This window comes from Felis catus, chromosome C2 (assembly GCF_018350175.1).
Source record: "Felis catus isolate Fca126 chromosome C2, F.catus_Fca126_mat1.0, whole genome shotgun sequence".
Taxonomy (NCBI): domain Eukaryota; kingdom Metazoa; phylum Chordata; class Mammalia; order Carnivora; family Felidae; genus Felis; species Felis catus.
This window is the reverse complement of record NC_058376.1, coordinates 5,967,413-6,111,591: the sequence shown is the minus strand read 5'-3', so window position 1 is coordinate 6,111,591 and position 144,179 is coordinate 5,967,413. Positions and strand designations below refer to the sequence as shown.

At 44.7% G+C, this 144,179-nt stretch overlaps 1 protein-coding gene and 2 long non-coding RNA genes across 10 annotated transcripts; all 3 read left to right on the top strand.

The window, feature by feature from the left end:
* The first annotated feature begins 26,624 nt into the window (after window positions 1–26,624).
* On the top strand, window positions 26,625–34,461 carry LOC123379856. Its single transcript, XR_006584781.1, has 2 exons — window positions 26,625–26,687; window positions 34,292–34,461. It is a non-coding gene; the product is annotated as an uncharacterized LOC123379856 (long non-coding RNA).
* Window positions 34,462–50,502: 16,041 nt separating this feature from the next.
* On the top strand, window positions 50,503–62,480 carry LOC109503301. Its single transcript, XR_002162201.3, has 3 exons — window positions 50,503–51,182; window positions 60,963–61,073; window positions 61,393–62,480. It is a non-coding gene; the product is annotated as an uncharacterized LOC109503301 (long non-coding RNA).
* A 3,505-nt stretch (window positions 62,481–65,985) lies between these two features.
* On the top strand, window positions 65,986–140,026 carry IGSF5 (immunoglobulin superfamily member 5). Of its 8 annotated transcripts, none has more exons than XR_006584780.1 (13): window positions 66,278–66,683; window positions 70,279–70,356; window positions 83,786–84,103; window positions 89,717–90,016; window positions 100,278–100,418; window positions 103,643–103,667; window positions 107,416–107,516; window positions 108,958–109,031; window positions 118,290–118,380; window positions 123,202–123,328; window positions 123,714–123,905; window positions 135,477–135,549; window positions 138,391–140,026. XR_006584780.1 is itself a non-coding variant. In XM_006935853.5 (10 exons), exons 3-10 carry the CDS (start codon window positions 70,299–70,301, stop codon window positions 116,269–116,271), a joined length of 1,113 nt encoding a protein of 370 aa, XP_006935915.2. In that variant the 5' UTR covers window positions 65,989–66,204; window positions 66,519–66,683; window positions 70,279–70,298; the 3' UTR covers window positions 116,272–116,978. The 8 variants fall into 8 exon arrangements, 4 of the variants coding, with proteins under 4 accessions (XP_019694922.2, XP_006935915.2, XP_019694921.2 ...); XR_006584779.1 differs by having other exon boundaries at window positions 138,365–140,026; XR_002162199.3 differs by lacking the exons at window positions 135,477–135,549; window positions 138,391–140,026 and adding an exon at window positions 124,513–124,685.
* Window positions 140,027–144,179: the final 4,153 nt, after the last annotated feature.

Genomic DNA, 144,179 nt, shown 5'->3' with positions numbered 1-144,179 from the left:
GCGTCGAAGAGGTCAAACGGATATCACACATATACAAGACTGAATAAAAATGTATTTAATCTATTAAAACTTGTGGGATGCAAGCAGGGTTACGGTGTAGGCTATGTGTGTCCAAGGGGCCCTGGGCAGGGCTGAAGCTTCGTCATCAAGTGCTCCCCGTGCAATGGTGTCTGCCCAGGTGAAGGGTAACTTTTCCTCTTCCAAATGAGAGCTCCACCTACTGACCAAGCTGTGCACCCAGCAAACTGAGTCCACCCTAAGAGAATACCTTTTGAAACTTTGCACACAGGGGCTTCATGGGCTAGTAGAGGCCTGGATGAACCTGAAACGGGACTAAGAAGGAAAATTGTAACCCCAGAAGCATATCTTTTGAGGGGCTGAGAAAGACCTATTCACGTCATACAAAAATAACAACAGAATAATTGAAAAAAAAAAAAGCAGTAATAATAACAATGGTAAGAGCAGAAAGTAACAAAATTACAATTATACAGATAAGTACTAAACAGGGAATAACAATACCCAAACACATTGGAAGTACTTTTATAAAGAGGTATATTTTGGGTATAAATGATTAAGGAAAGGAGAGGGAAGCGGCAAACATTACGAATTTTATTTTTTGCAGCAAAGCATCTTTTTAAAAAAATTTTTATTTATTTTTGAGAGAGAGAGACAGAGTGTGAGCAGGGGAGGAGCAGAGAGAGGGGGAGACACAGAATCCAAAGCAGGCTCCAGGTTCTGAACTGTCAGCACAGAGCCCGACGCAGGGCTCGAACCCACGAACCGTGAGATCATGACCTGAGCTGAAGTTGGATGTTTAACCGACTTGAGCCACCCAGGCGCACTGACATATTAGGAATTTTAAAGAGGAAATCCATCTATAGATTGAGTAGAAAATGTAAAATTGAAAGAGAAAGAGTGAGCCAAAATATTTGAAAACATCTAAGAACTGAGACAATTTTCTAGGAAAACAATTGCCAAGAAGAAATGGAATTTATGTCCATTGGTAAACATATGACTCAATTATAAAAACTGTATCAGTGGTCAATCATAGGGCCATCTCATCAAGCACTTATGGGAAATTGTTTATCTTCCAAGATTCAACAACTTTTATTGTGTAAATTATTCCAGAAAGTAGAAAAAGGGGGCATCATTTTCCAATGGGCATTAAGAGGCTAATGCGACCTTCATGCTAAAACTTGACAGGCACAGTAAAAGAAAGGAAAATTATAGACCAATCTCACCTGTGAAAATAGATGTAAAAAACAATTAAAAAAACCCCCAATACTAAAATGAATGTGAAATACATTAAAAATATGAGAGTACTTGGGGATGCAAGCTGGTGCAGCCACTCTGGAAAACAGTATGGAGGTTCCTCAAAAAACTAAAAATAGAACTACCCTACGACCCAGCAACTGCACTACTAGGCATTTATCCCCGGGATACAGGTGTGCTGTTTTGAAGGGACACATGGCTATCAGCAATAGCCAAAGTATGGAAAGAGCCCAAATGTCCATTGATGGATGAATGGATAAAGAAGATGTGGTATATATATATATGTGCGTGTGTGTGTGTGTGTGTGTACACACACACACACACACACACACACACACAATGGAGTATTACTCGGTAATCAAAAAGAATGAAACTTTGCCATTTGCGACTACGTGGATAGAACTGGAGGGTATTATGCTGAGCGAAATTAGTCAGAGAAAGACAAAAATCATATGATTTCACTCATATGAGGACTTTAAGAGACAAAACAGATGAACATAAGGGAAGGGAAGCAAAAATAATACAAAAACAGGGAGGGGGACAAAACAGAAGAGACTCCTAAATATGGAGAACAAACTGAAGGTTACTGGAGGGGTTGTGGGAGGGGGGATGGGCTAAATGGGGAAGGGGCACTAAGAAATCTACTCCTGAAATCATTGTTGCACTATATGCTAACTAAATTTGGATGTAAATTTAAAAAAATAAAAAAATAAAATTAAAAAAATATGAGAGTACTGTTTAATATTAGAAAATATGTTGGTGTAATGTGTGCTGATGGGATGTATTGGGATGTAAGTTTGACCCTTGGAACAGAAAGATCTAAAATAATAGCAACTTTAACCAGATAGAATTTTGTGCCTCACGTGAAACTGTAGGCAGATGGCCCGAAGCTGGAGTGGTGACTCATGATGAATGGTGACACACACTCACTGCTTGCCTTGTGCCCTTCAACACGTGGCTTCCGTCTTGTCACCCAGATGGCTGATTCAGCTGCTCTCTTCATGATATGTCTCAGCTAGCAAGAAGGGAAAAATGGTCAAGCAAAGAGCATGCCCCGCTCTCCCCATTCTCCCTCCCCTGCACCTTACAGGACAAGATGTGAAAATTGCACACACTTCTCCAAATCACAGCTCGTTAGCTGGAACGTAGTCACACGGCCACATCTCGCTGCAAGAGATTTTGGGAAAGTCACGAGTGGCAATGTGTCTCCTTAACTTTACTACTATGGAAGAAAAAGAACAGATAATGGGGAAAAACTAGCTGCCTTTGCCTCAAAAGAAAATAAAATCCTCTCATTAAGTGCAGATAAAGTTTTTAATAAAATTAAAAACCTTTTGTATTAGTTGGCATTCTCCAGAGGAACAGACCAGTATATATTTCTACTCAAATCTATACGTTAATAGAACGCACGCATGCATTTGTACACACACACACAGATTTATTTCAAGCAATTGGCTTACGTGATTGCACAGGCTGGAAAGTCTGAAATTTGTAGGGCAGACTGGCAGGCTGGAAACTCTCAGGCAGGAGCCGATGTGTCAGTCCTGAAACAATTTCTTCTCCCCCAGGAAACCTCAGTGTTGCTCTTAAGGCCTTCAACTGATTGGATGAGACCACCCACATGATTGAGAGTAATCTACTTTACTTAAAGTCAACTGACTGTAGGTGTTAACCACATCTAAAAAATTTCACCACAGGAGCGCCTGGGTGGCTCAGTAGGTTAAGTGTCCGAATTCAGCTCAGGTCATGATGTTGCGGTTCGTGGGTTTGAGCCCCATATCGAGATCTGTGCTGACAGCTCAAAACCTGGAGCCTGCTTCGGATTCTGTGTCTCCCTTTCCTTTTGCTGCTCCCCTACTCGTGCTCTGTCTCACTGTGTCTCAAAAATAAATAAATGCTAAAAAAGATATATGGCCACAGCCACACCTCAATTCATGTTTGATTGGATAACTGGAGATTCTAACCTAGTTAAACTGACATATGAAACTAACAATTAAAACCCTCATTCCAAAAAAAAAAAAAAAAAAGCAGCAAATTAGGATTTGAAAGGTATTTTCTTAACCTGATAAAGGGAATTGTAGGGCATATGGGTATCTTTTAACCAATATTTGTGCACACTTCTAGGCTGTCCAGCATCTGTATCTCCTTTCTACATTTGGGAAATTCGCTTTTCTGTGAGTCTCATTGAGAGTCTAGTCCCATATCCTATTCTAGAAGCCCCAAAGGCCAGATTCTGCCTGTGTACTCCACTCCCACCCCACCCCACCCCCGCCACTCTGTGACTTAAACCTAGACAATTGGATGCTCTACCAGTGGCCCGGATTGGAAATGAGTGTCACAAAGAAGCGGGTCAGGTGCAGAAGCATCTGGCCAGAACCCTCACTAGGCTATTCTTGGAACACTCCCCTGTGCCCTGGGCTTCCACACAGCTTCCCTTAGTTCATGTCCATTTTCTCAGCTTGCTTTCTCCAGCCTTCTCGTTGATTATGTTAGGAACCTGATATCTCTTTGTTGTTGTTGCTTTTGTGATAAGTTTAGCCTGAGTCAGCTTCTGTTGTTGGTAGCCATAAACCCTAATTGGTAGCTACAGAAAGCTTACAGCAAAACTCAAACTTAATGGTGAAATGTTAGAAGAACTACCTTTTAGGGCATGTTTCTGATCCGGAGGAATTATCGCTCTCCAGGGGACACTTGGCAATACCTGGAGATAGTTGTCATTGTCACAACTTGCAGGGACAGGTGCTATGTTATGGCATCTAGCATTTAGTGAGCAGAGGGCCGGGATTCTGCTAAACGTCCTACATAATATCAACAACACTGAGATTAAACAATCCTCCTTTACAGCAGGAAATAGGATGAGGAGGCTTGCTTTTACTATTTCTTTTCAGAATCTAAAAAGCACAATGAAGCAAGTGAAAAAGAGTTAAGGGCTGAAATGGAATTAATAAAATGCTTACTATTTGCAGGTGATATGATTGAATATCTGAAGATAATATTCGGAAACACTAGTACAGCCATAAATAGCTTATCAAGGTTGCTGGATATGGAACCAATATACATAAGTCAATAACACATCAACAACTACTTAAAAATAATAATAACCCTCTGAGTTATTTTTGCAACTTCTTGTGAGTCTATCACAATTCCAAAATAAAAAGTTGTTAAAAGATAAGTATTTAAGAAGGTCCTTTGGCAACAGCAACAAAATCCGTATTGTTTAAGAATAATTTAACAAGGGGTGTCTGGGTGGCTCAGTCGGTTAAGTGTCTGACTCTTGATGGCAGCTCAGGTCACAATGTCACAGTTCGTGGGATCAAGCCCTGAGTCAGGCTCTGTGCTGACAGCACAGAGCCTGTTTGGGATTCTCTCTCCCTCTCTCTCTCTGCCCCTTCCCCCCATCTCTCTCTGTTTCTCTCTCAAACTAAATAAACATTTGAAAAAAAAGAATAATTTAACAAAACTATGTAAGAACTTTGTGAAGAAGATGATACATCTTTTTTTTAAAGTTTATTTATTTATTTTGAGAGACACAGAGACAGCAGGAGTGGGGAAGGGGCAGACAGGGAGAGAGAGAATCCCAGGCAGGCTCAGAGCCTGATGTGGGGCTTGAACTCATGAAACTGCGAGATCATGACTAAGCTGAAACTGAGAGTCAGTCGTTTAGCTGACTGAGCTACCCAGGCATCTCAGAAAATTATACACCTCAATTGAAAAATAAGATAAGAATTGCATGAATGGAGAGGCATATCATATTCATGTTTGGAAAAACCCTAAGTTGTAGGATGTCACCTCTCCTAAAATTCATTCATCACATTCAATGTAATAACCACAACCATAGCGATTTAAATTTTGTTTTAAATGTTTATTTATTACTGAGAGACAGAGAGAGACAGAGCACCAGCAGGGGTGGGACAGAGAGAGAGGGAGACACAGAATCTGAAGCAGGCTACAGGCTCTGAGCTGTCAGCACGGAGCCTGATGTGGAGCTCGAACTCACAAACCAAAAGATCATGATGTGAGCCTAAGTTGGACGCTTAACTGACTGAGCCACCCAGGTGCCCCCACAACCATAGTGATTTAAAACAATGTACGTTTGGGGCGCCTGGGTGGCGCAGTCGGTTAAGCCTCCGACTTCAGCCAGGTCACGATCTCGCGGTCCGGGAGTTCGAGCCCCGCGTCGGGCTCTGGGCTGATGGCTCAGAGCCTGGAGCCTGTTTCCGATTCTGTGTCTCCCTCTCTCTCTGCCTCTCCCCCGTTCATGCTCTGTCTCTCTTTGTCCCAAAAATAAATAAAAGTTGAAAAAAAATTAAAAAAAAAAATAAAACAATGTACGTTTATTATCGTATGGTTCTGTAGGTCAGAAGTCCAACATGAGTCTCGCGGGGCTCAGATCGTGGTGCCCGCTGGGCAGACTGCATTTTCCTCTGGAGGTTCTAGGGGAGAATCTGTTTTCTTGCCTTTTCATCTTCTAGAAACTGCCTCTATTCCTCGGCTTGTGACCCTCTTCCTTCATTCATCTTCAAATCCTCAGGGGCGGGTTGAATCCTTCTCATGCTGCCATCTTTCTGGGTCTCACCAGCCAGGAAATGTTTTCTACTTTTAAGGACCCTTGTGATGACATTGGATTTACTGGGTTAATCCAGGATAATCTCCCCATCTCTAGCTCAACTGATTAGCAGCCTTAATTCCCCTTTGCTGTGTAACCTACCATATTCACGGGAACCATTTTTGGGAGACATTATTTTGCCTCCCACACAATGTATGTTAGACATTTTCCATAATGAAAAGTAAAGAAGCAAAAAACACCTGAGAATAATTGCCCCTCTTTGTATCTTTAGACTGTGTTTATACGTCAGCAGTACAAGCAGTTAGGTTTGGAGCAAAACCAGAATTTGCATTTGAACATGGTCCCTGTTTGTGAGGATTCTTTTTTTTTTCCGCCTAACGTATTATACCAAGGAGGAAAATGTAGATATTGTAATGTCATTACTGTGTAGGTTGCATCTAAATCATTACACAGAAAGAAAGGAAAGCCCTCCCTTCCCCAGACTTGATCTCCTTTGCTATTTCTCTGGGCATTTATGTCTACATTTCTAGGTGATATGCTTATTATACTGCGTGTCCTGTGTTGCTTCAGACATTTTCTGTTGACTTCCTAGTACCACAGGTGAGGATTTGCCACCTTGCCTCTCCTGCCACTACTCATCTCCCTCATTTTCTCATTATAGCACAATGTCTGCTAAATCTTCATTCACTATTTTATTACATATGACCATGTAAATATCATGTATATATATCGTGTGTATACATCATGTGTATACATATCATGTATACATGAGTATGTATTATGTGTGTGTACGTACACATGATTTACATATATAAGATATATATAAGATATTTTGTATGATTTTTATATATATGATCTTTCGTATGATATATATGTGTGTGTGTGTATGTATGTATATATATATATATATATATATGATCTTTTGTACTATGATTTTTAGAAACCATTTGTAGAGGGGCTTGGTTGGCTCAGTCGGTGAAGTGTGCAGCTCGTGATCTCAGGGTTATGAGTTCGGGCCCTTACTTAGGTGTAGAGATTACCTAAAAAATTTAAATCTTAAAAAAAAAATTGTAGACACTGTTTTATAAAACTTAAAAAAAAGGCATTAAAAAACAGAGAACTTGGCAAACACGGAGAATTTAAACTACCCCCACGTTTGCCACATTTTACCTTATATTTAACATTGTTTGAGCCATGTGAGTAATTTGTTCAGTGAAATACAGTGATTTCAGCATCGAGGGGGTTACTATATTGTATAAGCTCAAATATAATGACCGTAATTGCATGATAATAATGGAATCTCATAATCTTGTTACCTCACAGCTTTTTTTTTAAAAACAAAAGAAAATGTGGAAATTTTAGTGGAAAAGTGTACCTTTAAACCAAATTTTGGCCATCAAAGGTTGCAGTAAATTGGTTTTGAAACAGTCTTCCCACATACTGAAGTTCTCACTACTCATCATTCCTATTCCCAACACCACCCAAAACCATCTCCACGGTGATCAGTGTACTTTTACGTGGCTCATCTTGGATTTTCACCGTTCAACCAAATAGCAAGTATGTACAAAAGTCGGTCTCTCAGTGAACAGTGCAAAACAAGAAACATGGCCTTGGTCAAGGATTCACTGCAACACCCACAGTATATTAGACAAACCTGACTTAAATGAGACTATGAGGGGGGAAATGGCTAAATCTATATGTTTTGTGGTAGCTTTTTGATTATAAAAAGCCCTTCGCCTTGACCTTCGGCATGAGAACACTTTGAATTATGCAGATATTAGTTGTTAATATTTCCAACTCTCTGCAGCAATGGTGGAAAATGAGCAGTGAGGAGGCTCTATGCGCACACAAAATAACACAAAGATGTTGAAAGAAGGTAAATCTGCAAGATGACCTTCCTCTAAAGAGGAATACTCAGCCTCGGCTGAACACTGCAGTTACCCAGCGAACTTTAGAAATAGTGATGTTTGCATCTCTCCCGAGAGACCCTGAATTAATTGGTCTGGCCACATCCTGGCCATTGGGAGTTTTAAAAGCTCCCCAAGTGATTCTCAGATGCAGCCAGGCTTCTGAGCTTAAGAGCTACAGCTCTGGGGCTGATGCCGACCTCTAGGGACAGAAAGTGTTAAGAGGTCCTTGTTTATCTCTGACGGATAATCGATTTGCCTCTTCAGACATTTTGCATTTTATTATTTTTGCCTTTAGATATTTTATTATTTATTCAATATAGATTTTTCATTATTCATTCCTTTATTTAATGCTTTTTTAAAATTTATTTTTGAGACAGAGACAGAGCGTGAGCGAGGGAGGGGCAGAGAGAGAGAGGGAGACACAGAATCTGAAACAGGTTCCAGGCTCCAGAACACGATGTGGGGCTCAAACCCACTAAACGTGAGATCATGACCTGAGCCGGAGTCGGACGCTCAACTGACTGAGCCACCCAGGTGCCCCTCATTATTTTTTTATTTAAATTCAAGTTAGTTAACATACAGTGTAGTCTTGGTTTCAGGAGCAGAACTCAGTGACTCATCACTTACATAAGGACACCCAGTGCTCATCCCTGAAAGTGCCCTCCTTAATGCCCATCACCCATTTGGCCTATCCCTCTCCCCCCACCTCCTCTCCAGCAACCCTCATTATATTTTTAAATAAAATTAAATTTCATCATAATTTTAAGTTCAATGTGTATTGGATTTTATTTCTACCTATAAAAGAAATACATGTTAAGTGCTCCCCAGGCTTAATTAGTGTTATGATTTTGGTGTTTGTTCTTTGTTTTTTATTTACTTTTTCACGCTAGAAAAAAGTGAAATAAAAAAAAAGAGGGGTGCCTGGGTGGCTCAGTCAGTTGAGCGTCTGACTTTGGCTCAGGTCATGATCTCACAGTTGGTGAGTTCAAGCCCCGCGTCAGGCTCTGTGCTGACAGCTCGGAGCCTGGAAGCCTGCTTCTGATTCTGTGTCTCCGTCTCTCTCTGCCCCTCCCCTGCTCATGCTCTGTCTCTCTCACTCTCAAAAATGAATAAATATTTTTAAAAAATTAAAAGAAAAAAGAGAAAAAGTGAAATAGATGTAAAACATGAAATGTACATAGAGTGTAATGAATAATTATAATATAATAATGAATAATTATAATATAATAATATTATAATATATAATTATATAATATATAATATAATAATATAATAAATATAATATAATAATAATAATATATAATAATAATATAATATAATATAATATAGTTCACTATAAGGTGAACTCAGGAAATCGTACTGGGTCAACCAGCCACCAGAAGCTTCTTCTGTGTCCTTGCCTTAAAAAAGAAATAACTCTTGATTCTTTTGATAATCAATTCTTTGCCTTTCTTTATAGTTCGACTGTCTATGTGCACTTTCCTAAACGATACAGTAGAGTTCATCTATTTTTTCCATTTTTTATCTTTACAGCCGTAGTTTAATTACTTACATTGCCATAGTATCTTCCACTGAGTGAATATACCAGATTGACCTTCTACTGTTGATGGAAATTTGGGTTGTTGACATCTACGGGCTGTTAAGAACAACGTGCTTGAACACTCTGGTTGTGTCTCCTGGTGCCCATATGTCCTAATTTCTCTAGAGAATATATGCTTAGTGTGGGATTGCTGGCTCATCTGGTATGCATGTTTTCAATTTTAATACAAGAAATGAAATTGATTTCCAGAGTGGTCGTACTAAGCCCTACAAGCAGTCACTGAGAGATCTCGTTGGGCTAAATCCTCCATAGAACTAGGTGCTATTAAGCTCTGTTAGTGTTTGCCAGTATGGTGAGTATGTAATGGTATTTCCTTGAAGTTTTAATTTGCATTTTCTCAGTTTGTAATGAGACTAAGCATCACGTCACATCCCCCCGGTTCATCTGCTACTTTCTTTGGGTGTTGTTTGCTGTTCCTTTACGTATTGCTTGAGAAAAGATTCCTAGCTCATTCATTTTCAGCCTTTCTTCCTTTCTAGGTGTGGTTAAGGTCCTCTGTTTCTTCCTAAATCCAACTTTTGCTAATGTTATTTCCTAACATAGGAAGATTTTCCAGATATGTTCATTAAGTCATATTTATTGTTCATGATATTAATTTCTATCAGGTTTCTCTCTCTCTCTCTCTCTCTCTCTCTCTCTTTTTTGTCTGCTTATTCTATTGTGCTGACAGGAGAATGGTAAAATTCTCCCACCATGATTGTGAATTTTGCTGCATATATTTTGAGGCCAAGTTATTAGGTATGTACAAATTAAAGATTCTTATCGCATCCTGGTCTATTGAGCTTTGCATGATTTGAACTCAAGTAATGTTTTTCTGCCTTGCAGTCTTTAAAAAAATATTTATTTTTGAGAGAGAGAGAGAGAGAGAGAGCGTGAGCAGAGGAAGGGCAGGGAGAGAGAGGGAGACGCAGAACCTGAAACAGGCTCGAGGCTCTGAGCTGTCAGACAGAGCCTGATGTGGTGGGTCTCCGATCCACGAACCTTGAGATCATGACGTGAGCCGAAGTCGGACGCTTAATCAACTTAACCCAGGCACCCCTGCTTTAGGGTCTTTAGCTGATTTTGATACAGCTGTATCAGCTTTACCTTGTTTGCATTTTTGCGTGAATGTATTTTCCCATCCTTTGATGCTTAGCCCTAGTGTGTCCTTATATGTTAGGTATATGTTTTGTGGATATCACACGGCTTGATTTTCTTTTTCCTAATTAGACAGGTTTTTGCCTTTTCCCTTTTCTCTGAAGCATATAGCTTGTTTACATTTAATATAATTACTAATATGTTTGGATTTCATGTTATTTTGAGATTTTTATAGGTACTATCCTGTTTCCTTTTGTCTTATGTCTTGCTTTTTGGGGGGGCTTGATGAGTGATTTTTTCTCCTCTAGTTAGCTTGAAAATTATGACTTCTGATTCTGTTGTTTTAGTCATAACCCTAGAAAGCACACCACCGAGACTTACTTGATCAAAATTTAGAGTTAATCAATGCCTTTATTTTCTTCGTGGATAAGAATACGGAGCCTAAAGATGTTAATTATTATTTCTTTCCTTCCTGACATTCCCTAATGTCATCACGCATGTTAATTCTCTCCTTGTAGCCCCATTAGTTAGTATTATTTCATAGTTAATGTTTACCTACCTTTACCCATCAGAGATCACTTTCCTTCTGCCTTTAAAATGTCACTAGAGAGAGGCCATGGTATTAGCAGCTGAATTTTTAGTACTTTCCAGCACCTTCTGGCTTCCACTGTTCTGGCTGAGAAGGCAAGTTTCCGTGTCATTTCTTTGCTTTAAGATTTTTTTCCTTGGTTGGTCTTCTGCAGTTTCATTATAGATATGGGTTTGTTTTTATCCATCCTCTTTGGGAATCAGTGGACTTCATGAGTTTGTAGATTGGTGTCTTTCATTAATTTCCAATCACTGTTAGTTAAATTTTCACTCTCTTCTTTCTTCCTTAAACAGCTGTTTTACTATCTCATGCTACCCTCCTTTTTAATGTATTTTTCATTTTTTTGGTCTCTGGGTAGACTTCTGAGTGATATCTTCTAATACACCTTCTAGATCATGAATTCTCTGTTCTGATAGTTTAAACAAATTCATAGCTTAGTTTTAATTGGGTTATTTTACTTTATTTTTTATTTTATTGTTTAATGTGGTTCTCATATAGCGTGTTAGTTCTCTTGGGCCACTGTTTATAGTTTTCTGTTTGCTGGTGATATTTCTAAGACTGTCTTTTGTTCTTTAAACTTAGGAAGCATGGCTGCTTTATAATCTGTATCTGATAACCCCAATATCCTCAGTCTATGTGGCGGTTTCAGCCATCTGTCATGTTTGTTATACTGTCGTGTTCTTGTGTGGTTGACTTATTTTGATTGTGTGCTGCTCATCGTCCTTAAAATTATCTGTGAGAGTCCCTGAAGCCCGTCATGAAAATGCCTTCCTCCAGCAAGAGTTCACATGTAAGAGCCCCACCAGTCCTAAGAATTTCCACTTCACAGCTCAAGGCTCCTGGGACCGTCCCCAGGGGGTTAATCTGGGCTACAGATCGGCCAAGCACCTGCCCACATCATGACAGATTTTGTCCCTTTTCTTTTCTTTCCTCTTTTTCTTTCATGTTTTCTTATTCTGATCCACAGCATTCTTCCCAGCCCTTTGTGGATGGGAGAACAGGAGCAGCTCCCCTTAACGCTAGGGATGTAACTGGTAACACAATGAGCTATAGTTTGGTTGTCATCCTGAGACCAGCCTCAAGGAGGGATAAGCCCTGTACTTGGTCTTGTCGAGAGAAATGTGTGTGCGTGTGTGTATGTGTGTGTGTGTGCGTGTTGTTTTTATATTTCTATATTATGCCATAGATAAAAATATTTGTCTAGAGAAATAAAAAATTAGCAAAGCAAAATACATATGGAACAACTTTCCACCTGGCTGGCTGCCTCCACCACGGTTCCTCCGTGCAGGCGGCAGCTGGTGTGTGAAGGAGGAGGGTGAGACAGTCCACGTGAGGGCGTCCGCTCCTACTACTTGTCTCACAGGGTCATGTTCTTCCTACAGTGAGAAGAAAACAGCTAGATGGCAGGGTTCTTGTCTTACATTGTACCCTTCTCCAGAACCTAGCTGATAAACCTGATAAACCACAGGTGCACAGTAAGTATTTGCTGGCTAAAGTAATTTTGGTGCCATGGTCTCATAATTGTTAACACAAAAACCCCGAAACAGCACAGAATTATTATTTCTTCCAATAGTCTAGAGGATTATATGCTTTCCAGGACGGCAGCTGTACTTGGCTGCTGGCACGCATCTCCCTCCCCGTTCCTCTGGTTACCATCTCTCACCCCTGCAGGTGGACTGGGAGGTCATGTGATCCAGTATTGCCACTCAGAGAGCCTCCGCCTCTTTCGCCCTTAAATTGTTCACGGATGGGGATATCAGGCAAGCCAAGCTGGCTAGAGTTCTTTGAGAGTGTGAGTACCAGAACTCTGGAAAGCTCTCTGATGCTTGTGTCAGGGAGCTAGAAGGACAGGTTCCAGGCTGCTTTCCCCAGTATTTTATGCCATTTGGAGAAAGCCTTCCAGTGGAGGCAAGGACTCCAAGCAGAGACAAGAGGTGGGAGAGATTGAAGAAGATCCCGTGGTGGTAACACCCCTTCCCTTTCTCTGAGGTCGCTGGAACAGTCCTGGTTCCTTAACGTTTCCTTCAATTCTTTGAACTATCCGAGTATCCTTTGAACAGATGACCCTTCTGTCATAAATTATCCTGAATTGTGTTGCTACCACGAGGATCAGAAGCGGGCTCTGCACAGTCAGCCTGGAGCCTGATGTGGGGCTCGAACTCACAAACCATGAGATCATGACTTGAGCCCAAGTTGGTTGCTTAATTGTATGAGCCACCCAGGCTCCCCTACCCTTTTTGTTCTCGATTGTATCTAAAGAGTGGGGACATGGTCAGAGGAAAGAGCACGCACAGACACCAGCTTTGAAATAAAGTAGGGCAGGTAAACACAATTTTACCTGTTCTCTTTGAGTACAGTTCTTATGTCCCTCTGTCTCTTCCATAGTTTTTTTAGTGCGCGTTATCCTCAGATTCGAATACCACATGTACTTTCTTATTATCCAAGAAGAGCTGTGTTATGAATGGAAGAGGAGAGCGGCACAGTGAATTTTTAAGCAGAACTTCAAGGGAACAAGACATAATGTCCCTCTGTATCAAGAAATCCCAAATTTAGTGCCACGCTGACATCGAGGGAGAGTCAACTTCACGGCGTCAATCTTTCATTCAGGTAACAGGGTGACAGCAGGGCTATGTACCTGTCGCTCTCCACTCTCTCCTACTCAATCCCACCACAACGTGGCCCTTCGGAGAGGATCTTGGGGTTACACAGAGAGGAGAGGAGTGTGGGAAACCAAGGTTTTTATTTTCTTTTTCCTCTTTTCGTTGTTTTCATCCCCCGAAGACTTGCTCCTCCCCTCAGTCCCTCTGACAAATAAAATGTTGTCTTCTTAACCTAAATACAAGAAACTTGAATGAGATTCGATAATCAACATGTTCACCTAAAGACATGCACAAGCAAATCCTTCACAGCACTATTCACTCCAGCCCCAATGGGAAACAATCCAAGTGGGGTAAGGGGTAGATCTTATGTGCTTGTATAGTGGAATACTATATGGCGAAGAAAACAAAATGAACGAGCTCTACACGCAACGGTGGGGGTGGATCCCACAAACAGGATTTTGCGTGAAAGTCAAACGAATAAAATGCATTAGAGCAAGTCCCCAAATAAGTAAAACTAGTCAGTGGTGTTGGAAAGGTGTGGACAGTGCTGCCTTTGAGAAGGAGAGAGTGAGAAATAACTGTGTGGGGGGTCTGAGAGGGGCCTCTGGGATGCTGACAGTGTTCTTTTTTGGGGGGGGGACTTTGGGTGACTACACAGGTGTGACCACCTTGTAAGAATTCATCAATTTGGATACTTACAGCTTGTGAGCTTTTCTATATGCGACTTACATGAACAAGACAGCTTAAAATAAAATCCATGCTCTAACAGGAAGAAAAAAACACCACCAGGGAAGTGGTTCACATTAGAAGAGCTCCCCCATGGACTGCTCAGAAGTTTCCCAAGGTGTGATGAGGAAACAGCGGTCTGGAATCTGCTCACATGAGTCTGGACACGTGGCTAGGGACCTGTGCTTATGGTTCTTGAGCCACGTTCCTGCTTTGCTTTTCTCTGGGCACCTTCTAAAATAGGGCTGAGGGGCACCTGGGTGGCTCAGTCAGTTGAGCGTCTAACTTCAGTTCAGGTCACGATCTCAAGGTTCTTGAGTTCGAACCCCGCTTCGGGCTCTCAGCTGTCAGCATGAAGCCCACTTCGGATCCTCTGTAGCCCTCTCTTTCCGCCCCTCCCTGCTCTCAAAACTAAACACATTAAACAAATAATAAAATAGAGCTGAGAAGTTAGTGACCTCTGCCCCAACCACCATGTAAGTAATAGGTGCTTGCTATCCTGTTCTCTCTCTCTCTTGCTCTCGTGATCTAGGGCGGTGGACAGTCCTTCTCCCCCAGCTCACTGTAATGCCCCCCACTGGCTCCCATCTCTGGGACGTGTGAGTAGTAAATCTTGTGTCTTTACTCCTTTGTGTGGGTGTATTGAAACTGTTGCTTTCAATCAAAACTACCCTGTGGTTTTCACTTCCCCCAAATACATACATATTTCCAAAATGATTCAGATAAGCTAGGGGAATCAGAGCCAGGGGCACACCCATAACACTTAAGGCACGTGCCGACTGCTCTGGTAGAGCAGGGGTCCAGGACTGGGTTTGCCGTTGCTCTGCCGCCAAATACCATTTCGTACTTATAATGCCAAGTGTGCTATCTGTTTAGACCTGAGCCACCAAGCAATGTTTCGGAGACTGTATTCTCTTCACTAAAGCGCAAAATCAACAGGTCCTGCAGGGGTGAGGATGGAAGGGACTCTTTTTTTTTTTTTTTTTTTTTTGCCTTCTTTGCTCCACAGGGTCTCCTTTGCCAAGCCTTGATGGAGACATGGCCAGCAGGAGGGGATTTTCCTGGCCCCCTTTCCAGCATCCTCCAAATGGGCATCCTTCTGGCCCTCTGACCTGACCTGTACTCCCCTTCCAATCGATTCGTCATGGAATCGATCACCGGGATGCATTTTCAGCTCCTCCTTCCCGTTCCCCCTTCCCACTAGTCACCAAGCTCTGTGCTTTCCCCCTCACCCCGTCTCTGGAATAGAGGTTCTCAACCTAAGCACGCACCGCAATCACTCGGAGAGCCCTGTGCCCTCTCACCGCCAACAGCACGGGTCCTCTCACCATCTAGCACTTCTCACATTTGCCTGGAACCTGTCCAGTTTTCTTCTGCCAACACCTACGGGATCTCCATGCTTTTGGGAAACCTACTCGGATCCTTCCATGATTTAACAAACCTCTTCCTTTTCTGTTGTCCCACGGTATGTTGTTTATACCCAGGAAACATGCACACAGTCTGCCTGTGTCCCGTATATATGTTGATTTTCTATTCCAATGACACTGTGAGATCCTAGTAGGCAGGGTCCCCCCCCATTGTATGTAATGAGTGACCTGGTCTCCTGTGCACCTAAAATGAATGGTACAAGCAGTGTTCCATCCAACAGAGAATTAAAAATATCCACTCAAATGATTTTCTGTGCACTGCGGTTCAGAAGCCAACAGAGAGAGACCTTCCTCAAAGCAGATGTTCTGGAAATGCACATACACGAGATGATACATTCTGAATCTGAATTCCAGAGGCAGTGGAACTTGAACTGGTATTGGAGCATTCATTCCACACCCTCGTTACCGCTTTCTTGCTCTACTCTCTACCCTGGAGGCTACAAAATAAAAATATTTGATATCCAGGCTACTTTGCAGCTAGGGTGGTTCTTTATAGAACTCTGGCTCTGGAGATGTAGGCAGAAGTCCCTGGGGGAGGCTTCTCCTGTGCTTCTCCTCTTCCGTCTGCCTGGGATGCAGACATAATAGCTGGAGTGGCAGCAGCCATCTTTTGACCCCATAGAGTCACATGGTAATGATGATGTTTGGGGGTGGTCTCAGCCTATCCGCAGTGATGCTATTGGCTAAGAGAGTTCCCAGGAAACTTGGAGGAACAAGCTTTATTACTCACAAGTCCTGGAGGGTACATGGCATGCCCCATGCCGAGAGATGAAATGGATGCCTAACCAATCACAAGGTTAATGTCAGGCGCTGACACTACACATATCCTTGAATGGTTGCATTGGCCTTGGACTGTCTACCACTAACCTTCATGTTACATGAGGAAAATAAACCTCTTTATTTGCTTAAGCTATTCTTTGTCAGGTTTTCTGTTTTGACAAAACAAAACAAAATGGAAAACAGAAAGAAAGAAAAGAAAGAAAGAGAGAAAAGAAAGAAAGGAAGAAAGGGAGAGAGAGAAGGAAAGAAAGAGAGAAGCCTGATATCTCTAATGTAAGGGCAGAAAAAATTTCCCTTCTTCTCTTCCCTTCTAGATTATTTGGCTGGTCTAATAATTAAGCTAACGTACCACAAACAGGAGAACAAATTAATTGCAATGTACAGGAGCCCCATAAAAATACGAGACTCAAAGAAGTGACCAAAGCGAAACGTTTTTATACCTTTCAGGCAAAGAAACAATACATTCGTGAAGAATTAATAAGACAAAGGGGTTTGGGCTTGGGGTAGTAAATTGGGGAAGAAGTAACAAGTCTTGTTTACACAGCTTTTCGGCCCTAATTCCCGGTCTCTGGTGAAGGGAATGCCTTCCGCCCTCCTGATATGGAGAGCATACCTTTCACAGGGGAAATTTGTGTCCTGCTCTCAGGGAGACCAAGGAGGGCCAGGTTGCCCTCCCCACAGCTGTTTCTCAAATATCTCTGATTCAAATAATCAATATGCCAAAGTGGTGTTTTTTGGGTGGCATTCCCTGGTCACTAATCTGCATCAAATCCTCTCTCACCCCGCTGGTTAATTAAGGGGAGAGAGTTCGTAACTTAGCCTGCTTTGGGTTAATATAATGTTAACCTGAAAAAGAAAACGGGCAGTTCTTTTACCAGCCAAGGGGCTTATTGCGATGGCAAAGAACTGCAATTCGGGACAAGCGAGCTAAGGCAAAACCATCCGAAGTGTGGAGAACAAAGGAGAGGAAGCTCTCCATTGTGTAGGGAAGGCGGGTGGGAGGGGCTCTTGTGAACACAGAGTGCACTGGGCTAAACTGGGAGCTACAGGCGCAGTGGCCTCTCATGGGCTGGGCTGGCGAGATCCTGATTATGTGCACCTCAAGTCAACACTTCTTAATTGGGCCTCATTAGCTAGGGATTTGTCATACCTCTAAGTGTTTAGTTCATGTTTCTTGTTATACTCTGAAGGAAGTGTCTGCTAAGCAAATTAACAGTGTAATCAAAATCCCAGAGAGAATGTTTAACTGATTAAGAGTCGGAGGTAAATGACAACAGAGTGTAATTGACTATTTTAATAAGTATCGAAGGGTCTTTTCTTGGAAACATTTTTTTAAAAATTTATTTATTGATTTTGGAACAGACAGAGACAGCCCGAGTGGGGGAAGGACAGAGAAAGAATCCAAGCAGGCTCTGTGACACAGAGCCTGATGCGGGGCTCGAGCCCATAAATCTGCAGGTCATGACCTGAGCTGAAACCAAGAGTCAGATACTCAACTGACTGAGCCACCCAGGAGCCCCTCCTTGGAAACATCTTGTGAAGCAAATAGTCTCATTTATACACTTAGGAATCATGAAGTGTGAATTTCTTTTTGCATTATTCTATAATCCACATTGATGTGACTTCCCACTGGATTATGGGAATGAGAGTTTTGAGGGTACCTCAAGGAATATTTACAGAAACACTAATTATAGTCTATAAGGATTACATTCGTTTTTAGCCTTAAACTAGATGTGTAATCTTTCCATGTGACTCCAATTTAAGTGGGGGATAATTTGCTAATCAATTCACTTCTGTTGTTCAGCTTTCTCAAATGCTACTTTTTTTTAATTTTTTTTTTATTTTTTAGAGGGAGAGAGAGAGCGAGAGAGAGCATGCCAGCAGGGGAGGGGCAGAGAGAGAGAGCTCCGCGATGTCAGCACAGAGACCCATGCGGGGATCAAACCCATGAACCGTGAGATCATGACCTGAGCCTAAATCAAGAGTCAGACGCTTAACCGAGTCACCCAGGTGCCCCTCAAATGCTACTCTTGAACTGGGGGTCACAAGTTCGAGCCCCACGTTGGGTATAAAGTCTACTTACATAAATAAATAAGAGAAAAGAAAAAAACCCCAGCATTTATCTGCCCATACAAAGACCTGGACATGATGTTACAGCTGCTTTTATTTAGAGTAACCCAAACTAGAGACACCCAAATGCCCATCAATAGGAAAATGGGTAAGTAAATGCTGGTATATTCACACAATGCAGCACTACCCAGAGCAATAACAAGGGAATAAACTCCTGATGTACGCAATATAGATAAATCTCAAAAACACGATCCCGAGCAAAAGAAGCCAGACACAAGCGTGTTAATACTATATGCGTCCATTGATGTGAATTCTAGAAAAGACTAGTCTCACCCACAGTGACTGAGGGTAGAGTGGTGGCTGCTTTGGGTGGCCAGGGGTTCAGGATATGGACGTCTCTTCCCTCAGGGTCCCATAGATTCATCCAAGTTCCACACACAAAATGCCATCACCTTATCTCAGAAACCCCCATTCTCAAATTATTACAGCATCAAGTCAAGTCCAAAATCTCGTCTGTCTCAGTAGATCATCTGAATTATTGAACTCAGGTGTGAGTGCACTCTGGGTATGGTCCATCCTGGGGTAGAATATCCCTGTGAAGTTAGAAAATGAATTGGCTGCTTCCAAAGTACTATAGTGGGACAGGCAAAGGATGATGATAGTTATAGACACTCCTATTCAAAAGAGGAGAAAATAGGGGCATGTGAGTGGCTCAGTCGGTTAAGCATCTGACTTCAGCTCAGGTCATGACCTTGGGGTTTGTGGGTTCGAGCCCCACATCGGGCTCTGTGCTGACAGCTCGGAGCCTGGAGTCTGCTTGGGATTCTGTGTCTCCCTCTTCTCTCTGCCCCTCCCCAGCTCACACTCTGGCTGTCTCTCTCTCTCTTAAAAATAAATAAGCATTAAAAAGAAATTTAAAAAAACAACAAAAGATGAGAAAATCAGAGGAAAAGAGGAATCACTGGTCCTAAGCAATTTAGAATCCAGGACAAACTCCATTGGGTTACAAGCTTAAGTAAAAGCCTCTGTGGCTTGAGGCTTCACTCCAAACCCTTTGCTCTGCCTTTGGGGAGGCCATCTTGTCTACCCTCAAGTCGGGACGTTCCCCATATAAGGTAACACAGTGACAGGTTCTAGGGATTAAGATGCGGACATCTTTGGGAGCCACTCTTCGGCCTGTTGCAGGTGGTTACACAAGCATATAAACTTGTCAAAATGCATCAAAGTGTGCACTCACAACCAGTGTACCTCATATGCAAATTACTTTAATAAAGTTGATTTTATTTATTTATATATTAATTTTTTTAATTTAATTTTTTATTTTTTAAAATTTACATCCAAATTAGCGTATAGTGCAACAATGATTTCAGGAGTAGATTCCTTAGTGCCTCTTCCCCATTTAGCCCATCCCCCCTCCCACAGCCCCTCTAGTAACCCTCAATTTGTTCTCCATATTTGTGAGTCTCTTCTGTTTTGTCCCCCTCCATGTTTTTATATTATTTTTGTATCCCTTCCCTTATGTTCATCTGTTTAGTCCTCATATGAGTGAAGTCCTATGATTTTTGTCTTTCTTTGACTAATTTCACTTAGCATAATACCCTCTAGTTCCATCCATGTGGTTGCAAATGGCAAGATTTCATTCTTTTTGATTACCGAGTAATACTCCATTGTATATATATACCACATCTTCTTTATCCATTCGTCCATCGATGGACATTTGGGCTCTTTCCATACTTTGGTTATTGTCGATAGTGCTGCTATAAACATGGGGGTGCATGTGTCCCTTCGAAACAGCACACCTATATCCTGGGGATAAATGCCTAGTAGTTCAATTGCTGGGTCATAGGGTAGTTCTATTTTTAATTTTTTGAGGAACCTCCATACTGTTTTCCAGAGTGGCTGCATAAGCTTGCATTCCCACCAACAATGCAAAAGAGACCCTCTTTCTCCACAACCTCTCCAACATTTGTTGTTGCCTGAATTGTTAATGTTAGCCATTCTGACAGGTGTAAGGTGGTTTTGATTGGTAAGGTTGTGGTTTTGATTGGTATTTCCCTGATGATGAGTGATGTTGAGCATTTTTTCATGTGTCGGCTGGCCATCTGAATGTCTTCTTTGGAGAAGTGTCTATTCATGTCTTTTGCCCATTTTTTCACTGGATTGTTTGTTTTTTGGGTGTTGAGTTTGAGAAGTTCTTTAGAGATATTGGATACTAACCCTTTATCTGACATGGCACTTGCAAATATCTTCACCCATTCTGTCGGTTGCCTTTTAGTTTTGCTGATTGTTTCCTTTGCTGTGCAGAAGCTTTTTATTTTGATGAGGTCCCAGTAGTTCATTTTTCCTTTTGTTTCCCTTGTGTCTGGATACGTGTTGAGTAAGAAGTTGCTGCGACCAAGATCAAGCAGGTTTTTGCCTGCTTTCTCCTCGAGGATTTTGGTGGCTTCTTGTCTTACATTGAGGTCTCTCATCCATTTTGAGTTAATTTTTGTGTATGGTGTAAAAAAGTGGTCCAGGTTCATTCTTCTGCAAGTTGCTCTCCAGTTTTCTTAGCACCACTTGCTGAAGAGACTGTCTTTATTCCGTGGTATGTTCTTTCCTGCTTTGTGAAAGGTTAGTTGACCATAGGTTTGTGGGCCCCTTTCTGGGTTCTCTATTCTGTTCCACTGATCTGTCTATTCTTGTGCCAGTACCATCCTGTCTTGATGGTTACAGCTTTGCAGTATAGCTTGAAGTCTGGGATTGTGATGCCTCCTGCTTTGTTTTTCTTTTTCAAGATCGCTTTGGCTATTCAGGGTCTTTTGTGGTTCCATACAAATTTTAGGATTATTTGTTCTAGTTCTGTGAAGAATGCTGGTGTTACTTTGATAGGGATTGCATTGAATATGTAGATTGCTTTGGGTAGTATCGACATTTTAACAATATTTTTTCTTTCTATCCAGGAGCATGGAATCTTTTTCCATTTTTTTATGACTTCTTCAATTTCTTTCATAAGCTTTCGATAGTTTTCAGTGTATAGATTTTTCACCTCTTTGGTTAGATTTATTCCCAGCTATTTTATGGTTTTTTTCTGCAACTGTAAATGGGATCGATTCCTTGATTTCTCTTTCTGTTGCTTCATTGTTGGTATATAGGAATGCAACCTATTTCTGTGCATTGATTTTATATCCTGCAACTTTGCTGAATTCATGAATCAATTCTAGCAGTTTTTTGGTGGAATATTTTGGGTTTTCCATATAGAGTATCGCGTCATCTGTGAAGAGTGAAAGTTTGATCTCCTCCTGGCTATTTGGATGCCTTTTATTTCTTTGTGTTGTCTGATTGCAGAGGCTAAGACTTCCAAAACTATGTTGAATAACAGTGGCGAGAGTGGACATGCCTGTCTTGTTCCTGACCTTAGGGTGAAAGCTCTCAGTTTTTCCCCATTGAGGATGATATTAGCGTTGGGTCATTCATATGATCTCGAGGTATGCTCCTTCTATCCCTACTTTCTTGAGAGTTTTTATCAAGAAAGGATGCTGTATTTTGCCAAATGCTTTCTCTGCATCTATTGAGAGGATCATATGGTTCTTGTCCTTTCTTTTATTGATGTGATGAATCACGTTAATTGTTTTGTGGATATGGAACCAGCCCTGCATCCCAGGTATAAATCCCGCTTGGTTGTGGTGAATAATTTTTTTAATGTATTGTTGGATCCAGTTGGCTAATATCTTGTTGAGGTTTTTTCATCCATGTTCATCAGGGAAATTGGTCTATAGTTGTCCTTTTTAGTGGGGTCTCTGTCTGGTTTTGGAATCAAGCTAATGCTGACTTCATAGAAAGAGTTTGGAAGTTTTCCTTCCATTTCTATTTTTTGGAACAGCTTCAAGAGAATAGGTGTTAACTCTTCCTTAAATGTTTGGTAGAATTCCCCTGGAAAGCCATCTGGCCCTGGACTCTTGTTTTTTCGCATATTTTTGATTACTAATTCGATTTCCTTACTGGTTATGGGTCTGTTCAATTTTCTATTTCTTCCTGTTTCAGTTTTGGTAGTGTATATATTTCTAGGAATTTGTCCATTTCTTCCAGATTACCCATTTTTTTGGCATATCCTTGCTCATAATCTTGTCTTATTGTTTTTATTTCTGTTGTGTTGGTTGTGATCTCTCCTCTTTCAGTCTTGATTTTATTTATTTGGGTCCTTTCCTTTTTCTTTTGGATCAAACTAGCTAGTGGTTTATCAATTTTGTTAATTCCTTCAAAGAACTAGCTTCTGATTTCATTGATCTGTTCTACTGTTTTTTTTTTTCTTGGTTTTGATAGCACTAATTTCTGCTCTAATCTTTATTATTTCCTGTCTTCTGGTGGTTTTGGGTTTTATTTGCTGTTCTTTTCCCACCTCCTTAAGGCATAAGGTTAGGTTGTGTATCTGAGATCTTTCTTCCTTCTTTAGGAAGGCCTGGATTGCTGTATACTTTCCTCTTATGACCGCCTTTGCTGCGTCCCAGAGGTTTCAGTTTGTGTTATCATTTTCACTGGCTTCCACATAATTTTAATTTCCTCTTTAACTTCTTGGTTAGCCCATTCATTCTTTAGTAGGATGTTCTTCAGTCTCCAAGTATTTGTTACCTTTCCAAATGTTTTCTTGTGGTTGATTTCGAGTTTCATAGCGTTATGGTCTGAAAATATGCATGGTGTGAACTTGATCTTTTTGTACTTACTTAGAACGTTCCATGTGCGCTGGAGAAGAATGTACATTCTGCTGCTTTAGGATGAAATGTTCTGAATATATCTGTTAAGTCCCTCTGGTTCAGTGTGTCCTTCAAAGCCATTGTTTCCTTGTTGATTTTTTGGTTAGATGATCTGTCCATTGCTGTGAGTGGGGTGTTAAAGTCTCCTACTATGGTGGTATTAGTATCGATGGGTTTCTTTATGTTTGTGATTAATTGATTTATATATTTGGGTTCTGTCACATTTGGTGCATAAATGTTTACAATTGTTAGGTCTTCTTGGTGGATAGACCCCTTGATTATGATATAATGCCCTTCTGGATCTCTTGATACAGTCTTTATTTTAAAGTCTAGATTGTCTGCTCTAAGTATGGCTACTCTGGCTTTCTTTTGTTGACCATTAGCATGATAGATGGTTCTCCATACCCTTACTTTCAATCTGAAGGTGTCTTTAGGTCTACACTGGGTCTCTTGTAAACAGCATATAGATGGATCTTGTTTTCTTATCCATTCTGTTACCCTATGTCTTTTGATTGGAGCATTGAGTCCATTGACATTTAGAGTGAGTACTGATATATATCTTCATATGTATTTTATATTTTCGTATATATTTTATATATATATAATAATAATTATTATTATTTTTCATCTTTTCTCCCCTCAGAAAGTCCCCCTTAAGGTTTCTTGCAGGGCTGGTTTAGTGGTCACAAACTCCTTTAACTTTTGTTTGTCTGGGAAACCTTTTATCTCTCCTATTTTGAATGACAGCCTTGCTGGATAAAGAATTCTTGGCTGCCTATTTTTCTGATTCAGCACACTGAATATATCCCACCACTCCTTTCTGGCCTGCCAAGTTTCTGTGGATAGGTCTGCTGCAAACCTGATCTGTCTTCCCTTGTAGGTTAGGGACTCTTTTTCCCTTGCTGTTTTCATGATTCTCTCCTTGCCTGAGTATTTTGTGAATTTGACTATGATATGCCTTGTTGATAGTTGGTTTTTCTTGAATCTAATGGGGGTCCTCTGTACTCCCCAGGTTAGGAAAGTTTTCTGCTATGATTTGCTCACATAACCATTTTACCCCTATTTCTCTCTCTTCCTCTTCTGGGACCCCTATGATTTTGATATTTTTCCTTTTTTTTTTTATATGAAATTTATTGACAAATTGGATTCCATACAACACCCAGTGCTCATCCCAAAAGGTGCCCTCCTCAATACCCACCACCCACCCTCTCCTCCCTCCCACCCCCCATCAACCCTCAGTTTGTTCTCAGTTTTTAACAGTCTCTTATGCTTTGGCTCTCTCACACGATATTTTTTCCTTTTTAATGAGTCACTGATTTCTCTAATTCTTAAATCGTGCTGTTTTGCCTTAATCTCCCTCTTTTTTTCGGCTTCATTATTCTCTATAAGTTTGTCCGCTATATCGTTGGTTCTCTGTTCTGCCTCGCCATCCTTGCCGCTGCTGCATCCCTCTGTGATATCAGCTCAGTTATAGCATTTTTTAATTCATTCTGGCTACTTTTTATTTCTTTTATCTCTGCAGAAGGGGATTCTAATCTATTTTCGACTCCAGCTAGTATTCCTATTATCGTGATTCTAAATTCTGGTTCAGACATCTTGCTTGTATCTTTGTTGGTTAAATCCCTGGCTGTCATTTCTTCATGCTCTTTCTTTTGGGGCGAATTCCTTCATTTTGTCATTTTGAAGGGAGAAAAGGAATTAATGAGGTAGAAAAATTGAAATTAAAAAAATTAAAATTAAAATAATATTAAAATTACACACACACACAAATTGAATAGATGATGCTAGATCCTAGGTGTGTTTTGGTCTGGATGTTGAAAGTGGTTTGACAGATTAGAGAAAAAAAGGGGGGGGGGGCGGAAGAAAAAAAAAGGAAATCGTTTGAGAATTTGAAAAAATGAATACACTGAAGTGGGCTAAAATGAGATGATGGGGTAAAATGGAATTGGAAAAAAATTACATAAAAATAAAGAATACAGTAGGAAAACATTAAAGAAAAATATTTTAAATAAAAATTAAAAATAATGAATTTTTTTCTCTTTCTGTATTCAAGGAAAAGAAATGAAAAAGAGAAAAAAGAAAAAAAGAACTCGTTTGAAAATTTGAAAAAGTGAATACACTGTAGTAGGCTAAAAAAAATGATGGAAGTAAAATAGAATTTGAAAGTTTACATAAAAGCAAAAAATATAGTAGAAAAATTAAATAAAAATATCTTTAATAGAAATTGAAAGTAAAAATGAAGGTTTTTCTCATTCTGCATTCAAGAAAAGAAACAAAAAAGAGAACAAAAGAAAGAGAAAAATAAAAAGGAAATTGTTTGAAAATTTGAAAAGGTGAATACACTGAAGTAGACTAAACTAAAATGATGGAAGTAAAATAGAATTTGAAAAAATTTACACAAAAGTAAAAAATATAGTAAAACAATTAAAGAAAAATATTTTTAATAAAAATTGAAAATAAAAATGAAGTTTTTCTCTTTCTCTATTCAAGAAAAAGAATAGTGTAAAAGAAAAGAAAAAAAAAGAAAATTGAATAGATAGACCTGCTAACAGATTGAAATAGGACTGAAATTACTTTATTTGCCCCTGGAAGTCAGTGCTTTATAGCCCATAAACTAAGTAGGCGGTGAGACTTGTGTTCTTGAAGAGCGAGGTTGGCCCAGTTGGGCGGGGCTCTGTGCAACAGCTCCGCTCGCCACTAGATGGCCTGCTCAGCTCACTGGGGTGGAGTGTTGCGGGGCTGGTAGGTGCGTATGCGCCTGCGCTGCGGTGGTAAAAATGGCGCCAGCCAGCTACCCGGTCTGTTCTCCCCACCAGCAATCGCGCCCCCGTCCTCTGTCTTCAGCTCTCGTCCACTCCCCCCTTTTCCACTCTCTGTGACCAGGCCCCAGACAATACCTCTCTCACGGGTTTTGTCCCAGATGCGGCTCTTTTCCCCAGCCCCTTACTTCCAAAGGACCATGGCTTTGACCCGCTCCGCCCGTCTGCGGGAGGGTCTCACCGAGCCATGGCCAAGCGAGCAACGGCCGAATGTCGGCTGCAGCCAGGAACGCCTGTGCCTGCTCGTCCCAGAAAACGTTCGCGAGACAGCGTAGCCGCAGCGTTTCAGGGATTGTGGAATATCACAACACACGTCTGGCACCAGGCTTCACCCTTAATGACCTTGTTCCAGCACCAGCGAATGTGGCCGTTTTCTGGGGTCTGCCGGGACCAGGTGGCTTCAACGGTCTCCACCAAATGTCCTTCCAGCAGTGGAACCGCTTTTCCCCGTGTGGCCCGAGAACCTCCCGGACTCCACTCTGCTCCTGGGGATTCGCCCTTCCCACCAGAGCACCGCCAGGTAGGGCGCTGCGGGGTTGCAGCCTTTGCGCTCCCCTCGTTCACAGTCTTAATGGAATTTAAACCCTCTCCCTTCTCCTTTCTCCCTTTTTAGTTTAGTCCCTGCGGCCGTTTCCAATTTTCCACTTTCTCTCCAGCTGCTTTTGCGGAGGGGTGCTTTTCCCGTATTCTCACCCCACCTCCGCGGTCTCTGTCCTCTCTCCGCTTGCAAAAGCACCTCGCTGCCTGTGCCTTCTCGCTCCCCAAGGTCACCTCTCCGCGCCGCGTACCTGCTGAATTCTGTGGTTCAGTTTGTGCAGATTGTTGTGTGAATCCTCCGATCGGTTTTCTAGGTGTGTGGGATGGTTTAGTGTTGGTCTGGCTGTATTTCATGGACACGAGACACACAAAAAACTTCCATGCTGTTCCGCCATCTTGGCTCCTCCCCTATATATGAATTATTTTTTAACGTTTATTTGTTTTGAGAGACAGAGAGAGAAAGAGAGAAGGGGAGGGGCAGAGAGAGGGAGACACAGAATCCCAAGCAGGCTCCAGGCTCTGACCTGTAGCACGGAGCCTGACGTGGGGCTCGAACTCCCTAACTGTGAGATCACCCGAGCTGAAGTCAGATGCCTAACCAACTGAGCCAGACAGGCATCCCAAGTTGATTTAAAAAATAAATATATTGGGGCGCCTGGGTGGCGCAGTCAGTTAAGCGTCCGACTTCAGCCAGGTCACGATCTCGCGGTCCGGGAGTTCGAGCCCTGCGTCAGGCTCTGGGCTGATGGCTCGGAGCCTGGAGCCTGTTTCCGATTCTGTGTCTCCCTCTCTCTCTGCCCCTCCCCCGTTCATGCTCTGTCTCTCTCTGTCCCCCCAAAAATAAATAAACGTTGAAAAAATAAAAAAATAAAAAAATAAAAAATAAATATATAAATCAAGGTGATGCTTCCTTGCCATATTGTCACTAAGGGTGTTTTCAGACTCATGTGGCCTAAGTGCCACAAAGATAATCAGTTCTCGGATCATTATTACAGTTTTACTGCAATTGTAAATGAGATCATCCGACTTATTTCAAACTGAGCGTCAGGGAGCTTATGAAAGCTGGTGAACACTCTTGAAGAGATTCTTTCGTGCAGCTTCACATGCAAAATGCAGTAAAGCCAGGAGAATATCAGTCTTTTGGCACTCGAACCTGTCTGGGGGGGCTCCGGCGTGAGCCTCTGAATTTGATAGGGTAACGACGGGACCTTCAGCTTTGCTCAGGGTGGTAGTGTCTCTTCTGTTATCCTTGTACAGATGATTCACGCGGCTCTCTACAGGGGAGTGACACCCTCGCTCGCAGCGCTGTGTTCTAGAGGCTAAGTAAGCGGAGCGCAGGGCATGGGGCTCGGTGCGGGACTAGTTAGCTCCAGTGAATCACCTACTGTATTCTGCCCAGGACCCCACAAACCAGCCCAGTGTCCTCTGTGGCTTTCCTGCGCCGGGATCACTTGGTGTGCACGACAACTCCAGGGACTTGTGGAAACGCATGTTCCCTATCCCCACTAAGATCGACCAAATTGCACTTCCCACAGGGTAGACACCCGGGTCCTGCATTTCCTCGGCTCTCTAGGTGATTCTCTGCTTAGTAATGTCTGAGAACCACTAGATGAAAGATTATGAGAGAAAGTAGCAGGGAGGTAGAGGAACCAAGAGGCTGCAGGATGCTGGAAATCAAGGAAAAGCTTTGGGAAGGAGATGGCTTCCTCCCCGCCATGGGATACTAGAAGACAGGGTGGGTGATGACCAGGCGGTCACTGGCGACTTCAGCAGGTGCGGCTTCAGTGGGGTGGGAAGAGGAAGGGCAGGGGTCACAGCAGAGTCAAGTGAGTGGCTCCGTGAAAGTTAGACTGGACAAACATTTTGTTCCTGCAATCCTGCCTCTTGGTGTCTTCCTGGTAGGATATCACTTGTGCACAGAGGCGTGTACAATAATGTGCCCCCAAAGCTCTATTTTTAATGGAAAAAACCCCACAACAACAGGTTTTAAATGTCCATCAATAGCGGAAGCCTAAATAAACTGAGGGTGGGCAGTGGCCAACACCCATTTGGATCAATTTGCACTAAGTAATAAGCTCACTCCAGCTGAGAGAAGCTCTTCCAGGATTCTGGTTGGTCTCTGCTTGAAGAAACCTACAACAGGAGGGTTGTTAGGATAAACTTCTATCCCCATGCTGAGGCAAGATTGGGACATGATAATACTGGTTACCTCTCTCTCTACTACAGTCTTGATTCTCTCTCCTCACCCTCTGTTAGCACCTCTAGGTTCAGGCTGACGTGGTCTAGAGTGGTGGTGACCCAGCTCTCAGCTCTGGAGGGTTTTTAGCCCCTAATAAGCTCCCCTTAATCCATGGCTGCTGCACCTGTCCATTTACTATCAAAATTGGACAAGGGAGTACCAATAGGCACCCCAGAGGGTCATGTGAGTGACAAAGTGTTCTTCCTTTTCTCTGCATGTAACATCAGCCTCTTTTTTGTGATCAGGGTCAATTACTCTTGCCAGAATGGTGATGCCTTTCTTTGCCTGCTGGCCATATGGCACAAAAAACCTGAAATACCAAGGAAACAGTCATAGCTTAATGTTTAATGAGTCTCATGCTGTGTCCCTTAATGGAAAGGGTCCCTCTGGGAAGGAGGACCTCTTCCTGAAGAGTCCAGAGTTGCAGTGATGGGAAGCACAGTTCCCCAGGGGAGTCATTGGAAGTGAGTGTAAGTAGGGCTGATGTCACTTCTGCCCCTCATGCCCATGTTTTTAGGTAATACCTGCTGGGGACATACTATCATGCCTTGGTTGTTGATTTAGCTGGAATACTGAATCCTGGAGGGAGTGCCCACCCTTGCAGTCTATTATCTCCAAGCTGACACATTACCTGTGCCTTCAAAGGGTTGTTCCATTGGGCTATTGGGCAAGAGACTTCAGGGTGGATTCATATGTGCTAGGACCAGTGAATTCATGGTCATTTGCCCACTGTCAAACTTTCTTTGCTGTAAAATGGGTTCCTCGGTCCAATGAAATATTATGTAGGATTCATATCGATGGATCAAATACTCTGTGAACTTTTAGCTAGTGATGCTGCATAAAGCCCTATGGACAGGAAAGGCAAATCCATACCTGTATGGGATGAGTCAATACCCATTAAGGTGAATCATTCCTTTCCAGGTTGGCTAATTGATCTGTGAGTGATGATACCATATTGAGAGTTCAGGGTTGGTCTCTGTTGCTTGTGGGTTGGACATCCAGCAGTAGCTGTGGTTAGATCAGCATTGGTGAGTTGGAGGCCCCGCTGGTGGGCACATCACAGCCTCCTTCCCTGCCACCACACCTTCTCTTTTCAGGATTCCATTATATAAGAACTGGTGTGGTCAATGAATGAAGAGGGCTGATCTCAGTTGGCCAAGTCATTCTCTGTACTTTCTTGGCTGGTGTCTCTTCCATGGGAGAAGATCTGGTTGATGCTAACATAGAACACAAAGATCTTTACACTTAATGCCCCTTCCCATAGGACCATCTAGACTTCTGAATTTCTAATCTTCAAATCTTTCTTCCTTCAGGCCATTGAAAAATGAGCCAAGCCATTCACCACTACCCACAAGTCCACGTACATTCTGACCTCAGGCTACCTCCTCTGTCAGATGACAGATGTGCTGCTTGAAACTCTTCCCATTGGGAGGAATTCTCTCACCATGTCTTCTGGGGCCACCCCTGGGTACTCTGGGGCTATAATGAAGCAACAGACCATTTCCAGGTACTACCCCGTAGCAAGAGGACCCCCTCTTTGAACCAAACTTAGCCTTTTCATCTCTTCCTTTTGTAGCTAATAAGGGACAAACCTCACCCATGTGGGTACAGGTGTGGATGAAGGAGAGATGCTAAAGTGACAGTGGTAAGTGATGTGGGGGTCCAGGCCACCTGCCTTCTGGCTGTGCTGGTGCCTCATCTCCAGGTTCTGCCTCTATCATGAGAATTATTTGTTGACTGCTTGCCTGACCCTGTGAGTCTGTGGGTCTTGACAGAACCCAGGTCGCGATGGGCAGTTATGGTGTCCGTGGCCATGTCTTCAGTCTCTATCAGGACGTGATATCAGGAAGAAAGCTCTTCCTTGCATGGTGTATATTTCTCTGTTGCAGTTGGCATGATCTTGCTCTAGGATCCTAAGGGTCTACACTGATTGTCCTGCTGGGGCTTGTCCTAAACGGCACATGATGTGTTTTCCCACCACAGATATATAGGGTCTACCAGGCGTATGGGCACATTGGCATCACAGCCTGGACCCGCTGCCGTGCCCTGTCCTTCTCTAGGCTTCACTGAGAGCCGGCACCTTCCACGTCACATAGTAAACGTGTTGGGCAATATCCAAAGTTTGGAATATGCTACGTCCGGAACCCAGAGAGGTCTTCCAGGCCTGCTTCCTTCTTAGAGGTGGGAGGTTTAAGATACAATAATTCATCTTTTTCTTTAGAGGGGAAGTTCAGCAAGCTGAGCTCTTAATTCACTGATGCCCTAGGTTCCTCAATCTATATAGCATTTTCTCCCACCTTCTGGAATACGTATGTCTTACAAAGACCTCCAACATCCCTGCCACCTTTGTTCATTCAGTCTACTCAACGTGTCATCTATATAGTGGACCAATGTGATGTTCTGAGGAATGTCCAGATGGTCCAGGTCTTTTGAGATTATATTATAGTAGAGGGCAGGAGAATTAATATAGCTCCAGGGCAGGGCTATAAATAAATACTGTTATCCATCCCATGTGAATATAAACTGCTTCTAATCCTCCTTCCTGATAAAGATGGAAAATAATGCATTCATCAAATCAATGGCTGTGGACCACATCAACGCTAGCTGGCTCTAGAAAAGAGACCACATCTGGCACAACAGCTGTCTTCAGACTACCGTGTGGTTGGGTTTGCAGTAGTTCATGTTTGTTTCCCCGAATCTCTATGATTGGAAGGGGTCCAGATAGTGAATGAAATGGGGGAGCTAATGGAGTTCATCACCCCCTGCGGTGATCTTTACGAGTCTGTCATTTCTCCTGGGAAATACTGCTTTTGATTTACTATCTTGGCCTGAAGGCAATTTCATGTTCCCCTTTGGCCTTCCTCACTGTGACAGCTCTTACCCAAGGCCAAGGAATCCACACGTGTGCGTCAGTGCCTATGGCTGCTGTGACAAAGCACCACTAGCCAGGTAGCTTAAACAAAGGGTAAGATATTGTCTCACAGTTCTGGCGGGGAGGGATCACCCGTTCCAGGCCTTCCTCCTGGCTTCTGGTGGTTTTCTGGCAATCTTTGGGGCTCCTTGGCTTGCAGAAGCATCACCCCGATTTCTGCCTACATCTTCATGTGGTATACTTCCTGTGTGTGTGTCTCTGTGTCCAATTTCTCTTTCTTTTCTTTCTTTTTTTTTTTTTTTTTTAAATAATGTAACACCAGTTATATAAGACTAGGTCCCATCCTAATGACCTTATCTTAACTAATTACATTTGCAATGACCCCATTCCAAACAAGGTCACGTTCTGAGCTACTGGGGATTAGGAGTTCCAGATATGAGTGTGGGGGGAAACACAGTTCAACCCATAAAATGTGGGGAGCTCACTCTATCATCCACTCCAAGCTCGCCTGGGGAAAGAGAGATGCAGGGCAGTGTGCACCCAGCCAGTCTCAGTAAGGAGCCTGCTCTGCCTCATTAGTCCAGAACCAACTTCCCAAGAGTTTAAAGACCCCAGTCCAGGCCTGAGCCAGATCCAGGGTTGCTCACCACAGGGAGGACAGGAATGTGCAGAGCACCCAGGTGCCTGGGACCAGGCCAGCCTGAAAGTGTGTTCTGATGGAACAGGGCCAAGAAGGCTGTGTCTTTCTCTCTCTCTCTCTCCCCAAACCTCTCACCTTCCATTGGGGAAGAATGTGTGAGAGGTGGACATGTCTATGAAACATTTCCAAGAGGCTCCAATGTCTGCTCTATGGGCAGGCAGGCCTCCGGGCAGAAAGAGAAAGTGGTTTTCTCAGTTCAGCACAGTGAACTGTGCTGATGTTTGCTGATGTTCTGACAGTCCAGCATCCTTCTTAAAAACATGGAACCTCCTTTTGGAAAAATACTTCTCCTCCACGTGGGTGGCCTCTATGGGTCTGCCAGTGAAGGTGTTCTGCCAGCCACAGCCAAGGGTAGGTGCGTGACCCAGACTTGGCCAAGCAGACTTCTCCTGGGACTTCAGTCTTGAAGGGGATCATCACATATGTAGGGGAACGCTTCCCACTGCTAGGGGTACCATGGCATCAAAAGATGGAGATAACAGGGAGTTCCCCTCAATGCTTATGTGAAGACGCAAGAGGCAACATTTCCTACCCTCTTCCTACAAAGTCGACCATTTGCAAAGCCAACGTTCATTTTGTTTTCGTGGATTGGGAATTCAGTTTCCCATCCATGGATGGAAAAGGGTGGTGGAGCATGTTCACTCCACTGATGGGACCTGAACCAGAGCATAGAGACGTCCTGCTGCGTAGACACCAGGTTCTGGTCTTGCTTGCAAACCCAGTTCTCAGATCTGCCCGTTCTTTGAGCTGGCTGCTGTTCCCTCACATTTTGCTTGTGATCCAGAGTTAGCTCAGTCAAAGAACCTGAGTTGGTAAGTAGGAAGCCGCCCAGCGGCCTGGCTCCCGGGGATGTGATCCCGACTACTGGCTCCTGGCCTGTTGGCTAAGAAATCTACCCGGTTCCTCTGCAGATTTGCCGTGTGGACTTTCGCTGTGCTTAACTTGCATTGACTGATTCCAGATGGTTTTGGAGAAAACTTAACTTCTGAGAGGTGGGAAGATGGGGCGAGGCCACTTTTCTTAAAAAGAGACAGATTTGGACGGGGGGAGATGTCATTATAACGAACAATCCTTTCTCATGAAGAACTTTCTGTTTTCATGATAAATCTAGATATTCATTTTGTTGTAGACACTGTGCTTCAGTAATCAATACCAGACAGCACCGGTGCTGACCATGGGCATTTAAGAGGCATCTTCTATCTCAGCCACCACTGGGAAGTTATTGTGTATATCCCTGTAATGTTGGTGTGATTGATTTTCATCATGAATTTCTTTTGTACTAAAACAATACACGTATAGGGTTGTCATGTGAAATTTTCTTTGTGTTAGAAAGGCAAATAGGACTCAGTGTTTGAAATGCTTCTTTTCCTCTTCTGTTTTGCTGATGGATTTTTTTTTGTGTGTGCCTTATTTATTAATAGAAGTGAAAAATAAATTATTTAATGTTTTCCTTGATGCACTGGCCTGGAAAAATATTTTTATCCTTGGCCAATGTGTTGCTTGGTGTGTGCTGTCTCCTGAGCGCCAGGTCTTAAAATCCCCCTTGAATGTGCTTTTCACTCCACTAGAAGGGAAATTAAAACCCTTTATCTTCGTATTGAGAGTTGAATTAGCAAAAATGGAGCTGGTGATATTTGAGCTCTTTATTCTAGTTGACCTTTTCTTCCCAAGAATAGCATTTCTTTCATTTAAGACATGACATACAGTTGATAGTCTCTGTTGCTGTGAATACCTTTTTCTAAATGTAAATAAATATGTGCTTTTGTTTTCAATCAGGCCACATCATTCCAACTTCCAGGAAGTTTCAGCCCGACTACAGAGGTTCATGGACTTATTTTCTTTATAATAACCCCTGGCACACATTCATTCATTCATTCATTCTCCATTGAGAACTTCTCTATCCCTGCTACTGTTCTAGATAATAAAGATACATTGTAAGCAAATAAGAAAATGGATCTCTGCTTTTGTAGCATACAAAGAATGTTCCAGCTAATTTTAGCCTGAATTATGAAAGTAGAAATACAGTTTCATTTTTTTTTTAATTTTTTTAACGTTTATTTATTTTTGAGACAGAGAGAGACAGAGCATGAATGTGGAAGGGTCAGAGAGAGGGAGACACAGAATCTGAAACAGGCTCCAGGCTCTGAGCTATCCACACAGAGCCTGACGCGGGGCTCGAACTCACGGACCGCGAGATCATGACCTGAGCCAAAGTTGGCCGCTCAACCGACTGAGCCACCCAGGCGCCCCATACAGTTTCATTTTATTCAAGAAAAAAAATATGGTGGGAGAATAATCATTCGTGGATTTTTAGAATTAGTATAATTTACAGTCTTCTTTTTTGTGTGTTCCAATTTAAGGGCGAGCATTCACAGGATTACTGAGTCACCCAATCTCACTGGACAAAATGAAGTGAGTGCCTGTGTGTGTGTGTGTGTGTGTGTGTGTGTGTGTGAAGGGATGGGGAGGGAACCAACCCAGATGTAATTTTTTTTTTTTTAATTTTTTTTTTTCAATGTTTATTTATTTTTGGGACAGAGAGAGACAGCATGAACGGGGGAGGGGCAGAGAGAGAGGGAGACACAGAATCGGAAACAGGCTCCAGGCTCTGAGCCATCAGCCCAGAGCCCGACGCAGGCTCGAACTCACGGACCGCGAGATCATGGCCTGGTTGAAGTCGGACGCTTAACCGACTGCGCCACCCAGGCGCCCCTGTAATTTTTTTTTTTAATATGAAATTTATTGCCAAATTGGTTTCCATACAACACCCAGTGTTCATCCCAACAGGTGCCCTCCTCAATACGCAACCCAGATGTAATTACAGTAAAATTTTATGTACAAGTCTTACTTTTGCTCATTGCCCTGCAATGCCATCTGGTGGTTGAAATGAAGGAAAACATTTCAGTCTCCACAGACAATTGCATAAACATTTGGTCCCCTGCCTGTGATGAACAGGCAATTTATTATCAAACTGGGGCAGTTTTGAATGTAAAAAGGGAAAGTACTCATCATTTCCCAGGGACAACATGCGTCAAATATGACTGCCCCAGACTGACCTGCACTAGATGCAAGAGTAGTAATTATAATACATCAAGCATTTACAGCACACCCTTTCTTTGCAGGCATTATTATTATTTTTTTAATATGAAATTTATAAGTCAAACTGGTTTCCATACAACACCCAGTGCTCATCTCAACAGGTGCCCTCCTCAATTACAGGCATTATTTTGTAACATCCACACAGTAACCCCATGAAGGGTGAGTTCAATTATTATGTTCACTTTAGTGATGAAGACAGGGGGCTTTCAGGTTTTCCATATAAAATATAGAATGTCCAGTTAATTTCAGCGAATCAGCAAATAATTTTTTTGCATAAGTACGCCACACATATTCAGATAAGCAGTGGTTCACTTTTTAGTATATGTCGTGCAATCTATCTGAGACATATACTAAAAATTATTTGTTGCTTCTCTGAAATTCAAATGTAACTGGATGGTGTATTGTTTTTCCTAAGTCTGGCAACCCCGGGCTGTAGAGGTTAAGTAGCTTGCTTCAGGTGGTATCGGCGGCCAGCACAGAACTGGTTTTTGAGACCGGCTTTTGCTCAGAACAAAGCTCAGGCCTTACCTGCATGACCACCACCTACTCCTAACCAAGAAGCACCCATCTGGGTGGGGAGACAGAAGTCCGAGCTATGTAACCACACTTGGACCTCCACCTCCATACACAGGTATGCACGGAGGGAGTAGTATATGAAGGATTGACTCGGAAACATTAACAGCACGGTTTGTTTGAATTTGGTAAAACCCACAAAATTTTAGCGCAGAAAGTGCAGTAGGGCCATAGGAAGAACCTAGACCCAGGCACCAGAAGACACTGGAAGATTGGGGAAGATTTGCACAGGGTGAGATAGAAATGCCAGCTTGGAACTTTGGGCTTGGGGCCGTGGAAATGAAGTCTGGTAGGCATGATCATGGAGGGAGCCTGGGAATTCTTGGGAGGCATTTTCATTTTTAATTAATTAATTAATTTATTTATTAGAGAGAGACACAGAGAGAGAGGGTGTGCACGCACGAGGTAGAGGGACAGAGAGAGAATCTTAAGCAGGCTCTGCGTCCGGCACAAAGCCCAAACTCACCAACAGCAAGATCACTGATGTGGGAAACGAAGGCAGAAGGAAATGGTAGATAAAATTAAATTTCCCTATAACCTGCAGCCCATTGATAGATACTTGAGGCAGGCAGAGAATAACATTTTTCCAGGGACTCCCTGCCGTCTTAGTGTTAATACTTTGCTAGAGGGGAAAACAACCCGAGCTTGACAACAGCTAGGTTTCCAGGATCCTGGGAGTCTTTGTTTGCATATGAAACTCCTCTTGGAAACTTCCCCTCGTCTTTACTCCCCAAACTCCCAAGTATGTAATCAGCCTCTCCTCATAATCCCCAGGGCAGCTCTTTCTGCCCATGAGTCCTGTCCCCAGGCTTTAACCAAAGACGTCTCAAGAATTCTTTCTTAACTGTGGGTCTGGACTCCCCCCCCCCCCCCATTCCGAAACCACATCAATCATGACCTGAACCAAAATCAAGAGTCAGACGCTTAACTGACTGAGCCACCCAGGTGCCCCCAATAGCATTTTCCTGCTCACTTCCCAGTAGGATGTCACAGAGGACGAGCCCACACTAAGGCCCCCTAGGAGGGACGGCTCTTCTGATCAATATCCTTGGGTGGCCAGCCTCCACTGGGGACCAGCATGTGGTTGTGAGCACTGGGGCTAAGCCTGAGGCACCCACTTTTAGAATATGTGTTTTGAGGAATCTTCTGGTTCACAAACCCCTCTTATGAAACTACCCTCCAACTCTCAGACAGGGTCCCTGGCCGTCTCTCTGCCCACCCGGCAGGTGGCAGTGGGGACCCCAGACCAAGGTGGATGATCAGAGTATATCCCCTGGGGACTTAGAATTGGGGCCCAAGACACTAGTTAGTCTCTGGTGATAAGGATATAAAACCTTGGGAGCTGGGAGGGTCCTGACAGGAGAGAGGGAAAGGGAGAGAAGGAGGAAGAGGAGGAGGAGGTGGAAGGGAAGGGGAAGGGAATGAGGAAGAGGAGGGAGAGGGGAGGAGGAGGGGGAGGGGAGGAGGGAAAAGGACAGAGAACCACAAAAAGAAGCAGGGACACTGTGGCCTCAGTAGCACCTGGGAGCCCAGGCCTAGCTTACTGATGACCTCCCAGCTCCCAGTTCTGGAACCTGCTTTCCAAATGAGTATCACGTTCCAGTTCTGGAAGGTCCTGAAACCTTCATGTGCTTGAGCAGACCCTCAGCCTTCCGTCTACACAACATGTCACTATCGGCACTTTCAGCCTGAATGATGACACCCAGCATGTGGTCCAAGAACCACAGCCCCACCCACTGGGTCTCCCCTTCTCATATTCAGTACAGAGAAACCCTGCATTATCACCAATTCGCCAGAAATAGGTTTCTTTGGAGACTCTTCCTCCAGGATGTCTCTCTTGTAAGTGAAACACTGGAACGTGGCCTCCAAACTGTGCTAAGTCCACCTCCCTATGTGTCAGGGGGACCCCCTCCTGGCTGGGCTGTCGGGGTCCTGCTCTTACCTCAGCTTTTCCCTGTCTTCCCTCGTCATGAGCCCTTCCCTGCAGCCATGAAATGTCCGTTACATCCCTGCCTTGGGGCTATGCCTGATTTCTCGGCTTCCAGGTATCCCCTCTGAAGGACTTGGGGGTTTGGTGTCCCAGAGGACGACATACCCAGGTAATGTGCCTACTTAGTCGGGTCTATCGCCACCTAGTGGCCAGGTGAGGCCATAAGAGAAATTCTGCCCAGAACAGAGGTGGCATTTTTCTTGGACCAGATGAAGCGACCCAGGATGGAGTCACTTATGCTAGGCCAGGTCACCAAACTGGGGCTTAATTCTTAACCTAACTGCAGTTTCAAACTCCCCCAGAAATGTAAGTCTTAACAGGTCAGTCAGGAAGTTTCTATTAAACACCAACGAGGTAGTCTGTCACAGGGGCCCTCTCTACCCACCAAAGGAAGAGGAGGGAATCTGCAAAGGACCCCTGGTCCCTTTCCCTAAGGGAAACGGAAGTTGCTTGAAACAATCCTTTCTTTTCTTTTGCTAGTAATTTCCTCGCCCCACCCTCCTTCCTATATAACCATTTTGTTAGTTCAGAGCCCCTCTCTACTTGCTTGATGGGATGCTACCGAACTCAAGAATCACCTAATAAAGTCAGTTCGATCTTCAAATTTACTCCGTCAAGTTTTGTTTCTTAACGCTATGAACTTCGCCCCTTACTGTGGTTTAGACCTCGTACTTGCTTGTGGGATTTATTTTTCTTGCACGTCTTTCTCTCCCACCTGACTGACTGCTCCATGAGGGCGGAAACTGTGTCTGTTTTCTGTACCTTCAGTAGACGAACTGATCCCTGACACGTGTGCTGAGAAACCAACGAGTATCGGGACACTCTGTGTTGTAAATGACAGAATTCTGGAGGTACTTCACCTTTTGAGGCTTCACCTGGATCAGCCTGGGCACAGACTGAATCCCAGGCCCTCTCTGCCACCGTGTTGGCTTGGCTGAAGGCCAGCCTGATCTATTCTCTTCCAGGTCATGGTCAGGTGGACAACTAATGAGCATTAGTTTATTTGGGGGGAGACAGAAGAAACAGACAGGAAATATAATTCATGTACTTCCTGTGAATATAATAGTCACCAAGTTTGTTTTCACACTGCCCCAGAGACTAGTGCGTAGTGTCATTTGTCCCTAAAACATTTTCCTGCAAATATTGTTTGTAGAATATATAAAACAATCCATTTGGTTTGGTATTAATGTGTTTTTCTGCCATAGTGTGTGCTGGCCAGTGATGAGCAAGAAACCCTCTGAAGGCCTGGTCTACCAGGGATGCCATTAAAAAAAATTGTTTTTAGTATCTATTTATTTTTGAGAGACAGAGAGAGACAGAGCACAAGTGGAGGAGGGGCAGAGAGAGAGGGAGACACAGAATCTGAAGCAGGCTCCAGGCTCTGAGCTGTCAGCACAGAGCCCTGCGCAGGGCTCAAATCCACGGACTGTGAGATCATGACCTGAGCTGAAGTTGGGCACTTAATCTACGGAGCCACCCAGGCACCCCGGGATGCCATTTTATAATAATAATAATAATTATTATTGTTGTTGTTGTTATTATTATTTTAATTTTATAAGTATTTTATTATTTGTTTTGGGGAGAGTGCATGCTGGGGACGGGTAGGGAGAGGGGGACAGAGGATCCGAAGCTGGCTCTGGCTGACAGGCTGACAGCAGTGAGCCCTATGTGGGGCTCGAACTCATGAACTGGGAGATCACGACCTGGGCCGAAGTGGGATGCTCAACCGACTGAGCCACCCAGGCACCCCAAAGGGAAGCCATTTTAGATTTCTAAGTCAGCATGACTGTACGTAATCTTTGTGTCGACCAAAAGGCTGATTTAGGGTCTGCTGAGCACACTTCTTACGTAGCCTGAAGGAAAATCATCTTGTTTTTAAAATATTGATCACTGCCCCTCCTAACTCCGTGCATTCCTGATGTTAAAACTCATGATTCCTGCCTGTGTGTTAATCTGTGGTCTTTTGAGCTCTCACAAGATGTAAAAACTGTTCATTCTCTGAGGTACTTTCTTCACTGTGAAGGCGGTGGGCAGCTCTCTTGGGCTTGAAGGAAACTCTCTTTCTTGTAGAGATTCTAAAGATTCGTTCCTTTTGCACGGACACCAGTGAGAGCTAGTGAAGCCACCTGAAGCATCACCTCCAAAGGTCACCGGTAACACCCAATGCGGAGCACAACTCTGGCAATCGCAAAGCACTCTCTTACAGCGTGACTTGTGCGAGTGAATTTCTTGATGATTTAGCTTTCAACTTAACATTTTTTGTCTTAGGCTTTTTATTTAACTTAAACTTTTTATTTTAGCATGGTTTTGATTTACAACAAAATTGTGAGTGTAGTACAGTGGGTTCCTATAGTCTCCTAAAGTTAACATCTTATGTCTGTGTGGTGCATAAAACACTTCACAGAAATCCGAGTTGAGGGATTCCACAAAATATCTGCCCAGTCCTCAAACTGTGAAGGTCATCAAAAACAAAGAAAATCTGAGAAGGCTGAGGGGGCCAGGTGACTAAATGTCACACACGTGGCTTCCTGGACAGAATTCAGGATAGGAAAAAGGACATTAGGGGAAAACAGGACATCTGAGTAAATTATGCACGTTGGCTCATAAGAAGGCATCAATAGATGTCATGTTGACCATGGTCGTGTAAGATTAATAATAGGGGACACTGGAAATCCTGTGTATATCACTGTATTTTTTCTTAAATCTAAAACTACCCTAAAATAAAAAGCTTACTACAGGGGCGCCTGGGTGGCACAGTCGGTTAAGCGTCCGACTTCAGCCAGGTCACGATCTCACAGTCCGGGAGTTCGAGCCCCGTGTCGGGCTCTGGGCTGATGGCTCAGAGCCTGGAGCCTGTTTCCGATTCTGTGTCCCCCTCTCTCTCTGCCCCTTCCCCGTTCATGCTCTGTCTCTCTCTGTCCCAAAAATAAATAAACGTTGAAAAAAAAATTAAAAAAAAAAGCTTACTACACACACACACACACACACACACACACACACAATCCAGGTGAAATCTAAGAAATACGAAGGTACAACCCTTGAGCTCATAGATAAGAGAAGAGATTGGTATTTGGCAGAGGCGGGAAGTAGATGAAGGGGGTAAAAAGATACAAACTTCCAGTTATAAAATAAATAAGTCCCAGGGACATAATCCAGAACATGGTGACTGTAGTTAACAGAGTTGTTCCTTATACTTGAAAGTTGTTAAGGAAGTAGTTCTTAAAAGTTCTCATCACAAGAAGCAAAGTTCCGTAACTGTGGGAGGCGAGGGATGTTAGCTGGGATCATTTAACAGTTTATACAAATAGGCTGTCCACTCAAGACTAGGATGATGTTTTACGTCAATTATATCTCCATTTAAAAAATCCTGACGCTTTATAAAGCAAAATAAAACAACTAACACCCTCACAGAGAGAATCCTAGTGTAAAGGGGCTAATGAGTTGAACTGCGGGTGGCAGTAACTTCACCCGTAGGAACAGACATTTGAAATCACTTTCATTGTAAGGACAGCTTTCCAAAGGGGAGGTTAGGTTAGTGACGCATCTTATACATTTGTCGTAAATATTCTAATGCAAAGACAGGATGGGAAGACTACAGGGAGTCTTTGGGGTCAGAGTCAGGGGCAAAGCTGGTTTACAGATGCCATGACTCTTGGCAATGTGATAAAATGTTTAGAGCCTCAGTTTTAGTGTCTGTAAAATGGGTATAGTAATGCCCAGCTCTCATGAGTGTTGAGCTGATTAATGAGACCATCGAAACAACCCCTTACACAGTGTCTGGCTCAGAGAAACAAACCTTTCTACCTTCCACCGTGGCTGAGCCCCAAAATTGGTATGAATCACAAGGAAGCCTTATTTGGAAGTGGAAACTCTGTAGAACGTATTGAATGTAGAAAGTTAGTTTTAATTCAAGTGCTTATACCCTCTAGAGCAGAAACACCAAGGTGAAATTTTACTGCCTGTTGTAGGTAATTGGGATTTGCATGCCAATAACTGATTAAATTAAACCCTCTGAAAATTATACTCTCTACAAGTAACTCCCAGGATCTTATCTGCACTGTTCATTTCATTCAGAATAGTTTCAAATAATTACAAATTTGATATTATCATAAATTCCAAATGAAAGAAACCTAGATCCATGAAGTTTTAATTTACTGTTAAAATAACCAGGTGCTTGAAAAAATGTGGTGTCTTTCCCCATATGTTCCACATTCCTCTCCTGACAGTGTGAGGTCCTGGGTCTAATGAGGCAGCATTAAATATAAATAATGTGCTTCTCTCCTACTGCCAAACCCGATGACATACTCACCAGTGGGGAGCGGGGACATTTACTTTCAGAACGTAGTGGAAAGTGTCCTAAAGACAAAAAGGGAATCAGAGTGATGTAGTAAAACAAACAAACAAACAAACAAACAAACAAACAGCAAGCCAGCCAGCATGACTTAATTTTTTTTAATGTTTATTTATTTTTGAGAGAGAAAGAGACAGAGCACGAGTGGGGGAGGGGCAGGGAGAGAGGGAGACAGAGAATCTGAAACAGCCTCCAGTCTCCGAGCTGTAAGCAAAGAGCCCGACGCTCAAACTCACGAGCTGTGAGATCATGACCTGAGCCGAAGCCAAGAGTTGGATGGCCAAGCGACTGAGCCACACAGCGCCCCATTGTGAAGCACTTTTAGAGGTCACTAGACCTATTTAGAAAGGAACCAGGGTATCTTCCATTTTGTTGTGTAAAACCGAGGCCATTTGTCCCCCTAACCTAGAGACCCGTCGGCGTTTTTCCGCAAGTGAGAACAGCAGAATCTCTTTCTTCTCTGTTGTGGTTGAAATAAAAGAGCTTTGACCGTCTCAACATGTGAACCAAAAAATCCAAGTTTTAGACCCTTCAGCAGACCCAAAAGAAGACCAAGCCTCCTCCTCCTGACACCCAATGGGGCTCCGTCCATAAAGCTTGACTTTGGCGCAGATGACCATTCTTCTCCAGCTGGTTTGCGTGGTGAGCCTGTGAAGGACAGACACAATGTCAAGCTCAGTAGTGGTGGTTTCATTTCAGTGTGAACTAGGGGAGAACATTACAGGCCCGCCAGGTTCATCATTCCACAGATCCTAGGTGTAGGATGGGACTAGGGTAGCTAATTGTGTTTTAAGCCAGAAATCAAATGAAAGAAAACCGTGATGTGCGCACCAGCCACGGGGGATGGCTGCAGTTTCAGAATGTGGACTGGGAAGGTGTCAGTGGATGGAGATGTCACGATGGCACAGCCCCAGGAGCCTGGGATCAGACGATGTGCAGGAGCGGGACCGGCTGCTCTCACTGCCCAGCGGCCACTGGTGCAATTTTGCCAGAAACCTCGTGTTCTGTAGGACCAGAGATCTGGGCTACTGGTGGGAGGGGTCACACTGAAAGGGTTCCGTTGAATACTTGGGGCCTCCCCTGCTGGTGGCCGAGGAGGCAGAGGAAGCAGGTACTCTTTCAGCAGGGGCCGTTGACTCCCGTTATCACTGGGGCTGTGGCCGCTGTGTGTCACAGCAGCACCGGGAACACAGCTCGTGCTTGGAGATTGTCTGGGGCTTCCCTGGGTGCCACCCAGCCTGGTGATAATGATGGTCGTTGACCCTCAGGCAAGTGGCCTGGAACAGCAGACATGCAGGTGGAGCGTGGGGGTCATCTTGGAGCAGTGGTGGAGGAGGGAGACGATGCGTTTTGGCCGTGGCCCCTGGTTAGCCTCAGGTGCTGGACACCCACGCCTTCTCTGTGGAGCCATCTGTGCATTGGGGCTGGCCACTGTCTTACAGACCAGGAGACAGAGGGGGACTGGTGTAGAGTGGGAGCCATCTGAGCGGTGTGAGGGTTGTCCCGCAGCACACGTGTGAGGTTCTCGGACGCCTGTTCTCTCGGCCTGACCCCAGATTTGGGCAGGGGCTGGGGCTACACTGGTGCTCCCTGCCGGGCTCCGTGCTGATAAGCGCTGAATTCCTGCACCTGCTGCTGGACTTGCTTTCTCCTCTGACGCTGCGAGTGGGGGACGTTCAACAGGGGCAGCTTGCGACCTCGACAACATCCTGGACCTGTGGGGCCGAGGCTGGCGACGAGGCGCCTGCTCTTCCTTCCTTCAGACGAACAGCCTGGGGCCAGTCTGCACAATTCTCAGGGGGCCAAGTGGCACAGAGCGGTTTCCTTGACAAGACAGTCTCTTCTTCCCTCCCCTCTCGCCGCCGTGCGTGGAATTGTGTCCTGCAAAAAGGGATGTTCAAGGCTTAATCTCTGGTCCCTGTGAACGTGACCTTATCTGGAAATAGGGTCTTTGCAGATGCAATCACACTAAGATGAGGTCATACTGGGGTGGGGTGGGTCCTAATCCAGTGTGACTGCTGTCTTTATAAAAAGACGTCGTGAAGACGTGTGGAGAGAAGGCCATGAGACCACAGAGGCAGGGATTGAAGCCACCGCCAGGCGCACCACAGATCGACAGCTACCACCAAACCTGGAGGGAGGCTCTCCTCAGGTTTCGGTGGGAGCACGGCCTTGCCGACATCTTTGTTTCTGGCTTCTGGTCTCCGGACCTGTGAGAAAGTAAACCGCCAGCTTTACCCCCTGGTCTGTGTTTACGCCATCCTGGGAGAGGAATGCCCTTGTTCTGTTTCCTCTCTCCAGTTTTCCAGTATCACCTCCCAGATCAACCACCTGCTTACTGGTCCATGGCTTCCCAGGGTTTTCTTGTTGGGAACCCAGGCCAAGATGCCCCTGTGCTGTGTGAAGAGGGAAACCTTAGTGTCTAAATGAGACTTAAGTTTCTGAACGAACTCCTTTTTTTTTGTGAAATATTCAATTATAATGATACCACTTGCTGGCCTGGCACTGTATAAACGTATCGGATTTAATCCCACGCAACCCCACATGGTAGATAGTAACAATCCTATTTTGCAGAAGAAAAACAGTCTAGTTGAGTTTAAGTAACTTAGAGCATTTGTGACCCCAGATCTTGTTCTAACTACCTATCACCAAAAATGCCCAGGAAATCTGGAATTTCTCTGATGGTCTCTAGATTTTATCCACAGATCCTCTTGTATTTGTTGGTATATAGGTTTGGCTGCTATAAAGACCAAAATAGTAGCGGCTTGCACAGGCAGGTGTTTATTTCTCTCTACAAACGCCTACATGTTGGGGGCAGGCCTGCTCTTCAAGCTTTCAAGGGCTCAGGTTCCTTCTTCCCGCCTGCTCTGCCATCTTGGGGGTGTGGTTCATGATGGCCCATCGTCACCTCCACTCTCCAGCCAGTAAGAAGGTGGGAAAAAGGGAGAGAGAACAGATTTCTTTGTAAGGACAGGATCTATTCACGTCCCGTTGATCAGAATTTAGATGCACGGCCGTGCTTAGCTGCAAGGTGCGAGGGCTGAGAAATCAGTCTGGATTTGTGTCCTGCTAGAGCGTAGGGTTCTGTTGCCACAGAATATGAGAGCGTGGATGTTAGGGGATGGCAGCAGCCATTCATGGGACACCTTTGTGCATGGAACAGCACCAAGCCTTGTTGGGAAGAGAAAGATGAATGAATGCATTCTGGTTCCTGAACCCAAAAGGAGGAGACAACGAAAGTGAAGTTTCATTAGCTGGTAGAGGTAGACGTTGTGGCCCACGGAATGGCAAGGATACAATATATGGGGAGCGTCGGTATCCAAGTAGGTTCAACCAGCAGGTCCTGGCCGGGAGGATACACAAAATAAACCAATAAAGAAATTAAGGTGGGAGGAGTAATATTAAGCTAATTCAAGACTAGAAATACAGATCTCCTTGGAGTATTATAAAAAAAACCCAAACAATACACTGACCTCAACTTCAGTCTTGGAAGGAAATACACCAGGTGAATAAAGCAGAGCAGAGGGGCGGGCGCCTGGGTGGCTCAGTTGGTTAAGGGTCTGAATTCTGCTCAGGTCATGATCTCATGGTTCGTGAATTCCAGCCCCATATCGGGCTCTGTGCTGACAGCCTGCTTGGGATTCTCTCCTTCTCTCTCTCCGTCCCTCCCTCCCTTTCTCTCTCAAAAATAAACATTAAAAAAAAAAAAAAAAAAAAAAAAAGAAGACTGGAGACATGGGAGCAGTGAGGCCAGAGAACTTTAACTGGATAGCAGCACTTCCACAGCCGGTGCAAGAAATCAAGGGGTCTGCAGGGTCGTGCTCCATCTGGAGCCTGTGGAGGAGAATCCGTCTCCCCTCCTCCAACCTCAGATGTTCTCAGCCTCTGTCTTCATGTGGCCTCTCCTGTGTCTCTCATACTGTCTTCCTGCTACATGTGTCTGTGTCTGTGTCCAAACCTCTCCTTGTATAAGGACACCAGCCACATTGGATTAGGCTGCACTCTAATGACCTCATTTTAGTGTGACTTGTTGGTAAAGATCCTGTCTCCACAGCAGGTCACATTCTGAGGTCCTGCCGATGTGGACTTTGACCTAGTTTTTTGGACAGGCACAGTTCAACCCACAATGGCTTGCTTGATGGACATTCATATCTGAGGTCAAAGGAAATTTAAGTCTGTCTTGAAAGCAAGAAAGATCCCACCCTAGAACCAATATTAACATCTAGGTGGGAGAAGTAAGGGAGATGATTCATTTTCAGAAATACCAAACAAATGCCATGTTGTCTAGTTAGCAGTAGGTTTATAACCTATTGGAAATATGTACAATCCCCCCTCCCCCCCACAATGGAGTCCCAAACCCTTAGACAATTCACTTCCTGGTTCTTCTTCCCCTCTCTATTTCACGGGCTTATTTTCGTGGGCTTTGCAATGAGCATGCACCAAAGAACAAAGGGAGGAGGGACTGAAAGTCTCTGGAACCTCAGGGAATGTACGTTTGTTCCAATTAGACTACTCTTTGCCTTATATGGGCATAGGCGCCTTCTGGGTAAGGCGGTAACCTCTGTAGTGCTCAGCCACTGAGGAACCAGGGGAAGGACTCACCTCTGTAGTGCTCAGCCAATGAGGAACCAGGGGAGGGACTCACCTCTGTAGTGCTCAGCCAATGAGGAACCAGGGGAGGGACTTACCTCTGTAGTGCTCAGCCAATGAGGAACCAGAGGAGGGACTTGAACACTAGTTGATAAATTGTCTGCTGTAACTGCCCTGAGTGTGCCTGTCCGTCAGACACCTGCTCTTGCAAGAACGTTGATTAAAGCCTGGCTTCACTGGGCTTGAATCTCCACCTCCTTCCTTTGATTGGGTCGGTGACCCACACAGGGAGTTCCATTTTCCAAGCAACATGAACCCCTAAGTGAGCCCGAGTTGCCAAGAGAGGGCGATGTGGTCACTCCTCAGCCACACGCACCTGTGAGGCGTCAGGCCAGTCTGACTGAGGATGATTCTGCAGTAAAATAGAAGAAATTAGATGATGAGGTCCCCAAAGGCAGTTTATACTTTCCTATGCTTTCAAATTCATTTTCAAAAATCTTTTGTTTGTCTTTGAGAATCTTAGTTTGCTTTCAAGGGTCACTTTTAGTGTCCAACCATTAGTGTGTGGGCTGCATGACACAGGACTGTCATGAGGTGGGGACTCTGGGCATAGGGCCAGGCTGCAGCAGAAAGCCCCCCCTTTTCTTTTCTTTTTCTTTTTTAGCTTATTTATTTATCTTGAGAGAGAGAGAGAGAGAGAGAGAGAGAGAGAGAGAGAGAATGAGAATCCCAAGCAGGCTCCGCATCATCAGCACAGAGCCTGATGTGGGGCTTGAACTCACAAACTGTGAGATCATGACCTGACCCTAAACCAAGAATTAGATGCTTAACCGACTGAGCCACCCAGGAACCCCCAAAGGCATTTCTTTAGGAAAGAAAGCAGCCCTTGCAACTTCAAGGGCACATTATTCTCGTGGACCTTCCTCCGGGGATTTTGTGACTCAAGGAGCACCACGGACAGAGAGCATTTTGCAAATTCCTAGTCACAGGAGGGGTCTATCAGCTTTGCACTCCAGTCAACCACACTCACAAATATGACAATATCACGTGCTGTTGAGGGTGTGGTGAAGTAAGTCACCTTTGACACTGCATGTGGGATCATAAGTTGGCATAGTTCTGGAAACTCCTTCAACTTTATCAGCATATATATTTTTAAGTTTATTTATTTAAAAATTTTTAAATGCTTAGTTTTGAGAGAGAGACAGAGACAGAGCATGAGCGGGGGAGGGGCAGAGAGAGAGGGAGACACAGAATCCAAAGCAGGCTCCAGGCTCCAAGGTGTCAGCACAGAGCCTGACATGGGGCTTGAACTCATGAACTGTGAGATCATGACCTGAGACAAAGTTGGACACTTAACTGACTGAGCCACCCAGGGGCCTCTAGTTTATTTATTTATTTAGAGGGGGGAATTGTGCTAACATGTGAGAGCAGAGGAGGGGCAGAGAGAAAGGGAGAGAGAGAAGGAGGGAGAGAGAGAGAATCCCAAGCAGGCTCTGTGCTTTCAGTGCAGAATCTGACACAGGGCTTGAGATCATGAACTGAGCTGAAATCAAGAGTCAGATACTTAACTGTCTGAGCCACCCAGGTGCCCCAACTTCATCAATAACTTTTTTTTTAATTAAAAAAATTTTTTTTATTATTATTGAGAGAGAGAGAGAGCGAGCATGGGAGTACATGAGTGGGGGAAGGGCAGAGAGGGAGGGAAACACAGGATCTGAAGCAGGCTCCAAGGCTCTGGGCTGTCAGCACAGACCCTGACGTGGGGCTCAAACTCACAAACCTCGAGATCTTGACCTGAGCTGAAGTCGGACACTTAACCGACTGCCAGCCAGGTGCCCCTTCATCAATAATTTTAAAGTGACTAATGTTTTTACATGATCCTAATGAAAAGAGCCTAATGTAGATACAGTACCAAATGCAAAATACAGCCCCCCAGCCCAACACTCTCTGTACATAAATACATTCATCTCAGTATTATTTGCAATACTAAAAAGCTGGAAGCAACATAGTGTTTAACCACATGGGTATTCTTACTGTCATGATGATACTTATAATAATGATGTCATATTCTGAATCATAATACAGCACATTATTATGAAGCCATTAAGACAGTGTTCATGCATGGTTTTTAATGGTAGGGAACAATGCTCATGATACCGTGTTACATGAAGAAGGATATAAAGTCATATTCTACTATATGATACATGAATGTATATACCTGGTTCTTCAAGGAGAACATGTCTAGAATCGAATATATAGAGGCAACTTAATGTTTAATAATAAAGAATTCTTTAAATAACTGATGGTACATCCATAAAGCAATACTCTTCTGGTCACTTCAAATATTCTGTAGGAATCCATAAATTTATGGAAAGACACTTAGGCCATTTGCTTAAGTGGTTGTAACCGCTCCCTAGGATTACAGTTACAGAGTCCTGCCCATAGGCTCCTTAAAGGGACCTGCATTTATTCTCTTGCAGTTCTGGAAGCTGGAAGTCTGGAATCAAGGTGTTGGCAGGACCTCGTTTCCTCTGAAGCCTCTGGGGGAGACTCCTTTCTGCCTCTTGTAGCTTCTGGGGCTTGCTAGCCACTCTTGGTGTAAACACCTCACTCCAATCTCCCCCTCTGTTGTCACCTGGTACACCCCAGTGTGCCCTCCAGCGCTCTTTCTTCTGTGTATATCTCTGTGTCCACATTGCTCTCTTCTTCTTTTTTTTTTTTTAAGTGTATTTATTCATTTCGAGAGAGACACAGAGAGCGTGCAAGTGGGGGAGGGGAAGACAGAGGGAGACACAGAATCCAAAACAGGCTCCAGGCTCCGAGCTGTCCCCAGACAGCTGCCAACTCACGAGCTGTAAGGTCACGACCTGAGCCGAAGTCCGACGCTTAACTGACTGGGCCACCCAGGCACCCCTCACATTCCTTTCTTATAAGGACACCAGTCATACTGGGTTAGGCCTCTCTGTAATCCAATATGACCTTACCTAATTTAACTAGTTACATCTACCAAGACCCTGTCTCCAAATAAGGTCACATTCTGAGGTTCTGGGTAGATACAAATTTTGAATAGTGAAGACACTCACTACTCAATCCCGCTTAGTGGGTTAGGTGGAAAACACAGATGTGGTATATAAAATTACATTGAATGCTTTGTAAAAATTTAAATATTAAACTTAACATACACACATACACTCATAGACATACAAATGCACATACACACATTAAAAATCGGAAGGCTTTATAACAAACACTATAGTGAGTCTCTCTGGATGGCAAGGTTTTGGGTTCTGCTTTAATTATCTGTTATGTGTGCGCTCCCCACCCCCCACGCCACCGCCCTGAATTTTCCACATTTTCTACATTGACAACACATTCCTTTTGTAATGAAAACAATATTGAATTAAAAAACATTTTACCAAATTGTCAAACATTAAAATAGCTGATGGTATTGATTGCATCGGCCATTAACTTCTAGGGGCATTGTAAGTATCTTGGAGAGATTTTGCTAATCCAGGAAATTTTCAGACTTCTTGCAGTGTGCGTGTCTTTTGACCCAGCAAGTGCATAAAAAAAAATAGACTTTTATTTTTTAGAGCAGTTTGGGGATCACAGCAAAACTGAGCAGAAGCTACAGACAGTTCCCATATAAGCCTTGCTTCCACACACGTATAGTCTTCTCCATTGCCACATCCCCTGGCCAGAGTGCTACATTTGTTGCAATTGATGAATCTACATTGATACATCATGATCACACAGAGTGCGCACTTGACCTTACAGTTAACTCTTGGTGTTGTACATGACATAGATTTTGCCAAATGTATAGTGACGTGCACCCACCATCATAGGATCGTGCAGAGTATTTTCACTCTCCTAAAAATCCTCTCTTCTCTGCCTATTTATTCCCCCACTTCCCCGCCATTACTCATCTTCTTACTGTCGTCATCATAGCAACTGCATTTTTCAGAAGGGATCGTAAGGAATCATCAGGGGCAGACTCTCTGATCAGCTGAGACGGTGTTGATCACCATATGCATCGCGAAGCTGGACAGAGGGAATCGGCTTAGGTAAGTGACGCTACCATCCATTGACGGAATTATGCCTAGTCATTAAAAATAATGTATTTACTGACTGGGGACAGGGATTTGTAATATATTAAGTAAATAAAATTTGACTACTAAACAGTAGGTCCCATCTGAACATTTTTTAGCAGATACACACCATGCTGTTAACAGTGCTTGTCTTCATGGTGTGCTTAAAAGCAATCTATTTAAAATGTTTCTCCTGGGGCGCCTGGGTGGCGCAGTCGGTTAAGCGTCTGACTTCAGCCAGGTCACGATCTCGCGGTCCGGGAGTTCGAGCCCCGCGTCAGGCTCTGGGCTGATGGCTCAGAGCCTGGAGACTGTTTCCGATTCTGTGTCTCCCTCTCTCTCTGCCCCTCCCTCGTTCATGCTCGCTCTCTCTCTCTCTCTCTCTCTCTCTCTCTCCCAAAAAAATAAATAAACGTTGAAAAAAAAATAAAAAATAAAATAAAATGTTTCTCCTGGGGCGCCTGGGTGGCTCAGTCGGTTAATCCTCCGACTTCATCTCAGGTCATGATCTCACGGTTTGTGGGTTCAGGCTCCAAGTTGGGCTCTCTGCTGGTAGCTTTGAGCCTGGAGCCTGCTTCCGATTCTGTGTCTCCTCCCCTGCTTGTGCTCGCTCGCTCTCTCTCTCTCTCTCTCTCTCTCAAAAGTCAACAAATATATATTTAAAATAAAATGTTTCTCCTTTTGGATTACCTGCATTGTCTATTTTTTTTTATAGTGAATATGTATCACTTTTTAAGTAAGGAAAATAATAGAAGCCACTCATTAAAAATTTATAATGCTTATCCATGGATGATACTGAGATTATAGATGGTTTTTATTTTCTTCTTTATATTAGGTTGAGCTTAACATGAAATAGCTGTTTCTGTAAGAAAAAAAAAAACACAACACAGGTAAACATGTTCTAACCTACTGCTTTTAGTACTTTAAAAAAGTTCTGCACAGATCATGGCCCTTATCTGCTTAAAGTGCTCAAAGAACTCCTTCCTGTTCCTGGGATTTAAGACTGTGGCTCTCATACAAATTTGAAAGGAACAAGTGGGGCGCCTGGGTGGCTCAGTCGGTTGAGCAGCTGAGCGTCTGACTTCAGCTTGGGTCATGATCTCGTGGTTCAGTTGGTGAATTCAAGCCCCATATGCAGCTCGCTGCTGTCAGTGCAGAGTCTTCTGCAGAATCCTCTCTAGCTCTCTCTCTCTGTCCATCCCCCTCTCGCGTTTTTAAAATATACATCTGGGGCACCTGGGTGGCTCAGTTGGTTAAGTGTCCGACTTCCACTCGGGTCATGATCTCATGGTTCATGAGTTCAAGCCCCTCCCGTATTGGGCTCTGTGGTGACAGCTCAGAGCCTGGAGCCTGCTTCGGATTCTGAGTCTCTCTCTCTCTCCCCCTCCCCTGCTCATGCTCTGTCTCTCTTTCTCTCTCAAAAATCAATAAACATTTAAAAATTTTTTAAAAATGTTTAATTAAAAAACCTAAAATGAGGGGCGCCTGGGTGGCGCAGTCGGTTAAGCGTCCGACTTCAGCCAGGTCACGATCTCGCGGTCCGTGAGTTCGAGCCCCACGTCGGGCTCTGGGCTGATGGCTCAGAGCCTGGAGCCTGTTTCCGATTCTGTGTCTCCCTCTCTCTCTGCCCCTCCCCCGTTCATGCTCTGTCTCTCTCTGTCTCAAAAATAAATAAAACGTTAAAAAAAAAAACCTAAAATGAAAAATGTTTAATGTTTAATTTTTTTTTAATATGAAATTTATTGTCAAATTGGTTTCCATACAACACCCAGTGCTCATCCCAACAGGTGCCCTCCTCAATACCCATCCCCCACCCTCCCCTCTCTCCCGCCCTCCATCAACCCTCAGTTTGTTCGCAGTTTTTAAGAGTCTCTTATGGTTTGGCTCCCTCCTTCTCTAACTTTTTTTTTTCCTTCTCCTCCCCCATGGTCTTCTGTTAAGTTTCTCAGGATCCACATAAGAGTGAAAACCTATGGTATCTGTCTTTCTCTGTATGACTTATTTCACTTAGCATAACACTCTCCAGTTCCATCCACGTTGCTACAAAAGGCCACATTTCATTCTTTCTCATTGCCAAGTAGTACTCCATTGTGTATATAAACCACAATTTCTTTATCCATTAATCAGTTGATGGATATTTAGGCTCTTTCCATACTTTGGCTATTATTGAAAGTGCTGCTGTAAACATTGGGGTCCAAGTGCCCCTATGCATCAGCCCTCCTGTATCCCTTGGGTACATTCCTAGCAGTGCTATTGCTGGGTCATCAGGTAGATCTGTTTTCAATTTTTTGAGGAACCTCCACACTGTTTTCCAGAGTGGCTGCACCAATTTGCATTCCCACCAACAGTGCAAGAGGGTTCCCGTTTCTCCACATCCTCGCCAGCATCTATAGTCTCCTGATTTGTTCATTTTGGCCACTCTGACTGGCGTGAGGTGGTATCTGAGTGTGGTTTTGATTTGTATTTCCCTGATGAGGAGCGACGTTGAGCATCTTTTCATGTGCCTGTTGGCCATGTGGATGTCTTCTTTAGAGAAGTGTCTATTCATGTTTTCTGCCCATTTCTTCACTGGATTATCTGTTTTTCAGGTGTGGAGTTTTGTGAGCTCTTTATAGATTCTGGATACTAGCCCTTTGTCCAATATGTCATTTGCACATATCTTTTCCCATTCCGTTGGTTGCCTTTTAGTTTTGTTGATTGTTTCCTTTGCAGTGCAGAAGCTTTTTATCTTCGTGAGGTCCCAATAGTTCATTTTTGCTTTTAATTCCCTTGCCTTTGGGGATGTGTCAAGTAAGAAATTGCTGCAGCTGAGGTCAGAGAGGTTTTTCCCTGCTTTCTCCTCTAGGGTTTTGATGGTTTCCTGTCTCACATTCAGGTCCTTTATCCATTTTGAGTTTATTTTTGTGAATGGTGTGAGAAAGTGGTCTAGTTTCATCCTTCTGCATGTTGCTGTCCAGTTCTCCCAGCACCATTTGTTAAAGAGACTGTCTTTTTTCCATTGGATGTTCTTTCCTGCTTTGTCAAAGATTAGTTGGCCATACTTTTGTGGGTCCACTTCTGGAGTCTCTATTCTATTCCGTTGGTCTATGTGTCTGTTTTTATGCCAATACCATGCTGTCTTGATGAATACAGCCTTGTAGTAGAGACTAAAGTCTGGGATTGTGATACCTCCCGCTTTGGTTTTCTTCTTCAACTTGACTTTGGCTATTCGGGGTCTTTTGTGGTTCCATACAAATTTTAGGATTACTTGTTCTAGCTTCGAGAAGAATGCTGGTGCAATTTTGATTGGGATTGCATTGAATGTGTAGATAGCTTTGGGTAGTATTGAGATTTTAACAGTATTTATTGTTCCGATCCATGAGCAGGGAATGTTTTTCCATTTCTTTATATCTTCTTCAATTTCCTTCATACGCTTTCTATAGTTTTCAGCATACAGATCTTTTACATCTTTGGTTAGGTTTACTTCTAGGTATTTTATGATTCTTGGTGCAATTGTGAATGGGATCAGCTTCTTTATTTGTCTTTCTGTTGCTTCATTATTAGTGTATAAGAATGCAACTGATTTCTGTACATTGATTTTGTATCTTGCAACTTTGCTGAATTCATGTGTCAGTTCTAGCAGACTTTTGGTGGAGTCTATCGGGTTTTCCATGTATAATATCATGTCATCTGCAAAAAGTGAAAGCTTGTCTTCCTCTTTGCCAATTTTGATGCCTTTGATTTCCTTTTGTTGTCTGATTGCTGATGCTAGCACTTCCAACACTGTGTTAAACAACAGCGGTGAGAGTGGACATCCCTGTCGTGTTCCTGATCTCAGGGGAAAGCTCTCAGTTTTTCCCCATTGAGGGTGATATTAGCTGTGTACTTTTCATAAATGGCTTTTATGATGTTTAAGTATGTTCCTTCTATCCCGACTTTGTCGATGGTTTTTCTTAGGAAAGGATGCTGAATTTTGTCAAATGCTTTTTCTGTATTGATTGACAGAATCATATGGTTCTTATCTTTTCTTTTATTAATGTGATGTATCACACTGATCGATTTGCAAATATTGAACCAGCCCTGCAGCCCAGGAATGAATCCCACTTGATCATGATGAATAATTCTTTTTACATGCTGTTGAATTTGATTTGCTAGTATCTTGTTGAGAATTTTTGCATCCATATTCATCAGGGATATTGGCCTGTAGTTCTCTTTCTTTGCTGGGTCTCTGTGTGGTTTAGGAATCAAAGTAATGCTGGCTTCATAGAATGAGTCTGGAAGTTTTCCTTCCCTTTCTATTTTTTGGAAAAGGATAGGTATTATCTCTGCTTTAAATGTCTGGTAGACTTTCCCTGGGAAGCCATCTGGTCCTGGACTCTTATTTGTTGGGAGATTTTTGATAACTGATTCAATTTCTTCACTGGTTATGGGTCTGTTCAAGTTTTCTATTTCTTCCTGTTTGAGTTTTGGAAGTGTGTGGGTGCTTAGGAATTTGTCCATTTCTTCCAGGTTGTCCAGTTTGTTGGCATATAATTTTTCATAGTATTCCCTGATAATTGCTTGTATTTCTGAGGGATTGGTTGTAATAATTCCATTTTCATTCATGATGTTATCTATTTGGGCCATCTCCCTTTTCTTTTTGAGAAGCCTGGCTAGAGGTTTATCAATTTTGTTTATTTTTTCAAAAAACCAACTCTTGGTTTCATTGATCTGCTCTACAGTTTTTTTAGATTCTATATTGTTTATTTCTGCTCTGATCTTTATTATTTCTCTTCTCCTGCTGGGTTTGGGGTGTCTTTGCTGTTCTGCTTCTAGTTCCTTTAGGTGTGCCGTTAGATTTTGTATTTGGGATTTTTCTTGTTTCTGGAGATAGGCCTGGATGGCAACGTATTTTCCTCTCAGGACTGCCTTCACTGCATCCCAAAGCGTTTGGATTGTTGTATTTTCATTTTCATTTGTTTCCATATATTTTTAAATTTCTTCTCTAATTGCCTGGTTGACCCATTCATTCTTTAGTAGGGTGTTCTTTAACCTCCATGCTTTTGGAGGTTTTCCAGACTTTTTCTTGTGGTTGATTTCAAGCTTCATCGCATTGTGGTCTGAAAGTATGCATGGTATGATCTCAATTCTTGTATACTTATGAAGGGCTGTTTTGTGACCCAGTATGTGATCTATCTTGGAGAATGTTCCGTGAGCACTCGAGAAGAAAGTATATTCTGTTGCTTTTGGGATGCAGAGTTCTAAATATATCTGTCAAGTCCATCTGATCCAGTGTATCATTCAGGGCCCTTGTTTCTTTATTGATCCTGTGTCTAGATGATCTATCCAGTGTTGTAAGTGGAGTATTAAAGTTCCCTGCAATTACTACATTCTTATCAATAAGGTTGCTTATGTTTGTGATTAATTGTTTTATATATTTGGGGCCTCCCGTATTTGACGCATAGACATTTATAATTGTTAGTTCTTCCTGATGGATAGACCCTGTAATTATTATATAATGCCCTTCTTCATCTCTTGTTACAGTCTTTAATTTAAAGTCTAGTTTGTCTGATATAAGTGTGGCTACTCCAGCTCTCTTTTGACTTCCAGTAGCATGATAGTTTTCCATCCCTTCACTTCTTTTTTTTTAACGTTTATTTATTTTTGAGACAGGGAGAGACAGCATGAATGGGAGAGGGTCAGAGAAAGAGGGAGACACAGAACCTGAAACAGGCTCCAGGCTCTGAGCTGTCAGCACAGAGCCTGACGCGGGCTCGAACTCACGGACTGCGAGATCATGACCTGAGCTGAAGTCGGATGCTTAACTGACTGAGCCACCCAGGCGCCCCCATCCCGTCACTTTCAATCTGAAGGTGTCCTCAGGTCTAAAATGAGTCTCTTGTAGACAGCAAGTAGATGGGTTTTGTTTTTTTCTCCATTCTGATACCCTATGTCTTTTGGTTGGAGCATTTAGTCCATTTACATTCAGTGTTATTATTGAAAGATATGGGTTTAGAGTCATTGTGATGTCTGTAGGTTTCATGCTTGCAGTGATGTCTCTGGTACTTTGTCTCACAGGGTCCCCCTTAGGATATTATAAGGCTGGTTTAGTGGTGATGAATTCCTTTAGTTTTGTTTGGTAAAACCTTTATCTTTCCTTCTATTCTGAATGACAGACTTGCTGGATAAAGGATTCTTGGCTGCATATTTTTTCTGTTCATCACATTGAAGATTTCCTGCCATTCCTTTCTGGCCTGCCAAGTTTCAGTAGATAGGTCTGTCACTAGTCTTATCAGTCTTCCTTTATATGTTAGAGCGCATTTATCCCTAGCTGCTTTCAGAATTTTCTCTTTATCCTTGTATTTTGCCAGTTTCACTATGATATGTTGTGCAGAAGATTGATTCAAGTTACGTCTGAAGGGAGTTCTCTGTGCCTCTTGGATTTCAATGCCCCTTTCCTTCCCCAGATCAGGGAAGTTCTCAGCTATGATTTGTTCAAGTACACCTTCAGCCTCTTTCTCTCTTCCTCTTCTGGAATTCCTATTATACGGATATTGTTGCGTTTGATTGAATCACGTAGTTCTCTAATTCTCCCCTCATATTCCTGGATTTTTTAATCTCTCTTTTTCTCAGCTTCCTCTTTTTCCATAATTTTATCTTCTAATTCGCCTATTCTCTCCTCTGCCTCTTCAATCCGAGCTGTGGTCGTCTCCATTTTATTTTGCAGCTCATTGATAGCATTTTTTAGCTCCTCCTGGCTGTTCCTTATTCCCTTGATCTTTGTAGTAATAGATTCTCTGCTGTCCTTTATACTGTTTTCAAGCCCAGCAATTAATTTTATGACTATTATTCTAAATTCACTTTCTGTTATGTTGTTTAAATCGTTTTTGATCAGTTCGTTAGCTGTCGTTATTTCCTGGAGGTTTTTTTGAGGGGAATTCTTCCGTTTCGTCATTTTGGATAGTCTCTGGAGTGGTGCGGAACTGCAGGGCACTTCCCCTGTGCCATTGGGAGTAACCTGTGTTGGTGGGCGGGGTAACAGTCAGACCCAATGTCTGCCCCCAGCCCACCACTGGGACCACAGTCAGACTGGTGTGTACCTTATCTTCCCCTCTCCCAGGGGCAGGACTCACTGTGGAGTGGTGTGACCCCTGTCCGGGCTACTTGCACACTGCCAGGCTTGTGGTGCTGCTCCGATGGGATCTGGTGTATTAGCCAGGGTGGATCTGCAAGGTGCACAGAGGTGGGAGGGGCAGGCTCAGATCACTTTGCTGATGGTGGTCCCTTGCGTGAGGGGCCCTGCAGCACCGAGAGGGAGGCCGACCCATTAGAGGGATGGATCCACAGAAGCACAGCATTGGGTGTTTGCACGGTGCAAGCAAGTTCGGTGAACTGGTTCCCTTTGGGGTTTTGGCTGGGGGATGGGAGAGGGAGATGGCGCTGGACAGAGCCTTTATTCCCCGCGGAGCTGAGTTCTGTCTCTCGGGGCTCAACACCTCTCCCTCCTGGTGTCCTCTCGCCCTCCCACTCTCTAGTAGAGCTGCTGACTTTTAACATTCCAGGTGTTAAGTCCCACTGGCTGTCAGAACACACTCCGTCCGGCCCCTCTGCTTTTGCAAGCCAGACTTGGGGGCTCCGCCTTGCCGTGCAGGCTGCCCCTCCACTGCCCCGTCTCCCTCCCGCCAGTCCGTGTAGCAGGCACCGCCTCTCCGCCCTTCCTACCCTCTTCCGTGGGCCTCTTGTCTATGCTTGGCTCCAGAGAGTCCATTCTGCTAGTCTTCTGGTGGTTTTGTGGGTTATTTAGGCAGGTGTGGGTGGAATCTAAGTGATCAGCAGGATGAGGTGAGCTCAGCGTCCTCCTATGCCGCCATATTCTCCACTCTCTCTCTCTCTCTTTAATGTTTAATTAAAAATTTTTTTTAAATGAAAGGAGCACGTGTCTGAGATTTTATTTAACTCACTAAATAATGAGGGAACCAGCAAGATGTTACAACAGGTTCAATGGAGAACTCAAAGAACACACATACGTATGCTATTACGAATGTTGAAAACTCTAAAAAATAGATACGAAACTGGTCATTATCTGAAACACGAAAATCAGGTGCTTCTTCACCAAAGTTCACTTGTGTATCTGTGTGCTAGGATAAGTATTACTATAGGTTTCTTACAACTTTGCATTAGTTGGTTCTCTAGGAATAGACGCAGTAAGGTGTGTGGTGTGGTTCCCGCTGGATGCTGGTCTGTGTAAGCACACCCTGAACGCCCCTGTAAACCACTGGCTTCAGAATACACAGATCCCGTCTTCCTGCTGGAGCCCCAACAAGCAGGAAATGTGGAAACCTGCTGTTCCGTGCTCGAGGTCAAGGGCTCAGGGGGTGACCAACCTGGAGCATCTCAATTGTGACCAAGAGTATCTGGATGGCAGGCTTTGATGTCCTTGGAACCCTGGCCCAGTAAGGAGGGCGAAGGCTGCAGGTAGTAAGGGGGCTACTTGCTAGATCATAAAAACAGCAGGTGCTTTATCTAGTTGGCCACTCCTGTGCTCCCTGTATGTAAGTTCCCCCAATAAGCCGATGTGTTCTTATTTTATTTTATCTTATTTTATTTTATTTTATTTTATTTTATTTTATTTTATTTATTTTATTATTTTTTATTTTCTTTTCTTTCTTAAAAATTTTTTTATAGAATTAAAAAAAAAACATTTTATTTATTTTTGAGACAGAGACAGAGTGTGAGCGGTGGAGGGGCAGAGAGAGAAGGAGACACAGAATCTGAAGCAGGCTCCAGGCTCTGAGCTGTCAGCACAGAGCCTGACACAGGGCTTAAACGCATGAACTGTGAGATCATGACCTGAGCTAAAGTCGGATGCTCAACCGACTGAGCCACCCCGGTGCCCCTAAAAATTATTTTTTGAATCCAAGTTAGTTAACATATAGTGTAACAATGATTTCAGGAATAGAATTTAGTGACTTGTCACTTACATATGACACCCAGTGCTCATCCCAACAAGGCATCCCCTTAATGCCCATCCCCCATTTAGCCCATCCCCCCCCCCCACCTCCCCTCCAGCAGCCCTCAGTTTGTTCTCTGTATTGAAGAGTCTCTTATGGTTTGCCTCCCTCTTGGTTTTTATCTTATTTTTGCTTCCTTTCCTTTATGTTTTTTAAAAAATTTTTGATATTTATTTTTAAGAGAGAGAGAGGGGGAGAGAGAGCAGAGGAGGGGCAGATACAGAGAGAAACACAGGTTCCGAAGCAGGCTCCAGGCTTGAGCTGTCAGCACAGAGCCTGATGTGGGGCTTGGACTTGTGAATGGTGAGATCATGACCTGAGCTGAAGTCGGACACTCAACTGACTGAGCCACCCAGGCTCCCTCCCTTCCTTTATGTTAATCTGTTTTGTATCTTAAATTCCACATATTAGTGAAATCATATGATATTTGTCTTTCTCTGACTAATTTTGCTTAGCATAATACCCTCTAGTTCTATCCATGTTGTTGCAAATGGCAAGATTTCCTTCTTTTTGATTGCTGAGTAATACTCCATTGTGTGTGTGTGTGTGTGTGTGTGTGTGTGTGTGTGTGTACCACATCTTCTTTATCCATTCATCCATCAATGTACATTTGGGCTCTTTTCATACTTTGGTTATTGTTGATAGTGCTGCTATAAACATTGGGGTGCATGTGCCCCTTCAAATCAACACTCCTGTATTTTTTGGATAAATACTTAGTAGTGCAATTGCTGGGTCGTAGGGTAGTTCTGTTTCTAATTTCTTAAGGAATCTCCATATTGTTTTCCAGAGTCCAGTAAGCCTATATCTTGACTGCTGTCTCTGGGTCAATTCTCCGATGGTGAGACCACCACCCACCCTTGGCTTAGGGTCTGCTGGGGTGCTGCTGCACAACATATATGTACGTATGTATTATATATGTATGTATGTTTTATGAGAAACTGACTCATGCAGTTTTGGAGGCTGAGGAAGTCCTAGGGGAGCAGGTACTGTGCTCCTGTGCAAGTCTGAAGCCCTTAATCCGAAGGCCTGAGGACCAGGAACACCAATATCTGGGGGAAGGAGAAGGTGTGTGTTCCAGCTAATAAGCAGAGAGAAATTTTGCCCTTCCTCACCCCTTGTTCTCTCCAGGCCCTCAGTGGATTAGTCGAGGCCCACCCATATTGGGGAGGGGTTTCTGCTTTCCTCAGTCTCCTAATTCAAATGCTAACATCTTACAGAGACATCTTCAGGGACACACTCCACACGATAACGTCTAACCAGCTATCTGGGCTTCCCATGGCCCGGTCAAGTTGACACATCAAATGAACCGTCACACACTTAGAGTTTTTAAGAGCTCAAAGACAGCTCAGGTCCTGTTACGTCAGGTGACCCCATGTAGAGAGCAAGATGGAGTCACTCATGTCAAGCAGCGACTTGTGTCAAAGCAGTGATGTAAGCATCCAAGGGCATTGTAGCTATGACCAGGTGTCCCTGAAACCAGCACTGGCTGGAGACACCCCGGAACTGATAACCGGCAGGAGCAGGGGAGGCCTGCAGGGGCTGAAGGCTGATGACATCCCTTTAAAAAGGGAGGGTTTTTGCAGCAAACTGTCAGACTCCTCGGACGTGACCCCTCTGTGTCTGACCACCTCAGAAAGGCAGCTGCGGCCAAAGACTCTGCCCGGTTCATCTCCAACAGGAACAGAGACCTTCCCCTGCTTGGACATAATAAACAGTGAGCTCCGAGCGCCGACCCAGACCCGACGGAGGCCTTATCTCAACCGCATGCCCACAGGCTGACTTTGCGTTGGGTTCGTTAACTTCTTACGCCCTGTTCTACCTAACTTGCTGTGTAACTTGTCTCGTGCTTTGCTTTGGGTGACGTGTAAGAAGCCAAATTAAAAGTGTAGTGCAATGGGGGCGCCTGGGGGGCTCAGATGGGTAAGCATCTGACTTCGGCTGTGGTCATGATCTTGCAGTTCGTGGGTTCGAGCCCCGCTTTTGGCTCTGTGCTGACAGATCGGAGCCTGGATCCTGCTTCGATTCTGTGTCTCCCCCTCTCTCTGCCCCTCCCCTGCTCATGCTCTGTCTCTCTCAAAAATAATGCATAAACGCAACATATTTTTTTTAAGTGTAGTGTAATGTCACTGAGTTTGGAATCCTGAATCTGCTTCATAACTATGTTAACCTTGCCTTATGACTGAATAAAGCCAACAATGGGAAAGACACCTCACGTGCCTTCATGGTGGGCTCATGAAACCCCACAACCTTCTTTGCTCATTTAAAAGGTTTTCACCGGGGCGCCTGGGTGGCGCAGTCCCTTAAGCGTCCGACCTCAGCCAGGTCACGATCTCGGGGTCCGTGAGTTCGAGCCCCGCGTCAGGCTCTGGGCTGATGGCTCAGAGAGCCTGGAGCCTGTTTCCGATTCTGTGTCTCCCTCTCTCTCTGCCCCTCCCCCGTTCATGGTCTGTCTCTCTCTGTCCCAAAAATAAATAAACATTGAAAAATAAATAAATAAAAGGTTTTCACCACTTTTCCTGACATTCCTTTACAATTTTTTAAAATGTTTATTTATTTATTTTGAGAGAGAGGGAAAGGGAGAGAGAGTGGATGTGAGTGGGGGAGGGGCAGAGAGAGAGAGGGAGACAGAGAATCCCAAGCAGGCTCCACCCACGGGGCTCAATCCCACGAACTGCAGATCATGACCTGAGCTGAAAGCAAGAATCTGATGCACAACCAACTGAGCAGCCAGGCGCCCCCTGACATTCCTTTTTATATGTGAGGACAAAACCCCAAATCTTGACTGTACCCTTTAGTCTGGACCTTGCCTCTTCTCTGGGCTAATGGAAGACCCCTGCCCCCCCTGCCAGCCCTACCCCAACTCCCACCCCTTTGCATTCAAGCCGGGCTAGGCTCTCCAACTTCCTCAGGCTTTTGGGGCCTCCCACCACCCACCCTGACTCAAGGCACACCCTTCATCTGTGCCCCCCCACCGCATGGTCCTTCCTGAACTCCACCTTCCTACCCAGTGTGGTCCTAACATGCCCACCCCACACCTGAGCTCAAACGCCTTTCCTCACGGAAACCCCATCCCAACCCCTGCACCTTCAACAAAGCTTTTTTGGGGGTCTTTACCACAATTTGAATTTTAGTGTGAGTATGTTTCAGGTAGATTTGAACTTTGTGATTTTAAAATAGCATAGGCTAGGGGCGCCTGGGTGGCTCAGTTGGTTGGGCGTCGGATTTCGGCTCAGGTCATGATCCCGCACTTCGTGGGTTCCAGCCCTGCAGGGTCTGTGCTGATGGCTCAGAGCCCGGAGCCTGCTTCAGATTCTGTGTCTCCCTCTCTCTCTGTCCCTCCCCTGCTTACACTCTGTCTCTCTGTCTCCTAAAAATAAATAAACATTAAAAAAATTTAAAATAGCATAGGCTAAAAATATTAGTACATCTGTCTTTATGCTCAAACTTTGAAATAATGAAAACCTCCCAAAGTCCCCCCCCAAAAAAAAAAAAGTCCCTCGAGACCACACAGTCTCAGAGTTGCATTTCCAGTGATTTGGATACAGGGTTTCCAGGCTGGGTAGCTGGTAGACAGAAGTGCCCAGGCCCAGGTCTGCAGCGCTGGCCCCTGCATCTGTGGGGGCACCTCCGAGGTGGTTACTGTTGTTACGTATGCACGACATATGGCACTTGTAGGGGATCAGAATATAGCACCCCAGAATGGGCCAGGTTGTCATAAGAATTATCATAAGCTGAAGATAACTGAGAAACAGCAGACCCCAAACTTTGCCTCCTCCTGCGGGTATCAGGGAGGGCAAACACCATCTTCGTCACTGGGGGCTCTTCTCAGAATGGTTACAACAAACCTGACCCGATACAACCCTTACGTTCCTTTTAGTCTCCCCACTGTCTTCACCTGCCCACAGTTTGCCACACTTAAAAGCCTGGACTTCTTTTCCTTTGCCCTGTCACTTCTCTTCAAGTTTATTGTCTTGTTAAGACTCCTTTGAGTACTCAGCACAGAGTTTCCCCTACCTGTATGCATTAATAAACTCTTGATATCTTGCTGTTCTCTTGTTTTGTCTTGTCAATCTGTCTTTTGTCAGTTTAATTTTCAGGCCCTACCCACCAAACCAAGGAGGGTATAGGAACAAATCTTTCTCCTCCCCTCCACTCTCATTGTTATCATAACTCAAAATTTCTAGAAGCTCTAACAATAGTCTCCAGTAGTTATGCTGAGGCTGAGCTGTGCTCTGAAGGTCAGTGCTTGGGACTCCTGGTGCTGACTGATATTCTTCTTCTTCTTTTTTTTTTTTTTTTACATTTATTCATTTTTGAGAGACAGAGAGAGAGCACAAGCAGGGGAGGGGAAGAGAGAGAGGGAGACACAGAATCTGAAGCAGGCTCCAGGCTCTGAGCTGTCAGCACTGAGCCCGGGTGCTGACTGATATTCTAAATGACTCCGTGCTGAAGCTGAGAAAATGAGGAAAAGTGTATCAGGGATAAAAATCAGCTACACTGGCCTTGGGTGTTCATTTCAGTGGCTCATTGTTTGGGAATTATTTGAGTTTTGAATTATGCTTGGCCTTCGGGGACATAGCTCATAAATAAGATGCCACAACCTTGTGTATATTTGAGAGATTATTTGACTCACATGTTGTTAACTCCTGGAATCTGTTTCGCTCACCGTTTTTTCTGACCAGCACAGGGCCTTGTAGGGGAGGAGGAAAACAAACCTTTTTTTTGCCCTCTCAGGTACAATGCCTGGGACCTGTGAAGCCAGGTTAGCAGGATAAAGGTGTAATCTGCATGCATATAGGAACCAAGTGGTTGGAATGAATACTTATATATACCTGATTTAGAAGGGGAGAGTAAAGGGGCGGGGGGGGGGAGAAAGGCTTCTTATGGGAAAAACAAATAGTGTTTTTTTGGAAGGACAAATAGATTTTCAGTAGAAGAGACAAGAGAGAAGGTTTGTGATAATGTTTATCTATACAGGTGATGAGTGGTCTTTTGACGTTATTCTCATTCAGAGTCGGAAAGTCCCCCTGAAGGGATCTCCAGTAGGCTTCATTAGTGGACCCACCCTATAAAGGAATTTATGGCAGCCGTATTCCCCAGTAGTTAATGCTTTTAGTCAGAAAAGGGAATCTCTAAGAAGGCTTTTTTTTTTTAATCTCTTAAATCTCAACTATTTTCAGCCTAAAATAAATCTATGCCAAACTGGCATCTTTTGGGGGTGGTGTATTCTGATCCTGTTCCACTGGGGAGAACCGTTTCCCCCTATTTATTTGTTTCAGGGTCTCACGCTAAGTGCGTGATCCACACCCTCTGTTGGTGTCTATTCTGTTCAGACGCCCTTGGCTCTGAGTCCCCTGACAAGATTAAAATGCAGTGGGTGAGGGGCACCTGGGTGGCTCAGTCGGTTAAGCCACTGACTTTGGCTCTGGTCACAATCTCACGGTTTGTGGGTTCGTGCCCCATGTCGGGCTCTGTGCTGACAGCTCGGAGCCTGGAGCCTGCTTGGGATTCTGGGTCCCCATCTCTCTTCCTAACCAACCCCCCCCCCCGCCCCGCCCCGCCCCTGCTTGCGCTCTCTCTGTCTCAAAAATAAATAAACCTTAAAAAAAAATTAAAACACAGTGGGGGAGACTAGGCAGGTGCTGAGAGAGAACGGCATGAAAGCAAACAGTTCCACGTGGTGCTGCCGTGTGGTGGGTGCCAGGTGGTGGTCTCTTCCAGAATTTTCCACGGGCTCTAAGAAGCCAAGTTCCTTTGTTCAGGCTGAGTGCTGGCTGGGTGTGGGCGTGGGAGGGCCAAAGAAACCTCTTAGCAGTTTTCCTACAAATGCTCCTCGGGAAAGTTCGGCCACATTCCAGAAGGTTTCACCCTCAGGACTACTTTCCTTTCACCGAAGAGTCTTCTTGTGGGTGTGGAGGTTCTTGGCCGGAGAAGGAACCTGCTCGGCCAGCCCCAGGCCCGTGCTGACGCCAGAGATCAACAAGGTTGTCCAGGCCGGCGTCCTCGGGCAGGAAGGGCCCCCAGCCTGGGTAAGAGGACCTTCAGCCCCCAAGGGCTTGGCTCTGTGGGACTGAGAGAGACAGAGAGAGAGAGAGAGAGAGAGAGAGAGAGAGAGAGAGAGGCCCAGAAGAGGAGCAAGGGCAGAGGGCCGAGGGGAAGGAGTGGTGGCCCTGGAGGCCATGACCTTCTCAGGCCCCGCTGGGCGGCCTGGCTTGCTGTTTGGGGCTGGCTAATGATTAGCAGGGAAAATGTCACTCTGGGGCATGCACACCTTCCGGGAGCGAGGGGCCAGTGGCAGGCAGGGGCCACCTCTGTGTTTACAGCCCGGCCTGTGACGTGACAGGGCCATTTCAAGAGGAACTTCCTGCTAACCGGCAACCCGGGTGGAGATTCTCGGCGGCCACACAGGTTTGTTCCTGCGTTTGCGTGGAGGGAGGACGGAGGCCCAGATGCCTCTGGGATCAGAGAACCTTCTGTGACGCCGGAAGAGGAGAACTTCCTGCCCGAGGTGAGCCAGCTCCAGCCAGTGGTGGGCGTCTGTCCAGCGGGTCCACAGGCACCTGTCTCGGGCCGAGGGGCGGGTCGCTTTCCCCGGGAAAGTGTCCCAGGACCAAACACACACTCTTTGTTTCCCAACTTCCACCCAGTTAAACATTAAGAAAGCAGGCTGTTCGGGGAGTTCAGGAATTCAAGATGACTTCTGATGGAGCGAGAGCCTCTGTCATAGCACGCCGCTGTCTGGGGGCGGCGAGAGCTGAGAGCCAGCTGGGATTTGGGGGGGGGTCGGGATTCCAGGGCTGGAAAGTCACCGTGGCCCCATGGGTCATTCCCCGCACTTGTAAATGCCGTTTCTCCTCCTGTGGGAAGGAGAGCCTCCCGGAAGTCTCCGGAAGCCCTCACGGGGGCCTCATTCCTGCAGGCAGGACAGCCCCTTCGGATGTAGGGGTGCTGGACGTGGGCTTGTCCGAGTGCAGCCTTTATGTATATTTAGGCACAGACGTTTGCAGCGAGCCCCTTGCGTGGATTTTGCTGTGACGGATTCTCACTCACCCTGACCAGCACCCAGCTTTCTTTTTGGGTCTTGGCTTCATGCTGCTGCCTGTAGCAAGAAGTGTGGCAGGCACCTTGGCAAAGCTCTTTCCAGGGACCCAGAAACGAGGGCTTGCGTGTGGGGGTAACTGAGTGAGATAATGAAATGTGGCAGTTTCCTTTCCTGAGATCAGTGCGGTGGCCCCTCACACACCTTCCGTGTGGTTTTTGCCTTGTCGGGGCAGTAAGGGAGTGGTTGGAGGTTAACTCCTGTTTAGTACAAATAAAAAAACCTTTTTTTAATGTTTATTTTTGAGAGAGAGACAGTGAGAGTGGGGGAGAGGCAGAGAGAGAGGGGGAGACACAGAATCGGAAACAGGCTCCAGGCTTGAGCTGTCAGCACTGAGCCCAACGTGGGGCTCGAACCCGTGAGCCGTGAGATCATGACCTGAGCCGAAGTCGGCTGCTTCATGGCCTGAGCCCCCCAGGCGCACCAGTACAGTTTTTTTTTTTTTTTTTAAAGTTATTTAGTTTGAGAGAGAGAGAAAGCGCAAGTAGGGGAGGAACAGAGAGAGAGGGACAGAGAGAGAATCCCAAGCAGGCTCAGCTCTGTCAGTGCAGAGCCCCACATGGGCTGGAACCCATGAACCTGTGAGATCATGGTCGGAACTGAAGTCAGTTGCTCCACAGACTGAGCCACCCGGGTGTCCTGTGTTTAGTACAATTTAACAAGACTTAAGACTTTAAGAAGACTTTGCAGGTTTTCAACGAGAAGTAGGTACTTCAAGTCTTCCATGACAAAATGAATGGGAAATGAAATCTCCGGGGTCTGTCCAACTATCCCACAGAGATGTTAACTTGCAAATTACCTGGCAATAGGTCCTCATTTAATTAAAGCGAAGGGACAGCTTGTTTCTGCACACATCCTTCAAATACCAGCCCAGCACAAATCCACTTCTGCAGCAACCCTGCCCCGGGGCTCCCTGGACCTCACTGGGCGCTCCTGCCTTGCCCGTCCCGGGGATTCTGCTGGGCTCTGGGGAAACAGAGTCACCGCTCTTACAGAGAAGAAGCCAGAACGGCGTGTGAGGGACGGAGGCCGAACAGAGGCTTTAGAAAACACAGCACTCAGACTCGGCCTGACTCAGCACGGCTATCGGTATTTCCTAATGGACCTTAAACTTCGGCTGCAATTTCAATAAACACTGGGTCCAAGCTTGGCATTTATGGCCTTCGGTGAGATGCGTAATCTTCTCTACAAGGGCTCAGTGTCTCCCGCATCCTCAGCTGGGGTGTAGCCTTCTAGACGACCGGTCTAGCCACCGACTTGTCAGAGCAGTGTGCATCGAAACTTGCAAATTAGTAAATGATTTATTGGCACTTCATAATTGGGGACCTGGAGTCCGTCTGGGAGGGCTGGGGTTTCAATCCGGCCTGGGTAGGGCTGCTGCACAGCTTGTCCCCCGGGCCTATTTGTGGAGCTCTGTGGGGTGTGTTTTAGACCCCACGGGGGCCGGGGTCCCCACAGCGGCACAGACTTTGAACCTTGCGCTGTGCCGTGCAGGCAAGTGGTTATGGTTTAGCACGCATGCTGAGTTTTGCTTTCCCAACACATCAGAGAAACAGAGGGGTGGAAACCCGCGTTCCTTCTCTTGAGCCCCGAATAGCCAGGATCACTGCTTCAGCGTGAAATGGGTTCCGCAGACGTGAGGTGTGGTGGTTACTTGTGCCTGTTTCACTTCCTGTGTTTGTGCTTTTGTGTTGCTGTGGGGTCGGCCTCTTTCGGCTGTAGGAGAGGAAAGGGGACGGGAGCCCTGGACAGGTGTCAGCCCATTACAAAATCCCACAGCCGTGGGGAGGGGGGGGGTCTCTGATGAAACCTGGTGCCCCACATTTCAGAGGGAGGGTCCCCCCCCCGCCCCCCCTCCCTAGTTGATGGGGCTGTGATGTCTGTGTGAACGCCAAAGCCAAAGTGAAAACCATCCCCTGGTTAGGGAGCGGTGCTCCACACGGTGGTGGTGTTGAAGACTGTGAAAGAAAGAGACCTTTTGCTGAGGCCAAGGGGCCATTGTTTTTGCGGGCAGTTCCCCACACGTTCAGTGGGTGATTTACCTTGCATGCTCCAGTGGGACCACACGTTGCTGGTGACTGTGTTGCATGGGCCTACCACAGGGAAGAAGGAAAAAGTAAAAATAAAAAGAGAACACGTAGGGATGGAGGCGTGAGCAAGAGGTTTATCCAAGAACAAAGGCATTGGAAGGAAGGGCCAAGAGGTGCACACGACAGCTTCCCCATGAGCTGCCTAGGGCTCAGTCTACCCTGACCTCTCCTAGCTCCGACCCCTCCCCCTCTCCCTCACCCTTGACTCCACCCCAACGCCAGTGCCTCTCAAACATGCCAGGCATGGTCCCACCCCGGGGCCTTTGCACCTGCTGCCCCTGTGCCTGGAAAGCTCCTTTGCAGGTATCCACGTGGCTGTCACCTCACCTCCTTCACTGTTCACGAAGCACCTTCTCGGGAGACTTTCTGTGACTTGCATGTTTGTAATTACAGCCGGCCACCCCATGCACGCACACGACCCCTTGCAGACGTCCCCCTGTTCTCTCTCTATACATGCCTTTTGGCACCTTCTAATAAGCTTATGTTCTATTCCGCCTGTTTTCCCTTTTGGTAACGTGAACTTGTTACGGGGAGGATTTTTTTTTTCCCCTCAGTGATTAAAACATCATGATTGAAATGAAAAGCAGCAAGCCCTCACCCCTACATCCTGGTGAGTCAGTCAGCAGTAAGGCTATACCGTCTGCCTTCCATAAGTTATACCTGGACTGGGGAGCAAGATCGTTTAATGCAGGGATTCTCCCACTTGAGCCTGGGCCAGAATTGCTTCACTGTTTCATCGTTTGGACAGATTTGTGTGCTCGCCCCTGGAGCTTCTGATCCAGCAGGTTTGGGGTGAGGCTGGTGCCACCGACCGTCCCTCCGCGGACACCCATGAGCCGGTAGGGGCTCCGCGTACTCGGGATGCCAAACGCTCGTCAGTGACAGATGGTTACCTGGCTGCTTTGTTTCCCCAGGGTGAAGAAGACGCGTGGTGATGGAGGGCAGGTGGAAAGGCATCTCGACCGTGCTGGTCATCCTGGCTGGGCTGGCAGGTAGGGGTCTCCTGAGCTTGGTGGAATGTTCCTGGGCATCCGCTGGAAGCGGGCAGGAGGGAACCCGGAGGAAGCTTCCTGGATACGTGGCTGCCAGCAGCTTCTTCCTTGGGCCTTTCTCACTGCTTCCTCTTTCCACAGAAGGGTCTCTTTCCTTGGGTGCACTTCCTGCTCTCTTGACTGAATTTCCTACCGGTCCTTCCACTGGGTCGTCTCTGCTGTGAGCGTTTGCCCTTCCATTCCTCCCTGTAAGTCATTGTCCTGTGCTCTGCCTGCTTTTCTCTTCTTCCATTTCTATCTGGCCTTCAAGGAAGGCCCAATTCAGACATCACCTCCTCCCTGAAGCCCTCCTGACCTTGCCGTTTTCTGGGTAATAATCCCAGCTCCCATTTACTGACAGGGGAAGGGCCCACCGCTGTTTCTCCCATCAGCTTCTCCTTGTCCTGGATCGCCCCCAGGGGGTCAGTCGAAAGGGACTCCAGGGGGTCCCAGGCCAGGGTCTCCCGATCACACTCTGCTTTGCAGGAGGTGGAGCTTGAGACTGCGGGCTCCTTGGGGTGACTGGAGTTGGTTCCCCCAACTTTCTTTTGATTATGTCTTGCCTAGACCTCTTAGAGGGCAGCCATCCTGTATTTCTTGTGCAGTGATTTCAAGGCATTGTACTGAAGAATGATGAACATGTAGAAAAGCTCACAAGTCACAGAGGTACAGCTTGATGAATTTTCGCAAACTGAACACCTTCGTGTATTAACAGTGAGACCAAGAACCTCCCGTGAATGCCTCCCTTTTGGTCATTCTGATACCCCTCCCCCAATATTCGATATTTATTGAAAAACGGAAAAGAATGAAATAATATAGGGACTCTCAGAGTGTGTTACAGGCAATAAGGACTCTTTTGTAAGTTTTGGTTTGGAGTATGTTGAGACATGAAGCCCAGGGGCCCAGGCTGTGGTGTTAACGTGTATTTGAGGGCAAAGATGTTCAGAAACCCTCGACTCATAGTGCGCAGTGTGAGGTGTTTAGTAGGCGCTTGATAAGCCCTGGTTTGTGGAGAGGAAAACACCAGCCCTGTTGCGTAGAGCTTGAGGACTTGTCCAGGGGCTGGCAAACCACGCTCAGCACTCATTTGAGGGATAAGGCTCCAACATGGCTATTTCAGCCACGGTTGCAAAAATCTCTTCTGGCAGTTTAGCGGGGAGCTGATGTACTGTGGGGTCTATGGTTTTTCTGGGACATTTTCCCTGAAGCTGTGTTTGGAACAAAGGGGAGGCTTTGGTGGAGGCCTGGAGATGGCTGTTCCAGGAGGGGAGAGTGTTATGGGCTCATTCGAATGCCCCCTGGGGGATGGGGTCCATCACTATGGACTGAGCACCTCGGATGCTTCATCTTGGAAAGTCTGGGGGTAGAGACACCTTCATTTGTAGACTTTGAATAGCTGAGAGCAACCTCCATGCACAGTCAAAGCGTTCCTGCCAGTCCTCTCCTCTCTATCTTGCCCCAGTGGATTATTTAGAACTCAACACCCTTATTTATTCGCTCAGTGAATATTGACTGAGGGCCTGTTATGTGCCATTTAGTTGTAGGCATTGTGACGTGGCAATGAAAAAACCAGGCATAGTCCCTGCTAACAAAGCACTTAGAACCCCACAGGGGAATTAGGCACTTATTGGTAGAAAAATCAATATAAAGTTGCCATTGTGACAATTGCCTCAAAGATTTGAAAGCCAAGACTGGCATGCCAGACTGATCACTGCCCATGCAAAGGCCCTGGGGCCAGAAAGAGTTGGTGAGTTTGATAAATTTAGGGTGGTCTGGTGGCTGGAAGGTGAAGTTTGGGGCCAAAGGAAGTTGATGGGAGACTAAGTGAAGTCTTAAGAGGATAATGTTAAGGGTTATCTGGTCTTTATCCAAAATGTACATGTTTAAAATATCTAAACTAAGTCTGAGTGTGGAGGTGGGCGGTAGGGGTGTCTTATCATGCTGGTGTGCTGGCTGCCGTGTGAACAGCAGTTCTGGGTGGTGGTGGCACAGTGGTGACACTTGAGCTTCCTGCCATCATCAGTGGGACTCTGCAGGTGCCTCAGGACCGCCCCCCCCCCCCTTGTTTCTCAGTCCCCTTCTGACTTTCCTGACTCCCATTTTCTCAGCTGCCTCACCAAAGCATTTCTCTGCTGCCAGATCCCCTGCACTTCCCTTTCTCCCTTTTGATTTTAATGGTCTGCTTCACCGTTTCTTTGCAGTGGTCAGTAAGAGGCAGGGGAAGGCGAGGGGTCTGCAGGTGCAGTGAGGGAGGCGGGAGGACAGTGGAAGAACAGAGGGGTCTGGCCTCCGACCTCCCGTCAGGGAGATATCCAGCTGCTCCCCCAGGGAGCTGAGAAAAAAACCTTCGCAGAAAGCCGGTAGGATGCATGTTTGGGGTCCATTTATGGAGGGCCGGGAGGAGGCACGAAAGTGCTACTGTTGGGTGATTTCTGTTTTGCAGACAGGAGGATGCAGTGAGTGGACGAGATGTCTGGTCCCGGCTGGCAGCCAGTCGTTCACGGAGGTGCCTGGTGGAGTAGGATCCTGGCAGGAGAGGAAGCAGAGGGAGGGGGGCTGCCGATGTGGGAACTGGAGAGTGTGAGTGTGAATAAGAATCTTGCAAATGGACAAACTCCCGAGTTGGGTGACCACCACAGCTGGTGGCCCAGGGGAAGTGTCTGGGAGGTGGGGGGGGGGGGACACTGATCTTTCTTGTGGCTCTGCCCTGATTTGCCTGTTCGCTCTACAGAGTGAAAGGGGAACAGAGGGAAGAGGAGGATTTGTGTTTGGTGAAAGGCCTTACTGTCAATTTTCTCGTATTTGTTCTGTGCAGGGAAGGGTTACACAACCCGCAGCTGATAGGATTCAGGGAGAGGAAAGGGGCTCCAGGACCTCGCATTATCAGGGTACAGCTTCTGAGTCAGGAGGCAGGGCTGAAGGCGAGTTTACCTATGTCGGTAGCCAAGACCGCTGGGGACGTGCTGTCCGGGGAATGTAGTGCTGACGATTTGGAGCCTCCTGTTTAATTTATTAGAGGTCAGGTTCAAACTCCAGCAAGAGTTTCCATTTGTTCTTCCTCCCTCTCACCTCCCACCTGGAAAGTAAGGTATGTGACCTGCACGTTTTCTTGGTCACAGGTGCAGTCTGGTGGCTCAGAGCAAACAGTGTTCCAGAGTGAAATAATCTCTCTGCCTCGCACTAGGCAGTGAGGGAGCCATGGTTTCAGATGGGTCTGCGTGTTCTGTGGGAGCCACTTAGATGGCGCTCCTGGCAGGGCGGGCTTGGGTCTCAGCCGCCTTGGCGCTCCCCACGCCTGAGCCACTGGGCTCTGTCCATTTGACTCCCACCGTTCTGCATCAGGAGTGGGGGGAGCGTGCTGTCGTCTCCCTGTGGAGTGGGGAGAGCTCGTCTCTTTCCTCGGGGTGTAGATTTGGTTGTTCCCTCCCTTCTGTCCTTCTGAAGGTGCAGTTCAGGGCTCGTGGAAAGAGCCAAGTCGGCGCAGAGGCCGTGACTTTCCCTGGGGGGTCATTTTTGACTTCTCTTCCTCAGGCTTTTTTCTTTTTCTAAAATCCCAGATCAAAGGGATCCTTGGATTAGAGAGGCCTGCCCTGGGATAAGGGAGGATGGCCAATAGGAGTTGTTATTTAGAGTCCCACTTTCTCTCTTTTCCCACCATGCCCAGAGACAAAGGAAAGAATAACCATCATGTTTATCCAAACACAGGAATAGTCTTAGCTAATTGCGATCTTCCCTCAGTTCTGCCTCTTTGGAGCCTGTAGGTCTCTTTTCAGGACCCTTTTCTTGACCTTGACCCTGGCTGCCTTGCCCCCTGGTCCTGCTGGCCTCCGGGGCTGTGCAATAGTTCTTGCTCTCCCATTAACCTGTCCCTGCGGCAGACTGTGCATTCTGGGTACTCAGGTGATGCGTTAATGTGTCTGCCGTGTCCTGTCTTACAACTTGACCATATGAAGTTGGAAGGAGAGGTGGCTGCAATGATTTGGGGGCACTCAGGCTATATGGCAGGCTGCCTGGTGGACCCACAGGAATCCTACAGCTGCATAAGGTAGGAGGAACCCATTGCAGTCTTACTGGTGTGGCGGGCAGGGCTGAGGAGAAACCACAGGGTCTGGTCTGCTTGGGGGTCTGTTTGCTATAAACTCTGAGTGAGATCAGAGGGGGAAAGAGTGGGCAAGAGTGGGAAGGTGTGAGTGTGGGTTCCAGCTCATCACTGTGATGGCAAGTCCTGGATATTGCTTACCTTCATTTATTCATTTAAAAAACCACAAGTGAAAAGAGGGGCATGAAGGATTTGGAAGACTACCCTTTGCCGTGCAAGTTCTATGTCGAGTTATTATTATTAATATTTTATTAACTTGTTTTATTTTTTATGTTTTAAATTTACATCCAAATTAGTTGGCATAGAGTGCAACAATGATTTCAGGAGTAGATTCCTTAATGCCCCTCCCCCATTTAGCCCATCTCCCCTCTCACAACCCCTCTGGTACCCTCAGTCCTCCATATTTAGGAGTCTCTTCTGTTTTGTCCCCCTCCATGTTTTTATATTATTTTTGTTTCCCTTCCCTTATGTTCATCTGTTTTGTCTCTTAAAGTCCTCATATGAGTGAAGTCAAATGATTTTGGTCTTTCTGTGACTAATTTCACTTAGCATAATCCCCTCCACTTCCATCCACGTAGTTGCAAATGGCAAGATTTCATTCTTTTTGATTGCCGAGTAATACTCCATCGTATATATATATACCACATCTCCTTTATCCATTCATCCATTGATGGACATTTGGGCTCTTTCCATACTTTGGCTATTGTCAATAGCATTGCCATAAACATGGGGGTGCATGTGTCCCTTCGAAACAGCACACCTGTATCGCTTGGATAAATGCCTAGTAGTGCAATTGCTGGGTCATAGGGTAGTTCTGTTTTTAGTTTTTTGAGGAACCTCCATACTGTTTTCCAGAGTGGCTGCACCAGCTTGCATTCCCACCAACAATGCAAAAGAGATTCTCTTTCTCCACATCCTCGCCAACATCTGTTGTTGCCTGAGTTGTTAATGTTACCATTCTGACAGGTGTGAGGTGGTATCTCATTGTGGTTTTGATTTGTATTTCCCTGATGATGAGTGATGTTGAGCATTTTTTCATGTGTCGGTTGGCCATCTGGACGTCTTCTTTGGAGAAGTGTCTATTCATGTCTTTTGCCCATTTTTTCACTGGATTGTTTGTTTTTTGGGTGTTGAGTTTGAGAAGTTCTTTATAGATTTTGGATACTAACCCTTTATCTGATATGGCACTTGCAAATATCTTCACCCATTCTGTCGGTTGCCTTTTAGTTTTGCTGATTGTTTCCTTCGCTGTGCAGAAGCTTTTTATTTTGATGAGGTCCCAGTAGTTCATTTTTCCTTTTGTTTCCCTTGCATCCGGATACGTGTTGAGTAAGAAGTTGCTGCGACCAAGATCAAGCAGGTTTTTGCCTGCTTTCTCCTCAAGGATTTTGATGGCTTCTTGTCTTACATTGAGGTCTTTCATCCATTTTGAGTTAATTTTTGTGTATGGTGTAAAAAAGTGGTCCAGGTTCATTCTTCTGCATGTTGCTCTCCAGTTTTCCCAGCACCACTTGCTGAAGAGACTGTCTTTATTCCATGGGATATTCTTTCCTGCTTTGTCAAAGATTGGCCATTTCTGGGCCCATTTCTGGGTTCTCTATTCTGTTCCATTGATCTGAGTGTCTGTTCTTGTGCCAGTACCATACTGTCTTGATGATTACAGCTTTGTAGTATAGCTTGAAGTCTGGGATTGTGATGCCTCCTGCTTTGTTTTTCTTTTTCAACATCGCTTTGGCTATTCGGGGTCTTTTGTGGTTCCATACAAATTTTAGGATTATTTGTTCTAGCTCTGTGAAGAATGCTGGTGTTACTTTGATAGGGATTGCGTTGAATATATAGGTTGCTTTGGGTAGTATCAACATTTTAACAATATTTGTTCTTCTTATCCAGGAGCACGGAATGTTTTTCCATTTCTTTATATCTTCTTCAATTTCTTTCATAAGCTTTCTATAGTTTTCAGTGTATAGATTTTTCACCTCTTCGGTTAGATTTATTCCCAGGTATTTTGTTTTTTTGTGCAACTGTAAATGGTATTGATTCCTTGATTTCTCTTTCTGTCGCTTCATTGTTGGTGTATAAGAATGCAACCGATTTCTGTGGGTTGATTTTATATCCTGCAACTTTGCTGAATTCATGAATCAATTCTAGCAGTTTTTTGGTGGAATCTTTTGGGTTTCCATATAGAGTATCATGTCATCTGCAAAGAGTGAAAGTTTGACTTCCTCCTTGACTATTTGGTTGCCTTTTATTTCTTTGTGTTGTCCGATTGCAGAGGCTAAGACTTCCAAAACTACGTTGAATAGCAGTGGTGATAGTGGACATGCCTGTCTTGTTCCTGACCTTAGGGTGAAAGCTCTCAGTTTTTCCCCATTGAGGATGATATTAGCGTTGGGTCATTCACATATGGCTTTTATGATCTCAAGGTATGCTCCTTCTATCCCTACTTTTTTGAGGGTTTTTATCAAGAATGGATGTTGTATTTTTTTCAAATGCTTTCTCTGCATCTATTGAGAGGATCATGTGGTTCTCATACTTTCTTTTATTGATGTGATGAATCACGTTAATTGTTTTGCAGATATTGAACCAACCCTGCATCCCAAGTATAAATCCCGCTTGGTCGTGGTGAATAATTTTTTTAATGTATTGTTGGATCCAGTTGGCTAATATCTTGTTGAGGTTTTTTCATCCATGTTCATCAGGGAAATTGGTCTTAGTTCTCCTTTTTAGTGGGGTCTCTGTCTGGTTTTGGAATCAAGCTAATGCTGACTTCATAGAAAGAGTTTGGAAGTTTTCCTTCCATTTCTATTTTTTGGAACAGCTTCAAGAGAATAGGTGTTAACTCTTCCTTAAATGTTTGGTAGAATTCCCCTGGAAAGCCATCTGGCCCTGGACTCTTGCTTTTTGGCATATTTTTGATTACTAATTCGATTTCCTTACTGGTTGTGGGTCTGTTCAAATTTTCTATTTCTTCCTGTTTCAGTTTTGGTAATATATATGTTTCTAGGAATTTGTCCATTTCTTCCAGATTACCTTTTTATTGGCATATACTTGCTCATAATCTTGTCTTCTTCTTGTTTTTATTTCTGTTGTGTTGGTTGTGATCTCTCCTCTTTCATTCTTGATTTTATTTATTTGAGTCCTTTCCTTTTTCTTTTGGATCAAACTAGCTAGTGGTTTATCAATTTTGTTAATTCTTTCAGAGAACCAGCTTCTGGTTTCATTGATCTGTTCTACTGTTTTTTTGGTTTTGATAGCATTAATTTCTGCTCTAATCTTTATTATTTCCTGTCTTCTGCTGGTTTTGGGTTTTATTTGGTGTTCTTTTTCCAGGTCTTTAAGGTGTAAGGTTAACATGTGTATCTGAGATCTTTCTTCCTTCTTTAGGAAGGCCTGGATTGCTATATACTTTCCTCTTATGACTGCCTTTGCTGCGTCCCAGAGGTTTTGGGTTGTGGTGTTATCATTTTCATTGACTTGCATTCAGTGACATCCATATACTTTTTAATTTCCTCTTTAACTTCTTGGTTATTAGCCCATTCATTCTTTAGTAGGATGTTCTTCAGTCTCCAACTATTTGTTACTTTTCCAAATTTTTTCTTGTGTTTGATTTTGAATTTCATAGCGTTGTGGTCTGAAAATATGCATGATGTGAACTTGATCTTTTTGTACTTACTTAGGGCTGATTTGTGTCCCAGTATATGGTCTATTCTGGATAACGTTCCATATGCACTGGAGAAGAATGTATATTCTGCTGCTTTAGGATGAAATGTTCTGAATATATCTGTTAAGTCCATCTGGTCCAGTGTGTCCTTCAAAGCCGTTGCTTCCTTGTTGATTTTTTGATGAGATGATCTGTCCATTGTTGTGAGTGGAGTGTTGAAGTCTCCTACTATTATGGTATTACTATCGATGAGTTTCTTTATGTTTGTGATTAATTGATTTATATATTTGGGTGCTGTCACATTGGTGCATAAATGTTTACAATTGTTAGGTCTTCTTGATGGATAGACCCCTTGAATATGATATAATGCCCTTCTGCATCTCTTGATGCAGTCTTTATTTTAAATTCTAGATTGTCTGCTATAACTATGGTTACTCTGGCTTTCTTTTGTTGACCATTAGCATGATAGATGGTTCTCCATACCCTTACTTTCAATCTGAAGGTGTCTTTAGGTCTACACTGGGTCTCTTGTAAACAGCATATAGATGGATCTTCTTTTCTTATCCATTCTGTTACCCTATGTCTTTTGATTGGAGCATTGAGTCCATTGATGTTTAGAGTGAGTACTGAAAGATATGAATTTATTGCCATTATCATGCTTGTAGAGTTGGAGTTTCTGGTGTTTTCTCTGGTCTTTTCTAATCTTTGTTGCTTTTGAGATATATATATATATATATATATATATATATATATATATATATATATATAATTTATTTATTTTTTCATCTTTTCTCCCCTAAGAGAGTCCCCCTTAAAATTTCTTGCAGGGCTGGTTTAGTGGTCACAAACTCCTTTAGTTTTTGTTTGTCTGGGAAACTTTTTATCTCTCCTTCTATTTTGAATGACAGCCTTGCTGGATAAAGAATTCTTGGCTGCCTATTTTTCCGATTCAGCACACTGAATATATCCCGCCACTCCTTTCTGGCCTGCCAAGTTTCTGTGGATAGGTCTGCTGCAAACCTGATCTGTCTTCCCTTGTTGGTTAAGGACTTATTTCCCTTGCTGTTTTCATGATTCTCTCCTTGCCTGAGTATTTTGTGAATTTGACTCTGATATGCCTTGTTGATAGTCGGTTTTTGTTGAATCTAATGGGGGTCCTCGGTACTTCCTGGATTTTGATGTCTGTGTCTTTCCCCAGGTTAGGAGAGTTTTCTGCTATGATTTGCTCACATAACCCTTCTACCCCTATTTCTCTCTCTTCCTCTTCTGGGACCCCTATTATTCTCATGTTGTTCCTTTTTCATGAGTACTGATTTCTCTAATTCTTAAATCGTGCTCTTTTGCCTTAATCTCCCTCTTTTTCTCGGCTTCGTTATTCTCTGTAAGTTTGTCCTCCATATCGCTGATTCTCTGTTCTGCCTCATCCATCCTTGCCGCCGCTGCATCCATCCGTGATTGCAGCTCAGTTATAGCATTTTTCATTTCATTCTGACTAGTTTTTACTTCTTTTATCTCTGCAGAAAGGGATTCTAATCTATTTTCGACTCCAGCTAGTATTCTTGTTATCATGATTCTAAATTCTGGTTTAGACATCTTGCTTTTATCTGTGTTGGTTAAATCCCTGGCTGTTGTTTCTTTGTGCTCTTTCTTTTGGGGTGAATTCCTTCATTTTGTCATTTTGAAGGGAGAAAAGGAATTAATGAGGTAGAAAAATTGAAATTAAAAAAATTAAAGTTAAAAAAATATTAAAATGAAACACACACACACACACACACACACACACACACACAAATTGAATAGATGGTGCTAGATCCTAGGTGTGTTTTGGTCTGGGTGTTGAAAGTGGTTTGACAGATTAGAGAAAAAAAGGTGGGGGGGGGGCGAAAGAAAAAAAAGGAAATCGTTTGAGAATTTGAAAAAATGAATACACTGAAGTGGGCTAAAATGAGATGATGGGGGTAAAATAGAATTGGAAAAAATTTACACAAAAGTAAAGAATATAGTAGGAAAAAATTAAAGAAAAATATTTTAAATAAACATTGAAAACAATGAATTTTTTCTTTTTCTGTATTCAAGAAAAAGAAAAGAAATGAAAAAGAGAAATAAGAGAGAAAAAAAGAACTCGCTGGAAATTTTGAAAAAGTGAATACACTGTAGTAGACTAAAATGAAATGATGGAAGTAAAATAGAATTTGAAAAAGTTTACATAAAAGCAAAAAATATAGTAGAAAAATTAAATAGAACTATTTTTCACAGAAATTGAAAGTAAAAATGAAGTTTTTCACTTTCTGCATTCAAGAAAAAGGAAAGAAATGAAAAAGAGGAAAAAGAAAAAGAAAAAAGAAAACAAGGAAATCGTTTGAAAATTTGAAAAGGTGAATACACTGAAGTAGACTAAAATGGACGATGGAAGTAAGAAAGAATTTGAAAAAAATTACACAAAAATAAAAAATATAGTAAAACAGTTAAAGAAAAATATTTTTAATAAAAATTGAAAATAAAAATGAAGTTTTTCTCTTTCTCTATTCAAGAAAAAGAATAGTGTAAAAGAAAAGAAAAAAAAGAAAATTGAATAGATAGACCTGCTAACAGATTGAAGTAGGACTGAAATTGCTTCGTTTTCCCCTAGAGGTCAGTCCATGTATCTCTTTATAGCCCATAAACTAAGTAGGTGGTGAGACTTGTGTTCTTGAAGATCGAGGTTGGCCCAGTTGGGCGGGGCTCCGCGCAACAGCTCCGCTCGCCACTAGATGGCGCTGCTCAGCTCACTGGGGTGGAGTGTTGCGGGGCTGGTAGGTGCGTATGCGCCTGCGCGGCCGTGGTAAAAATGGCGCCAGCCAGCTACCCGGTCTGTTCTTCCCATCAGCAATCGCGCCCCCGTCCTCTGGCTTCAGCTCTCGTCCACTCCCCGCTTTTCCACTCTCCGTGACCAGGCCCCAGCAGTACCTCTCTCCCGGGTTTTGTCCCAGATGTGGCTGTTTTCCCTGGACCCTTACTTCCAAAGGACCCTGGCTTTGACCCGCTCCGCCTGTCTGCGGGAGGGTCTCACCGAGCCATGGTCAAGTGGTCAAGCCAAATGTCGGCTGCAGCCAGGAACGCCCGCTGGACCCTGCTGTTGCCGGTGTCCCGAGACTGCGGCCAGGTGCCAGCCTGCCCCAGAAAAAGTTCGCGAGATAGTGTAACAGCAGCATTTCAGGGATTGTGGAAGATCACAACACACATCTGGCACCAGGCTTTACCCTTAACGACCTTGTTCCCGCACCAGCGAATTTGGCCGTTTTCTGGGGTCTTCTGGGACCAGGTGGCTTCAAAGGTCTCCACCAAATGTCCTTCCAGCAGTGGAACTGCTTTTCCCCCTGTGGCCCGAGAACCTCCCGGACCCCACTCTGCTCCTGGGGATTCGCCCTTCCCACCAGAGCACCGCCAGGTAGGGCGCTGCGGGGTTGCAGCCTTTGCACTCCCCTTGTTTACAGTCTTAATGGAATTTAAACCCTCTCCCTTCTCCTTTCTCCTTTTTTAGTTTAGTCCCCGCGGCCGTTTCCAATTTTCCACTTTCTCTCCAGCTGCTTTTGGGGAGGGGTGCTTTTTCCGTATTCTCTGCCCCCCTCCCCCTCCCAGTCTCTGTCCTCTCCCTGCCTGCAAAGGTGGCTTCCTGCCCGCTGCCGGCTTCTCTCTCCCCACGTTCACCTCTCCGCGCCACGTACCTGCTGAGTTCTGTGGTTCAGGTTGGGCAGATTGTTGTATTAATCCTCCAGTCAGTTTTCTAGGTGTGTAGGATGGTTTAGTGTTGGTCTGGCTGTATTTCATGGGCGTGAGACACACAAAAAACTTCCATGCTGTTCCGCCATCTAGGCTCTTCTCCTGATGATTATATTTCAATGCAAGGGTTCCCAGCCCTCCTCTTCCTTGTCCTGGTCCTCAGGTGGGGCACAGGCTGCTCACCCTCCTCATCCTCCCTCCTCCCCTTCCTCAGGCCGGGTGCGGGCTGCCGTCCTCCCTATATCGAATTATTATTACAAACATGGGAAGCTCTTAAAAACCCTGGCTGCCAGTTGGCTCCTCTAAGGGGATTAGAACATCTGTCCTAAATGGACAAAAGATTTTTCTTGAGTTCTTCCAGTGCCGAACATGCTTCATCCCCTGTTATCGTGATTCCTTTCATGTGAGCTGGAGAGCCCTTGAGGTCCACTGTGTGGAAGACCAGTTAGAAATTGTCACTCCAGGGTCACCGGGGTGGCTCAGTTGGTTAAGCATCTGACTCTTGATTTTGGCTCAGGTCATGATTTCAGGTTCATGAGATCGAGCCCCGCATCGGGCTCTGCGCTGATAGGACAGAGCCTGCTTGGGATTGTGTCTCCTTCTCTCTCTGCCCTTCTCCACTCGCATTTACTCTCTCTCTGCCTCTCGAAATAAATACATGAACTTAAAAAAGAAAACAGGTTGTCACTCCAGGTAAAACCAGCATTATGGTGCATCTGGGGAGCCAAGGGTTGAATGTTGTGGAAAGTGTGAAAGAAACAATTCTACTTAAATCTACACCACTCTTGGCTTGTCTTACAAAATCAACACATTCCTTCTTGCAGGTTATATGCTCATGAATGTTTACTGAGTGTTTGAGGGTCACGTTTAGGGCTTGACATGGACTGTCATATTTGGTTTTTGAAACAATCCACTGTGGTGCCAGTGCCCTTGTTCTGTGGCTGAGGCGAGTGGGACATGGAGAAGTTGAGATAATTTGCCCCGCGAGCCAGGAGCCCCACCTGACAGTCCATGGGCTTCTGCTTTTGAGCCACCTGCCTGTCTGCTGGAGTTTTGAACCCAACACTAGATATGGTGGGATTTTTTTTTACCAGCCTGCCAGATGCATTGCTTGATCGTTCTCATCATTACGGGAACCCACTCCCCTATCCTTCTGCCTGTTTTCCCTCTTTGTATTTCCCCACCCGTGTCTCTTCTGGTCCTTAAGAGGAGAGGCATGGAATCAATGATAGTACAGTTCTCTTGATACTTGGCGACTGGCTTACCTATTACTCCACGACCGTGTACTCAGATGCAACGTTTGTCTCTCTCCATCTGGATTCCTTCTCTCTCAACCTTGTTTATCCTCCAGCCCTTGACACTGTCCTAAGGATCCCATCTGGGGGCTGTAAGGGTGCAGGGGCATGCAGTGGGCTATGATCTCAGCATGATGGGGTCCCCATTCTCTTCATGTCTAAGAGAGACTGTTTTCCACCTTCCCCTCTGAGCCCTGGGATTTCCACAGGGGTGGAAATCAAAGACCCTGCTTAACTTCCTTGGAGGATAACTCTCGTTTCATGGGGAAGGTGAAAACTTGTCTCAAATAGACCCGGGAGCTCTCGGGGCCAGGCTGGGATCAAGGTAACATCGCTCTGGAGGTAGAGGAGCAGTCTTGCTGGGAGGTGCTTTGAGATGTGGAGGGAGCGGATGGAAAGGAGGGATGGGTGGCTTCCTGTCCACTGGGGAGACATGGTGTTGGGACCAGGAAGACATGGGGTCTGAGCCACTGGCCATCCAGAGGCCACGGCTGGTGGATACAGAAGGGTTAAACCCTACCTTAGACTTACACAGATTTGTTCACTTACCGCCTTGAAACACCGGTTGCCTTCCAGCTTCTGGATCCAGCTATCAAATCATAGAAGGTCCCAAGAACGCAACGGTGCTGGAGGGCTCGGAGGCTCGCTTCAACTGCACGGTCTCACAGGGCTGGAAGCTCATCATGTGGGCTCTGAATGGCACGGTGGTTCTGAGCATCACGCCCTCAGAGCCCATCATCACCAACGACCGCTTTACCTCTGCGAGCTACCAAGAGGGCGGCAACTCCATCTCTGAGATGATAATCCATGATGTGCAGCTCCGTGACGCGGGGCACATCAAGTGCAGCCTCCAGAACAGTGACCGCGATGCATCCGCTTTCCTTTCAGTGCAAGGTGGGTGCACAGGTGGCTCTGAGCGGAGCAGGTGGAGGCGGCTGGGTTGGATGCCAGGGGCACAGGAGGACCCCGCATGCATCCAGGGTCTGCCCTCAGCGTGTTAGGCTTAGAAGTATGAATGCCTATTGTTCTTTTGTTTGCTGTTTCTTACCCCAATTCTTCACCGAACCTCTTTCTGCCCTTCTTTCTGTTTCCCCTACCTCATCTCTTCTTTCCTTTCTCTTTTCTTTCACTAAGACTCTTAAAGACAGGTCTTATCACTTTCCCATCGCTATCCCACCGAGAGCTTTTGTGGACATATACCCCAGATTCTCCCAGGCCGGTTGTGGCCACTGCTCTTTGATTTAGGAATAGTTGCCCATCACTGCCGTTTCTCTGGTGTTCTATATACGTGCTGCTTTTTCCTCTCCTTATGTCACGTATGCACTTTGAATCATGATTTTTTTACCCTTTTCCTCTTTCCAGTTGAGTTCTCCCAATCCTTTACTCTTTCCCGCCCCCAGCGGTTCTTGTAGTCAAAGGTGGGTGTTCACTAACCATACCAAACATTTTAGGGTAAAGAGTAAGCGAAATTTATCACAAGGGATAGTTTATTTTTCATTTTCAGAGGTAATTTTGAGATGCTCTAAATCATGGTATGTAGTGAAAAGAAAAATAAAAGGATGCTTTACAAGAATTCAGAAATCTTTATCAAAGTTTAATCACTTTGCAATTCTTAAAATGCAATTATATGGTATTTGTAGATGCATTGGAGCTAGTTGAGCTCCTGATTTCTGTGGCAGCGTTTCTTAAGAAAACCACGTCGTATTTTGAAATTTTTTCTTATGTCTATTTATTGGCTTGTCTAGGAGAAATTTCCAAACATTTGATCTGTGTTAATGTTGCATCAAATCCAGTTTGATAACATTTGGTAGGAATACAGGTCTACCTATTTCTACTTGATTTTTTTTTTTTTTTTTTTTTACTTAGCCAAAATGTTGTCCCTTTACTTTTATGTGTCTTTAATTTTATACGGCTTAATGATATTTTCTTTTTTTTTTTTTTTAATTTTTTTTTTCCAACGTTTATTTTTATTTTTGGGACAGAGAGAGACAGAGCATGAACGGGGGAGGGGCAGAGAGAGAGGGAGACACAGAATCGGAAGCAGGCTCCAGGCTCTGAGCCATCAGCCCAGAGCCCGACGCGGGGCTCGAACTCCCGGACCGCGAGATCGTGACCTGGCTGAAGTCGGACGCTTAACCGCCTGCGCCACCCAGGCGCCCCAATGATATTTTCAAAATAGTGATTTTTATGAGACTACCTGGATTATTGGCTTAGTTTGCATGACCAGATTCTTACCATAATGATTTGTGGCATAGGGGAAAGAACACAGGAAAAATGGAATCAAAGACACGAGTTCTGGGTTCGCTGTCATCAGTTACCAACTTAGTGACTCCTGAGGTGGCCCGACGTCTTCATCTTTAAAAGAAGGATAAGGCTCCCCCGCCCCACCTCACAGGTGTACTGTGAGGGTCAGACGAAGCAGTGACTGACGATGGCTTGAAGACCCCAAAGTCCTGTTTGATTCAATTTATCGCACATGGAGCTGGGAGCCAGCGTGGGCTAGTGGTTCATAATGCAGGCTTGGGAGCCTGAATGCCAGGTTCAGATTCCAGCTGTATCACTTGCTAACTGTGTGACCTTGGCCGTTATTTAATGACTTTGTGCCCTAGTTTCCTCATCAGAGGGTTGTTGTGGGATCAACGGTGTAGGTCCAATAAAGTCTTTACAACAGCACTTGGGTCATGGCCATCTCCGTATAGCCAATCGCATCCCCGATAGGAGCACACCATTGTGTTGGGCATCTGGAAGTGCCCTCAAAGATGGATAGAAGAAGACAGAGTCCTGTCCTCAAGGACCTCCCGGGAAGAGTAGACCATGCACATGCAGGGATAACATGAGTGGCCTGGAGATGCTGCCAGGTGCTGTGAGGGAGACAAGTTCCGGTTTGAATTGGGAGGGGAGATAGAGAAAGAGCAAAGCCTGTACAGATGACTCCATGTTGAGGTGCCCTTCTGTGCTTCGAAGGTTTGGGGATGCTAGACCAAGGGGGGAAATGAGAGAGGAGGGGGACACCTGGATCCAGGACACAGGGCCAAAGGCCTGACTTAATTGATATGTTCATGGCACATCAAATTCATAGATCCATGTGTTTTTATAGCAGCTTTGCTCAAAGCTCCACATCTATCAAGTTATCTGTGCCTAAACATGCATTTTTGTCCGTTGGCAATTACCATAGCTTTTAGTTTTGATACACATGGAAGATTAAGCATTTGGGATGATAAATTCTTTCCCAAGGTCATGTGGAAGGAACCCATAGACCGGGCACCGAACTTGGTCGTATTACCTGGGTTCCAGTGGTCTGAATGGCCCTTTGTTCCCAGAGGAACAAATGTTCTCTAAGCAACAGGATCTTTTTCAAGGGAAAAGACATCTTGAAGAAAGAGGAAACATCCATGTTATTTTTAAAATGGTTTAGCTGAAGATTTATTTTTTCCAGCTCATGTATCAGCAAGAAAAAGAGAGCTTACATAGCTCCCTCTAGAGTCATCTTAGATCTGTGTGAATGCTACAGTCATCACCTTTGTATAGAGTGTTCACTGCGCTATGCGATAAGCTTTGTGAAAGCCAGTGGGAAAAGTTGAATCACAAATATGTGTAGAAAAAGGAAATGCTTCCGGTTGTTGCATTTGTCCATCCATTGCCAAGTCTGCCCATTAAATCACACACCAAATTCTAGACCCCTTGTATTTCGAGGGCCAGTAGACTTGAGTTCAAGATCGTCCCTTATTAATTGAGGCAATACCGCTCCTTCCAGTTTCTGTCATCTTAAACCTCTCCACCAAATGAAACAGTGAGTGGAGAAGAAGGAATAAGTACAAAACCCTTTACATGTAAGGAACAAATCCATTTCCCTCGCATTGTTGCATTTACAGTAATCCCTGCATTAGCAAACAGGCTTTACTTACTCCGAGAGACTATGGAGGAAAGGAATGGTTGGAAATTTAACATTTTAGAGTAAGAAGAGCTTTCAGAGCTGACCCAGTCCCATCTAGTTTGGGAACTGTTGGGCATCCCCTAGAACCTTCAGGGTCCGTAAGGTCACGACTGCTTCCATTATATAAAGGAATGGTTGGAAATTTAACATTTTAGAGTAAGAAGAGCTTTCAGAGCTGACCCAGTCCCATCTAGTTTGGGAACTGTTGGGCATCCCCTAGAACCTTCAGGGTCCGTAAGGTCACGACTGCTTCCATTATAATACTAACATGTGAATTGCCTTTCCTACACTCATTTCACTTGTGCCCACAGGATGTCTTTCCCAATAACTGATGTATAATGATACAAAGTCATGCAAAAGTGAAAGGTCAATTAAAGCACCAGATAGAGCGATGGGTTTGTATGTCAAAGAGAATGAGAGTTCCTTTATATAGTTTCAGTTTCCACAGTGCAACTACCCTGTAAGAAATCACTGCTTGCCAAGTGTTGGTACAATATCAAGGAACATACGTGATTATTTGAAAAACCTTCTCACTGTTTCACCTATATATCCATGGGAGGTCAGATTTATTTATTTGTTAAAAAAAATTTTTTTTAAACGTTTATTCACTTTTGAGAGGCAGAGAGTGAGCAGGGGAGGGGCAGAGAGAGAGGGAGGCACAGAATCCAAAGCAGCTCCAGGCTCTGAGCCGTCAGCACAGAGCTCAATGCGGGACTCAAACTCATGATCTGTGAGATCATGACCTGAGCTGAAGTCGGAGGCTTAACCAACTGAGCCATCCAGGCACCTCCATGTGAAGTCAGTTTTAAAAATATACTCCAGTAAAGCCATTTATTGACTATATTGCAACAGCTTGAATGCAGAACCAGATAGGAGAATCCAGCTAGACGTTAAAGAGATTTGCAGAAATCTAAAACGATGATATTCTTCTCAATAATTTATGTTGGGTTAAAAACACAGGTGTTTTTCATCATAATATGGTAATCCACGTGACATGTAGTGATTTGTCATTGTTATTTTAAATATCTTTAAAAATAAATATTCTAATTTCAAGTATGGTAAATATTTTTTATAGTTTATTTATTTTGAGAGAGGGAGAGAGTGAGCGTACAAGCAGGGGAGGGGCAGAGAGGGGGGGAGAGAGAGAGAGAGAGAGAGAGAGGTAGAGAGAGAGAGAGAGAGAGAGAGAGAGAGAGAATCCCAAGCAGGCTCCATTCTGTCAGCACAGACCTGATGTGGGCCTTGAACTCAGGAACCATGAAAGCATGACCTGAGCCAAAATCAAGAGTCAGATGCTTAATCGACTGAACCAGCCGGGTGCCGCTCAAGTATGGTAAATATTGATAGAACATAAACAAAATGTCTTTGGAGTCCTCAGTGATTTTTAAGAGTCCTGAAACAAAAACATTTGAAAACCACTGATCTAGTCGGATTGTTTCATCTGACCTTTAAAAACAGAGAGTGATTGCCCAGGTGAGGGCAATTTGACTGAGAACTGAGGGGTTTTTTTTTAATGTTTATTTATTTTATTTTGAGAGAGAGGGAGAGCGCAAGCAGGGGAGGGGCAGAGAGAGAAACACACAGAATCTGAAGCAGGCTCCCAGCTCCGAGCTGTCAGCACAGAGCCCGACGCAGGGCTCAAACTCATGGACCTTGAGATCATGACCTGAACCAAAGTTGGCTTCTTAACTGACTGAGCCACTCAGGTGCCCCAAGACTGAGTTTTTGATTCTTAGTCCAGTGTTCTTCCCATTATATTATACAACAGGGAGGATATTTTAATTTGGACGCTTGGATGTTTCACTAAGGCTGTGTCTTTACTGGAGCCAACCCTCAGGTTATTTTATTAATATTAGCACACACAAGTCCTATTTTCGTATAGGTTGTTTATAGTGTGAACATTGACATATGCAGGTAGGCCATTCATAAAAACCGTAAGGTTTTTAATTTATCTATTATATTCTGGTACATAATTTTGGGCAATTATTGTTATAATTATATTAGATTTGATTTTGAATTCATTTGCAACTGGAAAAACATTTTAAGGAAATACTATAGGAAGTTCTGTTTAGAAATGTATGACCCCCAAAATAAAATGAAATGAATCTGACTGACCAAAGGCCAGGAGCAACTTGCTTCCCATGACCCTGAGATACGTTCTCCGACAATGGAAAGAATGTATAAAGGTTTTTTTTTCCCTTTTTGCTTTTGCTCCCAGGAGAGCCCAGGACAACTTTGCAACTTCACTTGAGTGACTGAGTAGCCTACTCTGGCAGGCACACTTGCCCTCTCTTTCCCATAGAATTCATATTCTCCTGGATCCTGATTTTTATGTATTCATTTCCTCTGGAATTATATGTTCTCTGGTGAGCAACCTCCCCTTCTTCCATGAACCTGGAGGTCTAAATAAAGACACAGGTCAAACCTGAGTTAAGGTTCTCGATACAGACACAGCCAGTTTGGCCTCGGGAAGATGGCTCTCGTGAAATGTGATCCAAGGGGAAAATTAAAGACAATCTGAAACCAACAGAGGTATGGTCACCCCTTTGGAACATTTCTCTTTTCTTCTTTAGTTATGGGGGCGTTGCTCATTCCCGGAGGCAACCTTGTAGTCGCGGAGGATGAACCTTGTAATGTGACTTGCCACGCATGGGGCTGGATCCCGCCCCCAGGTATTTCCTGGGATATCGGCCTTCCCGTGAGCCACTCGAGCTATCATTCTGTTCTGGAGCCCAACAATCCCCAAAGTGCAGTGAGCGTCCTGACTCTCACACCACAGGGCAACGGGACTTTGACTTGTGTGGCTACCATGAAAGGGCTGCATGCCCACAAGTCTGTAACTGTGAATCTTACTGTGGTTCAGCCTCCTTTGGGTAAGTGAAGACCTTTTGCTTTATATAAAATAAAAATATTGTTGCATGCTTATATTTCATATGGGGTGCTCTCAGTCAACAATGCCTAGGAGAATTGTATGATGACCTTGATTTTAGGTAGGGATGGTGATGGAGACAAATTAATGTCAGCTTAATGATGCCGCAATTCCACTTGCTTTTAAATTTTATCTTCAAGTGTCTCTCTTTTTTTTAATGTTTAGTTTTGAAAGAGAGAGAGAGAGGCAGAGCATGAGCAGGGGAGGGGCAGAGAGAGAGGGAGACACAGAATCCGAAACAGGCTCCAGGCTCTGAGCTGTCAGCACAGCACCCGACGTGGGGCTTGAACCCACGAACTGTCAGATCATGACCTGAGCCGAAGTCAGAGGCTTAACCAACTGAGCCACCCAGGCGCCCCAAGTGTTTTTATTTTTGACTTCCTTATGGAAACCATTAAGAACCTTGACAATTATCATAAAACACATCAGGTTCAGAGATAAACCCTTGAAGTCAGTGTTTCTCTGTAGCTTTTATCTGTTGTTCCAGTTTGATCCCATCCTCATGGCCAGTATGGGGCAAGCTCTTCTAATATTTGAGGAGGGTGTGCAGGCCCTCTTGGATTCCTTCCAATCTCAGTAGCATATGGTTTCTTTCTTTCTTTCTTTCTTTCTTTCTTTCTTTCTTTCTTTCTTTCTTTCTTTCTTTCTTTCTTTCTCTCTCTCTCTCTCTCTCTCTCTCTCTCTCTCTCTTTCTTTCTTCTTTCTTTCTTTCTTTCTTTCTTTCTTTCTTTCTTTCTTTCTTTCTTTCTTTCTTTCTTTCTTTCTTTCTTTCTTTCTTTCTTTCTTTCTTTCTCCCAACAAATCCACAGTGTATTTGAAGGCACCACGTCTTATATTTTAAAAAATATAACTAAAAACTCAACTAAATGACATAAATTTAGAGTTTAGATTCCCAAGAGAACCTACGGTAGGGTCCTTGGCATACCAAAAACTCTAACCACACAGCCTACAGGGCTGCAGAGCCTGCTTGAACTCTGTCAGCCTGGAACAAGAAGAGAACGTGGGGCCAGGACTGGAGATCAACCTTCAGTCTTTCATTTTGCAAAAGAGGACTGAAAGGGAGGCCTAGAGAGGTGCTGTGCTCTGGCTGGGGCAGAGCAGGACCTAGAAGCCAGGTAGGGGTTCTCTCTTGGTGCAAAGAGTTTCCCACTACAAAAACACCTTTACTTGAGATCTTCCAAAGTTCAGAACAAAGTTATAGCCAGAGAAAGATTGATGATGAAGAAGAGGAAGAAGGAGAAGGAGAAGAGGAGGAGGAGCAAGTGGAGGAAGAGAAGGAGCAAGAGGAGGAAGAGGAGGAGGAAGAAGAAGAAACACAGCATTTGCCAAGTAAAGGCTCTGTTTTAAGTGCTTCTCAGATGTTAACTGAATTAACATGCACAGCAGGTCTATGAGTGGACCCTGTTATTACTTCTGTTGCAGAGGCAAGGTGACAGGGAAATAGTATGGTTTGGAATTTGCCCGTGTCCGCAGAACTAGTAAATGGCAGAGATGGCCCTACTGGTCTGTCTCCAGAATCTGCTCACCTGTCAGCTCTGCGTTTCACTTGTGTGGGCATGTGGGCAGCCACGTGGGGGGATGGGAGAGTGTCCTATGGCTTCCGTAACAGTGTTCCACAAAGTGGGTGGCTTATACCAGAGAAATATGTTATGTCACAGCTCTGGAGGCTGAATGTCTGAGATCAAGGTGTTGGTAGGCCTAGTTCTTTCCAGGAACCATAAGGGAATGATCTCTAGACCTCTCTCTTAGCTTCTGGTATTTGCTGGTGGTCTTTGGTGTTTCTTGGCTTGTAGAAGTAGCAACCTGACTTCTGTTGTCATCTTCACAGGATGCTCTCTGTGTGCTTGTCTGTGTCCAAATTTCCCCTTTAAAATTTTTTAAAAATTTATTTATTTTGAGAAAGAGAGTGAGATAGGGAGAGAGAGAGGTGGGGGGGGGGCGGGGGCGGGGGGAGAAAGAGAGAGAGAGAGAATTCCTAGCAGGCTCCACACCGTCAGCACAGATTCTGATGCAGAGCTTGAACCCATGAACTATGACATCATGACCTGAGCCAAAACCAAAAGCTGGATGCTCAACCAACTGAGCCACCTGGGTACCCCTAAATTTCCCTTTTTTATAAGAACACCACTCATATTGGATTATGGGACCCATCCTATCGAGTACAACCTCATCTTAACTAAATTGCATCTGCAATACTCTGTTTTCAAATAAGGTTACATTCTGGGAATACTGGGGGTTAGTACTTTAACACATGAATTTTAGGGGGACACAAGTCAACCCGTCATCACAGATGATGTCTCCGTGAACCTATAAAAAGCCAGTCAGAGACTAACCTGTGGTCAGTACCAACAATTCTGTGCTTTGCACTGTGGGGATTAGTCCTTGGTGCAACGAGCACAAGCTTGTCCCACCATTGCTAAAACTTTGCCTCTTGTCTCTGATTCAGATGCTCCCAGAGACCAGGCAGACAACAGAAACGAAAGCATAAGTGAATACATGTGTCAGGTAGAAGATAGAGTGGAGGGGCCCATTGGGAACCAGACATCATGCTCCATCCACGTGGAACAGCTCTATCAGTGCCAGTGGGAAAGGAGATCCAGGGCTGGCAGATCTCTGACCTGGATCTGGTGACTATCAATGCTTTTGAGGGCGAAGGACACCGAAATCTGTGTTTCTTTGGTTTTAAGTCAAGATTAATTTATTTTAGCTTATTAAATTCAAGGGAATTTGGCTTATTCTCTGCTAAGACAACATAAGAAGATAAAACGAGAATTCAAACCCAGCTTGCTTTTCTGTCTCCAGTTTATTATTTTGAACAACTAAAACCTTTAGAAAAATTGCAAGACCAGTACAATGAATACCTGTGTGCCTTCGCTTAGATACAACAAATGTTAACATTTTGTCCTGTTTGCCCCTCTCTCAGCTTTTTCTTTGGCTGAGCCATTTGAGAGCTTCTGTTAAATAAATACCTAAATACCTTGGCATGTGTATCATAAGAACAAAGGCATTCTACTTAACCACACATGATGTTGTCAGCAATCACGAAATATAATGCTGACACAATACTATTATGTAATATACAGCCCATATTTGCATTTCCCCAATTATCCTTTATAGTGATTTTCTTCTCCAAACCAGTATCCAGTCAAAGACCATGCATTGCCTTTGGCTGTCAGGTGTATTGTTTCCTTCCCTTACTCTTGAATGGCTCCCTCACCTTTTCTGTCTTTCCTGATATAAACCTATTTTGATTTGGGGCTAAATATTCTTGGCAAGCCATGGGTATTGTCATGTGGGCACATGATGCCGATTTTCTCTATCATTGGTAATGAATTTGGTCATTTGGCTAATGATTTCTCTGTTGTAATGATACCTTTCTCCTTTATAATTAATACATAATCAGCGTATACTGTATGAATGTCTCATTTCCTGGCAGTCTTTCACCTCATAGCTTTTGTGTTCATCAATAAGTCATTGCCTAAATCTGTTGCTTCTATGGTGGTTGTAAAAGAATGATTTTCTGGCTCCATAATTTTTCTATATTTGTTAGTTGGTGGTCTTCTGTAAAGAAAAGACTTCTTTTGCCTTTTTTTCCTTTTCCTTGTTTTTTTAAACAGTTTTAGTATGGACTCCTTTTTATCCAATACACTATTATCTGCTCCTGTCATTATTCATTTTGATGTTCAGGTTGCTCCATATTTGGCTAGTGGGAATCCCTTCCAGCTGGTCCAGTGTCCTTTTTGACATGGCCCTTAGTTTTTGAGCAGTCAGCCTAGTAAGATGATGTTCTGAAGTCCCTATGCATTTCACCTCTTCTACCTGGAATCAGCCATTTCTCCAAGGAGCCAGTCCAGCTTGCTTTGAAGCTATTTAAATATGATAAAGTATGGTCCAGGCTTTGAAAGGGAGGATTAAAAAAAAAAAAAAAAAGAAAGTTCCATTAGCCCCAAATGCAATGAAATCGACTGTTGAAACTGCACATCTTAACAAGGTAACACTGCAACAGAGCTCTGGTCTGATGGATCATGCCCCAGAGAAATGGATTTTAGAGATTCGCTTGCCTGCAAAGCTTTTCTTTTGTAGGGAAGGGTAAGGAGCACTTAATTTCCGTTGATCAGGTTTAATTCAGCTGAGGGCCTCGTAAACTGGGACTGGGGGAGTCAGGCCTTAGTTACGGCAGCTGGGGTCCCCGCAGCCTCAAAGGGAAGCCCAGTGGGCGCCTTGCAATGAGTCTTACTTTATGGGACTCATTTGGAAAAGGGTAATTTGTTTCTAAATTATTCATCAAGATCCAGAGCAGCTGGCGGCTGGCTGCGTGTTGTATATTTTATGCAAGTTTTAGTAGCTGAAGACCTCATTACAGCGCAGGCTGCTGGTGCGTGGGAGGCTTCCAGAAACACAGCCAGCGGTCCGGAGAGCCCAGAAGCAGCAAGCCTGGGCTGTGCAGGCTTCTTCAGGAATCGATAAGCATCAGTCCTGCCACCCATTTCCTCCTAAAAGTGCAAGAAGTCTTCACTTCTGGAATAGTCCCTGTAAGTCGTGGCAAGAATGACAATGGCCGTTTAGGAAGCCTGTAATTAGTTCAAGCCAAATAAAACACTCACTGACTCCTGAAAGAGAAGCATCCTGAAAAGGATACTGCTAATTTTTTTTTTTTTTTTAAAGATCGATTTTCTCGATTCCAGAAGCAACACCGCATTGCAGACACACGGACGGCCGAAAGTGAGAGCCCCTCTCACAACCCCCCTTCAGATAAGCGCTCTCAGCCCTCTGTGCGCCCAGCTGCCTGGTTTCCTCTGTTTTCTTGCTTGGTGTGCAGGCCAGTGAGGCGTTCCAACAAAGCAACATTGTTGGGACAGGGGAGCACCCGGTAGAGTGTAGTGATTCCTGGTTATAATCTTAGTTTTGTGGGGAGTGGTGATTTCGACGGCCGGGAGTGGCAGTCCTGGGTCACAGCTCTGGCTCCCGCTATGTGATTCTGAGCAAGTCACTGACTTCGGAGCTTAGTCTTCTTGCCTGTTAAATGAGAAGCAGAAGCATAGAGCAGAAGTTCTCTTTCCCGGCTGCCTGTTGGCCTCCGGGAGCTTTGACGCACATGGTGAACGCTCAGGGCCCATCCCAAAGGTTCTGACGTAGTTGGTTTGTGCGGAGCCTGGAAATGGACATTTTTGAGAAAGCCCCAGTTCACTGGGCAGTCAGAACTGGGGGCTCCTGCACAGGGAAATCTTGAAGGCCTTGCCTCCTGAGCCAGCTTCATTAGTGCTGTTATCCACACAGACGTGGACACCAGAGAGCCTGGGCTCAGTTTCCCAGCTTGCCTGCTGTGTGACTTCAGGCAAGTTACTTAACCTCTCTGTGCCTCAATTTTCTCATCTGTAAAACAGAGATGATAATATCTACCTCACACAATTGTTATTGGTGTCAGAAGTAAGCAGGTTAAAACGTCTAAAGTGCTCAGGACAGTCCCTGCTGCAGAGCCCAAGGGCAGGAGAGGGGGGCAGCTTTTATCACTCGTCTCATTGATTCAGAGATCTCCTGTGTCCCTTCCAGTCAGCAGAGGAGCACCTTTTCACATGCCGCTGGTGACATTTTGTATCGATCCAATTGGTTTCGAGAAATTATATAGGCCCTTTTATTTATTTTTTTTTTAATTTTTTTATTTTTTCAACGTTTATTTATTTTTGGGACAGCGAGAGACAGAGCATGAATGGGGGAGGGGCAGAGAGAGAGGGAGACACAGAATCGGAAACAGGCTTCAGGCTCTGAGCCATCAGCCCAGAGCCCGACATGGGGCTCGAACTCACGGACCTCGAGATCGTGACCTGAGTTGAAGTCGGATGCTTAACCGACTGCGCCACCCAGGCACCCCTATAGGCCCTTTTAAAACCCAGAGCATTTCTGTGAGAGCATCTGGGAAGAACTGTCTTCCTCTTCTGCGCAGATGGGTAAAGGACAGCCTTGAAGCTGAGATTAAAGGTGCACAGGAAATTCAGGATTGTGGCCGTGACATGCACAGTTGTGTGAGGGAACGTAGGGCTGAAGGCAAGCAGTGCTCAACTTGGACATGGTCTTCCTTGGTCACGAGGTGCACATGTGCATCCTTTCCAGCAACTCTGTCGTTCACCTTGAACCGATCACATCCACATCCTTTGCTAGGACATACGTCAGGGTCCAGCACCTACCTGGACTCCCCATTTCCCGTAAGACCTGGGCTGCAGCTTCCCAGAAGGATTCTTCCAAATTGGACACACAACACAAACAGACAAGAGTCACAGCACCGGGTTTTCTCCTGTTCTGAGAAACAGAACCGAGCCTGGTTTTCTGTTGTCCAGCGTTCACTGAGTGTCTTTGTTCCACGTGTCTTATCTGTACAATGGAGGATTATGGACAAGGTCATACCAAGATGCTGTGCTTTCTGCCCGCAATCATGCTTTCCATCAGTAGATGACCATTATTAACTTTTCTTCCAATCCACTGTAAATGTACCATTTAAAAAGCGTCACACTAAGACGTCTATGATATATATGCCTGTGTGCATTCATATGTATGTCATATATGATAAATTAAAAATTGTTATTCACATAGGAAAAGTTCTTCTGTGTAGCTCCAGTACCAAATTACCCCCCCTTTGTGGCACATACACCATGCTGTCTGGGGGGCCCCACTGGACTAGAGGGAGAGCGAAAGTCTTCCCTCGGTGTGAAACCCCAGGGGAGATTTGACCCCCAGTGGAGGGTGGTCACAGCATATAAGAAGCAAAAGAACGAGCCGTGTGCCTCCTGATACCAGTCGCTGTTTTGGTGAGAGTTTGGGGCTTTTAGGTGAGCGCAGGCAACACTTTGCTGAGCGCGGTGGTTAAATTAAGAGATAAGAGAGTGAGTGAGATCACAGTACCCAGCAGGGTAGCCCTTCTCTTCCTTTAAATAAGTCCTTCCTGAGGGATAGGCAGCTATTTCTGTGCTAGATCAGAGGAAAGGTTGTCACGGTCAAGACTTGGTTGACAGAAGCTTGGCAGACTGGCCATTTTCTCCAGTAGGGGAGGAAAATGCCCTGATAGGGAATGTTTGGGGCAAGTCAGCAAATGTGTGTTGACTTCACCAGTGTGAATTTCAAGCCTATCTCTTGAATGTTTCAAATAGGCTCCGGGCCAGACATGGAGCTTGAACGCGGGGCTTGAACTAACGACCCTGAGATCAAGACCTGAGTTGAGATCAAGAGTCGAGTGCTTAACTGACTGAGCCACCCAGGTGCCCCCCCCCCCACCATCTCTTGAATATTGAGCCAGATCTTCATGCTTAACCCCAGCTGGCTCCCTTAAGAAAGCTAATATTTGAAAACTTCAATTTGTAAACAGTTCATCATACTGATTTAGAATGATGTCAGCAATCTCGAATGTGTGTGTTGTACCCTACAGTGTTCTCAGCACTTTGACATGCATCCCGAGTCTCTGACCAGCCTGGGGGAAGGGAGCAGGACCTGTGGACGAGTGAGCCAGTGGCCAGTAGAACACAAGTAAACAGTGGCCATGAGATTTCACTGGATGCACTGACATGAAGCCCAAAGCTCTTTGTCAGTTGCAAAGTTTCCTCATGGTGCTCTGAGTTTAAACTCCAGATTGTGATGATCATAAATGTGGTTTTGGACTTATTACTGTTATTATTTTTATTTTTATCACATCCATAAGCTGGAGCATCCTGTTGTGTGGCAGGTTGCTTGGGAAGTGTTTGCATTTTGGTATTTTCAAAGTGTGGGTCACCAACCACCTGTATCAGAATCACCTGGGTGCCATTGCAGACCCCCTGACTTGGCACCACTGGAGGCAGGCTCTGCATATGCATGTGCAACAAGCATGCCAGGTGATGCTTGGGATTTTGCTCTCGGTGCAGCAGGTGGACAATCTGTATTACTCCCTGGGTGGCAAGACACTGGATTGTTTTAAAGCTCCAATTCTGGGGCTGAGGAGGGGTGGTATGAGAAGGGTAGAATTCTGCCCCTACCAACTCTGCCTTTTCTGGGGAATTCTTTTCTATCCCTATCTGTCTCAATTCATCTCAGAAAAATGATGGGTCATGTGGAGATACATCATCCACCCTTCCTTCCTTCCTTCCTTCCTTCCTTCCTTCCTTCCTTCCTTCCTCCCTCCCTCCCTCCCTCCCTTCCCTCCATCCTTCCATCCATCCTTCAATCCATCCATCCATCCATCCATCCATCCATCCATCCAATGTGCCCAATATGTACCAGGTGCTTGGGGTATAAGAAAAATAAGACATAGTCCTCGACCTTGAGGAGACTAAGTTTAGTTTAGATAGTAGCAAATGTGTAAGAAGAACTGAAGGTGAAAGCTGCCAATTTCACAAACATTTATGGTGGCAATGAATGGGAGATGTATAAAAAAAAGGAAATTTAAAAAACCATCACAGGTAATGCGGAGAGGCTTTGCACAGAGAGCAGAAAACAAGTACCTTTTTATATTATGTAATTCTTCAAAGCACCGAGTTCTCTGAATCTTAGCATGTGCTTCGAGATCAGTCCATGTATTATTTTGCAGTGGAATCCTTTCTTGTCCATGAGTCAGAATCCAGGTGGTTGATGATTGTAGAAACTAGGGCATTAGTGATCATCTCTAACCATTCCTGTAAGGTTGTCTGAGCATTTAACTTTGACACAGGATTAGCAAATTATGATTTCAAGGTCAATTTTCATGGAAAATTCTAAGAACACCCAAGAACTGTTTTCCCACTATAACCTCTGGTTCCAAAGTGCTAGAAAGTCTGTTGATTTAAATTTTTTAAAAATGTTTATTTAGTTTTTGAGAGAGACAGAACATGAGTGGCAGAGGGGCAGAGACAGAGGGAGACACAGAATCCGAATCAGGCTCCAGGCTCTGAGCTGTCAGCACAGAGCCTGACAAGGGGCTCAAATTCATGGACCGTGAGACCATGACCTGAGCTGAAGTTGGACGCTCAACCAACTGAGCCACCCAGGTGCCCTTAGTCTCTTCATTTAAAAACAAACCCTCTCTTCCTTCATAGGAAGTCTATCGTTTTAGTATTTTTCTAATGACTTGCATTCAATACAATAGCATTCATTTACAATGAGAATCCAACCAAGCACTCAGGGTTGAGTGACAGACTTTACTGAAGAGCAATTCACATTGGAACGGATCAACTTAAATGCGGGTTGACCTCAATGTGGTTTGGGGGGCAAGTGCAATGCCGGCCGGATAAGGGCTCTCTTCGGAACGTGGGTATGGTTCTTCTAACCCACGGCTGCACGGTGCTGTCCAATGGGACTTCCTGTGGTGAGGACCATGTTCTGCACCTGTGGGAACTGAGCACTTGAAATGTGGCTAGTGTGACTGAGGTGCTGAGTATTTAATTGTATATAATTCTGGTTAATTTAATTTGAATTTAGAGAACTGTGCGAAGCATGTTGAACAGTTCTGGCTAAGACAGCGCTGTACTACATCAAAGTGGCTTTTCTTCTCTCTTCCCTTCTCTCCTCTTCCTTTCACTCTCTGCAGGCACTACCTTGCCTGTCTGTTCCCTTTCCCAAATCCGTGACTACTGGATGCAACAAGAGGGCAAAGCAGACATTAAGGGCGGTGCCTCCCAAAGAGCCATGGAAAACAGCAATGTGCAGATGAGGAATGAAGTCTGTGGGCGGGGTGTGGGTGGGCTGGGGCTGAAGGCCCTTGCAGTACCATCCCTTAGACGTGACTCTTCTTCAGTTTGGCCTCGTTTTCTCTGGGCTCTGGACCCTTGATGGGTGGCAACGCGGAAGGGAGAACCAAATGCTGGTCTTGCAGTCTTGTCTGGTAGTAGCTGCCTAGTAAGTATTCCATGGCGAAATAGAGGATGTTGGGGTGAGGTAATCACTCCTCCCACTTGGGAGCGGTCTTCCTGTGCTGTCTACTCTACCTCTAAGAACAATAGAGGCGCTAACTGACAAATACTGGGACCGTGTTACTCAGCAGGTGCTTATTGGCAGCAGTAAGTATTGTAATGGAAGATCCTGTAGACTATTGAATATCTGAGCACACTGAAGAGAAGTTGACCTATGACACCCAGCTGTAGTGGCCAAATGGTTATAATATTATTGGAAAACAGAATCTAACTTACAGGGTGGCAGAAATAGTGATTACGAACCCTAGACGGTAGCAAGCATCACTAAATAAATTTTTTTTTCTCCTCTCAACTTTATAGGCAGTATTGATAAAGCAGGTACATCATTGCCTACCTGGGCCATAATTCTGCTTGCAGTATCATTTTCATTGCTTTTGATCCTGATCATTGTTCTGATTATAATAATCTGCTGCTGTTGTGTCTCCGGGAGAGAGATAAAAGGTAATTTTTTTGTTTATATAGATTTGTGTATATATTTGAACGTTTGGTACAAACACTTGTCGGTCATTAGCTCCTTAACTCTTTTGTAAGATGCATTGGCCTTTGGAGCGCACTTTATTTGGAAGCGGGCTTCAGAGAAGGAAAGGATTTTATGAAGAAGGAATACATTCCTTTGGAGCTTGCTGTAACCACTCCCAGAAAGACTGAGATCTGCACACTTTTGAGAGGGTGAAGAGACAGTACCTTTCTCAGCAAAGACGCTGACTATTTGAGTTCTGTGCTTATTTGCGAGGATAGAAGGACATTGTAATCTGCCACTTAGATGCTGTGCTTTTATCTAGAATAGTATCTACCTATCTGAGCACATGAAAAGATTATTTTCTATTTTGTGTAATTCCAAATTGCATTTGGAGGTGAATGTTGATATAGTGGTGGGAAGAAAAAGAAGGTCTGCCAATAAAAATAGTACAAATAAACTTAATAATCACGCATTTCTTCTGAATGAAGTCTTTCGAGGACTCCAAGATATATGAAAGCAGTGGCCTCGTTTGGGGGTCAGGCTTCACAATGGGGTGGGCTCACCAACATTGGGGGGGGGCTTGTCGTGAGGTTCAGCCATTCGTGACTTCAGAAACCAAAGGATCTTTGTCATGTAGAAGGCTCGGGACTTTCCAAGTGCTGAATGTGTGTGTCCAGCCTTACCTTTCTTTGTCTGGGAAAACCTCACCTACACCTATTTGAATATTGTCTACACTTAAATTATTTTTCTTACAATCAGACTTCTGATATTAGGCTATGTGTCAGTTTAATTGCATTTAAAACGTCATTAGTAATAATTGCCATTTGATGAGCCCTTTTTTGTGGGTGACCCAGGCACTGTGTTAATTATCTTACACGGACTGTCTCTCTTAGATAGTCTATGCAAAGTGCGTAGTTAAGCCATATCTAAGCTCATTGCCTAGCCTCAGCCCCTGCATGGATTTGGTTCGGGATTGGGAATTAATTCTGTGATACAACTTTATTCCCTAGGAAACAGTACATGAAAAGTAGTAAGCCTCTGTTGGCCCAGATTTGATGGCAATTTGCTTTGACTTGGGAGTTACCCTATATGCCACAGATGGATTACTCAAGTGAAATACACTGGATTTTAGATGAAAACGATTGGATAACTTAAATTTTAATTTAGACGTGACTAGGATTGTGCAGTGCCTTCAGAATACTATTTTCCACATTAGCTACTGTGGTGTCGTTGAAGGAGCATTCTGTTTATTTGGATTCCTGCTTCTCCTAAGCTGTTTTTTGCCTGTTCCATAATAGCCTAGTAGGAAGGTTGTGATGGTTGGTGGCCCAGGTAAGATGTGCACTGGGGGGACTGTCTGATTTTTAGCATTCTCATTTACAAGATGGGGTAAGTGCCATCCTATAGATCGGTCATGAGGACAAAATAAATTGCTACATGAAACTGTTTCCATTCTAGATTAAAAAACATTTTTTTTTACTGTGTTTTATTTTTTGAGAGAGACAGTGTGCTGACAGCACAATGTGGGGCTTGAACCCGCAAACCGTGAGATCATGACCTGGGCTGAAGTTGAACACTAAACCGACTGAGCCACCCAGCTGCCCCTCCACTTTAGATTTTATCCTTTACTTAACTTTGAGATGAAAAGCTCATGTAAGAGTGAGCTGTGTTTATTCCCCTGCGTCTTAACAGGTCCAGGTAAGTGTTGTGAGCAGGGCCTGTGGCGACCTTACAAAGCCCACCCCCATTGGGTGGGACTCACAATGGACACTACATTTCACCTTGACATAAATGGAAAGGATGCAGTGAAGGCCTGGGTTTCCCCCATGACAATTATTTCCATCCTTAAAAATGGCAACATCAAGTTGTTTTCAGAAGTATTTTCTGGCACTTTGCTTTGCTGATGCCTGGAGAATTCTCAATGGTCTGACTGGTTAACTGGGGACCAACTGAAGAGAGCTGAGGACCCCACTAAGTGTGGCCTGAAGGCCATGGGATTGTTTCTGCTAATAGAGCAAAGAAGCCAGGAGCCCATCTCCTGCAGCCCATTCCTTAAGGAAACAATAGTGACATTCTGTGTCTCTCTTTCGATTCAAATAAGATTGCTTCTGAAGTCCAATTTGGGGTGTGAATTGGCAGATAATATTACGACTGGAAGTAAGTGGGAATATTCTCTAAAAATAAGGAAAATGAATATATTTTAGATCTCAGTAAAGCTTTTTTTTTACATCTTTAAATAAATGTTTATTTATTTTTGGGAGAGAGAGACAAGAGTGTGAGTGGGGAAGGGGTAGAAAGAGAGAGGGAGACACAGAATCCAAATCAGGCTTTACGCTTTTAGTTGTTAGCACAGAGCCTGATGCAGGGCCTGAACTTACAAACCTCGAGATAATGACCTGAGCCGAAGTTGGACGTGTAACCGACTGAGCTACCCGGGTGCCCCTGTAAAGCTTGATGAATAGAAGGCCTAGACAGGACAGCAGAGTTGCAAAGAACACTGGCTTTTGAGACAGGTGATTGGAGACTGGAGCGTGACTCTGTTTCTCTCTACTTTCAAGTTCTATGTCCCCTCCAGTCCAAGAATCCTTTGATTAAAAACATCAGCAATTTAATGACAGCTCAGGGTTGGGGGGGGGGAAGGGGATCCACCTCTATGAATCGATACCATTGGTACATGTTGATTGAAAATGAATTCTAGAATTAAGTAAATACAGTGCTTAAGCAATGTAATTCCTTATTTGTTAAAGTATGATAATACAACATGATAGTGTCTAGTTTGTTAATAATATGATGACACTAATACCTATCTCTTGGGTTGTAATGATTAAATGAGATAAGTGCTGGCACACAGTGAGTACTGAATGAATGACACTAGGGACTGGGAATGCAGAATGCCTCTCCCTGGTGAACGGAGTCTCTGTAGTCTTGCTAGTCAAATTCAATATTCACTAAATACTTATTAGGTACCTACTATACTACAGGTACCTAGGAATTATTTATGTTTATGATAGTTAATAGTGAATTCTACTTCCTTTATGCTTGAAAGTCATTTGGTAATTCGGTGTGGGGGAACTTAATAATACCTAATGGGTCACAGATACTCAGCAATGTATTTAATCGGTGGGGGGGGGGTGTCTATAAAAACTGATGATATTTTATTTTGTGATTTTGTGATATGCAATTTTGTTCCTTTTTTTTCCCCCAGAATCTAGTTATCAAAGTGAAATAAGGTAAGTTTGAAATCACATCACTTTCCTGAAAACAAAGACAAGCAAATGAAAAACAACCAAACAACACCAACTCTACCACCACTAACACACACACAACTGTGGTGTTTCAGGATTATGTTACTCAAAATTAAGTACTGAAAGTGGACGACTCTGAAAAACACATATGCCGAACACAAACTCATATGGCAAAATTAATCATAGAATAAAATAGGGGCTGGTTACTGCCTAAGTTTGACTTGCCCTGGCTCACTTAGGAAAAAGGAGATTTTCTACCTGGTGTCTGGCATTTACAACTCTTTCCACAAGAGGACACTAGGCGCCTGCACCATGACTGTTGGCCCTCCTGGTTTTAGTCAATGCAAGGGACTCAAGGAACATTTCAAGGATATTAAAGAACCATGCAGAAATCCTGCTGCAGTTTCTGGGGTGGTGGAGAACAGTGGGGCCAGCTGGATGGCTTCAGGCACATGAAACTGACCAGACAGACAAATTAGGTAGCGTTTATTGCTTGTACCACTGATAGGGGAGGGGATGGAAAAATTCCTGACATTCCCATGGCCGTCCAGAAGTAGCTGCAAGGACTTTGAAGGTAGCTGTGTCAGGGACCTACAGTAATACAATAACTAGTTTAAATGTCTGCAATATTTATACAAGTATAAATGCGCTAAGGGGAGGGATTTTTAGACAGCGGTGATTTTGGTGGGGGTGTTACAGCCAAACTGTGTCTAATTTTCACTATTTTATTAGATAATTTTCGTTTTTGATAGGCTGTGGTTTAAAAATACCTTTAGGCTACACACGGTGAATGAAGATGTGTGTAATCATTGTGTAACAGACACTAGCTGTTCTCCCTTTGACCCCGGTCACTCCCCGGTGATAACGCGGTATTGGGAGAGGCAGCTGCGGTCTCTCTCAGGACACCACAAAGCAGCAATCTGAAATGACACCTCCTTTGGGGGCTGACTTAGGGCAAGAGGAGAGGAAGGCAGACTCACTCTAATAATTATTCTGGTATCTCTCAGCCTGATGGCAGCCTGGATTCTTCCGTGGACCGTTATTGACTTTGTAACATCTTTCACTTGTGTTCTCTGGGATATTAGCTGATTTCAAAACATAGGACACTGGTCAGCAGCGATTTGGGGGCACGGGTAGAGAATAAGAACTACTGACAACAGCAGCAACAATATGGCAGTAGTGATGACAACAGCTGGTTTATGCTAAGTGCCGAACACACGTGCCAGGTGCTGTTCTACACGCAGTGGAGCCCGTTTTCTCGCTGGATGCTCATGATGATTTTATGGGCCGTTTCTTCATTTTGTAGAGGAGGAAGCTGAGGGGTACAGAGAGGTTAGGTAGTGTGCCCCGGGTCTCCCATCTGGAGAGTGGACGGTCAGGATGTGAGCGAGGCCGTCCTGCTCAGGGCCTGGACCTTGCCCCTGTGCAGCTCTTGCACTTAGATCTGAGTGCATTAGGTCTGGGGAGCAAAGATGGGGAGACTCACTGGGACCCCCATATCCTAGCTGCTTTCCCTGCACTGTGCCAGCTGTGCTGGCTCCAGCTGCTTTCAGACGTCTTCTGCAGTAAAATAACATACTTCTTCCTCTAGAATCAATGCATGTTTATTATAGAAAAAATTAAAAATACAGTTTAAAAAAATATATTTATTTATTTTTGGGAGAGTGCAAGTGGGAGAGGGGCAGAGAGAGAGAGACAGACAGAGGTTCTGGAACGGGCTGTGCGCTAACAAGCTTGACGGCAGCAAGCCCGATGTGGGGCTCGAACTCACGAACCGAGAGATCATGACCTGAGCTGAAGCTGGACGCCCAACCGACTTGAGCAACGCTCAGCCCAAGTGCCCCAAACGTATCATTTTGTTTGTTTATTTATTTATTTATTTATTTATTAAAAAAGATTTTTTTTAACATTTATTTTTGAGACAGAGAGAGACAGAGCATGAGCAGGGGAGGGTCAGAGACAGGGAGACACAGAATCCGAAATAGGCTTCAGGCTCTGAGCGGTCAGCACAGAGCCCGACGTGGGGCTCAAGCTCACGGATTGCGAGATCACGACCTGAGCTGAAGTCAGCCGCTCAACCGACCGAGCCACCCAGGTGCCCCCAAACATATCGTTTTAAGAAATGATTTTGAAATCACCCCTAATTCTATTGTTCAGAAGTAGGTATTGTCACCTGAGTATGTATACGCTCACTTCGATGTATATGCACGCATCGATGTGTTCACGTCGACACACACACACATGCATTTTGTAAAATTTGGACCATAATAAACCTTACTTCATAACTTGCTCTTCTCTCTTGAAACTCTTCTGAAGATTATTTCCGTTGACAAATACTTGCCGGCCACATTTTTGCTTCATTTGCTTAATAAAAATATCTTACTGAAGTGTGAGTACAGAAAAGTTCACAACTCGCGGGTGCGTTGCTTGATTACCTTTCACAAGGCATATGGGCCTTGAGTGGGGCCATGCAGAACTAGAACACCCTTAGCGCCCCAACCTCCCTGCCCCCCCACATCGCTGCCTCTTCCTCAAATGTTACGTTTTCTGACCTCCATCCCCACATCCCCAGAGATCAGATTCATATGAACTTTGTGTAAATGGAATCATGTCATGTGCACTCATTGATTTTGGTTTTCACCCTGTGAGATTGGTCCGTGTTGTTCAGAGAAGATGTGGATGGTTGATTATGTTACGGTACCACACACTGGGTATATATGCCATTTATCTTCTCCTTTTCCCTTTAAATGGGCATTTGGATAGTTTTCAGGTTGGGGTCATTATAAATACTGTGGCACTAAGCAATTTAGCATGTATCTTTGGTGACCTGTTCATAAGTCCTCATTCCTGTTTTGTATTCAGTTGGGTGTGTGTCTACTGGTGAACGCTGGGCTGCAGGGTAGGCAGGGTAGACGACTCTGTCATCATCCAGTTTTCTGAAGTAGGTGCACCTGTTTATGCTTTTACATGCGGTGCGTGAGAGTCCTCATCAGTAATAACTTTCATAGGTGGCATGGAGTTTCATTTTAGAGATGGATTGTCATTTATTTTACAGTCCCCTAGGGTGGGGCGCGTGGACTGTTGGCAGCTTTTGCTGTCATAAAGCGTTCATGAATGAACATTCTTTTAAGTAAATCTTTGCCCATGTCTTTGGCCATTTCCCTGTCATACATTCTTAATGGTTGAGCATGAATATTTTTAAGCCTTTGGATACCCATTGCCAAGCTTTCCTCCCCTGGGAAGCTGCACCAATTTTTACTTTATTTTGGAGATTGGCATACCTTTTCTTTAAAGGGCCAGATAGTAAATATTTTTGGTGTTGTGGGCCACACTGTCTGTCACGATTTACTCAGTTGTTGTAACATGCAGGCAGCCATAAATCACATGAAAGTGGACAGGTGTGGCTCTGTTCTGATAAAACTTTCTAAAGGGGCGCCTGGGTGGCTCAGTGGGTTGTCGTTGGCCAACTCTGCTTAATTGGGTCACTGGTTTCTGGGGGTGGACTGTCGACTGGGGAATGGTGCCCACGGGGCTCTCGTGATAAGGTTCCATCTCTCCCCACCTCAGTGGGAGTGTGAGCAGGCAGACCACTTGCATAGCTGTGCTGGTGGCGGCGAGTGTCTTTCCTGATGCGGTGGTAAGTTCAGTGTGCGAGGATGCCCTGGGTGGAGCAGTGTGAACCAAACATCCACTACTGATTAACATTGGGCTTTTAAAAATGGTCTGATTCCAGGAAATCTGCAAGTGTGAAGACAAACAAAGAAACTTTTGAGACAAACTTAGAAAGTGGCAGTGAAAACCTGGGCTACCATTCAGATGAGCCACGGACAGCAAGTGAGTGGTCGGTGGGGCCGTGGGAATACCCGAAGGGGCGTGTGGAGGAGGGGCTGGCCAGCCCAGCACCAGCTGCGCAAGCCAGAGGACTTAGCCATTCCTGGGCATTGTTCTTTGAGTAATTTTCAGAAGAAGGAGAAATTTCAGAACTAGTAATATTCTAGTAGGTAAACAGTCTACCTATTTGTCCAAAGTTTAAAGCAAAGTGGGATGACAGTTTAAGGACTTTAAAATAAACTTTCTGTTTTCATGTTCTCTTTGGATATAGCCTTCTACCTTTAGTAAAGTATGTGAGGAGGCATTTTAAGGCATTGAGGGTCACTTCCCCAAAACTTCAAATAAAGGTGAGACTCAGCAAGAAATCCATTCCTATTGAGCTTTAGAGGGAGTGGGAGAATGTTGAAAACAAAACCTAACTTTGAAAAGTCTTTGTGGCACCTGAATGTCTTACCTTTACAGGACACAGTCCTAGTGAGGGCATCTTGGAAGGCTTGGGCACTGGTTAGCGGCAGGGATCTTCCAGAAGGCAGATGAGAGGGGAAGGGAGTATAAATGGGTTGGAGGGGGAGACCTGGCCCTTCTAAGTTGCCTAGAAAATCAAATTCCATGGAAAGATGTTTCATTAATCCGTTCTTACTGACAGACTCCCCCCAAAATTGTTTTCACTAAGATTGGGGCTGTGCTCATGTCCCATCTCTCCCACTTTGCCATGGCTGCCTCACATATCTATTCAAAATGGCTTACTTAAGATTTTTAAAAATTCCATGAAGCACGACTGGTTCCTTTTTTTTTTTTTTTTTTTAAGTTTATTTATTTATTTTGAGAGAGAGTACATGCGAGCAGGGGAGGTGCAGAGAGAGAGACAGGGAGAGAGAGAGTTCCACACTGTCAGCACAGAGCCTGACTTGGGGCTCGATCTCACGAACCGTGAGATCATGACCTGAGCTGAAATCAAGAGTTGGTCACTTAACCGACTGAGCCACCCATGCACCCCTTGACCATTTCCTTTCATAATCGGATCACAGCTTAAAAATTTCATGTAGGAGAATATTTATTTCTTAGTGTTTTGAGCAATTAATCGTGTAGCTTGACCAAAATCATAGCCCAAACCAAACCTATCTTTTTTTCCCCTCTTTTGCCCTGTGTTTATTTTCCTTGGTCAGCATTACAGCTATGGGTTCACCTTGTCTCTGGATGAGACTAATGAGTCAAGGAAGAGCTTGATTGTGAGTTTGCCATATTTTTATTTCATTAGAAAGGTAGGAGTTGCAAAGTATGTAACCTCAGGGTTAACTCTAAAAACAATCTGTTTATGGTTAAAGATTACTTTATGCCAGGGTTACTGTATAAAAACAAATGTGTTTCCTTCTAAATCAGAATTGTGAGAATGTGTTATTTGGGTTTTGTCATTTATCACTCTAAAATCCTTCTTCTGTTTCAGAACTTGCTTCTTTTGCTCCAGTGTCCTCTGAATCCAGTGTTCAGGAACAACACAGCAGTAGGCAACCTTATCAGGTGATTCAGAGCATTTTACCCATCTTGAGACTCTTTTTTTTTTTTCCCCCTTTAACAACCCTTGCCTGGTGGTAGGTGATTATAAAATCATGCCTGTTTTATGCTCATGATGGAAGAACATGGCCTTTTCTCACTGGTCAATCTGTCAACACGGAGGGAATGGGCCAGGACATGTAGTATCTCTTGGCCTTCGTAGTGGGTTTTGGGGGGAAGATCAGAAGTGTAGGTGGGGGCTTATAGATCTTGGGGTATCTCTTACATGAGGGTGCAGGTGTATGTACAGGTCTGGAGCTCCAGTGGGGGAGCAGAGGTGGTAGGTATTGTTGGTTGTTAGGCAAACTGTGATGGTCTCCATCCTTCCAAAGCGCACATAAAGAACATAGTCACCCAGGAACCGTGACGACACAGTATGTTACTTTTCTGACACAGAGTCGGTGGTGGTTGTCACAGATGAGTTAGAGTGCCGTCACAGATGAGTTAGAGTGCCTGCACAGAAAATACAATTCTTTGCATAGGCATAGTCATATTAGGCAAAATATGTATTTTCTGACCATTTATTGACCTGCACAAAGGCACCTTGAAATGAGAAACACTTCGATGTGACTCTGCAGTGGTGTCCCCGATATGGATGAATGTTCTCCCCTTTGGCTTTTGGAAAAGGCCCACTGGTAGATTGGGATCCCGAAAGCACTCAGGGTCCGAAAGCACTCAGGGTCCGAGGTCTTGGCCGCATTCTGACTGCGAGTCTCTATCAGCCTGAGGCGCTGCTGCTGGGAGTGCCTTCCTAGACCCGTCATTCTTTGTACGCGTAGATATTGACTTGGGCTTCAGGGCAGCCCCAGGCCATGATATTCCTCTTGGCAGCTGGGATTCAGCTCAGTCCATACATCTTGTCAGTGATGTGTGCCTGCTGGGCCTTTGGGGGTGGGTGGGGGGAGGTGAGGTTTGATTGATGCTCATGCATGTATTAAGAGACCTAAATGGTCTCAAAAGAGTGGTAGCCAGGTGGGAAGACATATGGGGGGGGGAGGTGTCTGTGGCACGAAAGAACATGGGCCTACATGACAAATAGTTGAGTTCCTGGTACAAGTTCAGGCTATTTCCCTAGGGTGAGTGTCGGGAAAATGGAGAGGTAAATTTCTTCCCATCTAATCTGCTCTCTTTGGCACATAGATCTTCTGATGCATTTAATCTGGCCCTGGGTGAGGTGGCTTGTGGAGACACAACAGATTCCCTTTCCAGGGGCCATCTCTTGACTAAGGGGCAGGGGGAGCTGACCCAAGAGAGTAATCACCAGGCTGTGAAGGAGCCTATCAACCCTCTAAGACTGGACCTGAGTGGGGGCCGTGGGCTGATGGAGGGGTTCTCTTTGCTCAGAACCAAGCACGGTCGTCCAAGAACACGTTTACTCCAGCCCTTATTTCTGTGGTTACCTTTTACTGTCAGGTGTCTTTCCACTGGACAAGCCAAAGTACTTACGTCTGGTGTTGGGTGGGGGGCATTGGGATAAGTGGGGAGGGGAGTCAGAAGAAGTGACATAGATGATCCCCCCCTGAAGTAGAAATGAGGACAAGGGAGAACTCTAGATGCATTTGGATACAGGAATGGAGAATGATGTTTCAGAGCTTAGAGTGGATCCTTCTTGAGTTTGAAGTGTTTTGAAAATACGCGGGGAGAGAAACTTGAGAAGTTTCTGCTACTTAAACATGTAATCAGCTAAATAATCTATTGGTGGAAAAAGAACAGTGGCCTGGAGGTGCTGGGCCCTGGGGGACTGTCACACACACCTGTGTTTCTTGAAGTGTCTGTCAGTTTTCTAGGGGAGGGTGCATCTCGGCCCAGAGCATCAGGGTCCTTAAGAAACCAACAGAACACAAGGAAGATGAGCTGTTCTTGCCTGGATTAGAAGCTGGCGAGAGGCTATTTAAATAGCTGGATTCTTCTGTTTAGAGTTGGGGAACTTCAGGGCAAACCCTGTTTTGAAGAGTCCCCCTTTGATCAGTAACCAGAGGGTGCCTTTGCAGGTGCGGGCCCAGGCACTGTCTGCAGGTTGTCCATTTGGAGAACCCGGACGCAAGATGTACCGTGGGGTACACTTTCCATGAGCACTTTGGGAAGGGAGGGAAGAAGGCAGATGGTGGAGCAAGTGGCCGAGCCTAGGGGCCCTCGGCCCAAAGAGGACATATTCCTGCACGTGGTCAACTGGCCACTCGAGAGCTGCCAAGAGGCCACGCCGCTGCTTCTAGAAACAGGTCAAGGTGACTTGCAGCACAGAGGCTCCTTTTAGAACTTCCCCAGGCCAGGCCTGCAGCCCTGCCAGGTCCGTGCGTCCGTGTTCATGCTGTGCAGCCCGAGGAAGACCTTCGTCAGAGCTCATTAGGCCTCACTGAAAGACGACAGTGCAGTCTGCACTTTCTTTTCTCATAGGCTCTCTCCGTTCTGTAGTGACCCCTAAAGGCCCAGGAGAGGCATCTGAGAGCTACTCAGAGCTCTTTCATTTGTCTTTCATCCCGGCCTCTTCTCCAGAGACCTCAGTGTGACTCCAGCCTGTGACAGAGCCACCTGCACCACTGTTGGGTGTTTCCATGCTCATGGGCCCCGGTGGGACTCCCGCCCGTAAAGCTGGCTTGTTGGAGTTTAGGATTGTGGGCTACAGACTACGTGATTGTGCAGAAAATCTGCACCAGCCTCGGCTCCTCAAAAGCCCGTAGCTTCAGCTGAGACACGTCCAGCTGGGAGTCAGCCTGCCCAAAATCTCTTCCCGGTGTTCTCTGCACGGAGCTCGTTGGGGCAGATGCATATCCTATCCATGGAGGCATGGTGTGCACAACACCAGCCGAGGCTCCTGTTTTGTATTAATAGGTCTCACAGTGGGGTGATCTTGGTTTTGCCAGCAGCTCAGCAACCGTTGAGTACGTGCCCTCGTTCTCTCTTCGTGCTGGCTCTCTCGTCTGCTCAACCTGCTGGTGTTATGTTAACTGAGCATTTTCAGATCTTAACGGGTGGCCCAGGCCTACGCACAGTCTAGCACAGCGTTACTGGGCGCTCATTAAAAGCTATGCGCTGATGTGGAGAATGTCTTCAGTGCTTAGCCGTATGCTGTCACGAGCAAGGTGATACAAGGAGTGTGTGTGCGTGTAGATGCGCTCCCTTTGCAGATAATCACAACCTGATCACCCCAAGACATTTGTTAGACAGGAATAAAGGAGGACGCACCATAAAAATACTGTGTTTGGGGTTCATTGAAGAAAAGTAAATAAGTCCATGTCAGATTGCCACTTTGCTCTTGGGCACTTTGGTTTCCTTCAAGATTATCCTGTTCAAACACAATCTGAGGAGGAGGGAGCCTGAAGGGCCAGGGGCTACACTCAGGAATTGTTGATGTGGCCTTTGGGATGCCCAGACTCTTGGTCTCACCTGTGGACCTCCTGGCTCAGTGGACTTGGGATGCAGCCTCAGTGCGTCTGAGTTTTGGACAAGACAGGGCGGTTGTCTAGGTGGTGAAGTCTAAAGGCAATTGTCTACCTTATAACAAGCTGGAAATGAGGGGCTGCTGGGAGAGACAGTGGAACATTGCCAGTGACCAACTTGCCTACTTTGTGATGATTATTTGCTAGCGTCCCAGGGCATTCACGACACCCAGGTTATGTACACCGGGTAGCAGTTACACCGGACCTTTCCCGAGGGTGGAGGGCACCTGTGCTCTTGTTGGAGTCATGTGGATCTCCTATAAGTAGAGGAGGGTCCAGCCCCCGAGCCCTGCATGTGCCCACACTGGCTCAGGGACCAGAGAAGTGTCCCAAGGAGCAGGCAGCGTCTTTGGGCCACTCTCCTCCTCGCCTTCAAGACCGCAACTTCCGGCTCCACCCAGAGTCCACGTCTGTGTCTGGTCTCCAGGTCGTGGTGAACCTCCACGTGCCACGTCTTTGTCGTGCAGCACAGGCATGATTTTAATTACATCCTACGCCCAACAGTTACTAGAGCAGGAAATTGGAGTTTTAATACTTACGAGGGGCGTTTGCGGCTGCACCAGCCCCCATAACTCTTGCCCCATCGATACCTTCTGATTGAGGTCCAAAACACAGGAGGCCCACACTGCCTTGGGGAAGATCAACCTGAGACGTCATGGGGAACCTCTTTTTTAGGATCTCTCATCGTGTCCAGATGCTTTTGGTGCTGGCAGCCCTGAGAAAGCTTCGGAGGGGTGAGGGCTCTGCTCAGGGACAGGCTGGCATGAGTCAGGTCCATTGGTGACCCTGGGCTGTAATCACAGGAAAAAGTACCTGCTGGCTCTTCTGGGGCTCCCTCTCTGGCTCATCCCCACCTGTCAGCCCACTGCCATGCTAAGGTCTGCCCTGAACACGGGACTCTTCACCAGAGGCTGAGAGATGGGGGCAGTCCTTGTTCCTACCAGCAACTGGCAGGAAGGGAGGATGTGTTTCCAGGATCCGGGATCCCAAGGAATGCTTGCTGAGCCTGGAGGCACAGCCAGCACCTGTCAGTTCCTGTGTCTTGGTACCTTGCTGGCTCAGCAGTGGCTCTCAGTGGAGCGGTATACTGAAAGCTCTTCAGGTATTTGTTAAAATGCAAAGTCCTGAGCTTCTTCCAGCCTTTCTGGATCAGAACCTCTGGGAGATGGGGCCAAAGAATGGGTGTTTTTACCATGTTCTCTAGGCGATCTGCTTTGACAACAGTATTTTAGTGGCCCCACATGAAAACGAAGACACGTACAGCCTGTTTCTAAAGGCAAGTCACTGCTGAGTGCTGGGGTTTTTCTTACACCTGTGCACTGGGAATGACTTCTACTCCACGAGTGTGCCACCAAGTAGGTGGCTAGGCAGTGCTGCGAGGAGCGTTAGACGGAAGGGTCTGGATACCGAGATACTTTGCAATCTAGGCTGCACTGTAGTTGGGGTAAACTTATTTCTTAATGTTTATTCATTTTGAGAGAGAGAGCATGAGCAAGTGAGCATGTGAGCAGGGGAGGGGCAGAGAGAGATGGAGAGAAAGAATCCCAGGCAGGCTGCTTGCTGTCGGCACAGACCCCGATGTGGGGCTTGATCTCACAAACCATGAGATCGTGACCTGAGTGGGACGCTTAACCGACTGAGCCACCCAGGCGCCCCAGGGAAAAGCTTTTTTAAACCTCTTATGTTTTAAGTGGGTCCGAAGGCACACTGCATTCACCCTGGATGAAAGAAAAAACAGGATTTTAGGCCGCAGAGACCCCCAGAGCATGTATTAAATTGTAGGAAAGGTCAGAAAGGAAAACAAGAGAGTGAGTTTCAGAAGTTACAGACACCAAAACGTGACACTTCTTTCCCCTGATGATTCCTATCCAGGCTGGATTTACGGTTAGGATACATAATACTGACTTTATATTCTAGAAAGGAGTTGATGTTGGTGAAGTACAATAAACTTAGGTATAACTGCCCACGAAACACGTTAGGACAAAACTAATAAATAAAACTAGAGGGGCGCCTGGGTGGCTCAGTCCACTGGGCTTCCAACATCGGCTCATGTCATGATCTCGCAGCTTGTGGGTTTGAGCCGCACGTCAGGCTCTGTGCTGACAGCTCGGAGCTCGGAGCCTGCTTTGTTGGGATTCTGTGTCTCCTTCTCTCTCTCTGCCCCTCCCCGGCTCATGATGTGTCTCTCTCTCACAGAAAAATAAATAAGTATTTAAAAAATTAAAAATAAAAAAAAATAAAATGAGAAATTCTTACTGACAATTATAGCCAGTGGGAAGGGCAAACACCATTTTTTTTTAATATGATGTCATGGGGTTTGCAAATATTTTGCATCTTGATGAATAGTTAAAACCAAGAGGCCTCCTTTTCCTCTCCTCTTTCTGGGCCTCAACTCACTGTCAGTCAATTTTTCTGTTTATTTTGGGCAACTCTGTCCCTTTCTCTCCGGAGTCTGTCAGTTTTGAAGGGTGAACGCTTGAACAACTTGAAATGTGGATCGACTCTTCCCCGCGAATCACCACCCTCCTGAGATCAACAGAAACAAACTCTTAATAAATTTAGAAAAAAGCCAGGCGTTAGTGCAGCCCAGTCGTGAAAACAAAAGGCAAATAACAACTGCAAAAATGTCGGGCATATTTACTGCAGAAACCCACTTCCTAGAGCACGTTGCTGAGGTGGCTCCGTCAGCCTCCTGTTTTCTCTGCATGACCAGGAGTCACCAAGTTCAGACCATGAGCCTGAGTGATTCTATCCTGCAGACTTACTGACATTCCATTGCAATGTCAATAATGCATGGTGCCCGGTTGCATTATTTAGGATGTGCAGTGTGGCTGCGGTACCCTGGAACCTGAGATGGCACTCTCAGGACTGGCAGGAAAACATATTGTGTGTTTTTTAGTAGGGCAGTATAGTCAGGCAGGCACTGGTCCCTCTGGAAGAGTGTGTGGTTTGCCGGGGATCACACTTCCGAATGAGAACAGAACAGCAAAGATGGCATTTCTGGCAGGAGGCAGCAGCCTGGCTGCCCGAGGAGACAGACGAATGATCTGTGCCCCTCTCCTGTAGAAGGAATGTGTGTTATTAAAGAAGGTTAGAAATCTATCTATCTATCTATCTATCTATCTATCTATCTATCTATCTATCTATCTAAATGTCTTTATTTTGAGAGAAAGTATGAAAGGAGGAGGGGCAGAGAGATAGAGAATCCCAAGCAGGCTCCACGCTCTGTGTGGAGCCTGATGTGGGCTCGATCCTGCAACCCTGGGATCATGACCTGAGTTGAAATCAAGAGTTGGATGCTCAACAGACTGAGCCACCTGGGTACCCCCCCCCGAAGGTTAACAATATTTTATATTTTCATATGGAAGTTAGAATTTCTGTAGGAAGATTGAAAAAAAAGAAAAGAAAACAAACCAGAACAGCACATCTTTGTGGTACTTTGCCTCCATACAAACGAATATTGGATTCTTTGACCTGCGTTGCTCACGTGGCCCTGAGCTCGGAAACTTCAGGCGTGCGTGGAAATACTGACATAAAGGAAGGATGTGCGTTAACATTTTTGCTTCCTCTCTGGGTCCTTGTTTCTTCTTATCTGATGAGTGGAGGTTTCTTCTCAAGTGTGCCTTTTCCGTCCATCTCCACTGATTAAATCCACCCTCTTCTCTCGTCACCAGGGACCTGACCGCCGGTGGCGGGGTCCAGCAGGTCGCCCGCAGGTTTCCTTCCCCGTGGCCAGTCCTAGGACCGTGAGGAATGTAACTTTGGTCTAGCGAAGACGTCCCTCGGGTTCCATTCTGCACATGGCTGATAACATGCATCACGCCCGCGTTGTCCTTCCTCTCTGTCCCAAGGCTGGGCTCCCGCTTCGCCAGTGTTACCGGGAAGCAGTGATGCTGGAGTAATCGGAATGGACACTTTATTGTGAAAGAAGGGGTCCGTTTCCCCACCTTCCAGCATAGAATTTGGTTTTCAAAACGTTTCACGATTTTAGTGAATTCCACCAAGTTGCTGAGTAAAAGCTACGAGTCCATCGTGGTGATTTACTCGTCACCGGACACTCCTTCGTGCTCTCTAATAAATGGCAGATAAGCCTATATCATACCATGACTTTTAAAATATTTTTGTTATTGTAATCATATGAAGACAATATTTATGTACGTTTAATATGTGGGACATTATTGTATATTGTTTGTGAAAAAAAGAGCATACATATTAGGATCAATCAGAAATCTAAGATTGCCTGGGAAATCAGAACTCATAGGTTAAGAAAAGATTAAGTTCAAAGCCGACGTACACATTGTGGATATTTCCATGAAGACATTCACTTTCGTCTGCTCCTTATCAGGCTCCCTCTCCAATGAGTTAGATGTGGATTTTGCTTTGTGGGGGATGTAACTTACATACCACAAATGCCATGAAAACACTGGAAATGGGTAACGTGTTCTTTAATAAATAAAAGAGAAAACACCAAAAAATATGTATTGCCTCTCTTAATTTCTTACTATTCAGGTGGTAGTTTAAGGAATCATGATGTTTAGGAATCAAACATTTCTAAAAAGCAACATGAGATGTCTGAAAAAAAAAAAATCAAAGGGCGCCTGGGTGGCTCAGTCGGTTGAGCATTCGACTTCGGCTTAGGTCATGATCTCACGGTCTGTGAATTTGAGCCCCACATTGGGCTCTGTGCTGACAGCTCAGAGCCTGGAGCCTGCTTTGGATTCTGTGTCTCCCTCTCTCTCTGCCCCTAACCCACTCGCATTGTCTCCGTCTCTCTCAAAAATAAATAAACATTAAAAAATTTAAAAAATCACATTTTCATGTTAGTCTTTGACTACTGTACATTTGCCCCATAAAAGTTAATACGAGGGGCTCCCAGGTGGCTCAGTCGGTTAAGTGTCCAACTCTTGATCTCAACTCAGGTCTGGGTCTCAGGGTCGTGAGTTCAAGCCCCATGTTGGGCTCTGCACTGGGCATGAAGCCTACTTGAAAAAAAGCAGTTAATATGAATGTTGTTATTAAGAAAAAATTTGTCTTTTCCAAATATTGCTTTTTCGTGTAGATATTGTCAGTACATTTCACTGCCTACCCATCTCTTCATATTTACCCCGGAGAGAGGACAGGTGGCTGAGTCCTGCACCAGTTGGTACAAATTTCTGTGATGGTTAGTAATTAGCAACTGCTCAGTAATTAACGACATGCCCAACCATGGACTTGCTAAAGTGGAATTTGACTTTTAAAATGGGTTAAGATTTTAGTGATTCCTTGGAGTTACTAAGTAAACAATGTACATTTATCGTGATGACGTTTCTTATCACTTAACACTGCTGCCTGCTAATCCAATCAATGGTGGACAAACCTATATACCACCATGACTTATAAAATATTTTTGTGATCTGAAATCACACTCAGCCTCTACCCTGAAGGCTTTCATGTGAATCAACAACTAATTCCAGAGCTATCTGCTGGTGCAGATGTCCGATTCACTGGCACTCATACAGTATCTGCTCTGATTGGCTGGTGTTCATGCCTTACTGGTTGTCCAATATTTTGAGTATCACCACTGCCTAGAGGATCCTGAAGAAAATGCCATCTCTTCTAGCACTGTGTCCCTAAAGTGAGGGAATTGGCCACCTCTTTCTCTTCGAAGTAGAGCAAAAATGCAAAATTTCAAAAACCCATGACGATTGCTAGATCACTTTCCCAAGATAACTTTTTATGAAAAAAGTTGCTAATTCACCTGCTTCAAAATGAGACTCTTATTCATTATAACTTCTTAACTCTCTGCCAGTGTGTTTCTGTCGTCCATCATCATCCTTGAGTGGGTACAAGTCAAGGGGAAAGACAAGAGTTTCAGAAGACCTTTTGGACAGAGCTGTTCAGTGAGTGAACTCTGTATTCTTTACTTCTTGGTTTGCTCTCCCGGAACCTTCACAGAACCCAGATCCTGAGACAAGGCAAATGTCATGTCATTTATGCCTTTTGTAACCTTTACAGGCGCTAGCGTTCTTGTAGGCATTGAGTAAATATTGAGATCAAACAGGGCAATATTGAGAAAGACAATATATTGAAGTGTAATGAATATTTGCCATCTGCCTGCTATAAGAATTCCATTTTGGTGGTTGTTTTAGGAATCAGTGGGAGTTGCATGGGAAATATAATTGAACTTTAAGTTCTGAACTCTGGAGAGCAATGCCAAGTGATTTTCATGGAAACTGCTTCAACTTCGTTGGTGCCTGTTGCCTCAAAATATTTATCAGTCCCTCGGGAAGTTTTTCTGTGTCACTAATGAGCTATTTCCTTACTGTAGCTTATTCCAGAAGTAAGGTTCCTCAAAGGGACCCCCAGCCAGTTTTTATTGCACAGGAGGTGAATAAGTTATTTGAACAGAACTGTCTATAGCTGTCCTGCCCAATACCATAGCACAAGTGGCTATGCACATTTAGGTTATTTGGAATTAAATAAAATAGAAGATCCATTCTCTAAGTCCCACCAGTCACATGTCAAGTGTTCAATAGCCACACGTGGCTGGTGGCTACTGTATGGGACAGTGCAGGTGGAAGTTTTTCACTGCTGCAGAAGATTCTATAGGATAGTCCTGACCTAGAGCTAGCTTTTTGGAAATGACCTTGATGTGTCCAGGATGGGCTTTTTTACACAAACACTCAATTGGTGTTTTCTGTCAGTGTTATGTCTGTGTGCTTGCTAGTTTCTATTTAGGAACCTGTAAACCCCAAGGCGGCTCTCAACTGAAAATGGTATTTTGCTGATGTGGTAAATTCATCTCTTACTTCTGCAACGCAGAGAGCTGAAGCATGCCCAGGGGGATGCGGTGAGAGGGGTCAATCATGGCTAAATGTCACGGCCAAGGGTGTTCCTCAGAAAGACAGACATGGCTACTGCTAACGAATGGCCACGAGGCTGCAGGTTTACTTAAACAAATACCTCTCAAAGGCGTGTGCCATAAAATCCTGGCTGGGGAAACCACACCTGTCCATCCTTCCAGGGGTCTTTGACCATGGTTCCTCTGTCAGATTCCAAGCCAGCCCCCTGAACTCGAGGACCTTACACAGTTTACTTAAGAGTAGGGTATAAGTGGTAATGTCAACACATCAAAGGTAATTAGAGACTTGAATAGAAGCACTTCCTTTGCTCTGTGTGACCCTGACCTTGGAAACTGTGAGAGATGTTCAAGTTGCCTTGCCAGATCCTGGGAGTTTGATCACCAAAAGGGTGAATGGATGCTGCCAATCATATAGGAGATTCTGTGTCAACAACCTATCCCTGCCACGTCAGTGCTTATGATACTGTTGGGGAAGAGTACTCCATCCTGCGTAAAGAGGGTGCATAGTCCTCCCTGGGGAGCATCTGGGAACTCGGAGCAGAGATGAGGGAGGTAGAGGAGAGGCGGACAGTAAGGAAGGGCAGGGGGAGTGGGGGAGAATGGGACGGACAGGGGTTCTAGCAGGCCTGGGCCAGGACCCAAGGGCCCGAGCACCTGTTATCGTCCAAAGGGTTAGACTTGAATGGAGAGAGCTCCCAACAGTCGCTGCCAAGCCCTGGAAGCCTGGAAGCGGGGAGTGAGGTGACAAGACTCCCTCACTCTCTTGCTCATGCCTCCCCTTGACCAAGCCCGACCAGAGCCAGAGGTCCATGGGGACCACCCATGTCATCCGTCCAGAATGCAGAAAGGCAGAAAATGGATATGGAGGGCAGGCAGGCAGAAGATACCCAGCCAGGAGGATCTAGCAACATTTAGGAAACAAATCAAGGAATGGAGAATGTTTGCAAAGTCACGGGGAAAGACGTTTGGCCTGGTAGCATTCCACTTTTTCCATTCTTAAGGACACATCCCTTTATACCAAAAGAGGACACCATTTGGGGAAAAGGAATTTCGCTGCACTGAACTTGAGTAGGTCACGGCTTCGGTGACACCTCAGTAGAACAAAGAGATGGGATGGTGGTCCCTGAAGTCCCTTGTGGCACTTATCTCTGTAGAGATGCGCGCTCTCTCTCTCTCTCTCTCTCTCTCTCTCTCTCTCTCTCACACACACACACACACACACACACACACACACACTTGCCCCGTCCTCACCTGACATGGCCCAGCTGTCGGACTGAAGCTGTTCCCATCTGAGTGCGTGCAGGCAGCCCTGTCCCCGCTGCACCGGGGGAGATGGTAAATATTTAATTCTTACCTAGTTCAGCCTGTAAATCACGCTTCGGGCTGTGGCTTCGGGTGAGTCTCACTTTCCAACATTTCCCAAGCAGGCCCTCCTCCTCTCCCTGGACCTGGATGAAATGCAGTCTTGGAGGCAGTGGGCGGGGTCCTGAACAGAAAGCAACCCCACATTTGTCTCCCCTCCTTTGTTGCATGAGACGTGTTCTTTCTAAGCATACAGTGGGATTTGGAGCTCACACACCCGCAGGAAGGTTCGTGAGGATTATCACTCAGCCTAGTGGCTTCAGACAGAGAGGTTCATGACCAGCATGTAATCACAGTGGGTTGACAAAGCAGAAAATGAATGATCCCAGTAAAGTATGGGGGAAACACAGTGTACAATGTATTGATATATTTCTGCTCAGAAACCTTAAGAATGCATGATATTTTATAGGGTAACTGAATTTGAGAACAGTTGCTAATCTCGTGCTTCAATTTCATGGCTAATAACCTTTGAGGTAGTTCAAATAATAGCAAATTACTGTCTAAATCAGAAACTAATTTTAAGCATTATAGTCGATCTAGATTTTTTCCTTAGAAAGTGCAAATGGGATGAGATCAAGTGAAATGTAGTTAGCCAGAAGGCTCGGACCTTGGCAGTAGGAGGTGACACAAGAATGTGCCCGTACCTTCTGTCTCTTCCAGTTGTGTGGTGTGCATGTGTGTGTGTGTGTGTGTACGTGCATGTGTGTGCTTGCCTGTGCATGTGTGTGTGCTGTATTTGTGTGTGGCATGTATGTGCATGTGTGTGTGTGTGTGTGTGTGTAAGGAGCAAGGAAGGGGGAGAAACATTTGTTTTGTGCCAGCCACAGGAGTCAGCAGACTGTAGCCCATGAGTCGAGTTCAGTCTGCTGCTTTTATTTATATGGCCCACAAACTAAGAATGGTTTTTCCATTTTTAAGTGGTTGAAAAAAATCAAAAGAAGAATATTTCACTGAATGTGCAAATTATAGGGAATATAAATTTCAGTGTCTACAAGGACAGTTTTATTGGAATGCAGCCAAAGTTTACATATGGTCTATGGCTACTTGTAGGCAACAGAAGCAGAGTTGAGGGGGACGGAGCCGTGTGGCCCGTGTAGCCTGAAGTAACTATAATGTCGCCCTTTGCAGAAAGCGTGGTCTCGCGCACACAGGCACTTTCATGGGTTGGTTCGCTCAACCCTTACTTAATCCGGCCATGTTCTTTTGTCTCCATTGTACCGACAAGCAAAGTGAGGTCACATAATACGGTTCACAGCGACAGGCCTGTCTTCTGACCCTAGGTCTTTCTGATTCCCAAGCTGGTTCTCTGTCTACTCTCTGTTCTGGGTCACAACTTCTCCTGGATCTCCACTACTCTTGGGATAAAATCTAAAACCCCACCATGGCCTATGAGGCCTGACTGGCTCTACCCCCAGCTCTCCCTGGCCATGCACCACTCTCTCCAAATCATGCCCGAGTGCAGGAAATTCCACAGGGGTCTGTGGTGCTGCCCACACCAGGGCCTTTGCACGTGCTTGGAACATTCACTTCTTCCCTCTTCACTTTGTCCAACTGTAGCTGACCCTTTGGATTTTCCTTGGTGGAGCCACTGTGTCAACTAGCTACTCTTCCCACTATGGTTCTGGGTGAGGGCTGGCCACAGAGAAATGTGCCCAACATCTGGGAGGTGGGTGTGAAGGCCCAGTGGCCACACATTCAGAAGGATGATGCCCCAGATGCCCTTGAAGCTCACACGTGCTGAGGCTGATTTGCTGACTCTCTGGAACTGCAGCCCCTTGGGCACCCCCATCCCCATGACCTCCTTCTGCCCCTCTGGGTCCTGAGCATGGAGCGTGTGCAGTCTGAGGGGTAGGGAGCTGGTTTCCCCATGGCGGTTTCCCCATGGGGGTTAGGAGAGCTGGGAGAAAGACAGGGTCCCAGTTTTTCTTCCCAGGTCCAAGTTTGTGTCTCTGCTGTCCCAACTCTTCTTGCTGATGGTGATGACTACAGGCCTATCCTGGACGCAGAGGCAGGAGTTGGCTATGGACTTCTCGTTGGCTCCTCTTCACAGTCCCTGCCTGGTGGCTCTCATGATCCTCTCACCTTCCCCTCTGGGCATTTACTTCCCCAGCATCTCTTATGCTTGTGTGAAGTCAAGTCCCTATAATGAATCCTTTACTCTGTGTCACATGGGGTATTTTGCTTCCTCGATGGAACTCTAACAAACCTACCGCCTATTGGGTTCATGCCTCGACTATGTTTGCACATCACCTTAGACTTCGTTGTGCTACCTAATGACGTAATTGTTTGTATGATTAACGAGTTACCGAACGCCTACTTTCCCATTAAATTCTGCGGAGGTGGGCAGCTCCGTGTCTGCCCTGTTCCCCTCGTGGCCTGGGCACCACTTCCGTCAACCAGCACATTCCATGTGGTCAATAAATACTTGCAGAATGAATGATGTATTCCAAAAGCAGAGAGGGGACATGAAAATTGACTTTGTTTGCATTGCTTTCAGAATCTCTAGGCTGTCAAGGTCCGTGGACTCATGCACCTTAGTGGCCAATTTCCACTCATTGGCTCACCTGGTGTCACAAATCAAGGGGGCATGGCACCCACCTGCTGCAGAAAGACCTACCAGTAAGGTAATCGCCATGATTTTTTTTTTTTTTTTTTGGCCAGGGAGTCATTTAGAGTTGGATTTGCCTTTTTGGAGGTCTGGAGGCCCCCAGAAACATGATACAGGGGAAAGAGCTGGAAAGAGGCAACAGAGCTTGCTGCCTGTGTGACCTTGGGCATGTCACTTGACTCACGTGAGCCTCATCCCATTGGTGAAGGTGGGAGTGTGGGTGGGTGCTTGAAATTCTTGATGATTGACAGGTGGCAGGCAGCTGAGGGCGGGTTTCCTTGGGAGAAGCCTGCAAAACCTTTCAAATGCTAGATGGTGATAGATCTGTGTGTATGAGCTTACTTTCCACTAAATATCCCACAATAAATAAAAACATAAAATATGTTTGTCGTGCATCTAAGGTACCGGGTTTTCCATGAACGCAATTGCCATGGAAATCGAGGGCAGATGGCAGTGGGTTCTATGGGAAGCTTCACGGAGGATGATTTGCCATTTTGGAAAATGGCGTCGGGAACAGCACCACCGTTTGGAGTATCTGAGTTGCTGTCACGAGACACATGAGTCGCTGGAGAGTTACAGCTGCTGCATTCCTGGTAATTCTTTAAAAAAAAAATTTTTTTTAACGTTTATTTATTACTGAGAGACAGAGCATGAGCAGGGGAGGGGCAGAGAGAGGAGGAGACACAGAATCTGAAGCGGGCTCCAGGCTCCGAGCTGTCAGCACAGAGCCCGACGTGGGGCTCGAACTCATAGGCTGTGAGATCATGACCTGAGTCAAAGTCGGACGCCCAACTGACTGAGCCACCCAGGTGCCCTTGCATTCCTGGTAATTCTAAGCGTGGAGGCAGGGATGTGACTGTCTCACGTGTCCTCCTATGGAGTTCCATTGACCACTGCATTTGCTGTCTTATCAACAGCTTCCCGGAAAAATAAATCACCAAAATCCATTTTATTTATTTTTGAGAGAGAGAGACAGAATGTGAGCACAGGAGGGGCAGAGAGAGGGGAAGACACAGAATCCGAAGCAGATATTCAAAGATATTAAGATATTCAAATGCACTCTCTCATGTAAATAATTTATGCAAATATAGGCAGATTCCAGCACTGATATCCCATAATTAAAAATCTTGAATTTTGTATCTCTAAGCTTATCAATAACAAAGCAGTCCTCTAATTCCAAAATTTCTTTCTCTTTTTTAGATCAACCTTTTCATGTACCAGGAAACATACATATGACCAAATGACCAAAACAAAACCAAAACCCAGTAAAGCCCAAAATTCCCCAAACCAAAAGACCCCTGGAGTTATAGAAATTCATCCCTAAGCCCTATGAATATTTTAATATAGACATTTTCCCAAAGTATATTTTTGTGTATTGTAATACACAAGGAGTGTTGTTTGTTTCTTCTTTTTTTTAATGTTTATCTTTGAGAGAGAGACAGAGAGCATGAGCAGAGGAGGGGCAGAGAGAGAGGGAGACACAGAATCTGAAGCAGGTTCCAGGCTCTGAGCTATCAGCACAGAGCCTGAGGTGGGGCTCAAACTCACAAACCATGAGATCATGACCTGAGCTGAAGCCGAGTGCTTAACTGACTGAACCGCCCGGGAGCCTCAAGGAATGTTATTTGAATACTTGTTGCTTTAACATGATTTGTGTTAGTTTAGAAAACAGAGAGGAAAACTTCAATGAAATACTTTTCTGTCATGTGAGTCGGCAAATACTGTGAGTGGGAGTTATGTAAAAATTAAAAACGAATAGCCACAGAGAGCTTGACCATCGTTGGATGATCTGACTTCGAAGGCAAACCCTTGGTTCCCCCTGGGGTATAGCTTCTCTGGGACCATGGGAGTAGCATGTGGATGGAGGGCCAAATTTGCTTCAGAACCTTTATTTTGCTGTCTTCAATGGAAGCTAAAGAGTCAGCCAATCAACGTTTATTGATTTTCCAAGGTTCCTTAGGATGCAAAGAATGATACTGCTGCCCACACAGAATTTTCGAGTCATTGGTTTCATCAAAGTGCTGTTCTAAGGCTGACTATGCTCACGATGGTACCCTGGGGACCTGCCGTGGGTTCTCACGTGAGCTATATCATTTGAAAGAGAGATACAGCTTCTCTGCTTCTCCGGTCTGTGTACTTTACATTTCTTCAAAGACTGGCTATACTGCAGCCAACGTACAGGTCAGGACTTTCGGAGGGAGTAGGGACATTTTCAGAGGGTCCCAAATTGTCACTTAATGTTAAAATTGGCTCATATCCAGTTACCTCCTTGCCCAGTATCCTGACTTGCAGGCACAGAATTCTAGTTCAACTCTGAAGAAAGTGATTCCAGGAAGCAGGAGTTAGGGAGTAGGGAGACTGAGGCTGGGAAGGAGGAAGACAGCGGGTATGGACGTTATCCCCAATGTGCACAAAGCCAGTAAAGTTGGCGACTGTGACACTGAGGGCTCAGGGGATGGGGGGGGGGTCCTCCTGCAGGGACAGCAGGCTTATTCCTGCTCCATTCTCACTGAGTGGGGACATTAACACCCCCCTCCCTCTCTTCCAACTACCAGAGAAGGCGCTGGAGTGCAAACAGGGGAGGGTTAGGGGGCTGCCTGAGATGGGGTCCTGCAAAGTGTGGGGTGAGTCTGAGTGCACAGGGCACTCTTTACCACACCGGTGACAGTGTGTCTGAGGGACGGGACTCCGGTCCCCGGTGGCATTGGCCTCAGCAGCTTCCTCTCCCCTTTCCTTTTCCTGTCTGACTCCATAACCAAACAAGTGAAGATCAGGAAAGAGTAGAGGGGGGGACTCAAGCTCCTGGCACCAAGACTTGAATAATTTAAGTCCTGCTTTCTTGGCAAATTGCTGAGTGAGTTGCAGCTGTGCTTAGATCATGATGATTATAAGGAAACAAATTAAGGAAGAAGCCTGGGGGTATTGACGAGACCTTTCTTCCATTGTAATTGAGATGAAGTAGTTCTCCTGAAGACCCATAAGGCTAACCACATTCAAAAATTTACCAGGGTGATGTGCTTTAGACTCAGGTGTCTTTTCAGGGCAAACAAAGGCGGGTGTGATTTCAACCTGCAAAATGCAAATTTTAGGGCTGTTTTCTGGAAAACGCACAACTCTACCCTTCAAAGACCAACGGCCAGCAGGGGTGGAGGGCACTGGCTACAGCTGGCCATGTTTTAGGACAGGACCAACATACCCTTGACTTTCTATTTCATCGTCAGGATAAAAATGCTAACATCTATCCGCCTATGACACTGTGATATAAAGCTGTGATGTGTGCCTTCTTAAAAGCTTAAAAAACATCACTGGGGGAGAGACTAAATAATGTCAGGTCAACTGTGAACTGTTAATTGAACGTTTAAGAAAGCAAGTGATTAGCCTGATTACCAAGTGGCAAGGTCGTGAGTGTGGCTATGTGTTAGGGTAGGGTATGTGAGGGTGCTCATGTGTAGGGAAGGGTGGCTGCGAGATTTTGCTGCTGTTTTCCGGCAGTAATGAGTTCTTTTGGAGAAATGGAGTTCAAGGATGCTTACGTTTAGGAAGAGATAGTGATGAGAGAGCATCCATGGCTAGCCTGGGGCCCCAGAGACGACTCAGAGATGGAGCTATGGCCAATGGTACACCGAGCCCGTTTTCTGGAGAAGAGCACACATTTTGGGCAACGGCCGAGTGCACAGTCAGCAATTTCTGCAGGGGATGCTGCCCGTCTCGGGCACGCGTCTCACTGCAGCATTTAAGGGGAGGGGTGCACAGGACACAGCAGCCCTGGCGAGACCTCCCCTCCCCCAGCCTTCCTTCCCAAGGATGAAATGAGAGCTGTTTACCTACTTTCTCCTGAAAGATTATCAGAAATAATCTCATCAGTCTGTACGTACATCTCTCTTTGGCTCAGTCTCCACCAGAACGGGTTTTTGGTGTCTTTTTCCCATCCTGACTTGTGTCCCGTAAGGTTCTCTATATCTCTTGAGAGGACTTGGTCTGCCACCCCTCAGGACGTTCCACCATGTCCTCTGCAGTCTGGTCTGTCACCAGCCAAGTCTCCTGGACCTTCAAGCTCTTCTCAGAAAGTTTCCTTCTTTCTCAGAATGGGAAGGACACTCCCCCAAGGAGGGGGTGGACACTGTAGTCTCCCCTAAGGACACTGTAGTCCTCTTGAGTGTTGGCTGTTTCTTCTCTAATTCCCCCTGGAGCACAGGTCCAGGACGGGGTTGGGCATCCTTTCTGCCGCGAATGGCCTTCTCCCCACCATTTTCTTCTTGCTTTCCTCAAAAATTCTGGCCTTGTCAGGTAACTGCTGTTACCATATCTATCAGTCTGGATTTCCCAGAGAAACAGAACCCACTTCTAATAATAGAAAGTATTATTATGTCATATTGTAATGTATATAGGATATACTGTATATATATTTACTATAAGCAACTGGTTCACACGATTATGGAGGAGTCCAAGACCTGTCATGGGCAAGTGAAGACACAGGGAGCTGGGGGGTGTAGTTCTATTCCGAGTTCAAGGATGTGAGAACCAGGACAGCCAATTTGTGTGAGCTCCTGTCTGAATCTGAGTCTGAAAGCAGAACACTAATGCCGCATTTTAAGAACAGTGAGGCAGAGAGAAAAGACTCTTTCTTATTCTGCCTTTTATTCTATCTGAATCCTCAACAGGTTGGATATGGCCCACCCTAGTGGGAGAGGCCATTGCACTTTACTCAGCCTGCTGATCCACATGATAATCTCATCCTGAAACCCCCTCACACACACCTGGAAAAAGGTTTAACCGAATATCGGGGTGTCCAGTGACACGTACAATCAGCCATCACACCAGATTGTCGTGTTACAGTCCTCAGCTCATCTTCTGGTTGCTTCTTGTTCATTGAAAATTGGATGCTCCCTTCATTATTTTTATCTGGGGAACTGTAGACAAAAAAAAATACACACACACACACACACACACACATTCATGTTTCTGCATAGTGAGAACGTTCTGAGAAAATTTTATTAAACTCGGGGCCTGGGCTAAAAAAATAAGCCTTGGAAGTTGAAGTGTGAGTAGACAGGGAGAACTTTCCGGAAAGATTCGCCTCCCTGGAAGTGTATGTTTACAGTTCAAGGTGGGGATGAGACCCAGGGCCCTCCCTAGGTTATGAAGCTGGAGACACTAATCTCTTCCTCTTAGAGTAATTTATTTACATTCCAAAGGGTGAGAAGCCAGGATTCTTTCCAAGGAGAATTTATTTACACTAGAGAGAGTGATAAAGATTCTTTGCTTGACCAAACTTTAGTCAGGCTCCTGAACCTTCTCCTAGACCGGCTGTGTACTTCCTTGCAAGATCTGGTTTTAGCAAGAACGCTGCCTCGTCAGTTACCAGCAGCCCCCACCCTGGGTTTCGGGTCAAGTTCCTCATCCTCCCCTCTCTGCCCATGTGGGGTCTGATCACCTGGCCTGCTTTCTTTTTTTTTTTTTTTTTTTTTAAATTTTTCAACATTTATTTATTTTGGGGACAGAGAGAGACAGAGCATGAACGGGGGAGGGGCAGAGAGAAAGGGAGACACAGAATCAGAAACAGGCTCCAGGCTCTGAGCCATCAGCCCAGAGCCCGACGCGGGGCTCGAACTCACGGGCCGAGAGATCGTGACCTGGCTGAAGTCGGACGCTTAACCGACTGCGCCACCCAGGCGCCCCACCTGGCCTGCTTTCAACAACAGTCCTGTTAAGTCCATTTTGCCAGAGTCCCCTTTACCCCTGGTGTCTCCTCTTAGTAATTTTCATTTTCATTTTATTAAAGTTTTTTTAATGTTTATTATTATTATTTTTTTTTTGAGAGAGAGAGACAGAGTGAGAGCAGGGAAAGGGCAGAGAGAGAGGGAGACACAGAATCTGAAGCGAGCTCCAGGCTCCGAGCTGTCAGCACAGAGCCCGACGAAGGGTTTGAACCCCTGAACCGGGAGATCATGACCTGAGTCGAAGTCGGCCGCTCAACCAACTGAGCCACCCAGGCACCCCTTAGTAATTAAAAAAAATTTTTTTTAAATGTTTATTTATTTTTGAGAGACAGAGAGAGAAGTGGGAAAGGGCAGAGAGAGAGGGAGACACAGAATTTGAGTCAGGCTCCAAGCTCTGAGCTGTCAGCAAAGAACCTGCTGTGGGACTTGAACCCACAAACCGTGAGATCATGACCTAAGCTGAAGTTGGACACTTAACCGACTGAACCACCTAGGTGCCCCTCTTCTTAGTAATTTTTTATCCACTGTCTCACACCTGCTCCTTGGCTATAATTTTCATTTGCCATATCAGAGTTTTAAGCCTGGTCTGTAGTGAAGTCTCTTTTCCCCTATTTTAATAGGTCTGAATAAAATCTGTTTTTACCACACCAACTACTGTCCAACTCTGGTTTTTCTTAGACAAGAGATAAGTTTTATTTTCCTTTTGCAGAAGGGGAGGAGGGCTATGACATCCTATACAACCACCCAGACTTATGCTTTTATTTGTGGACCACAGTGTGTGTAGGGGGACATCTGATGTAGCTCTAATTGTATCTCACTGTATTACCCCAGGGGCAAGAATTGGGGTGTGAGGAAGGAGGGTGGTTACTAGAAGTACTAATTAATCTGTCCTTGTTCTGGAAGCTCACATCATCAGCCTGATACAAACAGCTATAGCTACTGCACGCAGAACATTGTCTTCAACGCTGCTCCAGCATCCTTGGGACAACAACACTCATGTCCAACCACCGCATTCGGTCTTCTCGGGTCCTTCATTTCCTCACGGTGCACACATTTTTCTCTACTCCACTCCCCACCCACTGCTTTGATCATTTCTCACACCTCCAAAATTTAAATTCTAAACATATTCCTCTTAGACTTCCCACTTCTTCCTTATCTTTATTTGCTGCAGTCCTTCTTCTCCCATGATGCTTTGGTCTGCATTGGGACCGCCAATGGACGAGCCTTCCTTCTGCTCTTATCATTACTCCTCCCCCCACCCCCCTTCCCCCAGGTTGAGGTTCTGGGTCCTTAAATATAACTAACCGCCCCATTGCCAACACACAGTTCCTTTGCCCCTCTTGACATTGCTTGGCAAAACTCCAGCCTTCGCTACAGTAAAATTTCTGGCTATTTCACACCTGCTTTCAAGCAGCAGCATGTGGTGCTAACTGGTCCCATTCTGAATTCGTCACACAACCTCACATAGCTCTTCCGCACTAGCTGCTCCGTTGTGCCTGGATCCTGTCTCCTTTGGCCATGTCAGGTGGCCTCCCTGCACTGTTGGCTTTTCCTTCTCTCCTGAATCATTCCCATCAGCCAGCACACTCTATTCCCTGCGCCAGAGCATCGTCCTTGTTTGGTTTCTCACCCTCTCTGGTCTTTCTCACTTCATCTGCTGTTCTTTATAGCAACAGTCTTCATTAAAAGTTCTCCAAATCACAGTTCCCACTTTCTTGCTTCCCAGTTCCAAACAAGCTTTTGTCCTTTACACCAAGATCATGCTGATCAAGGCCACCAATGACTGCCATCTCGTCAAACCCAGTGGACACTCGGCACTCTCCATGACCTATCGGTGGCATTTGGTCACTTCCTCCTTGAAATCTCCATCCAGTTTCCATGAAGCTCCATTCTTAACTTCTCCTTTCATTAACTTTTCCCTCTGTGTTTTTCTGTTCGTTCTTTAAGATTCTCTTCTTCCTGTGATGTCTAGATGTTGGTTCACTCTGGACTGAGTTTTGTTTAATTTTTTTTTAATGCTTATTTATTTTTGAGAGAAAGAGAGACAGAGCGCGAGTGGGGGAGGGGCAGAGAGTGAGGGAGACAAAGAATCCAAAGCAGGCTCCAGGCTCTGAGCTGTCAGCACAGAGCCTGATTAGGGGCTTGAACTCACGAACTGCGAGATCATGACCTGAGCCGAAGTCGGAGGCTAACCGACTGAGTCACCCAGGAGCTCCTGGACTGAGTTTTAGATTCTTAATCTATAATCTATCCCTAGGTGGCTTCATATTTCACTTAGTCTCATGACTTTAAAAACCATACATAAGCTGATAGTTCCTCATTTTATATTCACCCTTGACCTCCCCATGAAGGCTGGACTTTTTATCCAATTCTTGGCATCTCACTGGATTGTTGAATAGACTCCTCAAATCTACATACCAATACTAGATTTCTCCCCTACCTCACTGCTCCCTGTGTCCGTAAATGATGCCACCTATATAGTCTGGCCAGGTGGCTTTGGTTTTCTTCTTCACATCTGCCATTCAGTGTCTTGTTGGAAATATCCTTCAGACACATCTAGAATTCACTCATTGTCACTGCTTCTGTGATTGGCAGAATAGTGGTCCCCCAAAGATGTCCATTCTGTAATCTCCAGAACCTAGGAATGTCACTTTACATGGCAACAGGGGCTTTGCCGATGAGATATGGTCACAGACTTAGGGGGGAGTTTATCCTAGATGATCTGGGTCACATGGGTCCTTAAAAGTGGAAGAGGAAGACAGAAAGGTAGGTCAGAGAGATGTGACATGAGTAGGAGTCAAGTGCTGCTGCAGGCTTTGAAGATAAAAGAGTCCATTAGCCTAGAAATGTGGCATCTTCTGGAAACTGGGATAGCCCTCATATACAGCCTGCAAGAAAACAGGGACCTTGGCTCTGTAGCCACAAGAAACTCGTTCTGACAACTCAAAGGAACAGGAAACACCTTCTTCCCTGGAGCCTCCAAAGAGGAACACCACCCTGCCAACACTTTGATTTTAGCATCGTGAAACTGTTCTGGACTTCTGACCTGCAGAATTGTAAGGTCATACGTTAATGTTATTAGATACTAAGATGCTATTAAATAGTAAGTGTGAGGTAAGTATGATACTAATTGTGCTTGTCACAGCAGCAATGGGAAACTAATACAGCCTCTATCACTGTCACCCTGTTGAAGGCACCATCAGTTCTCATTGTCAATAGTCTCCTATTCACTTCTCCTCCACAAGACAACCAAAGTGATATTTTCATATATAAATCAGATCATGCCATTCTCCTGCTCCTCTAAAAGCCTCTCAACACATTTAGAAAAAAATCCACTAAAAAAAAAAAAATCCAGGTCCACAAGGCTCTACATGACTGACACCTGTAGAGCTTTATGATCTTGAATTCTTCTAGGCTCCTTCCTTCTCATTTTGCTCCAAACTCACTGGTCTTCTTGCAATTTCTACAATACACCAAGCTCATCACTGTCTCAGAGCTTTATCCTTGCGGTGTCCTTTTTCTTGAATCTTTGCTTTTCCCCCAGATATTCACCAGATTGGCTCCCTCATTTCATCAGGTCATGCTAACATGGCACCCACCATGGGCAGGACTTGTCTGTCAGCCATATTTATAATTGTCTCCCATCCTACTCCTCCACCTCTATTCCTTCACCTGCTGTATTATTCTTGGTAGCATTTACTAGTACTTGAAACAAATATTACAGACTCATTCCTTTGGTAATAATTGCCTGTCTCTGTCACTAGAAAATAAGTTTCATGAGGGCCCCTAAAAGTTTACCTTGTGTATTGCTGTTTTGTGCATTACTGGCTAGAGTAGCTTCTGGTATATAATAGGGTTCAATATTTTTTTGTTGAATGAATAAGTGAAGGGCAGTATCTGAGTCTTTGATTTGATAACCCATTTCTTCCATACCTAAGTGCTAGGAGAAGGAATGGAGACAGATATTCTCAATGTTATACATAATTAATTCATTATCAGACCAACATGCCATCAGGCTCCCCAGGTGAAGGGTCTTTGTAGGGCCAGGGAGGGCAATGGTGCTGGATTGGGCTTGCATGTTGCACATATCCCAATACAGCAGAATCAGAGCCAAGAGGAAAGTCAAACAGGAAAGCATTTGATGGGTTTTAGTCAGCTGCTGCCTAAGGGTGTTGGGGCTCGGAGGTGCAAGAGGTCAGAGCATTTTTCTTGCTCCTTTGGTTTTCTGCTGAACTCACAGAGTTTTTGAACATAATGATGACTGGAAGAAGGTTCTCCCCCACTCCTATTTACCAAATGAGCCTGTACCATGCTGTCACAGCCTACAGGAAAGGTCACTGAGCATGACCTTCCAATTAAGTCACACATCTAGCATCTCTCATTTCTGATGACGTCGCTGAAATGCTGAGACATCAGGGCATGGGATTTTTTTTTTTTTAAACCACAATTTATTCATGGAACAACTCCTTCACATAGGGAGGAAATTCCAGCAGGTGAGCCCTTGGGTCTACACAACCAGCAGAACTCCTTTGTCTCATCATCCACTTCCTTCCACCTATGCTTCAAGACCCAGTGGCACAGCAGGGCTCAAACTTCTGTAGGCTTCTTTGTGTACATCACAAATTTTCTTGTAGTTTTTTTTTTTAACCTTTACTTGTCTATTAAAAAATAGTAATTTTGTCCTGGTCAAGTTACTCCTTTCCTGGATGAAGTTGTATTTTGGTGTGCATGTTGACTTTCGTATTTCCATCTGTAGCAATCTACAGAGTCATGTAGAGCTGCACAGAGAGATGCCTTGTAATGGATAATGATACATGATGACATTTCCTAGAGCTTACTATGTGCCAGGCTCTATGCTAAGAGTAATACAGTAAAACCTTGGTTTGTGAACATAATTTGTTCTGGAAACATGCTTGTAATCCAAAGCACTTGTATATCAAGACGAATTTCAAGAACCATTGGCTCAGTTGTGATCATGCGATGTTTGGTGTCACGTACTACTCGTATTGCAAGACATCGCTCTTTATCAAGTTTAAATTTATTAGAAATGTTTGCTTGTCTTGCAAAACACTCACAGAACAAGTTACTCGCAATCCAAGGTTTTGTTGTACTTTATATGGATAGTCTTTCCTCCTCCCTTCTCTTGACTTTAGTCCAGCTTCTGTTCCCAAGACAGCAGGGAATCTGTTCATGTCAAAGTCAATGATCGCCATCTTGTTAAGACTCAAGAGAGCCACATGGTTTCTCTCACTGGCCCTCTTGGCCACATTTGACCCAACTGACCACTTCCTTCTTCCGAAACGTTTTCTTCTTTCACTCCCATTTTGCTTCATTCTCTTGATTTTCCTCCTCCCTCAAATTGCTTTCTTTTCTTTTTTTAATATTTATTTATTTTTGAGACAGAGAGAGACAGAGCATGAACGGGGGAGGGGCAGAGAGAGAGGGAGACACAGAATGTGAAGCAGGCTCCAGGCTCTGAGCTGTCAGCACAGAGCCTGATGAGGGGCTGGAACTCACGGACTGTGAGATCATGACCTGAGCTGAAGTTGGATGCTCAACCGACGGAGCCACCCAGGCGCCCCTCAAATTGCTTTCTTTATTGATTGTTTTTACCAGATTTCATGTTGGGGAAACCTGATCCATGACCCTTTTCTTTTTCTGTTTACATGTTCTCCTTAGGTGATTCATTATGGTCCTATGCCTTGATATACCATACCTATGCTAATAACTTCCAAATTTATTTTTACTTCTGACTTTTCCCTTGAGCTCTCGCTTCATTTATGCAACTGTCCCCTTGACGTCTCTGTTTAGATGTCTACTATGATTCTCAAACCAAAAATCCCCAAATAGAACTTTTAGTGACACCTACTATAAAATGGAAAAAAAATTTAGAAGCCATTCTGGACTCAACTTTTTGCATTATTGCAACATCCAAATCCATTAGGAAGTCCTGCCAGTCTACTTCCATAATACACTTCCCCAACTCATCCAGCTGGTACATCCCCATGGCTGCCACCATGGTCCAAGCCACCATCACCTCTTGTCTCGATAACTACCCTAGCTTCTTTACTGGTCTCCTTGTTTTTAGTCTAGTTCCAGTCCAAATAGCATGAAGTGTTTAAAAATGTAAATCAGATCTTATTTATTTTTTTGTTAAAACTATCCAAGAACTCCTCATTACACTTTAGGAAAAAAAATTCCTCCAAGGTCTACTAATCTGGCTCTACCCTATTATTATGACTTCAGTTGGCACCCCTACCCCTACTTTACCTGCCCCTGCGCACGCACACTGCAATACCATGCTGCAGACTCCATGGCCTATTTTGTCTTTCCCTGTTGGTCAATTTTGTTTCAGTTCCAGGGCCTTTGTGTTAGTTGCTCCTCTGCATTGAACACTGTTCTCATACGTGTCATTCGGGTCTTGTATTTGTGCCACCTTTTCAGAGAGGCCTTCCTTGCCTGATTGGGAAACTGAGGCTCAGAGAGGTCCAGTAACTTGCGTGAGGCTGCTGTGCTGGTAAGTAACATGTGTGAGATCTGATCTCGGGTGGCCTGACTCTACTTCCTGTGTTGTGACCACTGTTTTCTCAGTCACTACTTTCTCATAATAGGGGCTTGTTAATTAGAGCTGCACTTGCAGAAGGTACAAGGGATGAAAGGAAGTGGAAGAGTTGAATAAGGAAGAAGTGAGTCCATGAGCATTTCTGGCAACAGCAGCAGAGCCCAGTAACAGAGCAACTGGATGCTGAATAAAGTGAAGAGTGAGCCTGTTAAATCCTCAGGGCAGCCAAGAATAAGACATTACATCATTATCCACAGCTTACAAGATCAGGACTGCAAAACTAGCCTGCTCTCCCCAGCTAGGGAGGTATTGTTTATTTCCTAGGGACGTAAAACAGGCGTAAGAACCTAACATGTACTTATATCTGTGGTTAGCATCTTATACTTGATTTAACAACCTAGCAAATACCCTCAACAATTTGTCACAGTGTGACCGTTATTCTCAACTAAACCCTTTAGTTTAACATTGCTATTAAAATATTCCCCATGGGTATTGGTTGAAGTAGAAATACTTGAAACTGATGAGTAACATTGTCACAGGACTGGAATCAGAAAAGGTGATGGAAATAATAATAGAAAGAGTGGATGTATCAACTCTTAGGTCACCTAGGTGTTCCTTTTGGGTGATCTCTAGCCCAACCTTCTTGGGAGGGAGAAATACAGGAGATCCTTATGAGGTGGCCAAGAAGGAGGGCTATTCCATAAACATACTCAGATGCCAGCATAATCTTTTGGAGCATGCACCTAGTTTAATAGGTTCCTCCCCGAATGTATGTCCATCTAGAACCTGTGAATGTGACCTTATTTGGAAACAGATGTACTCAAGTTAAGATGAGGTCATTAGGATAGGCCCTAAATCCAAAATAACTGGTGTCTTTACAAAGGGGGGAATTTGAACACAGAGGTGTGGATGCACGGGGAGAAAGCTGTGTGAAGACAGAGGCAGAGACGGGAATGATGCGGTTATAAGCCAAGCGCTGCCAAGGACTTCCAGCAACGTCCAGAAGCTGGAAGGGGTGAGGAGGGACGCTCTGCTAGAATCTTCAGAGAGAGCATGGCCCTGTTGATGCTTTGACTTTAGACATCTGGCCTCCAGAACTGTGAGAGACTAAGTCTTTGTTTTTATAAACCATCTACTTTGTGGTAATTTGTTACGGTAGCCCCAGGAAACGAATACAGAGTGACTAGATAATTGGCCACAATGAGACGCTCAATTTAAGTAAAAATTCCTATAAAATTTCAAAAAATAATATAAGAAATAGAAAACATGTTTTTCTTTTAAAAAGGAGTTTCTAGCAGTCTATGTGAGCAGACAGTGCATGCCCATGGTGCTCACATGAAAATCAATCTGGGAATGTGTGAAAAGCACCCCCTCCTTCCTCTGCTCCCACTTGCTCTCTTCATGGGCAACAGTTTTAGTAGTTTCGTGTGTATTCCTCCCGGACAATTTTGTGCGTATACAAGAAATTGAAGGGCACATTCTCCCCCTATTTAAAACCAAATCATAGCATCCTATATATGCTCTGCCTAGCATCTTGCTTTTTTCACTCAATTATTTATCTTGGAAAACTTTCCATATGAATATATAAAGAGCATCTTGATCCATTTTTATAGCTACAAAATTTTCCATTGTTTGCTTGAAATGATAATTTATTTGGCTGGCCCTGTCATGACGGTCATTTAGATGGCTTCCAAGATTTTGCTTCCCCTCCTCCAGACCCTGGAAACCACCAATGTACTTTCTGTCTCTGAATTTGACCACTCTTGGCACCTCATACAAGTGGCATCATTTGATGCTGAACTTTTAATCTGTTGTATTTCATTAGCAGGATGCCCTCAAGGTTTTTCTATGTTGGAGTGTGTGTCAAAATTTCCTTCCTTTTTAAGGCTGAAAAATATTGCACTGTATGTAGAGACCACGTTTTGCTCATCCATTCATCCATGAATTAGACTTTTGGCCTGTTCCCATCTTTTGGTTCTTATGAATAATGCCACTATGAATATGGGGTTACAAATATGTGTTCGAGTCCCTGCTTGCAGTTCTGTTGGGTATCTACTCAGAAGTGGAGTTGTTGGACCAGGTGATAACTCTATGTTTAATTTTTGAGGATCCTTCATACTGTTTCCACAGTGGCTGCAGCCTTTTACATTCTTGCCAACAGCGCACCGGGGTTCCAAGTTCTCCCCGTCCTCGCTAATACCTTTCTTTTTTCACTCAACTATTTATCTTGGAAAACTTTCCATATGAATATATAAAGAGCATCTTGTTATTTTCTGATTTTTTAAAATAATAACCATCTTAATGGGTGTGAACTGGTATCTCATGATTTTGATTTGCTTTTCTCTAATGGTTAGTAATATTGAGCACATTTTTATGTGCTTTTTGGCCATTTGGGTGTCATCTTTGGAGAAAAGCCTATTCAAGTTCTTTGATCATTTTTTAAAAAGATTTATTTATTTATTTATTTATCTATCTATCTATCTATCTATCTATCAAGGATGAGCAGGGGAGGGGCAGGGAGAGAGGGAGAGAGAGAATCCCAAGCAGGCTCTGCACCTGTAGTGCAGAGCCCGACATGGGGTTTGAGCCCACGAATCGTGAAATCGTGACCTGAGCCAAAACCAAGAAACAGACGTTTAACCAACTGAGCCACTCAGGCGCTCCACTTTTTTATATATTTAAACACCACGATACATTTGCTACTTTTGATAAAAAATACATAACAGGCAGTAGTTATCACATAATGCCTTTTCTGCCTCACATTGAACAGAATTTATCCTTTCCTTTCCAACTCAGCGATGTCTTGCCCCCGTGACTTCACCGCTCCGCAGGACAGGAAAAACTGAGGTGTTGGCCATGATGCAAACTTCCAGACGTTGTCGTCGTCGAGCCAACACTTTCGACTTCTTGGCGTAAGGTTTTCAGTTCATTTATTTAATGTTTAATATGATCCTGCTATAGTGGGCACTGTTCTTGCAGTTGACAAAATGAAAGTGAACTAGAAATTGTTACTGTCTTTGTAGATCTTGCAGAGGAATAGACAAATAATTATAAGAGAAGGTGCAAGGGCTGTAGGTCAGTGCGAATGCAGGGAATGTTCTTGGGCGTTACTCTAATTAGAAATGTCTTGGGCTCTGTCACATGAGTCCAAAGACATAGGGGACTGTTACTCTATCAAATAATCATAAATTAGAACCAGAACAAAGGCTATTTGCAACGTCTCCACCCTAAACTCATCGCTTTCCTATGGGCTCTTCAGCTACAGACTGGTACAAAGGTGGGGTATAAGTTCATAAAGTCACGAGTAGCGAATAGTGGAGATGAGTCATTCTAATTAAATTTTTCTTGAACACCTACTGGATGACCAATATTGTGCTTAGGCAGGGTCATAAAAATACTGCTCTGATCTTCTCCACCTCAGCCTTGTAGTAAATCCACCTCCTGGGGCAAGACTGACAAAAATGGCATATGGTGCTTATGGCAGACATCACCAGTTGATGGTGGCTTTTACCCACTTAGTCCGTGGTGGCTTCCCAACCCATGGCCATCAGTCAGTAAGAGTTGGCATTATAGATTAAGCCCATTTGCTATTTGGTTGCTGAGGTCTCTATTTGGGTCTCCTCAAATTTGGGGGTCTCTCTTAATGTCTGTTGCTTGGAGGAGAGAAAACTTTAGTGATTCAGGGAATGAAGCCAGAGAGTCTGTCCCCTTCTGGGCCTGGATTCTGGTGAGTTAAGGTTGCCACCTCTTTTTTTACTCCTAAGTTTATAATTTCTCTTTAAAAAATATTATGTTTAAGAACAAAAGCTTCAATGTGCTGGTCCTTGAAAAGAAACAGTCATTGCAGGCTTTCATTTGACTGATGTGTTCACGCATTTGTTTTCATCCTGTTCGTCTCTGTATCCCGAGCTCCTGCCGTAGTGCTTAGGACATGATAGGGCTCAGAGAACATTAGCTGGATGAATGGCTGAATTTACAGGAAGCCAGAGTGTTGAGACTACCCATTTGGTTAAATAAAAGTACACGTAGATGGTAGTATAATTTCCAAGTCATTGTTTCCCAGGCAAGGAGGAGTGTTCTCTGATAAGATTGCTACTTGAAAGCCATGTATTCAGGTATTCATTCATTCATTTATTCATTCAGAGGATGTTTGTCTTGGGTACTTGAGGGCAGACCAGGAGCATGATCCCCCAACCCCATGGAGCTTCCAGTCTAGTTGAGGTGACACACCTTGACACACCTTAGACAATTAAATACACAACTACAAACTGATAAATACTGGAAGAGAGAGTTCAAGAAAGATGCAGTTTAGATGGGGTGTAAAGTAATCAAAACCACAATGAGATACCACCTCACACCTGTCAGAGTGGATAACATTAACAACTCAGGCAACAACAGATGTTGGCGAGGATGCGGAGAAAGAGTGTTTCTTTTGCGCTGCTGGTGGGAATGCAAACTGGTGCAGCCACTCTGGAAAACAGTATGGAGGTTCCTCAAAAAATTAAAAATAGAACATCCCTACGACCCAGCAATTGCACCAATAGGTATTTATCCACGGGATACAGGTATGCTGTTTCGAAGGGGCACATGCACCCCCATGTTTATAGCAGCACTATCGACAATAGCCAAAGTATGCAAAGAGCCCAAATGTCCATCGATGGATGAATGGATAAAGAAGATGTGGTACATAGATACAGTGGAGTATTACTTGGCAATCAAAGAAGAATGAAATCTTGCTATTTGCAACTATGTGGATGGAACTAGAGGGTATTATGATAAGCAAAATTAGCCCAAGAAAGGGAAATATCATATGACTTCAGTTATATGAGGAATTTAAGAGACAAAACAGATGAACATAAGGGAAGGGAAGCAAAAATAATATAAAAACATGGAGGGGAACAAAACATAAGAGACTCTTAAATATGGAGAACAAACGGAGGGTTACTGGAGGGGTTGTGGGAGGGGGGATGGGCTAAATGGGGAAGGGGCATTAAGGAATCTACTCCTGTAATCATTATTGCACTATATGCTAACTAACTTGGATGTAAATTAAAAAATAAATAAGTTGTTAATAACAAAAAAATGGGGTGTAAAGAAAGGTTGGCTGGTGAAGAGGTGGGGTGGAACTCGGCACTCAGTCCTTCACCTGGAGATCTTCTGAGCCCTGACACACGCCCCAGAAGGAAGGACCAAGAGGTACCAAGAAGCTGCCCTTGTTGTATCGGAGGTCCCTGGGTTCTTAGAGTGAACTGTTCTCCTCCATGAGTATGCGGTGTCTTATCTAACATGCTCTACCTGTGGTGGGATCGGAGTGTGCTTTCCAACATCATTAAAATTTTAGCTGCTCAGACTTTGGTTCCAGAGAGGCAATAAACTAAATATTTAAGAGGGCCTAGGATTAAAGTAGACAGACAACCCCAAAAAAGTCTCCTACTTTGTAATTATAAAAATTAGCATAGTTTCCACTTCATGAAAATGTACGCTTACAGTTTATTGGTTTTCACTTTATGGTGGCTTAACTAAATCTGAGCTTGGATTTTTAAAATTCCATAAAAATAGTGACTTGATTCTGTTCTATTTAAAGCTTCAATTTCTTTTCTCAATTTTATGAAACAATTTTAATTTTATATCAGATTTCAAATCCTGGTAAGACTTTGGAATGCTTATGCTATTTGATTGGCTCCCTCCCTCCCTCCTTTTCTCCTTCTTTTTACTTCTTCTTTTCTTTCTTTCTTTCTTTCTTTCTTTCTTTTTCTTTCTTTCTTTCTTTCTTTCTCTCTCTCTCTCTCTCTCTCCCTCCCTCCCTCCCTCCCTCCCTCCCTCCCTCCCTTCCTTCCTTCCTTCCTTCCTTCCTTCCTTCCTTCCTTCCTTCCTTCCTCTGTGTTCTCTCTTTGCAAAATATAGAATTTGAACCTAAAAAAAAACCTCTAAAATTAAACCCTAAAAAAAAGTTAGAACCCGTCTTCTCTTTACTAATACACTCTGTAAAGTTTTTTAGTTATCTCTAGAGTAAGACAAAGGAGACCATTTTACAACCCTGTCTACCAATAAGGATAGATATAAGAAATACAATGTTTAAAGACTGATTGTTAGTATTCTCTGTTCATGTGACCGTACTATCGACTTCCAGGAAGTCAATATTCATCAACTTTCCATTTGCTTCTGCATAACCAAGTCTTCCTATTATCTATTTTTCGTCCCTGGTATCCGATGTTTGGGGCCACTTGCTGCTCCCTTGGCTGGGACAGTGCTTCCACTTCCTGAATGTCCTTCTCAGGGTGGTCTTTGCAGCAGAGGATCAAGATGAATGTCCCTGGGGTTCTGGCGATAGCCCAGGATGGCTTACCTAAGGCATGAGGCTCTTGTGTGATCTCATAGTTTCATATTTCCCCTATAATTGCATTTTTATTATGTCCCTATTTGTTTTAAAAATGTTTATTTCTCCAAATCTTCAAGTAACCTTGATGCTTTCAGATGCTTTATCAGGCACTTGTGCCCTACAGCTGTGTGTCTGAGGAACAGGGAGTACTTGGCCCAGATGAGCTGCACAATGTCTAGTTAAGGTTGATTGAATGCTCTTGGTGGTGGGCGGAGACTGGAGCCTGACTTCTCATGTTGCCCGAGGAGCCAGCAACCTGCTGTCCCAACTGTGAACACAGTCCTACTCCCACATCTTCCCCACATGGCTCTTCAAGTGAGTCCACAGGAACAGCAGGAAACTGGAGAAAAGAGGGCCACTTACATGTGGCTCAGTCAGGGCGCTGTTTACATTTGTAGGGAGAATCTCTTTCCTGATAGAAGGCACCAAATGCAGCTTTTTCAATATCCTCCCACATCTCCAAATGCCATCTCCTGCCTGAGGGACCTCCTTTATTGCCCCAGCTAGAGATGAGATCCTCCTGCTTCAAACCCACATGGCAAAAGCAAAGTGGAACAAAACAAAAGAAAGAGACAGAGTTGAACAGAAAGTGATCGAATTAGAGAATCATTATTTTGTCATTGCCACTAATTGGGGCAGGTGAAACCATGAGTTGAAAAGAGCAGGGTCATCATGCCGCGTCAGAGTAGCACTCCCCAGGCTATTTATTAATCACAAGGGGAAACTTCCCTTCCCATCCCAGCCACCTGTCAGCATCAGGGTCAGGGGAGAAGCTGACATCATGGGCTCCTGCTCTGATGAAAGGAGAAGGGCAGGCATCAAATATTTAGCATTCTGGCCCAACACGTTGCACCTGAATCTAATAATGAGGCCACCATGAGACAAAATCAGACTGCATGACATTCTACAGAACAATAGGCTTGGACTCTTAAAAAATATGGTACTAATGAAAACGAAAACAAAAACAGAGGCAAGGGATCTGTTCTGGGTAAAAGGAGACAAAAGAGGCATGAAGATTGCGTGGTCCTTGGTAGGGGTCTTGGATAGCTGGGACATATGAATACACACTGTGCATTTGATAATATTATTTGTCAGTGTTAAATTCCTCAGGTGTGACAGTGATATTCAAATTATGTAGGAAAATATCCCTTTTTTTTTTTTAAAGAAACATTTGGGGATGAAACCTTTGGGGATGAAGAGTTATAAAGACTTGAACTTACTTTCAAATAATAGATAAATAGATAAGGATAGGGATAGGGCCAGCACCAGAAAGAGAGAGGGAGAGAGAGAGAGAGGGAGGGAGGGAGAGAGAGAGAGAGAGAGAGAGAGAGAGAGAGAGAGAGAAAGAGAGAGAAGGGAGGAGGGCAAGCAAATGTTGGGGAGATGTGCATAGTTGGTGACGTGGGTTCAAAGGTATGTGAGTGTTTATTGTATTGTTTTACTTTTTTTTTTTTGTAGATTTGAAGTTTTTCACACTTAAAAAAAAGGTCCATGGCAACATGGCAACATTCCTATCTACAACTCTCATTTGGCAAATTTTAAATCTTGTGTTCCAGTTGTTTGTGGGTGTTCTACTGTCCTAATAAGATGCTGACTTTTTCTCTCTCCTGCATTCTACAAGCACCCAATGAGGCTAATTCATGGCTTGCAAGCCACCATACAGATTCCATAAATATCACTTGCATGAGTGCTGTGTACTAATACCTTGAACATTGAGTCAATGAATGAGCTTCTCCTCTGGGCCAAGTCTCTCTTGCAAAATCTCTTTCATAAGGAATTTTCACCTCTGTGGTCATGAAGGTCTTGTGGGTCCTTTCAGCATTCAGGCTCCACGTTCAGGATGCTGTAGGTCTTGACCTTGAAGGCCTGACCTTCATCTACACAAGGTGATGGGAATTTTTGTGTGTGTGGCTTATATGAGAGAGCTGCCCAAATAACTTGAAAGTAATGCAATAATAAGGCTTTTACAATGGAGGAGAGATGAGGCACATTTAAGATGATAAAGTTTTTTTTTTCTTTTTTAAAAAAAAATTTTTTTTTCAACGTTTTTTATTTATTTTTGGGACAGAGAGAGACAGAGCATGAACGGGGGAGGGGCAGAGAGAGAGGGAGACACAGAATCGGAAACAGGCTCCAGGCTCCGAGCCATCAGCCCAGAGCCTGACGCGGGGCTCGAACTCACGGACCACGAGATCGTGACCTGGCT

Excerpts from the sequence above, each read along its gene's own strand:
- IGSF5 (XM_019839363.3), top strand. The coding sequence starts at position 70,299 with ATGGAGGGCAGGTGGAAAGGCATCTCGACCGTGCTGGTCATCCTGGCT. Across the intron at positions 70,357-83,785 it reads CATCCTGGCTGGGCTGGCAG|CTTCTGGATCCAGCTATCAA; the intron begins GTAGGGGTCTCC and ends GTTGCCTTCCAG. Across the intron at positions 109,032-116,175 it reads GCAGTAGGCAACCTTATCAG|GGACCTGACCGCCGGTGGCG; the intron begins GTGATTCAGAGC and ends TCTCGTCACCAG.